Source organism: Mixophyes fleayi, chromosome 9, assembly GCF_038048845.1.
Source record: "Mixophyes fleayi isolate aMixFle1 chromosome 9, aMixFle1.hap1, whole genome shotgun sequence".
Lineage (NCBI taxonomy): Eukaryota > Metazoa > Chordata > Amphibia > Anura > Limnodynastidae > Mixophyes > Mixophyes fleayi.
In genome coordinates this window covers 47668446-47790341 of record NC_134410.1, presented here as the reverse complement: position 1 = coordinate 47790341, position 121896 = coordinate 47668446, and the positions used below count along the sequence as shown (strand labels likewise).

Here is a 121896-nt window from a genome sequence, read left to right as displayed (position 1 = left end):
GGTTTGTCTTTTGGCCTAATTAAATTGTGCAGTTACACATCCGTATTAATATATGCTTCCTGTGTTGAACGTAACCTTTCTTCTAATTGTGCTCAGTCATTCTATATAGAATGCCAGCACTGTAATTAATGATTGGAATTCACGTCTTTTTTAAAAGAAACTGGGGTTATTTCCTACCTTTGTGACCAGACCACATATCAGATTTGTTATTTCTTGGTTAAACTGAGAATATTTTTTTTCAAGCTATGCATCCCCCCTCTAGTAATCACTTTAACATCAGGATAGGGCTTTCTAGTGGTACCATAAATGTTTATATTAAATGCAAAATTAGAAAAAAAATTAACCTTTTCCACTATATCTCCCATTGTAACTTTCACCCTGTTAGCAGAACCATAAAACCTTACCCCAATATCAATTGTCTAGTTCTCCTGAGCATAGGGATACCAAATACATACATATATAATTTGTATGGTATGAAAGTTGTTAGGCCTAACAATAAAGTTATATTTTAGAATTTTCTTACTATTACTTTTACCAGGGAGCCTATCAGGTCTGTCTTATTGTCTATATTGGTATATTCAGTGTAATCTGTATCTAACCAGCACCAGTCAGGCCAGCCACTGTTATATACCGTATGCCAAGAAGCAGGAAAAATCTCCCCAACAGCACCAAGGGCTTCCCTGGTTAGGAGAAAATTCCTGATGTCATGACCCGAAGGCTAGGCTTCTTCTCCATTCAGCTGCACTCACGACTGTTCCTGGCCACTTGACTTCCACATATGGGGTGTTTCATGCCATATTAGGGTGCACAAAGCCAGATGAAAATGTAAAATGTACCCGTTACAGTCAGCAACAGGTTAAAATAAGATGTTTGCGCAGGCAAGCACTTCTCCCCTCTTCCAAGACACTCTAGCAGCTCTTATCCCGCTGCGTGGAGGGCTGCTGCATGTAGGCATTTTGTGCAGAGTACCTGTGACATCAACTGCAGCCACCACTCTGCAGACTGCTTTTCACATGAAGCAGCAACGGTGAGAGCTGCTGAAACCCTCTTCCACCAGACATTGCAGCCAGCAGGAACGACTGGTGGTGAGGAAAGATAGTAGTGTGCTACATCCGTGGCAAGGGATGGAAACGGGACAGCCTTACCTCATTTACCAGGTCTTTACTTTTTGTTATAACAGTGTTTGAAAGCATCTACAAATAATCAACCTTCTTAAAATTTTGTGGCCTAAGCAGCTCTCTGAACATTCCATTATATTTTACCTTCTGAAAATACACACACTATGTCCTATTAGAACCCAATGATACCCATAGCCATACCCAGTAACATAGACCATAGTCAGTGAAGTTAATGGGCCATATTTAATAAACACCTTGGGCCTGAGTCATTATGGAGAGCAAAGCATAAGAGAGAAAAAAAAAAAAAAAGAGTAGCTTTGCACCTGGGCAAAACCATGTTGCATTGGAGGGAGAAGTAAATTTAAAATATGGGAACAGATTTATATTCGGGGTAGGGTATGTCCTAGATCATCTTTTAATTCAAGTATAAAAATAAAGCTATCAAGTATTTGTGTGCTAGATGAAAAAAAAAAAAAACAGCCAGTATTTAACTTATGTGCAAAATAATAAACTAATTTGCACCCCTTGCATTGTGACATGGTTTGTCCCAGAGAACATTTACTCCTTTTTTTGGCCTTACTCACTCAGGCCCCTCCTCTCTAGACAAGTGTGCTATAGCAGTGAATGAATTGCAGGCCCTCATTTTACTAGCACAATTTAGAAAATGAATGCAAACAAATCATTGGTTACAGCATCTTTATGCGCACACAACCATTTCATTAAATGTGGTGGTGCAGTCATCAGTAACCGCTTAAATAGAATATCACATGCAAATAACTACCCAATAAGTACATTGTTTAATCCAGGCTGTTTAGTTATCTATATTGATGAAATTGCTGGCAACGTTCTAAAATGTAATTTTACCTTGTGGCAACAGAAACTTGAGAACGCACATATTACATGGGGAAATCTAAGTAAAAATGCTACATAACCTCCCAGAGTTCTTTATATTTTTTTTTATTTACAAGTTTATATGATGTACAGTTTTACATGGGTTACTTGTGCAAAGTGAAAATGTGTCAGTATTTGCCGAATATAACCAAAACAAATAACTGGAATTAACAACTAGTATTGGAATAGAGACCGGAGGACGGTGCATCCATAGGTTGTTTCACTGATGCAAGGAGAAAACCCCCCCAAAAACCAGTCAAGTGAACTGAAAGTAGAAAATAAAGTAAAGTTTATACATTCTCCTGTTACTCTATAATGACTGGTTGAGGCCTTGTGTTGTAGCTTTGTTATGATCAGAAACCCTTTAGGGCGACTGTTACAGCGAAAGGAGGCGCCCGTTGTATGATACACAGGATAAAGAGTGCCTTCTCTACGTCACAAAATACTCTATGATGAACTTGAACAGAGCTACATGTCTATCTCAAACCCAAAGGCTGTTCTTGCTGATATGTGGAGTCAAAGAATAGACAAAACTATAAAGAGAAAAAAACTAAATAATTGGGGCAGCTTTGCTTGAGCAATGTTTTAAGTATTTTTACATAACCATCAAAATCATGGAGGCAAAAAGCATCCTTTAAAATATAAAGCAAGATAAAACCAAAAGTAAAAGATTATCTAGGCAGATGAACAGTGTTGCTAGCACGATGTCCTTGCATGGTGGCATGAATACATATCAGTCTCTACGTTGGAGAGACAAACTTCAGGTGACGCTCCCACATAACCTACAATGGTGAATAACGGAACCAGAGAAAAGGAGGAGAAAATAATCTTTTGCAAGTAACCTATGTATGGTACATTTCATTTCAACACGAATGCTCTCAGGTGTCCGATGGGGAAAAAGCATCAGCTGGGGGCTAAGGAAGTCAGTGACAACACAACAGCCATTTTGCAGTCGATGTAAATGTAAAGATTCTAGCAAGAGGAAGATCACTCAAAACACTATATATATATATTATATATATAATTTCCTCCTGATCAGAGTGTTCATATGCAAGGGCCAGTGTCAACAGTCACGCCAGCTCTGTTCCACTATTGCGGAAACCCTCTTCTCATATTCCCGCTTGTTTTCCTGGTACAGCTGGGCTGCCTGGCTGTTTGCCGGACTGTTCGGGTTTGGTTCATCCAGCAGGGACTAGAGGCAGAGAATAAAAATGAAAGTTACATTTTGCACAATACACATCATTATGTGACAGTGAAGATACCACAGCCTATGTTCCTTGACCCTACCTGTATGGAGGTTAAAATTGAAGATACATCATAGGTTGGACTCCAACGATTCTGAAGAATGTCCAAACATATACTGCCATCAGCATATACTAAAGAATAGAAAAATGCATACATCAGCAGTGTGAATATGTAGTTTGTTATAGAATATACTCAAAAGTGTATCTTGCCATGTGTATATTCTATAACAGAAAGAATAGGATCTTTTTTGTACTACATATTCTATATTCTATATACCGTGTTCCCACAAAGGTGTATGCAAATGAGTAACAGTGAGCGTTTTAGTGAAAGCTATAATAAAACATGACTTATAGATTACGGAGCAGTCTGTTTTTTTTTTTCTGTTTACATTGTTCCCCAACTAATCACATGAAGAAACTTGAAAATTGTCATGTCTAAAGAAGATATAAAAACTACATACAAAACCATGGATTTTCTTAAAGCACAGAGAACAGAAAAACCTGTAAGATGTAAAATATCCCTTTTTCACTCTCAAATCTTTTTAATACAATCTGATAGTTGCTACAAAATACATTAACATTTACAGATTCCCCCACACACACATATACATATATTTTTTTTTGTGCCAAATGGGATTTGCTTCATAATTTTGCCTCATATTCTATATACAAATATTTGGAAAGGCAAATTTACAAGTCAATAGAGGGCCACATTTACCAGGCTTCTGGCATCACATATTTGCTATGTATGTAAGTTCTTACCAGCAGGGCCCTCTCTCTTAGTATTTTCCTTACGTAATAATGTAATTTTGCAGGTTGTAATTATGTAAATTTGTTTTCTGTATTTATAGAATTTTGCTCTGTTCTAACCTCCTACGTATGGCTATGTGAAACCCTTGTGTCACAATAATCATAATGGGAACATCAGAACAACATTAATTCATTTAATAAGTATAATTATTAAAGATGTTTTTTCAACCAGGATAATGGGCATTAAAAAAAATGGTTAGAACAGTCTTCCACTCTGCTAACTAAACACATTATACTTTATATTTGTTTCACAGTCAGTTACTGGGCTAATTTGTGCTTATTTTAGGAAATAAGAGAGCAGACTGTGCAACTCACAGAATAAAAGACTGTATATACACGGTATGATTTTATGGTCACAAAATGTTTAAGTTCTCCAGAGTGGAGGATAAACAAAAAGGGAGATGTGTAAAATAGAAAATAAAATATTTTGTTTACATATATACTGGTGAAAACAGCACCAGTACCCAAGACAATGTCTAGCGCCAATGCATAAATCCCTCTGAAACGCACAGTCTGCACTGCACCACATTTACAGTAGTATTATTTACCCATTCTGAATAGGTCTGGATAGGTTAGACGATCAAATAAAACATTTATAGCTGAGAATGATCAGACAACACTTCTATCCCCACTGACTTCAGTTGTCTACATAGAAAGTAATGGATAATGCTTGGCCCATGCAGTACAATATATTCAGCATTAAAGACATTCAGCACATATAAAAATAGATGTAGAAATAATTAAATATTGCACTTTAGAAAGAAGATCCCGAGTAGCAGATATTTAAGGAGACATTATGCTAAAACAAATACTAGCAATAATAAAAAAAAAATATTGCCTGTTATTTAACAGGTTTTTAGATTGCCTTTGCACAACCACGCTTGAGAAAACACTTTGTTTACAGGACCATTGAACCTAGGATACAAGTTACTACAAAACGTAAAGGCAGCTTTAACACTCACAAATGTCAAAACCCGTCATACCTCACTCCAAACTATTGTGCACACTAATCCCCTAATTTTGGTATTGAAAGAATTCCTGCGGTGTCCTTTAATACAACTGCTGACAAGTGAAAGTGATATGTGAAAATAAAAGCCTCACATTATATGAAATATCTAGCTAGTCAAACTCTTCACAAAACTTCTAAATGTAGATCTTTCAGGATTAATAGCAGTACAGCACTTATTCTATCTTTTTCCTAATTAAACGGTCTTTAGGAGCAGTGTTTTATTACAGTATATGAACACTACATTTTCCTGGGTGAACCTGTAGCCTACTCATGGCAACAAGTGCACATGTATAGGCTTCCAATAAAATATTTTACAAAATGCTAAAACACAAGAACAACCTAACAAAATGAAAATAAACCATACTTCAACATGCCAAATATGTTCACTTTATGTGTGTATTAATTTAATGTTTGTTGTTCTAATGAACACATCCCATGGTATTGAAATGGTGAGAGCTGGGGGCATTGCCAAGACAAACACAAATACAGTCTTATCTGTGCAGGATAAAGTTTAAAACCAGTATGTTCAACTATTTACTAAATGAGATACTAAACTACATATTAAATGAAGGCAAGATACTCTAAAGCTTACTTTACTTGCAGTGTTTATGTCTGGGATGAGAATGAATTTGTGTACAAAAGGTGATGTCTGTGTACTGAAGCACAGAAAGGGAGTTCACATATACATAAGTCCTAACCATAGTTATTTGGGCAGAAGACACTCAGTGTTCCTATCTCCTACATAAAGAGGCGGCAGCTATTTTATGGGATAAGCATATATTTAAGAAAAGGCAATCTATAAAATCACTATTAGTGACATCATTGAGATGAAGACACAAAGTGATAAACTGCATTATTTTTAGCCTACAAAACTGCTACCCACTCCAAGTAGGCGACAGGAGAACTTTGGTTGAAACTTGCAGGCATCAACACACACAAAGTCAAACTTACCATTTGGATGAAACATTTTAGAAACAAACCGAACTGTTGGTGGTTTATTTGGATATTCTTCTGTAAATTCTATTGTGAGCTTAAATGTTCCTACAAAGAATAAAAATTAAAATCATATACCAAACATTGATGTAATTTTATTCTTGCAATTACACCTACTATAGATTGTGATAAAGTTTCCAAAACCAAGAGGGATAGAATTTTTCTTATTAATTAAGCTTAAAAAGAAGTGGTCACACCATCAATGTAAATTTAAGAAAATTACAACTGCTCATCTTGAAATTCTATTAAAGTGCTTGCATTGCAATCACTTGTACATTTATGGATAAACAATAGACAGAGAAAGCTAGCTGTTGTCAAGCTCACATTCAAAAATGTTTTATTTTTTATTGTAACCGCAAGTTCCAATGGAGCAGTGATTGATATAAATGATTCTATATTCTCTGGACAGCGCTGCTTAATATGGTAGCACTATACAAATGAACATTCACAATAATCATCACCTTCTCAGTATAAGAACGGCACCACCTAGTGGCTGCAATTACACATGGTATTTAAAGCAGCAATCCAACATAGGATGTTCCAGAGCCTCTGGGCTCACTACATTACATGCCATATGTCTATGGTTGTCATGGTAGTCACATGACACTGTGGAAACTGCAGAATCATAAGTCATAAATAGAAGCCTTGAGAAACAAACCAAGGAAAAAGGTAACTACCAAGCTGCTTCTTACAGCTTTTTTTCATAGGATTGCTGCTTTAAGCAGGAAATCTCCTGATCTACTATTTGAAAAACATGGCTGTATGTATGCATGGATACATACACACATCATGCTTCCCTTAGGGCCACTACTAGATTATGTCACAATCATCATATTAAGGAATAAAATAACAGTTCTGTATTATAGCCACAGTATCACAGAAGTATCATTAGAAGTAACATGCATAAGATGAAGGCTCAACATCCTTAATGATCTTGAATTACATTATGGGCAGATCATTTCTAACCTAGGTCAAACTTCTCAGTGCCAACTTAAGCTATCAATTTCTGCGGATTAGTTTTATAGGTTCAAATGTGTGTCATTCTGGTCAATATGTAAATATCTCAAGAGGATTCCACCAATTAAGATTACTACTTAAAAAAAAAAAAAAAAATAGCTCACTAGCAAGAGAAATAAACAAATCTAGGATGTGAACACGTCATATTGATGGAACTGCAGATTTTCACATTGCTATCAAAGTGTAGCTCAAATTCATTGGTAGATCACCATACAATCACACAAAATGCTGAGCCTTCTTACAATATATTCAGCAAAAGTGTTAGATTCCTCTCCAATCTACGTAGTAAAAATGGCTAATTATGGGTAGTACTTTGTTCTATCATCAATTTATTTATATAGCACCAGCAAATTCCGTAGCGTAGCGTTTTACAATTGGGAACAAACATTAATAAAAACAATACTGGGTAATACATACAGACAGAGAGGTAAGAGAACCCTGCTTGCAAGCTTACAATCTATGTGACAATGGGAGTTAGAAACACAAGGGCATGTGCTACATCATATTGCACACTGGACCAGCTAGAATGCAAAGGTAAAAGTATTGAGTGGGCTGTGTGTGTAGCAATGTTGGTCAGAGGGTTGTTGTCTTGTGTTAGCTGTGTAGATGGTGGTAATAGGGTAACCTAGGGAAATTAAGATGGTGGTTGAGGAATAAGCGTGCCTGAAAAGGTGGATTTTTAGAGAACACTCGCAGGCTTGAAGACTAGAGGAAAGTCTTACTGTGCGAGGGAGGGAATTCCACAAAGTGGGTGCAGCCTGAAAAAAGTCCTGTAACCAAGAATGGGAGGATGTGATGAGAGTGGAAGAGAGACGCAGATCTTGTGCAGAACGGAGGTGTCAAGTTGGGAGATAGTTTGAGATAAGTGAGGAAATGTATGTCGGTGCAATTTTGTTGATGGCCTTATATGTTAGTAGAAGAATTTTATATTGGATTCGTTGAAATACAGGCAGCCAATGTAGGGACTAAGAGTGGCTCAGCAGAGGAAGAACGGTTTGCAAGGAAAATCAATCTAGCAGCTGCGTGCAAAATAGATTGTAGGGGTTCAAGTCTGATTTTGGGAAGACCAGTAAGGAAGGAGGAACAGTTATCATCTAAACCACAGCTTGTCAAGAAATACATGTGTTTCCTTGTATTATGACTACATAGCACATACAATGCAGGTGGAAATAAATTCCAACTTTGTTCAAATCTAACGCTTGACTGTGGCTTTACTTTCAAATATACACTTGTACATTGCTGGGTTTTTCCCTGTGCGGTTTAATATGGAGTGGGAACAATTGAATACATGGACATTTAAGCGACACAATAGTAAATGTACACATTTTAGATGTTTAAAGCCGACTTATCCTTTAAACCCAAAGACAGACAAGTTACACACAAGATATTCCTCTTTTATACTCACCATCTTCAAAAGGCGTTCCCTCTGGCCTATGTAACAAAAATAAAATAGTATTAGGAGCATGATTGAGGTAAAGTACTTGTGCAGTTTAGATGCAATATTTTAGTGAGGGGGCTTTAATAAAACCTTCCCACTTACCAATTAACATGTGAGGAGTTTCTCCGCTACACAGAGATGAAAATGTCATGGGATCATTATGTAGGTTTTATAGATGTTTTATTTATCTTTTTAAAAGGCCTGTATGAATCACTAGCCAGAAGCATTCAAGCAGGAGGTGGTATTTGTGTGCTCAAGTCTGGTTGGTTACAAATACAATGGCTTCAGTCAAGCATATTCCCCCATGCGACATGCTGGTTTAAAGATACCAAATTTGCTTACATAAAGGAATAACCATTGTTTATGTGGGAAGGGGGTAATATACTTTACCTCAAACTAAAGATATTTGTCAAAAGACAATCATAAAGAGATCCTGTAGCATAGGGACCACTAAATGCCGCATTTTTCCTGCCAGCAAAACGCAAAACACAAATTGCTATCCCATGTAACACAACAATTCATAACTGAAGGCTACATGCAGTCTGTTCAGTAATTTGTTACTACCAGAGTGATTCCCAACTTTATAATACTGGCTGGAAAACACAGAATTCAAATCACTCCCATATGTAACCACACATAACATATGTCCCATGACTACATGGTAAATTCAAAAATTATAATGTAAGCAGAAGGGTGTTAAATATTCATCACATTTTTTCTGCCTGCCTTTAACATCTGTCAATAGCTCAACAATAGATTCATTTGAATGTCTGAGGGAGGATATTTTTATTTCTTGGGAAATCAATACTCATGCTGTAGATGAATACAGACGAGAGATATCCAAGAATATAAACATACAGAAACAGAAGACAATACATTTTCATCACTATATACATGTATTTAACTCTGGCATGTGTGACACATTGCAATTAGATTAGTGCTGTATGCATCCCCAAGGAGGTAGGTATGGTAAGTACTGTACTAGTAAAGCTGTTCCAGGATTCAAACATGATTAGTGCAATTCAATGTTGGATACCAAAGACTAACACTGTAGTTGCACAGCAAGTTATAGATAGCAACGGTGGTAACCATTTAGAGTATAAAATGCACAGATAGCTACTGAAGCTCCGTGATGGAGTAACAGTCAACTGTGTGCAATATTACCATAGTAACTCCATGTTGGCAATATCAGATATGAGGGAGATTCAATGTTACTGAGAACATTGCAACTGCGCATGTTTACTGGTAGAACGGTAAACATAAGAAGCTCATTTGCGCGCACCTCTATGGGGTCTGAGCAAAAATCAGCAGAAATTTCACTACAAAAATACATGTGAAGTGTCACAGTGGCCGTTTCGGCGACACTTTGCACGTATTTTTTTGCTAATTGAATCTCCACCATGGGGAGGTGGATAGTTGGGGTAGGTTCACATAAGTGAAAGGACTATTACTTTGGGGCATTAGAATACTTAAAACTACACTATCACCTAGTACAATATTTTACCAAGTTGCCCCTTCCCAGAGCGCCAGTGGCTGTTCCATGCAGCGATTTTCCTCTTCCACTCCCAGTTAAAAACCAGGAGATCACAACTACAATCTCTTGATTGCATGTTGTGATTGGACCTTATGCTAAAGCTAGGTACACACTACACAGTTTTCATCCAATAATCGGCTAAATCAGCCGACATATGACCGCTCGTTCAAAAGTCGGGTCAGTGTGTGTAGTGACACGATGGTCGAAAGTCTGCCCAAATGGACGATTGTCACCTCATGTGGTTGGTCGTACCGTTTAATATTTTCGGTCCAATCTCGTTTCCGCTGTGTAGTGTGTATAAACTTCCAACCGATCCACGACAGTGAGTACGAAATTACAGTCTTTGCTCACGACAACATGGCTGTAAAAAGTCGCTAAAGGGACGTCCGCTCTTCCCTTTATCGTCCTGAACAAGGCTAGTGTGTATGCAGTCCATGGACCGAGCGATCGGATCATCGATCGCATGTAAAATCGCCCGGAATAAAAAGTTGGTTGAAATTTCTGTAGTGTGTACCCAGCTTAACCCTCCCAATATAAACTTGGGGCTCCAGATAGGTGCGGGGGCAGTACCTTTCACATTATGGTAATAATGTGGCTTTGAAGGTAGATTATGGTCCAGCTAAAAGTAATTTCGTGTATATATTTTGAAACAGTATGATTGCACGACTATATGAGCAATTATTATTTAATCTGATTCTGGGGGATTAAAGGACGTGAAGGGGTCTCAGATGGAATTATAACTTGGGGGGGTCGTGGACAAGTATAATCTTACCCAAATATAACGGCATTCCAGACCATAATGTTGTTCTCGGAGGGGGCACCACTCACTCCTGCGGGGGGGTCCTCCTGCAACCTGTGAGACACCCAGAAACACAGCATTAGTCCCGGTTACACCAACACCCAATCAGCCGTCCTCTTGCCACGTCCGCCGGCCCCACAGCTCTGCCGGTCACCACCACAGGGAGACGCCATTTTATACCGTGTCACTTACCTTTTAAAATCTCTCATAAGGCGCCGCCTGGCCGGAGTTGACATTTGTTGTTGCTCCCGGAAATAAATAAAATAAGAGGTGTCGAAGCAGCGTGAGGGGAGAAGTGAGCTCGGAGTCCCCGCTGATCAGTAACCACGGCACACGGGGGATGTCAGATCAGTCACCCACTAGGAAACACGGGAAAACACCACAGTGGGACCGGCGGCAGGACCTCAACCTCTCTTCCGGGAGCTCCCGACCCTGGCGGAGGGATATATGATTGCACAGCAAGAGAAAGAAAAACAAGTCCTGCGCTTCTGGCTGTACAAGCCGAATTATTTTTCAAAGGGGTGGATAGTATTACAATACCGTCTGTAAATCCTTTGACACGACTATATCAACAATAAACTCATGTTGATATTTTTAAAATATTGTACTGTATTTGTACACAAACGTAAATGACTTTGTATTTATTCAAATTATAAAAAGATGTATCGTCCTCAACTACAAACACCCCTACGTTACGTTAGGTATGGTCGGATAGTTTAGTCAGCTGAACAGCTGCTCCACCGCGGTGACGTCATACGGACACGCCCTCCGCCGATGATTGACAGTCGGTGTAAGGTCCCAGAGCGGTGTGACAGAGAGCAGACAGCGGCTCGGATCTGTCTGAGGCATACGCAGAGAAGCCTTGTGTTGCAATATACATACACGGTGGTTATATATTTTGAAGACGTTCAGAAGTTGCTAGAAGGAATATTTTGCTTAAAAAGTGCATTAGTCACAATAACTTTTCCTGTGGACTGGGCCTGGCAGCATGTGCTGTAGCCATCGGTAGAGCTGAATATTTGAGCGTTGCAACGGTGGTGCACTCCAAAATGTCTGTCAAGGTGTTTTGTTTAATATTGATTTAGCTTTTCACTAGATCTTTTTATATTTAGCATATCTAGAGCTATACACTTGCTGTAAACCCACTCCAGATTTGCTCCCAGAGGGCTGCTGCCCATTAGATACTTTCTTTCCACCAACATTCCCACCTGCGGGATAAACATAAGGGGCCTGATTCATTAAGGATCTTAAAAGAAGAGGTATCTTATTTCAGTCTCCTGGACAAAACCATGTTTCAATGCAAGGGGTGCAAATTAGTATTCTGTTTTGCACGTACCGTATATACTTGTGTATAAGCCGAGTTTTTCAGCATACTTTTGTATGCTGAAAAAGGGCACTCGGCTTATACACGGGTGAACTTACCTGGTGTCCGGTCCCTCGGCTGTCAACTTCTGCATATGCGTTCCAACAACAGGAAGTTCGGCATTTGGAACGCAAACTTGCGTTCGAAATGCCGAACTTCCTGTTGTTGGAACGCATATGCGTTCCACTGCCGGGTAAGTGAAAAATCTCTCCCCCACTTGTTCTGACTGAGTTAGCCGGCCGATGACTCTGACCTTGGCCATGTTTATCATTTTCTAACCTGTGCTATCTGCCCTTGACCTTTGCAAAGCTCTGTCCTTGGACTGCTGTCTGACCACCGTGGTGTTAATCTACAGCTGCCTTGCAAGTGTGTGTTCTCTGTGGAAATCCATCATTCACTTTCAGAGGTCCCTGGTGAAAACTGGAGTTCTCATCAAACTCTGTGCCCCAAGTTAGCTCTCTAGCATCATAGAAGTGGACCAAAAGTTACATTTCACAAATAGATCTTTTTCTCTCTCTATTCTCTATTTTATTTTATTTATTTATTTTATTTTTTCTCTCTCTCTCTCTCTCTCTCCTTTTTTTTTTTTTATTTACAGTGCAATTACATAATCAACAAACAATACAGCCACCATGTTCATACATTTATATCCCTACCCCTTATATACCCCTTTATTTAGGTTAGGTTGTACCCAATGATTTTATAATCATTTATGAATGTTCCTTGTCATCTAGCTAAAAATGATTTCATAGATTTTTATTTAGGTTTTTAAATTAGCGCTCTTTTCCACCCTAGGCTTATACTCGAGTCAATAAGTTTTCACAGTTTTATGTAGTAAAATTAGGTGCCTCGGCTTATATTCGGGTCGACTTATACTCGAGTATATACGGTAAGTTAAATACTGACTGTTTTTTCATGTAGCACACAAATACTTGATAGCTTATTTGTACACTGAAATTTAAAGTTGATATTTGTGTACTACATGAAAAAACAGTCAGTATTTAACTTATGTGCAAAACAGAATATTAATTTGCACCACTTGCATTGTAACATGGTTTTGTCCAGGAGACTTAAATAAGAAGTTTCTTAAGTTAAGATCCTTAATGAATCAGGCCCAAGATTGGAACAGTTGGAAGGTATGCTGAGTTCAATTTTAACCTACCCTTAGACACATGCATCCAACTGTGAATGAGACTCCATTATTAAAGCATTGATAAATGCAATGTTGGGAATGTTCAAGGGAAATGCATTTTATTTATTACCATTTATATAGCGCCATCATATTCCACAGCGCTTTACAAATAGGAACAAATGTAGTGAGATAACAGGGCTAGGTATTAGCAGACAAAGATAAAAAGGTGCTGCTTGCAAGCTTAAGCTCTATAGGAAAATAGGCATTTGATATGTGAGGTCAAGTGCCACATATCGCTCATACTTTCCAACTCTCCCAGAATGTCCTGGAGACTCCCGCGAGAGTGTGGCAATCTTCCTGATCTGTCCACTTCCTAGTGAAGTGGGCAGAATTCAGTTCAAACGCCGCGATTCACCGGGAATCGCAGCGTTTGGCACCAAAATGACGGGATTTCTGGCGCCTCGCACCCACCTTCCCCGGCAGGCTCCCGGAAGACATTTTGATAAAATTGGTAAGTATGATATCGCTTATTGGTCCAACAGATTACAAAAAAAAAAGTGCTTAGTTTGGCTATGTTTTTTAGTCACAAAGGAATATTTCTTTGGGGGTCAAAGGGTTGTTTGGGTATAGAAAAAGAATACATGCAATGTTTGTGTGAAAAGGGATGATGAGGTTATAGAATAGCCTATGGGGGTTTTCAGGGAATGCTTGAAGGTTTAGAGGCTAGAACTTCGCAAGCCGAACAAAACTCCCTGGCACTCGCAGTGGAACCCAAATTGAATCTGTCAGACTGATTCTCTGGAGATAGTGCTTTATTCAGCAACTTTAAAGAGAGTTGTAAACTCTATTTTCGTCTAAGACCTTGTTCTTCAGGCTCAGAGCAACAAAGGGTCGGCAGCATAATATCGCTACTCCAAGGTAAAGCTCCGTCATGGGCGTTCATACTTGCTCCTGCGAATCCTGCTTTGCAATCTGTTGAATCATTGTTTAATTCACTGGGCCTGCTCTATGACGACTCTGATAGGGTGGCTTCGGCTGAATCCCATCTTAAGGCCCTGAAGCAAGGCCGACGCACCACTGAGGAATATACTGCAGAGTTCAGGCAATGGTCCACTGATAGAGAGTGGAATGACCCAGCGCTCCAGAGTCAATTTCGCCTAAGTCTTTCCAAACTAAGTAAGGACTCTTTGGTGGAATATCCTACACCAACTACATTTGAAAATATGATGCAGTTGGTAATAAAAATTGTTCATAGGATCAAGGAGAGAAAAGCTGAACGAGATACATCTATCTTCTCCAGCCTCTTACTCTGTGCCACTGGACATTGCTGAACCCACGCAGGGTTCAGCCTCAAGTTGGCCCAGACTCTTGCTATTCTGTCGATTCAAGTTGGACTCGGGTATCACCATCTGTAGATTGGATGGTAACCCTTTGATTGGAGGCAGGATTCTTGCCAGGACTCCACCCGTTCAGTTATCTGTCGGTATCTTCCATTCTGAGGTTCTATCATTCTATTTGATCTCGTGTCCTTCCGCTCCTTTGATTCTGGAGCATCCTTGGCTTCAAGGCCATAATCCCCACATCGATTGGAAGAAAGATCATTCACTGGAGTCCTGATTGTTCATCCACCTGCTTGACTTTACCGCTTCGAGTCCTTTAGCCTAGTCTGAAATCCCTTCCTGCTTCCTACCAGAAATTTTGTAATGTTTTTTTAAAGAAAAAGGTGGACTCTCTTCCTCCTCATCGGGAATATGATTGCGCAATCCCCGGATCGAAGTTACCTAAAGGACATTTATATGCTCCGTCCATTCCTGAAACTCAGGCAGTGGAGAAGTATGTGGAAGATAATCTTCAGAAAGGGTGCATTCGACCTTTAAAGTCTACGGTGGAAGACGGGTGTTTCTTTGTAGCCAAGAAAGATGGCAGCTTGAGGCCTTGCATTGACTTTCGTGGTCTGAACAAAATTACAGTCAAAAACACATACCCACTTCCTCTCAATTCTACACTCTTCGATCATCTTCTCTAAGATTGACAGTTGGGGCACCTGCAACCTGATTCGGATAAGAGAAGGAGATGAGTGGAAAACAGCCTTTAATACCCATTCAGGGCATTATGAGTATTTGGTTATGCCATTCAGCCTCTGTAACGCTCTGGCAGTGTGCAAAGATTTAATTAATGATGTTCTGTGGGAATTCTTAGGTAAATTTGACGTGGTTTACCTGCACGATATTTTAATCTACTCGCAGTCCTTGGTTCAGCACTGTCAGCATGTCTGTGAGGTGCTCCTTAAACTCCGCCAGCAACATCTGTATGCTAAGCTCAAGAAATGTGAATTCGAGGTCACCCGTGTTACCTTCTTAGGTTATGTCATCTCCTCCAGAGGGTTCTCAATGGATCCTGGTAAGGTCCGGGCATCCAGGATTGGGTGCTTCTCACTAATTTGAAAGCCATACAGAGTCCTTGGCTTTGCCAATTATTATCGGAGGTTCATCCTCTCATTCTCAGTACTTGTGGCACCTATCACTGCTCATACTCTTAAAGGGGCTGATACAGCTAATTGGTCGTCAGCAGCTTTGGAATATTTATCAGTTGTTAAGGATGCTTTTACATCTGCTCCATTCCTCAGGCATCCAAACCTGGAGCTCCCGTTTTTAGTGGATACTTCAGATGTGGAGTCCGGTGCTATCCTTTCTCAGAGGGACCCTTGGAACCAAAGGCTGCATCCTTGTGCGTATCTCTCTCGAAAATTCTCAGCCACAGAGATCAATTATGATGTAGGCAACCATGCATTATTAGCCATCAAATGGTCTCTGGAGGAGTGGCGACACTGGTTAGAAGGAGCTACCCATCAAATTATCATCCTCACGGACCATAAACACATTCAGGCTGCCAAGACCTTAAATCCTAGACAAGCCCGATGGGCTCTCTATTTTTTTTTACCCATTTTAAGTTCTTAATTACCTTTTGACCAGGCTCTAAGAACATTAAGGCCAATGCACTCTCTTGGAGCTTCATGTTCTGTCATGCTCTGCCTCCTGATCCTCCTCCCATCATTCCATTCTCCTCAATTCATGCTGGGTTGACCCAAGACCTTGAAAAATGGTACTCGCTGAATGCAATGAAAACAAACTTGCTGGACATCCAGGAATATCTAAGGACATTGAAATCCTCTCATGTTGGGTTTGGTGGCCCACCTTGTCTTTCGATGTTAAGTGTTATGTCCTTTCTTGTGAAGAATGCGCCAGAAGCAATTCCTCTAGAAGCCACCTTTCGGGTCAGTTGATACCCTTGCCTACTCCAGTTAAACCGTGGACACACCTCTCGATGAATTCCATTGTAGCTCTACCATGGTCATCTGGCCACAATACCATATGGGTGGTCTTGGATTGCTTCAGTAGGATGGTTCACTTTGTACCGTTACCTAAACTACCTGATGCTTGAACACTGGCTTGTTGTTTGTTCAACATATTTTTAGGTTGCACGGTCTTCCTGAGGACATCGTCTCTGAACGTGGTTCCCAATTTGTCACCCACTTTTGGAGATCTTTCTGCAGCCACCTTGGAATTAGAGTTAACCTGTCATCCACTTACCATACGCAATCCAATGGACAGATGGAAAGAACTAATCATTCCCTGGAACAGTTTCTTGTATATCTTTACATTTCATGACAACTGGTCCTCTCTGCTTCCATGGGCTGAATTTGCCTGTAACAATTCTCATTCCATGCCAGGGTGAATTCTCCCTCCTCTATTATATCTTCTGGTGTTTCCAGAATTGCTTCTACTGCATCACAGCTCAGAGCTATCGGGAAGAAAGTCCACTCTGCTTTGCTTCAGGCCTCCTTCAGATCCAATCTTTGTCGGATCATCGTAGAGCTTGCTTCCTTAAAGTCTGTGATAAAGTTTGGCTCTCCACCCGGAACATCAAGCTCAGGCAGCCTTGTAGGAAACTGGGACCCAGGTTCATTGGACCATTTACTATTATCAAGAAGATTAATCCTGTCGCTTTCAGACTTAAATTACCTCCATCTTTAAAAGTTTCAAACACGCTCCATTGTTCTCTGGTGAAACCTGTTGTCTTTTCTAATAAGTAAAATTTTCACAGATCACACAAACCGCGGCCAGTCAAAGTAGATGGGCGCTACAAATTCATTGTGGAGAAGATTCTGGATTCCAAGAAAGTTCAGGGGCAGACTAGTTCCTAGTACACTTGAAAAGCTACAGCCCGGAAGGACAATCTTGGGTTTTACAGAGATGCCTTTACGGTGACAAACGCCTCAAGGAGTTCTTTAGAAAGTTTCCTGGGAAACCGGAATGTTGGGGTGTCCGCGATCCCTCCTCAAGGGGGAGTACTGTTATGAGCCGTAGCGGTGCCTCTAGCCGTGGCAACTTGCTGCCCCATCTGCCTGACCAGCACGTCGCCTCCGGGTTTTGCCCCGGCCGTTGCAAAGGCGAAGGTTGGGACGCTCTATTGACAATCACCACGTCCCGGCATGAGGGGAAGTCAGGCGCGTGCACAATCTGTTTAAATTAATTATTGGCCCCCTGAGTTTTTCCCCTCCTGCTGTACCTCCTGTTTTGTGATTGGCTCTTTTGTGTATTTATGGCAGGGAGGGATTAGCTTCCCTGCCGGTTATAGCGTTCAGTTTCTGGCTGCTGACCAGCTCCTGTGTACTGTTCTAGTTTTCGGATTGATTTCTCTGTTTATGATCTTTTGGCTCGCTTTCTGGACTGTGCTTTACTGCGAGTGGCCCTGACCTTTGCTTGTGACTCGGATATCCTTGATTTGTGCTGGCCCTGACCCTTGCCTGAACTCTACCCCGCTGCCTGCTTCTGCCTAGGGACGTCGGCCTGTTCCTGACCACGGTTATCTCCTGCCATCACCACCTTTATGATAAGAGTCAATATTTGCAGTGTTGACCCTTCTTTTTAAAGACCTCTGCAGTTCACCCTGGCATGCTGTCAATTAATTTCCGGGCCTCATACCAACTGCTGGCCGCCCATTCTTGCCTAATCAATGCTTGGCGTTTGTCAGAATTTCTGGATTTTTGTCCACCCGCCTCTTGAGGATTGACCACAAGTTCTCAATGGGATTAAGGTCTGGGATGTTTCTGGGCCATAGAATCAAAATTTCTGTTTTCATCTCCGAGCCACTTTTGTCATATGGCAAGGTGCTCCATCATGCTGGGAAAAGGCATTGTTTATCACCAAACTGTGGAGAAGTTGCTCTTGGAGGATGTTTTGGTACCATTCATTATTCATGGCTGTGTTTTTAGGCAAAATTGAGTGAGCCCACTCCCTTGGCTGAGAAGCAACCCCACACATGAATGGTCTCAGGATGCTTTACTATTGGAATGACACAGGACTAATGGTAGCACTCACCTTTTCTTCTCCGGACAAGCGTTTTTCCAGATGCCCCAAACAATCTGAAAGGGCATTCATCAGAAAAAATGACTTTACCCCGGGTCTTTATCAAGGCCTTGATAAAAACCCGAGCATCGGGTTGAAACGCGTTGGAGGTAGTGAACACTCTAGATCGGCAGCCTTGTTCGTGCAGCTGTGTCCGGACTGGAATATTTCTTCTCGGGTGGACTTTTATCTATGCTGTTACACATGGACTTCTGGTATGAGTACATCCATATGTTTTGTTGAATGGATTTTTTATGAGTTGAGTTGCAACATGTTTTTAGTCTTTTGTATTTCAGTTTTTATCTGGTTAATGCACTAGATTTTCTTATTTCTTTTTTGATGCATGACTTTGGACATGGATGAGATATCTTTACCAAGGCAATCCATGAGGGGGACATCTAAAGAAATTTTGAGAAGGCGTGTCATCTTGCAAGTATTTGTATGCATACATCCTGAGGGGGCTTATTGGATACCGATATCACAGGGTGTTTTCCTCTTTATTAGTTCAGCATGGAAACAAGATTACATAATCTTTCAAGTGGTGGTGGACTATATTACATACTTTATATGACATATTGCACTATGTTGTATTTTGTTTTTGTGTCTCATTATATGTGAGTTTTGGGAAGGATCATAATTCATTTGTCTTGAAAAATTATCACTTGAAAGTGTGTATTCAAGTTGAGGAATACCCTAATGTGCAAAGAGGGGAGCGCAAATGTATGTATCAATCTTTCACTGATAATATAAATATTGATGTATTGTTTCTGCAGACCTAGAATACACATAGACTTACTCCTCTGGCATGAGTGAACAATAGGAAGCCCTCAGACTAACACGAATACATCACCTACAGTGTAATAGATAATATGACACAATCTCATATATTACCAACCTTAATGCTAATATTCCAACACAGTATGGTGGTGAGCACAGACATGCTACAGGAATGGAAACACATACTGAATACACAGTCATAATGTGTGCTAGGGCAGACCCTCTAGGGGGGCATGGGGATAAAAAGTACATGCTCAACGGTAACGTGACAACCGTATTGTTCTCAAGTTACCCTTAACCATTGTTTGAGCAAAGAGATATATTTTTAATATAAAAACAATCTACAAAAAAAACTTTGAGTCCCCGTCTCACTAATGCCAGTGTGGCTTCTAAAGACCAGCCTAGTATAGTATTTCCTTTGTGTGTGCCTGAGGTTCAGTGTAGGGGGTGGAGGGTTCTTTGGTCTCTCTCTGGTGTTCCTAACTCCAGCACACTACCCCACAAAGAGTCTACAATACTTAGACCAAGGTGGAGGCCCTGCGCGACACTGAATGCACGGTAAAGAGTCCATTTGCAGACAGGGCACACAATGATTGGTAAATGCACTCTAGCAGAGGAAAGTGGGTGTTACATAGATGTTACTTCTCTTGACCATGACAATATAAGGTAGCAATATGATTTACATAGCACAACATGGTTACATCATTCAAGTAGAATCAATAGTGTATAGTATACATGGTTGAAAGTATACAGCCACATAAAAAAACACAATTCTGTTTAACCCTTACAGTGTCTTCCAACGAATTCAAGTGAAAAAATATTTCAATGGCATCACCAGCCTCTTGTATTATAGATTGTTTAAGAAGAAATTTGTCAAGATGCCAGTAGTATTGGATTTTGTGGAGAGTGAGTGACAACAATTGAAAAATGTTCCACCGAGTGGTTGGCCCTGGACAGTGTGTGCTTTTATGATTTTTCTGTAAGTGCTGAATCTACAAACAACATATCTATTCAGAAACATATTTGATATGGAAAGCAATAGTGTGTAAAATCTTTAGCAGAGTTTATTACTCACCAAGGGCTAGATTTACTAAATTGCGGGTTTGGAAAAGTGGAGATGTTGCCTATAGCAACCAATCAGATTCTAGATTTCATTTATTTAGTGCATTCTACAAAATGACAGCTAGAATCTGATTGGTTGCTATAGGCAACATCTCCACTTTTTCAAACCCGCAGTTTAGTAAATATACCACCAAGTGTCATATAGAATTTTAGTGGGGACACAATATGTTTGGAGTATTTTGAAGGAAGCTGGAGGGAAAAGAAGCATCCAAAGTAGATTGATCTCATTTCTCCACTTGCCCAATGCATCTTAATAATTTTGAAAAAGTGGAAGTCTGATCCTTATTTGTTACATAAATACAAACTAAGGTGTCTGTGACTACCTGAAGGGAACCAATAATAATTAGATATTTGCCCTCTGGATTGCATAGCAACATTTTATGGGAGAAGGAAACTTATGCAGCAAACAGCCACACCTCTGTATACAATCAACTGGTACAAAGATTGTTCATTTCAATTGCCTACTTTTTAAAGAGGAATACCTACCTGCAAGACATTTGTCTTGTAAAAAATGCATGTCCCATATGAGAGAGTGTTTCCTTGTGGACTTGGGGCCATTCAAATTAACAGGAAAAGCTTTAGGGGTAAATTTATCAAGTTGCAGGTTTGAAAAAGTGGAGATGTTGCCTAAAACAACCAACCAGATTCTAGCTATTTGAATCTGATTGGTTGCTATAGGCAACATCTCCACTTTTTCAAACCCGCAGCTTGATACATTTATCCCCTTAGTGTTATAATGCAATAGAGGGTAAAGCAATCTCATATCCGGTGCCAACAGTCAACACAATTTCAACACAAGGATTAAGCTAAGGGTAATACTCTGTGCATGATAGAGTATATGTGGGGGTGTATGAAGGGCCGCTGTGGACACGAAAGTAGTAAACGGTCCCAGGGAGCTAAGTTTATATAATTGGTGAAAGATAAATAAATGTAATAATCATGAAACATGTCATACAGTGAACTTGAATAAATAACTATGCATAGTCCGAAAACATAACCAAAAACATGAGAGGTTAGTAAGTAATTTCATATTATTATGAAATTCCTATGTTATAAACAAGAGAAAGTCTGCTATGATATAGGTTCTTGAAATGAATCAGGTAGCAGAGCTTGAACTAGACAATTGCCATTTCGGGTGAGTCAATTTCTTTTGCGCTTGACTCAAAAATCTGCCTTTACAGGTGTGGGGTGTGGCAAGTTCAAGTTACGTGTAATTCAAAATTCCATGTATTTGCAGTAAAACATAGCTGAGTGGAGAGTGAGTGGACTTAGACGCTAACTGTTGTTTTTTATTATATTCAACTACATTACAAAGGCTACTGACCTAAATGTTGTGCCATATAGCAAATTGATATTTTTCCATACTTTTGCAGAGTTCAGGTATTGTTATTATGTCATAATTATGCATTACCTTTAATTTCATCTGGAATAACAGGAGGTCTAGGCTCTCTAGGGAACGAATGTTTAGATCCAAAAATTGGAAACATATCAACAGGCTGCTATTTTGGATCAGCTCAGAGATTGGCAGGCTCCCCCTTTACAAAAAAACCTTTGGTAGATATTGAACAACATAGTCTCTCCTCATTCCCATTAATAGATCTCCTATGGCTGGACAAGCCTAGCAGGCCTCTCCCGCTGCCTACATTAAGAAGCGTCAGAGATTCTCTCACCACCCCACCTGGGACAAGATGATGTCTCTTTTCCCAGACTACCATCTCCCTTCCTCTAGTCTCTTTACTATAGCACTGTCCCAACTAATTCCAGACCTACGTCTTGACTTTTGGCATAGGCAGGGAGCTAGGCGAGTGCAGGTTCTTCTGGAAGCAGGGTCTCTTCCCCCTTCTCTCAACTACAATTCAAATATGGTATTCCTGTCTGTGACATTTACAAATACCTTCAAGTTAGACACCGGATACAAACACACCCCTCGCATTTAGAGGTGATGAGGCTGACCCCCCTGGAATTCAGCTGTTCCTCTCTCTAAAAGACTTTCTAAATATATACAAGATGTCAAAGTGTATTAATCATTCGGAAATGTTGATTAAAATTGTTCATAGGTTATATCTCACTCCAGATAAGTTGCATAAAATCTGGCCATCAGAATCCAAATATTGTTGGAGGAATTGTGGTGAAATTGGCACACTTATACATATCTTTTAGTCATGTTCGAAACTTCAACCGCTGTGTTCGGAAATCTTTCATTTAATTTCACAGGTTTCCAAAAACAGTATTTCTCCTTCCCCTGATATTGCATTGCTTCATCTGTATCCATAATTATACATCATCTAATTATTTTGTTTTCTTCAATAATGGAAGAGCATATTTATAAAGAAAATAAATATAAGGATATATTTAAAGAAAATTGATAGATTATGCACATTATTTCCTCCCCCCATTTGTTTAATACAGAATATAGAATTAAATCCATTCATTGGGGAGTTATAATGGAAACAAGATAAATGTTGCACTTTAGACTGCAGATGTCTATAAGATCCTGTTATGTGATCATTCTTCCAGTACATACTTGTGTTCTCTTTCCTACAGATGTCTGTCTGTTCAGATGGTTCTAGATCTATTGATTGCACTTTGTGCGCTGCATTTCTCCTGTGTATGGGGAGAAACGTCAGATTATAGCGCTACTTACTTTTCCTATTTGGGCTCCCCGTTCTATAAAATAAGCTTAATTATTTCCTATGTCCAGTTAAGCCCTCAATAAGGCTTTCCGTAACTTGATAAGACTAAGGGACGACTGGGGTTGTCTTTACATCAGGTGTCATATTTGCGGAATTTTAAATTTTAAGTATATTTGTTTATTTATAGAAATACTACTTATACTCTTCTTGCTAGTAAGAAAGGCCTTGTATGTTCCAACTGTCCTCAAATGTAATAAAACCAGACCAGGCCAAATAATTATTTTATTGAAGAAAATAGTCACCATTTAAAATAGATATTGACATGTGATATTACAGTGTCTCTTGTATTTTACGAGCAGTCCATAAACAATGTCACTTCTGAACAAACACAAACTCGGTGATATCCTAAATAGTTCATGCAAATGTACAAACTCCGGTTTCAGTGTATCTTCCTCACACATTAGACACATAAGAATTCTTCTTTCAATTATCTGATGCTTGTGAATTATATGGAACAGCTAATGTCTGTTTTTACTCCTGCATGTTTTTATTTTTACTTGGCTGTCCATCTTTTACAAATGCTGCAATTTTCATCAGATTCTTTTACATGTAGGTTGTGGAAACAGGTGAAAAACGGATAAAAAAAAATACAAATATAAAATGGATAAAAACTGAAATTTTTCTAACAATTTTTAATACATATTGCATGCATAAAGAAGACCTATAAAAGACACTGGTGTGTATATAATTTAATTATGTTTGAACCTATCACAATATATTGCAATATTATTTCTTGTAACAAGCAGCTGCCTGGCTGGTGTGTCAGGCTAACATTTGCACTTTTAGTGGTACAACTAAATTACAATATGATTGAACATATGCACAAAAACGCAGGGCTTCATATTTCCTTAATTATAGGATAAAAACTATAATTTTAATACTCTTTGCAATGTCTCCTTAGTCTTGAAAGACCTCAAATCTGTTATGTGTAGAAGTTATAACTATTATTTACAATTATTAATTGCCGGCTATTTATTCCCTTGGTCAGTAAAGACCTCCCTTAGAAAATGCAGTGGACGAGCAACACACAATGCAGGCAGCAAAGATAGATGTGGTCCTCCTCAATGGGGTTTTACCTATCCAGATATATATATTGGGACAATGAACCAGGTGCTTCTAAGGAAGATGATTTTGATTTATTATAAAAGACTACTACTACCTTTTAAAAATGGTAGAAGATATCTAGAGGGAGCTTCTGTTGGACTCTACTATCTCCTAGAAGAGATATAGGGCCTGATTAATCAAGGCACGCATACTGAGCGCAACCTGCGTTTGTTTTAAAACACATAATTCGGGCATACACACACCCAAATTCAACAAGGAGCAGATCTTAATATACGTACGCTGATGAATTCGGGTGTAGGTCTGCTCACCTCTACAACACAAGACACTGCAGGATACGTCCAATGCATAAGTGGAATATAAATTTGCATAAGAACACACAGAAAAAAATAATTTCCATGAAATATATGTATTAGGGTGGTCTTAATGTCTACTGAACATAAAACATTTTTATACTTGCTCATGATTGCTCACACATGTTGTAGCAGGCATACGCGACTGTCGTCATTAGCAATCAGGACTTAGACTAGCTCTGTAGCTGGAGCAAGAGAGACAACAGAAAATCAAGTACCTTCAAGATGCCCAAAGCCCAAGTTTGGTACACCCTTACTGTATATTGACTACTGGCAAACGCCCAATCCCCACCCCGTTCCCTCCCTGAAAGTGTAAGCTGTAGTAAGTGTCCTTTGTGTACAAAGATGAATTCAACGCTGCTGCGTTTAGTTGCGTATGGTCCGGTTTCAGGCACAAAATCAACATTTACGTTCTTTGATGAATTAGGCCCATTATATTTAATGTACAGGTCAGGTAAGGGGAGATTTAGGGAATAGTGATCACAACATTGTAACATTTCACTTAGGTTTCATTAAAACATTTTGTAATATAGCTACAAAAACAGTGAATTTTAGAAAAGCAAAGGCTTATGAGATCAGTAGCGTATTACAGCTTAGATACTGAGAAATTGTGCTTTTAAGTAAAAGCACAAAACCCAAATGGGAAATTTCAAATATATAATTTTTTGGTTTCATTTTATTATTTTATACCTGGTAAGGGTGTATAGAAAAAAAAGAATAGTAATTCGAGGGAAGAGGCAACAGGTTAGACATATATTCATTGAGTTGCGTGTAACATCATAAGAAAACAGGTCATTAACCTAACTGAGCCAATTAAGAATATACATAAACGGAACCAATTATAATGTTGAGAAATATACTATTTAGCCCATTTTAATAACGGAGAAGAAGGGCTTGTTGTATATTTTAGACTGATCCATCTCATGGCTTGCCTGAATCTATATTTTATATATATTTGAAATAAACACTGTTGCAATTTTAGATATAGAAAGCAAACAGTGTGGGTAAATATGTTGAATGATTAAACATTCTCTATCAAGTGCTGTGTAACAATTTGGTGATATATAGATAAAGGTTTATAAATAATGGAAGTGTTAAGGGGAAAATGTGACCTTTTAAATTGGTGAAACTAGAAAGGACTGAAGTAAGTAATTATGGAAACACAAAAAATATAGCAAAATATGTTATATAAATAAAGGAAATTAGGTTAAGAAAGGTTGAAGCTGAAAAACAGATTGTTAAAAATTGCAAGTCTAATGCCAAAATGTTTTTCATATACTTAAACAAGAAAAAGAAACCTAATTTTGTTGGCCCAATGAATGATAAAGCAGGAAAAATAACCATTGAAGAAAAAGAGAAATATGATCTACATCTTTTTTTTTTCATCTGTAAATATAAAAGGAGGAACAATGATGGAAAATAGGTTGTGTATTAATAGTCTACACCATTAAATGATACTTGTCTACCACAGGACAAGCGGATATCTTCACAAAGAGAACAAAATCAGATCCCGTATGTTATAGACCTGTGACCCTGACTTCTGTCGTGGGTACTTATATGTAAGGATTCAGAGAGATGAAATTCTGAAATATATTGTAGGAAAAAAATAACACTGATAACACAGGGTCAGCATGGTTTTATGAAAGGTCATTCCTAACATATATAAGTAGTTTTTATGAGGGTTAAGTTGAAAGTGTTCAATACTGTTCCACACAACAGTTTGATACATGAGATAAATGGTGCTAGGTCCAGGGGAAAAAGTATCCGAATAGGCAGAGAACTGGTTGAAACATGGAAGACCTGGGGTATAATTACTAGACTGCGGGGTTGAAAAAGTAGAGATGTTGCCTATAGCAACCAATCAGATTCGAACTGTCATTTATTTAGCACATTCTACAAAATGAAAGCTTGAATCTGATTGGTTGCTATAGGCAACATCTCCACCTTTTCAAACACGCTGTTTAGTGAATATACCCCCCTAGATTAATGTTAAATGCAGCTATTTGAGAGTTAACCATGGCCTTTAATAGCTGTCAGTGATTATAGCCTATATTGTATGTGGATTTTCTTTGACAAGCATCTGTTTCTGAAATGTATACATCCAATTCTATAAAAATATTGAACAGTAGCAATTTGGACCATTCACATATAACTTCAAGTAAACATTGATATGTAAACTGTAATGACACAGAGATAGCTGCCTTAACGGTATTCCCTTATATACATAACACTGCATTTATTCTATCGGGAACAGGATATAGCATTATCCATCTGTCCAGTGCAGCACATGAAGTGGAAAATAGATGGTCTGGGTGTATTATGTACTTCCATCAGTGATGATCTTGGTAAGGTCTTCTAGCAGCCTCTGGAAACACAGGATGGACACAGACAGGCATCAACATCACAGATGTGAAAAAGATCTCGGAGTTCCTCAGATATTTTAATTACCAAAAGCTGTATGAAAACTAGTGTACAAGTTTGTGTGCAAGAATTGTGCTGTAACCATAGCAACCCAAAAATTATTGCTATCCCTAGGTGGAACATATACAGGTGGATGACAGGGTCTAATGAATTAGTTCAACTCAAGGGAGGGGTTTATTGTATTTAAACCTGTATTGTGCAGTGTGACCTGATGCCAGCTAGTTGGCCGGTGTCCGGGCAGAAGGACTGTGTCTAGCCAGAGTTAGGGTCACCTGGTGTCATCCTGATGAAAGTATGCTGTCTTATTGGTGATGTGAACAATAAAGGCACCATTTATTCAAGCAAGAAATTGTTTGTGTCTGTCATCTGCTGGGTGTCAGTATCACAGTATCTACTTCAACTTTGCTGAGTAAATATTCAAATGTTAAAAATATAACCAAGAAGGCATCTCATAGCATATCCTACACGGCACATTGAACATTTAAAGCAAAAGAAAAATACCATAATTTTGCCTTTAAAGCTGCCTGATACCATAAGAGGAGCATCATGCAATCTTGTTAAATTACTAATACCTTGTTACAGAGGCAGTATTATACATTTGTAAATGGAGTTCCTGGTGTCTGACTGTAATAACTTCTTGTATGTAGAAAGTTATATATCTGTCATAATAGTTTAGACAAATATAGAACATTTTGACATAACATCTGTTGGTAGCCTCCATGAACCATGTCACATATTTAAATGATCAAAGAAAGGACGATTGGGACGGTGATGTTGCAGCACAACATCACTGACAGGGCAGAGCAGCCACATCACTGGGCAAAGTAAGGTAGGTAATAATTACACAGACCCCTTTTCCTCATTGTCAATCTATAAAAACACTAAATTCAGTTTTTTAGGCTTCCCCAAAATGTTGATGCACTAGGTGACTGATTTAGTTTGCTTAAGTGTAGCTCTGACCTCGCCCTCACCACACACACTGTGAAAAGAGTAGTAGGAGACAGTAGTGTAATGAAGGGTAGTCTGTGAAAATGTAGATTTGTGAAGTGGAATAATAGGTTCCATTCTTCTGTTAATGCACAATATAATGTTATGTTGTGATCACAAGCACATTCAGCTGATCCTCAAGTCAGAATTATTATTTCCTTATCGCAGCTACCAATAAACTTTGTTTTTAATTTGAATACAGTGAGTAAATATAGAATGGGGGGGTTACTTACAAAAAGAGTTGCTTTATTTGCCTTTGAATCTTGAAAGGACTCGTGAGATGCTTTTAAATTCTTCAAAAGACTTTTCCCAAATAAGAATTTGACACATGTATTTGAAAGTGAACCTGTTGAAATTGAATTTTTATAATTTAAAATGGATTGTTGTCAGGGACATAAATTACTAACGGAAACATGTGAAAGGGTTACATGTAAGAAAGTTGGGTCATGTCTGTAGCGCATTGCTTACTTATCTATATATCTGCATGTTGTTCGCACATACACTCACATTTTTAAGGACAATTTCATTTTTGGCGATCTGTTTCACACTACCCCCATAAAATTACTGCTATAGAAATACATTGACCAAAAAGATGCATGGATGAAGAATATTGTGATTGTAGCTAGACAGATCTGTTTTCTACCCCATACACTTGTTACAGATTAGGTTGTAGCTAGAAAGAGGCCATACATATGCATATCAGAGGGTTACATTCAGGCCTGCATTCAGAAGGTACAGCTACACAGTACGTAGTACCACCAACAATGGAGAAATCAGGGCTTACTTTTCAGTTTTCCGTCTAAGAGCTCTAGTGCTTTGGCTTGAAGTTCATCTGGTGACAGCAGTAGTGGAGGAGTCTCGGACAGCAGCAATTCACTGATTTGACTTAGGTACCATTCAATCTGCCTCTCTGCATATATGTTTGGCATGTACTCCAGTATCTCCGTACTCTTTTTATTCAGGAAGCTGAAAGAAAAATAAGAAATGTGGTCTCGATAATGAAATTTGTTGTCTGGGAAGCAAACGCATTCTAAAAACACTAAATTGACATTGATATGTTTTTATAGTCTACAATATAATTTAGTACTGATAGATGCAAAGGAGGCCATGCCCCCATATCCAAACCCCTCACAGATCTAACCACACTCTGATCCGCCCACAGCGCATCCATTTTGGATGATACAACGCCCCTTTCCGGCTGCTGACAATCTGAACTGTTGGTGGGTGTTGTGATTGGTCAGTGTATGACATAATCACTGTGCACCTAGTCCTGCACCCACATTATCAGGAACTAGCATGTGTGGGAGGTACTAGGGAGGGAAGACACTGAGGCACCTCCCCTGTTTGATTCAACTTATACAGCTCTACAAACATGGATTAAATTAATGCCTCCGTAGCGGGCATTCAAGTCTGTACTTACCCAATTTTGTGCAGTCCTCGAACTGTATACGTACCACCTACAATGTATAATATTTCATTGTCAGTTAGATTTATACCAGACTCAGCCAGCATCTTGCTATTGTTCAATCCCACTAACATTATACTGTTGTCTGGCATCTGTGAAGTTGTATTAAAAATCCTACCAGCTATGCAAGAGATGGAAACATGCACAGTGAGGGGGCATACCAGATGCAACATATAGAACAAAAACCAAAAACAGTATGTAGTATGGTGGTCTATATCTGTCTGAACCTCTGTCAATATTACAATTCTAATGCTCATATTCTGTAGTTACGCCTGTTAGCCCGCGTATATGTTGTGGATACTTGACCTATGATGCAGAGATACAGGCTGATGGTGATGATCATATGCACAGATCTTTGCAGTGTTAAAAAAAAAAAAAAGACATGGCAATCACATTAATTCCATGGATCATTCATCAAAACAAGTTAATATGCTCAGGATAACTAGTGATGCTGTTCCTTGTAAGAAAGGTGTTCAATCCAATGTGAGATCCATCCAGTGGTTCGGCCATTACTATCTACCTCTGGAGTGAATTTCGCAGTCTAACTAACCGCACAGTGACAATCCATGGTTGGTAGTGAAGACATTTTCCTCCAGTCTTCAGCAGATGGTTATGACAGATGAAGATACAGAAGATACATTGTGTATCTCCTTATCACCTATAATAACCCCCGTCCTCCATTTCTCTTCACTAAGTCCTGTTCACTGGCTACACAATTTTACCCACTATTCCTAGTTTCACACCCCCTTAGCTCCTACTATAAAATTTCCTTCAGCCTTCTAAGCTGCAATGATGGAGCCCATTACCACTGTGTAATCTGAAGGCGATAAAGAAGTCAGACCAAGGGGTAAATGTATCAAAAAGTAATTTTTGCAAAAATCGCCGATATCCGGCTACTTTGCATGGTAAATTTAAAGCAGCAATAGCTTTAAAGGCAAAACATGCCTTTAAAGCTATTGCCGCATTAGATTTACCACGCAAAGTCACTGGATATCGGCAATTTGCAAAAATCACTATTTGATACATTTACCCCCATGTCTTCATGAACCCAAAATCCTTCCTCTTACACCAACTTCTCAGTCACTTAATTTCCTGCTGTCTTTCTTCTGTAGCATGGGGCACAGATACTATTCCAATAAATACAGCTTTACCCTGCCTTAAGCCTACAGCCTTATTTCCTGAAATTATTTTTGAGGACCTTCATCATCCCCTAACTTTGTCATTGATACTAGTGTGTACCAAGACCACAGGGTCCTTTCCAGTCCCATCCGACAATCTATCTACCTGATCCACAGAATGCTGAAACCGAGTACTGGGATTATATAACAACTGGATCACTTTGCTAATGAAAACATGTAGTAGCTGTGAAGTTAAATGTTTGCATATGCTATTTACAATATTTTCCAACCTCTATATGTTACAACACAATCATAGTATTTATATCATTATTTAAGGAGTTGTAGGCATTGTTTGAATGCCTTGACACATAGTTTATAGTTAAAAAGAACAATTTAAGAAAATGCATTTTTTACATAATGCCTTGTGAAGAGGCGGAACTATCAAGGCTATGATGTCCAGCGATGTAGTACTTCACCCCTGGCCGTATCCACAATGTGAGTAAGTAAAAACAATAATTTTTCTATGCTCCCTCTGCATAGGAAACAGTATATCCATATGCAAATATAGTGACTCAACTTCTGCCTCACAGCACTGGGGTAATGAGTTTGAATTCTGACCAGGGCCTTATATGTGTTGAGTTTGTCTGTTCTCTCCGTGTTTGCATGGGTTTCCTCCGGGTGCTTCGGTTTCCTCCCACACCACACAAAAACATACTAGTAGGGTAATTGGCTCCTGACTTCAAAAACGGACCCTAGACTGTGTGTGTCTTTCTGTGTGTTAGGGAATTTAGATTGTAAGCTCCAATGGGACAGGGACTGATGTGAATGACAAACATTCTCTGTACAGCGCTGCACAATTGGTGGCGCTACATGAATAAATGATGCTGATGCGTACTATAAATGCAAATAACCTTTGTTTTATTGGAATACCTGAAACTATTTTATGTATATGTGAGAATGTTACTATTTGGTCTGTTATTTAAAGAAAATGTACATAATTAATTTTATCCTTTATAGAAAGAATTAAATAATTGTACCTGCAAATAATTCATCAGCTAAATGATAAATTACTTCAAGAAAAGTGTCTTGTAGCTTGTTTCTCTGCTTCTTTATTGTTTTTCTGTGTACATGATTTTGCATTTCTTTAATGTTGAAGCCTACGACATCTAAGCCTTTCTCAGGCTGGGTCCTGGGAAATTCTGTCCTGGATTCTGCATTCTCACTTATAAATGCCTATAGACAGAAGATTAAAAGGCAAGTAGTGAGTAATCATGCAAATATTTGTAGTCATGATTATTAGTTTGGTATTAATAATATAATTGAGATTAATTATAATATATTTATATAGTACCAGAATACTTTACAGTGCTTTACAAACACAGTAATAAATGGAAACTAGGTATTCAGATAAAGAGGCGAGGGGCGCTGTTAATGAATTTACAATTTATAGGAAAATAGGAGTTTGTCACATTAGGTTAAGTAATGCTGGGCAAAGTAACTGGTGTGGGAGGGTTAAGAAGAGATTTAAATGTATTCAAGAAGTATTTTAGGGATAAAAGCCTCAACAGTGATGAGAGACTGAAAGCATATTTTTTGGCAGGTCCAGAGCATTTCTGTAGTGGTAGACCGCGATATGTTTGAGTAAAGTCAAGAGAAGTGCTTATGATGTTCTTCTTTGTGAAAGGGTTTTTGACGGCAGCACATTTATTTTGTGTGCCCTGGCAGAGATTGTGGCCCGCACTGATGACAAGGAGTAGCTTGAAACACTTGATCAAGGGCTTTTGCGAAAGTGTGACTAAGATCTGGGGCTGCCAGACTAGGACAAATTGGGAAAAGAAGCTGATGCAGAGGTGGAGAGTAGTTGAAAAATAAATGAGATTTATTTTTATGAGGAGGCTTAGTTGAGTTAAAAAAGGTTAAAGTGGTGGAGGAGAGGCTGGAAGTGATCAAGTGATGGTCGGGAGAGGGATAGTAATAATAAAGAACTCAGAAACTGAACAAAGTCAGAAGCAAACTAGATCAATACAGTGGCCATCACAATGAGCAGTAGAGTCTGTCCGCTGCAAGAATCCACGAGAGGATGTTAGAAAGTATTTTTTAAGCAGAAGGAAAATGTGATAATCAAATGTGATTTTTAAATCATCCAAGATGATGGTGGGGATGTCAGATGATAAGAAATGAGGAGAGAAATAGTCAAGGAATTGTTGAGATGATCCAGGCTGATGATAGATCACAGTAACACAAAGAGAGAAGGAATAAAAACTTTGATATACTCTACCTCAAAAGAGGTGAGTGATGGGACAGTTTGGAGAACTTTGAATGTGAATAGTAAGTAAAGGAGGTCACCAACCCCACCTTCTTGTCTGCTACCAGGTGTCGGTGAACTTGAGACCAGCATGTGAAAATGCTATGGTCTCCAGTATGTTGGCAGCACAAAAAAATTAAATTAGGGTATCCAAACATATTCAGAATATCAGAAAAGGACTTGCTACACATAGCATGTCCAATAATTTTTAGAAAGACATAACAGACGAATACAGGAATTCAACATATACACAAATTTTGGAGACGAGGAGAGTATTTGGCTTTTATTTCTAGATTAGAAGCCAAGTGGATATTCCAATTACCAAACACATACATGTGTTGGCTTACAAGTGGACACTTTCACAGGTTTGATGCAAGCAGGCCAGGTGGATTCCACCTGATTCAAGTGGCCGCTTCAATGACAACCTTCAGTCAGAAGACTAAGAGAAGCAACAAAGCGGAGCAAGAGGGAGAGAAGTTAGGGTAAGTCTAAGGGGGGGATTCAATTGGCTGCGTTACTGGAAAAAATAAGGTGGCCTGCGCACGATTGCCAGCGTTACGGTAATGGTGCACGTAATTACCCTTAATACGATAATTTCAACGCCGGCTTTTTGATCAGGGAGCTGGGGGCAGAAAGCAGGATTAAAATTACTGTATTGATGGTAATAGATTTAGCGCCGCGTTACTCGGACGGAATTGATTTCCCCCTAAAAGTAATCTTTTAAGTCCATTGCCAACATCATTTCAAAACAATAAGTAGATGTCCCCAAAAAGTTATAGCTATTTAGCGACCATATTTTTATTTTTTTTGGAACAACAATGTTTTTTGTTTAACATGAATGGTCTGCTTTAATATGATACATTTTGGTTTAGCTGTTAACAGCATATAACTTTACATTTATTATCCTCTGACATCTCCACCATAATTATGGGTGATTTCAACATACCCATTGATAGTCCACATTCCACATGTGCCTCCCCACTACTCTCTTTAGCCCCCTCTGCCTGGCTCCTCTACTCATCGGGATGGCCATTGCCTTTATCTTGTTTTCTCAAGACTATGCTTAGATTCTGATTTTCTTAACAGTTCTTTCCCTCTCTTGGATCATCACCTGATGAGATACCAGCTCTCCCCCCAGTACTTTAACCTCTCTGCTGTCAGACTCTAATAGGCCTCCTCATACCCGCAAAATCTTAACTCCATTAATTTTCAACCGTTTTCCATCTCCCTGAAATACCTTCTCTCTCCAATTCTATAGTCCCCTCCCCTGATATGGCAGTACCACATTTTCACTGAACCCTAGCAAAAGACTTGAGCAGTGGCTCCATACTTTTCATGTCGACTAAGATGTCAGCCATGGCACACTAGAGAAACGCGACATCTTCAGAAACCTTCTCAAAAAGCAGAACGTCATTGACATAAATATCGTACTGCTAATGATTTTGTCACATATACTATCTATTACTACTTTCAACATACTCTGGACAATGGCAAAAAAACATATTTCCATCTCTCATCTCTGCTAAGGCTTTAAACCCTTTGCCTTATTAACATGTTTAAATCTCTTATCCTATCAGTGCACAAGATGTTGCTTCCTACTTCAAGAACAAGATTGATAAGATCTGACATTAAATTGTATCTTCATTCTCGATAAACAACCAGCTCACTTACTCCCCTGCACCCTCTCTCACCTTCAATTCATTTGATCCCTCAAATAAAGATGAATTATCTACTCTCTTATCTTCCTACTCTGCTACCTGTCTTCTTGATCCTATACCCTCACAAATTACCACTTCTCACTAATAAGCTTCTTTGGATTTCAATATCTATATGAGGATGATATCAAAATGTATCTGTTCTCTCCATATCTTTCACCATCTGTGTTTGCCCACATTACTATCTTTCTACAATTTCATGTTGGATGTCCTCTTGCCAACTGAAATTCAATCTTTCAAAAACAGAGTTAATAATATTCCCAGCAGCCAACAGAAGTTACCTACCTGACATTTCTATTTCTGATGACAACATGACAGTAAATCCAACTCCTCAAGCTTGTTGCCTTGTTGCCCACTTTCAATCTATATCTAAATCCTGTTACATACATCTAAAAAATATTTCCAAATATACACATATCTTGCACAAGACACTGCAAAAACTTTAATTCAGACCATCATCTCCCGTATTGACTCTTGCAGTACCATCCTTACTGGTCTTCCCCAAATCAGGCTCACACCTACAATTTATTTTGCAAGCTGCTGCTAGACTAATTTTCCGTGCAAATTGTTCTTCCACTGCTGCTCTGCTCTTTCTCTACATTGGTTGCTTGTTGTTTACTGAATCAAATATAACATACTTCTACTAACACACAAGGACATTAACAAAACTGCACTACATACATCTTCTCACGTGTCTCAAAATAGCTCCCAACTTGACACCTCAATTCTGCACAAGATCTGTGTCTCTCATCTAAACTCATTACCTGCTCCCATTCCCGGTTAGAGGACATTTTTTTGCTTCCTCGCACAATAAGACTTTCCTCTAGTCTTCAAACCTTCAAGCGTTCTCTGAAAACCGACCTCTACAGGAAAGCTTATCAAATTCCTCAACCACCCTCTTAACCTCCCTAGGGTACCCTATTGCCACCCATTACACAATTCACACAAGGCTTGCATGTGTTCTTTCTACACTGAATCAACTCTCTGACCCCTGACACTCTGACTAACATTGCTGTGTGACTGGATCATAGCACTTTCTACCTTTGTAATCTGCCTGGATCAATATGCAATATGTAACACTTAACCTCATGTATCAAACTCCCATTACCCTATAGATGGCAAGCAGGGCCCTCTTAGCTCCCTAAATGTAATACCAGTATCATTTTATTACTATGTCTGTTCCCAATTGTAAAGTGCTTCGGTATATGGTGGCATTCTATAAAAAATGTTAATAAAAATAGCAATGATACAATTTTTTTTTTTCCTTTAGACATTTACAGGCCATAATTTATTATAAAACTTACGGCAATAGGGGGAAGACATTTTCTTTTACTGCTACTTGAAAAGAGGTAGCTGACTATTTAAATCAGTGGTGGGCAAAATGCTATCCGCGTGCCACCAGCAGCCCAGTGATTCTTCGCCCGTTGCCCCCAGTCCCGTGCCTTGCTCTGACTTATTCTTATAAAGCAAGATTAAAGGTAAGTATTTTTTATATTTTTATATATGTGGGGAATTTTTGAGTGGCATTTGGGGGATGTGTGAGTGACATTTGTGGTGCTTTAGGGGGCTTTGTGGGGAGGTCTTAGAGACATGTGGGGTGGTCTAAATGACATTTGAGGAGCATGTGCAGAAGTCTGAGTGGCATGTGGGGTACATGTGGGAGTATATGTGGGCATTTTATGGCAAGTGTGGTTCTAAGTGCTTGTGGGGGCATTTTGTGTCAAGTGGAAGTCTGAATGGTGTGTGGTGGGATTTTGGAGATAGTGAGGGGCATTTGGGATGAGTGTTGTGGGGGTGTTGAGATCGCTTGGAGGCTAATTTTTGTTATTAAGGGTAATGTGCGGCCCTTTTGAAGATTGGAGGGCCGCGCACATGGCCCTTGAAGTTTGTCAAGTTGCCCATCACCGACTTATCTGGCAGAGGAAGACTTGCTAATTAGGAAAAAAAATGTATTTTACATCACCATATTTGAAAGGACATTTAACGTACCTCATTTATTTCAGCAACATTGTCTTCAAGCTTATTGTCAGAAGTGTTTTTAACTATGATTGAAATATGAAGAGTTAGTTCATTCATTTTTAATTCTATTTATTTGCACCAAAAACCTAATTTAAATGATATATACGTTGTTTCTTTGGTGTCATATATTTTTAATTTCAATCACCTATGAAACTACATACGTTTGTTGTATCTTTTCTTTGTCTTTCGGATTTTAAACCTTCTGTAGCCATCGCTTTCATTAGAGCCCTCCGAATGACTTCTTGTGTCAATATCTTCTGCACTGGATTTATCTTCTGTGTCGGACTTCACAGTAAGCTCCTCCTGTGAGTTATTTTTTTTTAATAAAAGGCAGCGCTGTGGAATTAGTGGCGCTATATAAATAGCTGATGATGATGATAGAAATGAGTTGTAAGCAAATGACATTTAACCAATAATCAAATTGGTAACTCCAAAGTGAGATTTACAAAAGCCCACAAACTGCAAAAGTCTATGTGCAGGCGAGAGTACCAAATGTATGCTGGGCCACATACTCTCTCTCTAATCCAGTCACTGCATTATGGAAACCACCGACTTCCCATCTACACTAAAATTCACCCGCAATCCAACAATCCTTAAACTAATACTACTGCCAATTCTAACCCTTAGTCTTATTCTCAGCCCTGACATTAACAGCAACTACTCTGATCTCAACTGTGCCCTATTATTTTGTACTGTATAAGTAGCAATTTTTGGGTTACAATCTAACTTTCCAATACAGTTACTTCTCTTTTCATTTTTCCAGATGTCTATTTTCTCATAGGGAACGTCAAATTTCTATATTCTTTTTTTTTTTTTTTTGCAACTAACAGTATATTTAAAATATTGCAGATTGTTCAACAATAGTTTATTAAAGGTCAAATCAAATTTGATAGTCCCGAGCAATGAGTTTCAAATATAATTATGTTGGGGGATTGACATGGTTGGGAGCAGCCCCACCAGTGCGCTCAACTGCGCGAAGCTCTGCATATTGGAAACTCCCTTACGGAGTTCATATTTCTTCAGTGGTCCCCCCAGCCTGGAGGAAGGGAAGAATAGAACACTAACTAGCTGGAGGGGCCTGTTACTAGATTTTTATAAGATATCTGGGTTAATTGTTTCTAAGGACCCACCAAACCAAAGAGTGACTTCTGAGTGAAACTATGATTTAGCTATTAATGTGTAATACAATGATAAACCATTCACCAACCCAGTCACTTACATTGTTGCCTGGGAAATCTTCATCTAACAGTTCTCTTTCCTCCTCATGAAACTTAAATGGTGACAAGAAGAACGCAGCTGCTGGCTCCTGTTGTGTTCTGATGAGGTCCACCAGTGTCTGAGGAAGCAAGACCGTTATAATAGTCATTACGGTCACCGTGCAATGAAATGGTGATATCTTGCCATTTTGAAACACAAGCAACAAGTGTAAAGGATATAGAATAGTCTGTGGTTAAGAGGTATCAATAAGTGGCTCAAAAGAGGAAAAGAAATACATAAAAAAGCCATAGAGCTAACTATTGAGTATTTAGTCTTAATTAAGAAAAAACACCTAAGACTAGATTTACTAAATGGCGGGTTTGAAGAAGTGGAGATGTTGCCTATAGCAACCAATCAGATTCTAGCTTTCATTTTGTAGAATGCACTAAATAAATGATAGCTAGAATCTGATTGGTTGCTATAGGCAACATCTCCACTTTTTCAAACCCGCCGTTTAGTAAATATACCCCCTTATCTGTAGTATCTAATATAAATAAATATGTAAAATAGTTATTGAAAACACATATAATATTTATGGGAGCCCTAATAATAAGCTGGATTTCAAGACGAAAGACAAAATATAATGCAAAAAACATCCTAAATGCAAAATATAAAACTAGATAATCACAATCACCTATTAAAATAGCTGCTTATTAGCTAAAGCTTTATCTCTATGGGGTAAATTCAATTTGGCCCTGTTCAACGTGGCGTTAATTATTTTTCATACAGTAATTTTAACCCTGATTTCTGCTCATGGCTCCCTGAGCTGCGAGCAAAAACCAACATTAAAGATTACCGTATTAACGGTAATAATGCCCACTATTACCGTATTAACGGGACTAATGCGCACTATTACCATAATATCGGTAATAGTGTGCAGGCTGCATTACTTTTGGCAGTAACGAGACCAATTGAATTCCCCCCTATGGGTAGATCATTATAATTAATTGTATTCCGTCTTCAACCGAATATCACACTACCAGCCATGGCCACTAGTTATTTGTTGTTTAGCTGTAAAAGTATCTATAACTTGGTACTTAGCAGTATATTTGTAGGAGGACCCTTCCTGGAGAAATAGTTCTCATCCCAACCTGGTGCATTTCACTAATAATAATCAACGCCAATATGTAAATGAATGATATTAAGCAATGGCATTCAGATGTTAGTTTGTGGCATTGAATTATTTTCTTAAAAGCCTTATGAGACTATATGAAGCACTGTATTATCAAATATATTTTCTGGAACCACTTCATCAGGGGTAGTGTATTAAAAAAAAACCTGTGTTTCTTTTCCTAGCCTTGGCTTGAACGACCTGTGTAGTAGTCTCAGCATGCTATATAGGCATGTAGGGCAGCAGGGTGGCTTATTGGTTAGCACTGGGGTCATGAGTTGGATTCCCAACCATGGCCTTTTCTGTGTGGTGTTTGTATGTTCTCTCTGTGTTTGCGTAGGTTTTCTCCATGTGCTCCATTTTCCTCCCACACGCCAAAAACATACTGGTAGGTTAATTGGCTGCTATCAAATTGACCCTAGTCTCTCTCTCTGTCTGCCTGTGTGAGTGTGTGTGTTAGGGAATTTAGACTGTAAGCTCCAATGGGGCAGGGACTGATGTGAGTGAGTTCTCTGTACAGCGCTGCGGAATTAGTGGGGCTATAAAAATAAATAATGATGATGATATATGTGTCCGGCTGACGAGGCCAACAGCTGTAGAGCCACAGGTTGCCTATATTGGACTTTGACCATAGACACACACCTGCATGCCATGATAGTTGTTTTTTTTTATTTGAATTTACTCACTTCTATAAATTTCTCGGGGGTTGTATTAATTGTCTGGAAGAAATGGCTGCCGATCCTTGCTGGTTCTTCTGCAGTCTTTGATGTTTTAAATACATTGGAATCTTCATGTTTCTGAAAGATCAAAAAAAAGATTTCACACACTTTAAACCTCTTACATAGCAGGCTTTATTTATTTGATTGGCCGTAGGTACTCCAACCACTGTAATTCAAATTGGTTAATTTAGTATTATGCATTTCCTGCTTTTGTATTTGTGTATTTGGGATGGGGCATGACAGGGAATGAGAACAGATTGCCTTCTGTATCTGTAGTCAGTAGGCAGCAATGATGTCCTTCTATTCTTTTAATGCAAATGTATTCTCTGACAATTCTCATCTATATTGTACAACAGTTATGAGTATTTGCATTTAAAGGGGCGTTGCTGACACTCTCTCCCACCCTGTGATGCAGTTATTCACTATGCTTGTTCCTGCACTGAGTGACCAGTGACTGCTCAATGATGGTGGCAGTGGTGCATGTTGTGGGCCACCAGGCAAGGTGTGAACTATGTCTCTGCAGCCGCTAGGATAGTGCCATCTGAGAGGAGGTTCTCATTGCCCTGTCTACCCCCTACAGACAGCAATAACCTGTTCTTTACCAAGTAGTCAAATTATAACAGTGGAGGAACTCCCACTGAAAAGAGATTTTTTTTACTTAGTATTACATCTTTGTGAAAAAGATTGTGAGGACACCAGGGTTGGAATCATAGTTCTTTAGATACCTGGTCCTCTCTAAATACAACAGTGCTCCCCAAGGTGAAACGTGTTCCCACCCCAAAAATATAACAAGTGTCAGAAAATCACCACTGGAAATAAAAACTCAACAAAGTCCCCAGCAAGTTACCTCCCAGCACAGAGCCCTAGCAGGCACAAACACCCGGTAATAAAGTCCAGAGCTGACAATCCAAGTGGGCCAGGAGTTCTGATCCGTAAGTTGGGTCAGTGTATCTTGTTGATCCCAGCCGCTTGGCCAACTCTCCACCAGCTTGATGGGACCCTGGGTATAAGTCTCCCTGCCAATGCAGGCTCACTAATTTCCCAGAATCTACCAGTGTCTCTCTACGGAGTGGTGACAGAATCAGTCCTAGAGGTGCACTCCGCTCTGTCTGAAGGAGCTCCTGCTATAGCAATACTTTCTGGCTCTAATAAAATAAAGCTACTCTATATCAGTCCAAGTCCCTGCTCTTCCAAGATTCTCCAGCAACCCCTCTCCCTCCCCGACATCCCTTTTTGTCTCTTCTCAAAAGACACCCGATCCTGGCCACCTCCCTGGCTCAACCCCCCCCACACTCATTGTCCCCTTGTGATTGGAGGTGTGAAGAGTTTGGATGGTAACAGGGGTAGAAGTAGAGCATGACATCAGTGGTCTTCCACCTGCAGTGATGGTGCCACTCAGTCTGAGTTGAAGAGTTGCTGGAACAGATAGTTAGCAAACAGGCAGAGTCCACCTCCTGATTTTAGATAAGATCCTGACCCTCCTGTTTTTAACCCCTTCCACTCTTTTTTTATGTCACAGGGTACACAGTTGTTTCACACTTCCTGTGAGCTGCCTCCCCCATCTCTCTCTGGACACACAGCAATAACAGATCTGGCTACCGGGTGGCATTTAATAACAGAGTGGGCCATGGTTGTTTAATTGGCCCAGTGACTGACAGACCGCGCTGGCACGATATTCTCACTGTGATGCCCGGTCTTGTCAAAAAGACAAAGGTGTTATCCCCCAAGAAAAATCTACATTGCTCCGTGAGTGGTACAGAAAAAGAGCGAAAAGCTTACCTTGCATATTATGTCATAGATCAAACTAAAGTCTTCTTCACTTCTTTTAATAAGCCAGACTGTATTATCCCCGTCATCCTCTTTACTCACACAGATCTCATACTCATGTTCTTTTTCTGCCCGATTCTAATGTGACAGGAAAAGTGACTGTTACTTGCAAGAAATGATTTCAGGTTAGATAGTTTTTTAAATGTAAATCTTAAATCTTCAATATATTACTGCATTGCTGCTACAAGTCGCTCAAGATTTCACGTGATTATAATTAATAATCCATTTGAAGTACGGTAGGATTCATATTCTTCTCTATCCTGTCCAATCAGATTTTGGGGAAAAACAGCAATTTTTCTGTAGGCAAAGTTTTCAGTAAATTATCCCAATATTTTGAACTTGGTGGGAAGGAAGCACTCACAGAAAGGGTGCTAAATTTAGGTTGTAGGGACTTCTAAAATACTCCACCTCCACCCCCAAAGAAACGTATGCTCTAATGGATAGAATATTAGGCCAACCAATTATTTATTGTTGTCAGATTGTCTTTTTTTCACACTGATTATGTAACTCCTTCTCCATAAGTAAATGCCTTTAATTATGTCTATTAAAGTCTGAGAGCACCTAGGTGTGAACAGTCTGAGAGTACGTAAGTGTGAAAAGTCTGTTCCTCTTTAACTAGAATTCTGGTACGATTTATATATGTTATAGCCTATAAATTGATTTGAGCAACTACCAGTTCTCTATAACGATTTATATAACAACAGAGGTATGAATGTATTTATTAAACCATCAAAGACAAAGTTCCTTAACTTTATAGTTTACCTTAAAGACTATGGCAGTCCAGTTTTCTGTTATCCATTTCTGAAGCAAAGTGTCTCTTATTGCTGTTTTAAGATCATCAGTATCAACACTATCATCATCACTGTCATGGAAGTCCTGATTATAAATGAATAAACACAGGAACATTACATAGAGAGACTTGCAGAGATGTAATGGCAAAATATGAAAAGATAATGTCAAGTAACTAAAGCTACTTGGCAGCTCCCTTGTTTTCAAATAAATGGAATTATACTTCTCTGGTACATGACTGGTGCTTCAGGGCATACACCATAAGATCTAAGTTAACACATTACCCTTGTACCATCTGATGACAAAAGTCCATAAAGATGTGCGAGATGTTGGGACTATCTGTAATGTAGTGGGTGCAGTAATACTTTACTTAACAAAGCTGCAGTGGAATATCAACTAAACACCTTACAATGTGTTTTACCGTCATGGTTCCTATCTGAGGATTTTAATTATGGGGCTTAGTTGTCCTTTAAGGCAGTTAAGCCAGTTAGGGGAGAATAGTGATCTTTGTTATTGACAAAATCTGCTTCCTTTACCAGGACTACTAGATTCAATGTTCCAATTTATAACCGGGTAAATAAAATCACCCATAATTAGAACATCATTACCTTTTCCATTTGCATTAATAAGGGAGATAGAAATGCCCGTAGAGAAAATGTGGACTTTCTGCTTTGCATAATTACTCACCATGACTGTAACATCATCAACAATATCTGTTGTATCCTCGGCCAAGCCCTCCGTATAAGACCGGAACCCCGATTCATCTGTAGGTTTTTGTTTTCTAAGTTTAAGGCGGGGCATTTTGAATCCTTAAATAAAGTAGACATTGTTACACTGTCATTCTAAATATCAAATAATTTTATTATCATTTATACAGTGCCTTAATTATTTGATTATTCTATGATCCAGCTCCTATAACTTGCAGACAAGTTCCAGTGGAGATGGTTTGGGTCCACTTATTGTAACATTTACAAATATGAGGACACCCAGAGATTAATAGATTAACAGAGAAGTGAAACAGGAGCAACCCTTTTCCTGGAACCACAAAGGAAATCCACTGAAGAGCATTCTTTTGACATACTTACAACCTCATTTTTACCACACACACATATCCCAGTTTGGATTATTCATTATCGGTTTTCTACCACTATTTTCTGGGGTTTTTTTTCATACAGATCCTTTTTGTACTTTCTCAGATCTTACAATATGTGAAATCCTCTCCTTCTCTCTGGAAAACTTTGAACCGATTCGATACGTGGCCAAGAACATGGTCAAAATTTGCGTCTCACGTTTGCTGTCCGCGATAATAGGGTTTGAGGTTGTCTGTTTACAGTCACCATTCACTTTAAAATGAGTGTTTTCAAATGTTTTTATTTTTAAACACTATTTAAATAATATTTTTTCATACTAAAAATTTATTTTTTTATTTAGACTGAGAAAAATAATGTGTTCCAAGTTCACTGTTCAATGTTCTCAAATACAAACCATTAACATGTATATTTAAGCTTGAGCGCGTTTGAGCCAGTTCGTAAATGTGCGAACCAGCCTGATCAGATGGGGTACGATTTAACGGAGCTTATTAGACTGACAGTGAGTACCATGAAAAAAAATTCACAAAATTGACTTGCCCGACAATTAATAAATGCTGACTGACCTTTATAATGAGAGGCAGTGTGTTTTGACATCATCATCATCATCATTATTTATTTATATAGCGCCAACATATTCCGTAGCGCTTTACAATTGGGGACAAACATAATAAACTAATAAACAAACTGGGTAAAACAGACAAAGAGGTGAGAAGGCCCTGCTCGCAAGCTTACAATCTATGGGACAATGGGAGATTGACACATGAGGTTAAGTCTACATTTTGCATTTTGGCCCAGCCAGACTGCAAAGGTAAAAGTGACTCATAAACTAAATGAACCCGTCACAAAACAATGTTGGTCAGGGGGTAGTTGTCTTGTGTGAAATTGTGTAACAGGCTAAAGGTAGCGAGGTTAAGAGGGTGGCTGAGGAATATTATAAGCTTGTCTGAAGAGGTAGGTTTTCAGAGAACGCTTGAAAGTTTGTAGACCAGAGGAGAGTCTTACTGTGCGAGGGAGAGAATTCTATAGAGTGGGTGCATCCCGAAAAAAGTCCTGTAACCGGTAATGAGAGGATGTAATGAGGGTGGAAGAGAGATGCAGATCTTGTGTAGAATGGAGTTGCCGAGTTGGGAGATATTTTGAGACAAGAGAGGAGATGTATGTTAGTGCAGCTTTGTTGATGGCCTTGTAGGTTAGTAAAAGTATTTTATATTGGATTCGGTACAAAACAGGCAGCCAGTGTAGAGACATACAGAGTGATTCAACAGAGGAAGAACGATTTGCAAGGAAAATTAGTCTTGCCGCAGCGTGCAAAATAGATTGTAGAGGTTTGAGTCTGTTTTTGGGAAGACCAGTAAGGAGGGAGATGATAAGTGCATGAATTAAGGTTTTTGCAGTGTCTTGCGTGAGATATGTGCGAATTCTGGAAATGTTCTTTAGATGTATGTAGCAGGATTTAGATATAGAGTCAATGTGGGGAACAAAGGATAGGTGTGAGTCAAGTATTACACCTAGGCAGCGAGCTTGTGGGGTGGGATTTATGGTCATGTTATCAACAGAGATAGAAATGTTAGGTATGCTCTTGGTGGGTGGGAATATTATTAACTCTGTTTTAGAAAGATTAAGTTTGAGTTGGCGAGAGGACATCCAAGATGAAATGGCAGAAAGACAGTCAGTTACACGGGACAACACAGATGTCGAGAGATCAGGAGAGGATAGATAGATTTGGGTATCATCCGCATAGAGATGATACTGAAATCCAAAGGAACTTATTAGATTTCCAAGAGAAGCGGTATAGATAGAGAACAGCAGAGGACCTAGCACTAAGCCTTGCGGTACTCCAACTGATAGGGGAAGTGGAGCAGAGGTGGCTCCAGAGAAATTAACAGTGAAAAAGCGATTAGAAAGGTAGGATGAGAACCAGGATAGAACAGTGGCTTGAAGACCTAGGGATTGCAGCATTTGTAGGAGAAGAGAGTGGTCAACAGTGTCAAATGCAGCCGAGAGATCCAGGAGTATTAGGAGAGAGTAATGGCGTTTAGTTTTAGCAGTGATCAGATCATTGACAACCTTGGTTTAAAGTGGCGTCCGCTATATCAGTATTTTTAAAGCGGCAATGCCTAACCCTAACCCTAACCCTTACCTTGGATGAGAAACGTCATTGCAGCTTTAAAAATACTGATGTAGCGGTCTTCATTTTAAATGACGTCAAAACACACTGCCGTCATTACTGGTGCTCGTGATTTGTTACCACACTGTCGGGGACTTCTTTTGTCATTATAAAGGTCATTCAGCATTTATCAACTGTTGGGCAAGTCAGTTTTGTGAATGTTTTTTCTTGGTAGTCATTGTCGGTGTTGTCAGCGCCATTAATGTGACAACCACCGGCCTGATCATGCGCTAACAACCAGGAACCGATTCGACTGTCTTGAATTAAGCTCAATTTAAAAAATGTTATCAATCAAAAATTTGAGAAAGTCCAACAAATGTTTTAAATTTTTGTACCTATCTGTCAAAGAAGCAATATGTAGCCAGTATAATAAACTCTACTTTTAACTTTATCTCTCCTGGGGGTATATATTTATCAAGTGGCGATTACGAAAATCCACAGATTCTCTGCGACTTGCCGTCCTTTTTTAAAACGGCAATTTTATTAAAGACAAAACAGATGGGCTTTTGCCTGTAATAAAATTGCTGTTTTAAAAAAACTCATGGCAAACTGACGAAAATAACCGTTTCTTTTTTTTTTTTTATAACCGCCGCTTGATAAATATACCCCCTGCTACTTACTACATGTTCTTTACTCTGTTCCAGCTCTATGGAGACATTTCCCCTAATCCTGGGGAACATTCTTCAATTGTCTTCAAACCTTATGTCATGCATTGCTTTTCCTTGGACTGTAAACTGATTTGGGCAGATGCTTTTAAGCCTTTTTAAGGCACATTTGGGTGTGGCCCACAAGCCAGCCTTGCTATATGTTAACCCCTATACCTGGGAGGTGAGTGCATCTGAATTTAACTGCATTTTAATGGTGTTTAAAGCATATAGGTCAGTGTAGGACCTGCATATAATGAGGTGCCCTTGACGTTGGGATGCAGGCTTAAATCTTTTGATCAAAATATGAACTAATACCTCATGTTTTCATTTTGCTAAATACACACAGATATGCAGTGTAAAGGATAAGTGCTGACAACTGTCTTTTTGTTTTGTATATAGATGCTTTTATACCTCTTGTTTCTGTGTATGTTACTGTTTGATTCATTTTTAGTGCAGCCTCCCAGTATTGTATAGAATTGATCCTTAATAATAAATCCTGTTAAATAACATAAAGCACTTTATATTGTTTTCTAGTGTCAAATTCTATAGAGGCTCCAACAAAAAGGTCATGAGTTTAAATCCGCTCTTTAAATGTTCTGTGCAGGTGCCAATAATCAGTAATATCAATGTGGTGCCATTTGCATCATTCAAGAATATAGAGGGATTTTTGAAATATGGCAAAGAGGTGGAGAAGAAGCATTTTTAAGGCCACCTCTGAGCTGCGGGAGATTGGTTCTCATCCTATACTTTGAAAAGGATGCAATCCAGTTGTACTACAATGGAGAAGCACATTTCTAGTTGCATTTTTGAGATACAGATTAGAGACTGACAGCTGCATTTTCATAAGTCAAAGCATCAAGTAATAGAAAGAAGAACAATGCTTCAATACTTCAGATGTGGAAGATACACTGAACCCTGAGTATGTACAATCATTCACATAACTCTTCAACTATTAAGCACACAGTTGACATTTTAGTGTTTGTTAAAAAGCTACATTGTTTACAGACTGATTTTAAGATAAAATGTACACTGTAAAGCTAGGTACACACTACATGGTTTTCGTCCAATAATCGGCTCAATCAGCCGACATACGACCGCTCGTTCCAAAGTCGGGTCAGTGTGTGCAGTGACACGATGGTCGAAAGTCTGCCCAAATGGATGAATGTCGCCTCATTTGGTTGGTCGTACCGTTTAATATTTTCGTTCCAATCTCGTTTCCGTTGTGTAGTGTGTATAAGTTTCCGACCAATCCACAACAGTGAGTAGGAAATTACAGTCATTGCTCACGACAACATGGCTGTAAAAAGTCGCTAAAGGGACGTCTGCTCTTCCCTTTATCGTACTAAACAAGGCTAGTGTGTATGCAGTCCATGGACCGAGCGATCGGAACATCGATTGCATGTAAAATCGATCGGCATAAAAAGTTGGTGGAAAATTCTGTAGTGTGTACCTAGCTTAACATCACATTTTCATTCACTCCAGTTTTAACCAGACTATTTTTTTTTCAATAAAACTTAAATATATACACCTGGCTATTTTAATCACAAGGACAATTCCTTAATTACTAAAGAAATAAGGTAGTAAGAATATAGGGTAAAATTCTACCTCTTAATGCATTTTTCTGCAAATAAATATATTCAAAGTGAAAAACTCCAGAAATATGACACTTGATGTAAAGACAATCCCATCAAGTTACGGAAAGCCTTATTGGGGTCTATAGAGGAAGTTGGAAAGAATTACGTTTTTCTATAGAACGGGAAGCCTAAACAGTATAAGTAAGCAATGCTGTCTCGTGATGTTTCTCCCCGTACACAGGAGAAATGCAGCACTCAAGGCAATAGATGCACACAAACATCTGAATAGACAGGTATTCTAACATTTACTTGAATAACTAAGGTGCAGAGCTTCTCGTCTCCATTATAAGTCTGCAATTAGTGGATTATGGACTATAAAAATGGAGGAAATAATAATGTGCACAGTCTATTTTTCTTTAAATCCAGACCCCTTACCTTTTATTTGGTGTAGAAATCCTTTCTTTTCTTTTTTTCTAGAATGAAGAAAAAAATCTTAAAACAGGAATGCTAAAAGATCTAGTGCTAGATTTACTAAGAATCGAGTTAGGTGGTGGTTTGAAACCGCCACCCATCGCTGGCGGTTTAGTTGTCCAAACCGCCGCATTTACTACAAGGCGGCTTGAGGCTTCAGTTTTAAAATGACTGGCGATGTATGGCGGATTAAAAAAAGCTAACCCACCGGCGGTTTTGTCCAAACCGCCAGTAATTTGGATGAAACCGCCATCAAAACCGCCATCCAAAAGACAGCACAGAACAGTTTTAATACCTGCTTCAGAAAGGCTGGATAGCTTAAACATGCTGTTTGAATTATTTTGCCATTCAGAACATAAGAGAACCACCATTGACATTTAAATTAGGTTGGCAATCATTATTTATTGATTAAGGGGCAAAATGAATTAAATAGTAACTTACGAGGGGAAAAAAAAATCATTATATTAAGGGGATAAAATTATTTAATTATTATATTATTCAGACAATATGTAATGACAAATTGTGCAATATAAATAATTATATCCGCCATTAAGAATCAGTTAATAATATTATATATTCACATTTTCCACATAATATAATGATATAATAGTGTCCCTTTAAAAAAAATATATAAAAAAAAGAAATTCCCCCATAAATTAATATTAAATTAATTTTGTCCCTTTATCAATAAATAATGATTTTCCAAATATTTTAAATGTCAAAGGTGCTTTCTTTTATGTTCTGAATGGCACAATAGCTCAAACATCATGTAGTTTGAGCATTCTCGCCATTCACAACCACCTCTTTTATTTTGGCCGTTTTGATGACTGTTTTGCGGCGGTTTTGAAAACCCCAGCTTAGTAAATCCGGCTGTTTGTATGTTCATCATTGTTAAAATCAGGATGGCGGTTTGTAAAGTGGTGAAACTGGAAAACCATTGTTTAAATTATATAACCATGGAGTTGTTTATATACAGTGTGTCCTAGCAGTTTGTGTGTAAACATAATACAATATTCAATAAGAATAAAAGAATGTCTCCGTCCTGGCCAACAGTTTCCAGTCCTCTCACTTTGCAATTAGAAATGGCACGCGTCAGGGATGCCCATTATCCCCACTCATATTCGCCTTGATGATCGAACCCCTGGCTCGTAAAATTCTTGTTAACCCTGCTATCTAGGGTGTCTGCATCGGTTGCCTCTGAACATAAATTATCTCTACGCAGATGATATCCTTCTGTCAATCACAAACCCCCTCATATTGCTTCCAAATTTACTCAAGGACATCATTCTCTTTGGTACCCTTTCTAATTACAAAATCAATGCTTCTAAATCAGAATTTCTTGACCTTAATGTCCCTCCTGCTCTTCTATCATCCCTCAAAATTAGCTTTGATTTTAGTTGGCAGTCTTACAAATTAAAATATCTGGGGATTTACTTTACTCGTTCCTATGATCAACTGTATGCGGCAAATTTTCTCCCTTTATTTTCAGCTATCCAGACTGACCTTTTAAAATGGGACAAATTTATAATCTCCTGGACGAGTGGAATGGTCTCAAAATTAATGTCATCCCCTGATTGTTATACCTGTTTCAATCTTTACCCCTTAATGACACCGACAATTCCTTTAAACTTCTTCAACAAATGGCTACCAAACTTATCTGGTCGGCTAGGAAGTCTAGGACTCGAATGCAGACTCTCAACAAATCAATCCAAGAAGGAGGGCTGGGTGTTCCCCACTTTCTCAAATATTATCGCGCCACTCAACCTCCCTAATGTGTACTCCTTCACTCTCCTCTAGGACAGCGAGTCTGGGTCGATATTGAATCCGCTCTCACCAACACTATCTCTCCTTCCTCGCTTCTATGGCTGAAACCACAGCCCTGGCCTTCCCTCTCCCTTCTCCCTCCCCCTCTAGCATTTTCGCTCGCTTGCTGGACCCACACGGTCTCCACGTACAATCTAGCCTCTATGAAATAACCCCTCTTTCACTACTGGACTTTGCCCAGCCCAATTCTCCAACTGGACACGCTGTGGCATTATTTTTCTCTCCGATGTAGTTCCGCTTCAATTCTTTCGTTCATCCGAAGATATCCAAACGCGCTTTCGCATCCCATCAAATTGCTTCTTTCAGTACCTCCAACTCCGACACTTACATGACACTATCTGACGTACAGTCGTTGATATACATTTAACCTCCCTCTGGTCTCCTTCTGTCATCTCCGCTTCTCTTCCAGGGGCCTTATCTCCACATTTTATCGCTTCATTGTAAAACACAAATGCCCCCCTAAGGACCCCCACAAACTCAAATGAGTGGAGGACATGGGGGAGTCGCTTCCCCCTGTGGAATGGGTTAAGATTCGCCTGAACCTTTCTAAAACCTCTATTTTTAAAATAAGCAAAAATTGTCGTAAAATCTATTACAGCTGGTACTTGGTTCTCCACCGCCTACACGTGATATACCTGGGCTCATCCCCACTGTGCTGGCGTCAATGTGGTCGGCAGGGTACCCTGTCTCATATATGGTGGCACTGTCCGAAACTGCTTCCCTTCTGGGAATCGATCCACCGGTTAATTTTCAACATTACGCAGATCTCTCTCCCCCATCTCTCTCTTATTCTTTGCTGCTTCGCTCAACTCTCAAATTATCGAATCAAACTCAGAAACTCATTACACACATTCTTAGTGCTGTTAGTTTCCAAATTTCCCTTTTTTTGAAAAATCCAAGCCCTCCCCCCTTCCTTCTGTTATTAACCGTATTTGGCAAGTCTATCACATGGAATATATTACTAGCATTCTTCACCATACCTCCATTCAATAAAATAAGGCTTGGAGTCCTTGGACAAAATATAATGGAGCTGCTCTTCCTCTAGCATTTTAGGCCTTTGAGTTCAAACTACTAATGTTAACACTGTTTCGGGTCCTCATCTACTCTACTCTGTTTATCTTATCTCTCTGACTAGTGACTTCCCCTTTCCCTCCTTCTTTCCTTTCTTCTCTCCCTCCTCTTTTCTCATCTCTCCCCGAATTTCTTTTTCATACCAACAATATTATGCTGATTTTGTTTATAGGAAACTACTGTAATTTTGTTTCACCTGTTGTGCCTGTTTCCCTTATATTGTTATTTGTAAGATTCAATAAAATATCTTTTCAAAAAAAGAACAAAAGAATGTGCATTAAATACAGAATTTGCCCAGTAAGTGGAGTGTTCACATTTTATAATTGATTATTATTGAATAATACATTAATAATGATATTTTTTTATGCATAGCAGCCATAGTATAGTAATGCTATAAATAATTCTGCAATGTTCTGTGTTTTTAACATAAGGGCAAAAAGTTTTCTATACAAGAATAATTTTCTCTGCACATACAGTTGTCGACATTTGAATACAATTCACAGATCCATTTTTCGGCCAAGTAGATGAATATGTGGCACAAACAGGGGCAGGCTGGGCCGGGGGGCAGGGGGGCATCGGCCCCCCGGGCCGCTCAGTCCGACCCCTGTTTGGGCCGCCCCAACTCCCCCGGAAGCCAAATTTGGATAACAATATCCGCGGCCGCATCGCAAAACACGCGATGCGGTCGGGTCCAGCACGCAGACGGCCGCATCACGTGACACGCGATGCGGCCGCGTCATCAATGACGCTCTCCCAGCCCGCGCCTGGGCACAAACACTGGATATGATCATAGTACAAAGCCACTGCATTCAAATACCCCTCTTTATTATTATTATTATTAATATTTATAAGGCGCTACAAGGCATCCGCAGCGCCGTACAGAGACAAACAAAATCACAATACAATGGGAGACAGCACAGTACAGTAAACACAGCAACTCAGTACGCTCAATGCACAGCTAGAGAGGGCGGGGAAAGGGGAGGGAGGATCCGAAAACGACGGGGCCCAAGAAGGGGGGCACGGAAGACAGGGAGACCCCCAGGGGGGAGGAGGGAGCGAAAGTGGACGTGGGGTGGAGGACCTTTCAGGAGGAGGGCTAAGTAGCTGGAGAGCAGAGTTAGAAGTGGTGGAAACAGGAGGAGAGATGGCCCTGCTCAGAGGAGCGTACAATCTAAGGGGAGGGGTGGACAGACAGAGAGACGCAGGGGAGAGAGGGAGAGTAGGGGGACAGAGGCAGAAGATAAGGTAGGAAGTTAAGTGGGAGACAGAAAGGCTTTAAGAAAAAGGTGGGTTTTTAGGGCCCGTTTGAAGCTGGACAGATTAGGGGAAGTTCTGATGGAGGGAGGGAGCTTGTTCCAGTGGAGGGGGGCAGCGCGGGCGAAGTCTTGGATACGCGCGTGGGAGGAGGTTATAAGGGGGGAAGAGAGGCGACGGTCAGAGGCAGAACGGAGAGGGCGGGATGGAGCATGAATAGAGAGGAGGGTGGAAATGTTGGGCGCAGTGGAGTTGGCGAGGGCCTTGTAGGTGAGTGTGAGGAGCTTAAAGAGGATTCTGAAGGGGAATGGGAGCCAGTGAAGGGCTAGGTAGAGGGGGGAGACAAAAGAGGAGCGGCGAGAGAGGAAAATAAGCCTAGCTGCAGCGTTAAGGACGGATCGAAGGGGATCGAGATGAGAGTGGGGGAGGCCAGTGAGGAGGAGGTTGCAGTAGTCCAGGCGGGAGATGATCAGAGAGTGGATAAGGCATTTGGTGGCATCTTGGGAGAGGAAGGGCCGGATGCGAGCGATGTTGCGCAGCTGGAAGCGGCAGGATTTAGCAAGAGAGAGGATGTGGGGGCCAAAGGAGAGAGAGGAGTCGAGGATGACACCAAGGCAGCGAAGTTGGGGGACAGGCGAGATAGAGGTATTGTCGACAGTGATGGAGAGGTCAGAAGGGGATGGGGTATGAGAGGGAGGAAAAACTATGAGCTCAGTTTTGGCAAGGTTAAGTTTGAGGAATCGAGAGGACATCCAGGAGGAGATGGCAGAGAGGCAGGCGGACACCCTAGAGAGGAGGGAGGGAGAGAGATCAGGAGAGGAGAGGTATAGTTGAGTGTCGTCAGCGTAAAGGTGGTAGCTGAAGCCGAAGGAGCTGATGAGTTCACCCAGGGAGGAGGTGTATAGAGAGAAGAGTAAGGGTCCCAGAACAGAGCCCTGAGGGACCCCAACTGGAAGGGTGGATGGGGGGGAGAGAGACCCAGAGGTGGTGACAGAGAAGGAACGGTGAGTAAGGTAAGAGGTGAACCAGGACAGGACTGGGCCGGAGAGGCCGAAAGACTGGAGGGTGTGAAGGAGGAGGGGGTGGTCAACGGTGTCAAAGGCTGCAGAGAGGTCAAGGAGGATGAGAAGGGAGAAGTGGCCCCTGGCTTTTGCAGAGAGGAGGTCATTGGTGACTTTAGCCAGGGCAGTTTCAGTGGAGTGGAGGGGGCGGAAACCAGACTGGAGAGGATCAAGGAGGGAGTATTCAGAAAGGTAGGAGGTGAGACGGCTGCAGACGAGCCTCTCAAGAATTTTGGAGGCAAAAGGGAGAAGAGATATGGGGCGATAGTTCGAGAGAGAAGTGGGGTCGAGATTAGGTTTCTTAAGAATGGGGGATACGAGAGCATGTTTGAAGGAGGAGGGGAAGATGCCAGTGGAGAGGGAGAGATTAAAGAGGTGAGCGAGGTGGGAGCAGGTGGTGGGGGAAAGGGAGCGAAGAAGGTGGGAGGGGATGGGATCCAGGGGGCAGGTAGTGGGGGGGGAGGATAAAATGAGAGAGTGGACTTCCTCGCCGGTGGTGGGACGGAAGGAGTGGAGGGGAAGGTGGTTGGTTGGGGAGGACAGAAGAGTGGGAGGGGTGGAAGAGAGAGTGGAGGAGGAGATTTCAAGTCGGATGGCCTCGATTTTAGAGGAGAAGAAGGAGGCGAAATCAGAGGCAGTCAGGGAGGAGGGGGTGGGGGGGAGGGGAGGGGGCCAGGAGAGTGCTGAAGGTGGCAAAGAGGCGGCGGGGGTTAGAGGACTGGGAAGAGATGAGGGATTTAAAGAAAGATTGTTTAGCGAGTGAGAGGGCAGAGCTGTAGGATGAAAGGATGAATTTAAAGTGGAGGAAGTCAGCCAGGGAGCGGGATTTTCTCCAGTGACGTTCGGCGGAACGGGAGCATTTTTGGAGGAAGCGGGTAAATTTGGAGTGCCAGGGTTGGGGTTTGGAGCAGCGGGGGTGGACGGAGTGGGCAGGGGCGACCGCGTCCAGAGCGGAGGTGAGGGTGTGATTGTAGAGGGAGACCGCCTGGTTGGGGCAGGCCTGGGAGGAAAGGGGAGAAAGGAGGGTATCGAGAGAGGAGGACAGAGAGGAAGGGTCAAGAGCATCGAGGTTGCGTATGGACAGAGTAGGTTTGGGCAGGGGGGGGGGAGCAGGAGAAGAGGAGAGAGAGAAGGAGAGGAGATGGTGGTCGGATAGAGGAAAGGGAGAGATGGAGAAGTCAGAGAGATTACATAGGTAGGAGAAGACAAGATCAAGGGAGTGACCAAGGCAGTGGGTAGAGGAGGAGGTCCATTGGGTGAGACCAAGGGAGGAAGAGAGGGTGAGCAGTTTGCTGGAAGCAGGGTAGGTGGGGTTGTCGATGGGGATATTAAAGTCACCGAGAATGATCGAGGGGAGATCGGAGGAGAGGTAGTGAGGAAGCCAGCTAGCAAAGTTGTCAAGGAAGAGGGAGGTGGGGCCAGGGGGGCGGTAGATGACAGTGACGCGGAGATGGATGGGGTAGAAGAGGCGGATGGAGTGAGCTTCAAAAGAGGAGAAGGAGAGGGAGGGTTCAGGGGGAATGACACGAAAAGTACAGGTGGAGGAGAGGAGGAGGCCAACTCCACCGCCAGGGCGGGCACCAGGCCTGGCGGAGTGGGTGAAGGAGAGGCCACCATAGGAGAGGGCAGCGGGGGAAGTAGTATCAGAATCGGAGAGCCAGGTTTCAGTAACGGCAAGAAGGTTAAAGGAGTTGGATAGAAAGAGGTCGTGGATAGCAGTCAGCTTGTTGCGGACGGATCTGGCATTCCAGAGGGCACAGAAGAAAGGGGGAGAGGAGAGGGGGGAAATGGGGATGAGGTTAGCAAGATGAGCAGCGCGCGGGGGATGGCGGGGAGGAACGGGAGAGGTAGGGCGGGGGGAGAGTATGGGTATGGAGTGAGAGCGGGGAGGCATAGTAGGGAGAGAGAGTAACAGAACAGTGAGATAGTGGGGACAGTGAAAAACAGGTAAGAACAAAGGCAGGAAGACAATGAAAAGGTGGAAGATGATAACGAATTAGGGCGTGGAGGGCATGGAACAACAGTACAGTGAGATAATAAGGACAATGAAGACAGGTAAGAATGATAGCAGAACAGTAAGATAATAAGGACAGCGGATAACAGGTAAGAATAAGCAGGGAGACAATAGCAAGATGGAGGACAATAACCAAATAGGGCGTGGAAGGCAAAGAATAATAGAAGGAGAGGTAATAAGGACAATGGAAATAGGCAAGAATAATAACAGGTAAAACTAGTTGCTGGTAAATATAAAATCAGGAAAAACAAGATAAAGGCATATAAATAGTAGAATAATAACAGGTAAAAAGTAGAAACTTGTAAATGTACAATCAGGAAAAACAAAATAATGGCATATAAAATAATGTTTTATATGCAGTTGATGCAGACAAGCCAGGGACCCAGCAGGAGAAGGGCCAATCGACAAGCCGGGTCGGCACACAGCAGATCAGCCGATGCAGACAAGCCAGGGACTCAGCAGGAGAAGGGGCAATCGACAAGCCGGGTCGGCACACAGCAGACCAGCCGGTGCAGACAAGCCAGGGACCCAGCAGGAGAAGGGCCAACCGACAAGCCGGGCCGGCACACAGCAGACCAGCCGATACAGACAAGCCAGGGACTCAGCAGGAGAAGGGCCAACCGACAAGCCGGGTCGGCACACAGCAGATCAGCCGGTGCAGACAAGCCAGGGATTCAGCAGGAGAAGGGTTAATTGCCAAGCCGGGTCGGTACACAGTAGACCAGCCGGTGCAGACAAGCCAGGGACTCAGCAGGAGAAGGGCCAACCGACAAGCCGGGTCGGTACACAGCAGATCAGCTGATGCAGACAAGCCAGGGACTCAGCAGGAGAAGGGTTAATTGACAAGCCGGGTCGGTACACAGTAGATCAGTTGGTGCAGATAAGCCAGGGACTCAGCAGGAGAAGGGCCAACTGACAAGCCGGGTCGGCACACAGCAGACCAGCCGCTGCAGACAAGCCAGGGACTCAGCAGGAGAAGGGCCAATTGCCAAGCCGGGTCGGCACACAGCAGATCAGCCGGTGCAGATAAGCCAGGGACTCAGCAGGAGAAGGGCTAACCGACAAGCCGGGTCGGCACACAGCAGACCAGTCGACGCAGATAAGCCAGGGACTCAGCAGGAGAAGGGCCAACCGACAAGCCGGGTCGGCACACAGCAGACCAGCCGGTGCAGACAAGCCAGGGACCCAGCAGAAGGGCCAACCGACAAGCCGGGTCGGCACACAGCAGACCAGTCGATACAGACAAGCCAGGGACCCAGCAGGAGAAGGGCCAACTGACAAGCCGGGTCGGCACACAGCAGACCAGCCGGTGCAGACAAGCCAGGGACCCAGCAGGAGAAGGGCCAACCGACAAGCCGGGCCGGCACACAGCAGACCAGCCGATACAGACAAGCCAGGGACTCAGCAGGAGAAGGGCCAACCGACAAGCCGGGCCGGCACACAACAGATCAGTTACTGACTCCTGCCACAAAGATAATTAGAAGGCGATTTAGAAATGCATATAGAACCGCAGAAGCCATTCTTTGTAGTGGCAGTCTAAAAAATAGGGAATTTTTGGGATGCAAATTTTAAGGGGCAAAAACTTAGAACTGTCCTGTAATATAAGGAGTAGATGGTAACTATGCACAAGTACAGTTGTAGTCATATTGATCTGTCCATGCAAAATTATGTATCATCCATAAGCTAGAAAAGCACAGCCAAGTCCCATGTAATCATGGGTATGCCCCTCAGCATTGGAGATCTTTATACATAGGTCACCAGATTTCACTGGAGCTTGGACTAAACAAGAAGCCAGGGGATGAGTATGACCAGGAATCCTGCTCTGATTGAGACTAACACTATATAAGTATGAAGAGACGGGCTATATGCTCCAAAACCTGGCCTTTGGACCTGCTAATATGGATAATACAAGGGACAGAGATGAGCAAATCTGCAGTGAAATTTCATGCAAATCAAATTTTCCTTCAGAACAGGCTGTTTCGCCAGTACGCGGTATGGCTGATTCACACTGTATTTGTAAATTTGCATTCTGAATATGAATAGAGCTGGGACAAAGCCGCATTACTGTTTAAACATGTTTTCTTTTGAACTAAATCTGATGCTGGATTGTAAAATAGGAGGAAGCCTGAGGCCCAGGGCTGGTAGAGGGCCCAGACCTGCCTAATTTAAACTCAGTTGTGCAAGTTTTTATTGAGATTGGAAAGTAGAAAAGTAAATTTTAACTTTGTGGCTATATATATTCCATTGCTCTAATGAAAATGTACAGTCCTGACAATTATATTAAGTTTATGCAAAGAGTCAATATTTGTGTTGACCCTTCTTTTTGCAGACCTCTGCAATTCATCCTGATATGCTGTCAATTAACTTCTGGGCCACATACTAACTGATGGTTTCCCATTCTTGCCTAATCAATGCTTGGAGTTTGTCAGAATTTGTAGGGGGGGTTTTGTCTACCCGGCTCTTGAGGATTGACCACAAGTTCTCAATGGGATTAAGGTCTGGGGAGTTTCCTGGCTATGGACCCAAAATTTCGATGTTTTGATCCCCCAAGCCACTTAGTTATCACAGGCAAGGTGCTCCATCATGTTGGAAAAGGCATTGTTCATCACCAAACTGTTCTTGGATGGTTGAAAGAAGTTGCTCTTGGAGGATGTTTTGGTACCATTCTTTATTCATGGCTGTGTTCTTAGGCAAAATTGTGAGTGAGCCCACTCCCTTGGCTGAGAAGCAACCCCACACATGAATGGTATCAGGATGCTTTACTGTTGGCATGACACAGGACTAATGGTAGCGCTCACCTTTCCTTCTCCAGACAAGCTTTTTTCCAGATGCCCTAAACAATTTGAAAGGGGATTCATCAGAGAAAATGACTTTACCCCAGTCCTCAGCAGTCCAATCCCTGTACCTTTTGCAGAGTATCTGTCTGTCCCTGATGTTTTTCCTGGAGAGAAGTGGCTTCTTTGCTGGCCTTCTTGACACCAGGCCATTCTCCAAAAGTCTTTGCCTCACTGTGCATGCAGATGTCCTCACACCTGCCTGCTGCAATTCCTGAGCAAGCTCTGCATTGGTTTTGCCCCGTTCCCGCAGCTGAATCAACTTTAGGAGACAGTCCTGGCGCTTGCTAGACGTTATTGGGTGCCTTGAAGCCTTGTTCACAACTATTGAACCTCTCTCCTTGAAGTTCTTGATAATCCAATAAATGGTTGATTTAGGTGCAATCTTACTAGCAGCAATATCCTTGCCTGTGAAGACTTTTTTGTGCAAAGCAATGATGACTGCACGTGTTTCCTTGCAGGTAACCATGGTTAACAGAGGAAGAACAATGATTTCAAGCACCACTCTCCTTTAAAAGCTTCCAGTCTGTTATTCTAACTCAATCAGCATGACAGAGTGATCTCCAGCCTTGCCCTCGTCAACACTCTCCCCTGTGTTAATGAGAGAATCACTGACCTGATGTCAGCTGGTCCTTTTGTGGCAGGGCTGAAATGCAGTGGAATTGTTGTTTTTGGGATAAAGTTCATTGTCATGGCAAAGAGGCAAATTAATTGCAATTCATCTGATCACTCTTCATGACATTCTGGAACATATGCAATTGCCATCATAAAAACTGAGGCAGCAGACCTTGTAAACAAATAATATTTGTGACATTCTCAAAACTTTTGTCCATGACTGTAAACTTAAAGAATCCTTTCTACCAACATCGCCCAACTCTGCAGGGCTGGCACATGCCTCCTGGACAACCACCCCCCTCACTTCCCCTCTCAAGAGTATGGCGGTGCACTCCCAGTCCATTACCATCATGGAGGATCAGCAGCCAGCAGCTTCACAAGTAAGAAGTTGCTATCTGCTGCCCTTCCATGTCAGCGGCCAGCACATAGTAAGAGGGTGTCATAGTGAAAAGAAAGACATAGAATTAGTGACATTATTCTTACACACCCACAAAACCCTGGTGTCCTAGGTTCACCCAGTGTTAGCACCGGCCCTGCATCTCTGCCACTCTAAGTCTGGGCCTGTGTATCATTAACAGAAATCCATGTCCAACTTATAATCTGTTACCTGGATTTGATATTGTCACTTTCCATGCAGGTATTAGAGGCAACTAGTGCTTCGCTGCCGGCATCCTCAGTCATCCCGCTGCCTGTGTCAAAATCTTCATTCTGCTCAGAGGATTCTTCACTGTCCAGAGTCCTCACTATTACTTGGTTGATAAATGTAAAGTCTGCCAAGTTACTAATAGTTGGTTCTAAGACTGTAAACAAATAGGAGAAATGAAAGATAAGCTGATTACAAGGACTGCAAACCATCATAAAATATATATATATTTGTTGTTTTTTTAGGGGAAGTATATTGAAGAAGTATTTCATGACTTGTTCTGAGAATAAGAAAGTAAAGCAGAGGATATGGAGTATGTAGTAAAAATGACAAATTGCACAGAGGAGCAGTGGGTATCAGGCGTTGCAAAGCTCTGTATTGCTTGATTTTAAAGAAAATATATTGTCAATAATGTGTAATGTGTTATTGCTTAACATTTTATATAACTAATTCATATTATATTGTATACTGTGCTTTATATATTGTTTTATTTTGAAAATAAAATGTTTCCTGTAACAGAGATTTCAATATAAATAATAATAATAATAATAATAATAATAATAATAATAATAATAATAAACATTGATTATACCTATGTAAGCAAATGTTTGGTATCTATGCGCCAGATTCATTAAGAATCTTAAATGAAGAGGTATCTTATTTCAGTCTCCTGGACAAAACCATGTTACAATGCAAGGGGTGCAAACTAGTATTCTGTTTTGCACATAAGTTAAATACTGACTGTTTTTTCATGTAGCACACAAATACTTGATAGCTTATTTTACACTGAAATTTACAGTTGATATTTGTGTGCTACATGAAAAACAGTCAGTATTTAACATATGTGCAAAACAGAAAACTAGTTTGCACCCCTTGCATTGTAACATGGTTTTGTCCAGGAGACTGAAATAAGATACCTCTTCATTTAAGATCCTTAATGAATCAGGCCCTATGTTATCAATGGGTTCTATGCCTGTAATGCAGTATTTTCTCCCACTTAACTTCCTACCTTTTCTTCTGCCTCTTCCCCCTCACTCCCCTTCCCTCATAGTTATCCTCCATTCCTCCTTCTCTCCCTCCCTCCCACGTGTCTCTCTGTCTGTCTACCCTGCCCCTTAGATTGTACGCTCCTTTGAGCAGGGTCATCTCTCCTCCTTTCTCCACCACTTTCAACTCTGCTCTCCAGCTATCAGCCCTCCTCCTCGAGGACCCTCTTCCCCCCCCCTCCCCTCTCGCTCCCTCCTCCCCCTCTGGGAATTTCCCTGTCACCCGTGCCCTCCCTCCTGGGCTCCGTCGTATGCGGACTCTCCCCTCCCTCTACCCTAGCGTTGAGCTCATTGAGTTACTGTGATTATTGTTTACTGTACTGTGCTGTCTCACCTTGTATTGTAATTTTGTTTGTCCCTGTACGGCGCCACGGACACCTAGTGGCGCCCTATAAATAAAAATTAATAATAATAATTAATAATATTTGCTCATCTGCCATCCTGACACATCACAAGCTGAGCATGAATAAGCTTGAACTCAAATAGAATAGGGATCATTGGTCCCTCGGTGAGTACATTTGGCATATTCACATGTGTGAAAGCTACAAAAGGTGATGGACCATCAGCAATGTGTACAGCATTATGATCCATAACCCACTCTGGGCTGTTTTTACTTACATACAGTACACTGAATAAGAAAAGATAAAGTTATACGGCACATATAGCACATATAGCATACAGAGCAAAATAGAAGGTTTTATGCAATTGCTAAATTTTAAAAAATAAAACAATCTTCAAGACGCATGGCTTTCCTTTAGCAGGGACAGATATTAACTATAGGTGGTCATGCCTCCTGCGATCAGATCATTTGGCCTGATTGCTGATTGGCTGAATCTGTTATAAATTTTGCCACACACATGGGTGACCAACCTGGACCACTAGACTGTCTCTCTAAACAGCCATATCCAATTGGGCTCTATAAGTGCTGCATAATGTAGGCTCAAACTGACTGAATGTTAAAACTTGTTTAGAGACTAACTTTACTTTATAGCCATTAGCAACTTTCCCTTAGAGTCAATAACGGGCATGTATAAACACATAGCGTAGGCTGAAAGACTTACTGTTTATTTTGTCATAAAGTAAATAAAGAATATATAGATGAAAAAAATCCCATGTAAACTGCTACAGAGGGTGAATTATTGTGTAGTAATACTGAGCTTTCGGGAAGGAAGTTCATACTCTTCACCCTTTCTTTATACAAGTCGTAAAATGTATAGATGTGTTTTATAACTTATGATATGCAATTCTTTATATTATGTTTATATAATTCAATGGTAAACATCTCATATGTGTACAGAAATATTGCAAATTGTACATAAATATATGCAAGTCATTTACAAGGGAAAGATGCAATATATAAAAGGTGTTTTTTGTATAATCTGTGACATTCTATGAATGTAATAAATGTAAAACTGTTCTTCCATCGGGCCATACATAAATAAATGAAGGTGAGTTTCTTGTGTATATTGCAGCTGTTTAGAGCTCATTCACAGTTACACTTTACAAACTGATTACCATGCAGGGCCAGATTGGCATTCGGGCAACTCTGGTATTTGCCAGAATGGAGTGCCTGATGGTATGGGCTGGTCCAGAGAGTATTAAACGGTTAATTGGCTGCTTTAAAAAAAAATTGACCCTAGTCTCTCTCCCTCTGTGTGTGTCTGTGTGTATATTAGGGAATTTAGACTGTAAGCTCCAATGGGGCAGGGACTGATGTGAATGAGTTCTTTGTACAGCACTGCGGAATTAGTGGCGCTATATAAATAAATGGTGATGATGATGATGATATACGTATCAAGTTGAGGAACAGATGCACATGTATCCACAACAGAAAAATACACGTATGTATTAGTTTGTAATTATTTTCAGTAAATTGTCCCCTTAAATCACTAATGCACATGATATTTAACCATAAATAAATGGGGCATATTCAATTAGGCCCAGAGATTGCGGTTACGCAGTGGCTGAGCTTTACATAAGGTAATATGGTACCGCAACAATGCGGATTTCCCTTCGCAACCTTATGGGGGTGAAGGAGGATCTGCGTTGCTGTGGTACCGCATAGTACCTTTGCCAGCCGTTCTGGAGCGTAACCGCAATCTCCGGACCTAATTGATATGCCCCTATGAGTTCATATTAATTATACTCTTCGCTGAATCTCAGACACGTCTAAAAATAACCAGTCAATTCTTACCATTTATTGATAGAATTTCAATTAAAAACACTAAAGTGAAACTGGAACTCTTCAGTGATTCTGGTAACCAATATTTTAGGAGGCATTCTGTATGTTTTCTAAGGAAGTTAACTTCATCTTGACGTGTGTTATATCTGTAAGGTATAAAAAAAGCTTTTTAGGTTTATTTCAATAAAAAATATTTCTTAAAGGGAATTTGTTACGCACTTTGCATTAAAAGCAGAGATCAGTCAAGAGACATTGGGTCAGAAAGTGCAGTTGCAATCACATGTCTCCAGCTCGCAGCCAATCAGATGCAGCATTATATGTGTCCAACATCCCTCCCTTTCAAACTACTCCTATAATAATAATACTATATAGACTGTGTTCAAGTTCAGACAACTATGCGTAGTGTTAAAACCTTCAAGTCTATTCAGACTCTGATCAGTAAATATTTGAAAACCATTTTTTATTACTTTGAATTCTTCCTAAAATGCATACTTTCTTATGTAGCTTTTGATAGATTCTTATTATTATTATTATTATTATTATTGTTTATTTGTAAGGCGCCACAAGGTTTCCGCAGCGCCGTACATGGTACAAACAGTAGACTATACAGGGTAAGACAGTACAGAACAATAAACACAAAGTACCAGTACTTCAGAAACTCCAGGCAGGCAGATACAGTAGAGACGGAGTGGAAGAACAGGTATGGAGACAGGAGGGAAGATGGGCCCTGCTCATACGAGCTTACATCCTAAGGGAGGGTAAACAGAATTAGGTACATACGGGAGCCAGTGAAGCAACGGGGAGATAGAAAAGGGGGCAGGGGAGAACCAGAAGAGGTGAGAGGTTAGATCTATTTCCAGGGGATAGATCTATTTCCAGGGGATAAAACAGTATTTACATGTGAGATTTACATGTGAGTATTTACATGCGAGATTTCAACCTCTGCACTTTCTTTTCTAGGTACAGCAGATATATCCTATTTACACCCATTACAAGCTTACATTATACATGAATTAGCACATAGCAATGCAGAATACCTGGTGAATGTGTGTACCAGTATCAACTGTGCATACACACCTATGAGTATAAGTATACATGATTGGAAACAGTCTGAAAAATTACAACATGATTACCTACTCTCCCAGAACCTCCGGTAGACTTCTGAATGTCAGGGAATCCTCTCGGACTCCGGAAAGAGCAGACCACCCTCCCGCATCCCTCCTGTCCTCTTGCAGGTCGGGCATTGATAAGGTGCTAGGCGTCATTAGACCTCACCGGGCAGGCCCTGATTAGGCACTCCACATCATCATGCCCCCTCACTGTGTAATGATGGTGACATGATCGCATCATTACACAGCAGGGCAGGGAAGTGATAACATGAATTGCATTCTCACACTCTCCATACTTGCCCTTTAGACATCCCCTCAGGGAGACCAAAAAGTAGGCAAGTATGACTTACAACTATGGCCTTTCCAGGCGCAGCAAGAACACTAGGGGGAATTCCATGTGAAACACTTAATGCCGGGTATATATTCAAGATTCCGCAGCCGAATGCGGAATGAGGCAAATATACCATGGAACAGTTTTGGATCTGTTGCTTATCTCTACCCTGCACTTAGACCAATAAGTAGTCTCTGTATCTCCATCTTATATAAAGGGGTTCTGAAACAACATTTCTTATACCCATATGCCAGGAACTACTTGTTGGTTTGCGGGGATTCCAGAACATGGTTTTCTTACTTGTGTGTCCGTTTGTTTTCTCTGAAATTCTTTAAATGAGCAATCAAACTAGTAGCGATGCATATAATGATTTCATATTCTTCCATAGGCCGTGCTTTGCGTTTCATATTAGAATACGTATCCTGTATCCCAGCGCTTATTTCTTTATATAGAGGCTGATTCTGTATTACCTCAGGTGGACGATGCCATATTGAAAAGCACACTTGGTAAATGGCCGCAGATACTGTGAAGAGACAGACAGCAGTAAAGAACATAGACCTGGTTCAAGTGTTACAAAATACTTTGTTAAATGTAATTCACAAAATATTGATCTAAAGTTATGAAAAATACATTATTATGCACTTTTCCACCCAATTTCCTTCATTCCCTCTCTACCTCTCCCCTTGACACAGGTGGCTGGTGCAGAGACCACAGAGGAGGCAGACACAGTGAGCTGTGACAGCATTCAAGTGTTTTTTAGGGTACTCATGGGGGTGGTATTAATAGTTTTGTGGGGGTCGGGTGGGAGGTATTCATGATATGTGATGACTCTATTAAATGCGAGAGCTATTAATGTAATGTGGGTCTTTTGTGGCTATTAATACATTGTAGGGGCTATTAATGCTATGTGGGATCTCTATTAAATGTGGGGATTATTAATTTAAAATAGGGGATCATTGGAATTAAGTAGGCCTATTTTGTTATATTTAAATGTTATTAATTTTATATTGGAGTTGTTTGGGGGGGGGGGTAAGCCTATGTATTAATGTGAGTGCTATTAATTTGATGTTGGGGCTGGTTGGGTGGAAGAAGGCCTATTTATTAGATGTATATGCTATAAATTTGATGTCAGGGTTGGTTGAGGAGGGAATAGGTGTATTTATTAACTGTGAATGGTATTAATTTAATTTTGGGGCTGGTTGGGGGAAATAAGCCTCTTTATGAAACTTAAATGCTATTTAATGTTGGGCTCTTTCATGGAGAGGAAGGATAGTTATTAAAAGTGGTTTCTAGTAATTAAATGTTGGGGCTGGTTGGAGAAAGGAAGGGCTACAATGTTCACTTATTGCTCGGCTTTCCAGGAAGTGAATAGTACCCATCTCTTTTTCCATACAGGGTCCCAACATTCCAGTACTCGGCCAAACAGCCCCTGAACTTAAGACTGCATGCATTACTCCTGCCAGTGACTATACCTTTCAATGCAGTACATACTGCATAGACCATGCACATTCATGCAATGCACCACCCTGGTACCTCTGTTATTACCTGCTGAGCTTCTCCAATCAGGACTCCACACACGCTCCTCTGAGAGTTTTTTAGTGTTGAGCCTGGCATGACTAAGTCTGAGTGACCTACTGTGAGCTCACTGAGCATCAGCATTGGTGTCTGACTGCTACCAGCCCCTGACACTGCAGCATCAACATACAGAGCAGGGGAGAAATTTTGTGTAGTCAGATTAAGAAGACCAGTATTACACAATGTACGGCACTCCAGTTGTTGTGGACACAACATGGAGCTTGTAGTTCCATAACTGCTGGAGCATGCTGAGGGGTGGAGTCTTTTTGGGAATAAAATGATCTGACTAATTAGTACTATGAGGGCCATGGGACTGCAGGGTAATAATTTAGGATCTATTTGTGACTTGACAGCCTTCTGCAATAAAATTAAAGGAGAAATAATGTTGGTGGTATGAATAGGGTAAGTACTGTAAATAAAGGGATATGGTAGAACATGGTGTAGGGGAATGACATGGGAAAGGCAATTTGGCATTGACAGATCAGAGGGAAAGACAGGTCCCGAACCAATATCTTGTCTAGTATACCATGGCATCTTAATTTGGCTCTGATCAGTTAAATCCTCACAACTGTGTTTAAGAGGAGAGATATTATTGTCATTGTTTATTTATAGGGCCTCACAAAAATACACTGGGGGAATTATGTATAACACAAAGACACAATCCCAATAGGCAAAATAAGGCAAAAAAGGGAAGAATAGTAAGAAATTAAGCATAATACAGTACATAACAAATAGTTACATAGCAAAGAAGAGTCACACAGAACATCCAAGAAGCATGATGATGCAATGGTGGACAAGGTGGGAGTGAACAACAGGACAGGAGAGAGGGTCTTGCTTGTGAGAGTGTACAATCTAATGGAGATTAAGGCAGATTAAATGGTATTGGAACAAGGTATATTTAATTTCATTTGACTAAAATAGACAAAAGTGTGGTTTGGCAAAGCATCTCAATGTTTTACAGCAAAACTTGTTGTTTTTTTAGGCGCAAACTAAATCCTAAGCAATAAACTTACACAAATTAAATCTCCACGAATCAGTAATAACTATACTCTAAACAGTTATTGTCAAAAGGAAGCATCCATTCTAATTAACAGATTTTTAGAGAATGAAATGGTGCTATATGTTGTGCCTAAAATAAGAGATTGATAATAGTGACTCTTTGTTAGTTGTAGCCTACTCCCACCCGTACTACTGCCCCCAGTCTCCACTCTGAACCTCGTTGCTCCTGTCTCAGCTGTGCCCATTTCCTGTTATATGGAACGCTCTCTCCCTACCCTTTATTGTTTTGCATATGTATTTATTTTAGCTACCTTGTAAGTCACTGATTTATGTGTAAATAATTGAGGATGAGCAGTTTTTGTTTCCAATATATTTCTTTTTAATAGATACAGCACTTAACTAGTCATTTAGGGTCAAAAAGTCAACATGACACGGTTATAATACAGAGCTTTTAAACATACTTGGTTTCTCCCCCCTTTAGAGCAAGCAGTACTGATATTGCCAAAACAAATCCAAATCTGCTGTTCTATATTCATTTTGTTCATGGATTTTTAATCATTAATTAAGGAACAAGACAGTACATGCAGTCTATCTGACACCCTATGACACGTAGACAAATTTCATCTTGTTTTTCACTTCAGGGACACGTAAACACATTTCTTAAAATGACTGATACATGAATATAACTTTCATGAATATAGTTCCTAATACTATGTTCACACTTCCCTAAAAACCCTAATATTGCTGGGGCGAACCCTGATGACCTGGGACTTTTGCAGGGTATTCTCGGGTCTCACAGAAAGGAGCTGATCAGCCAATCAAAGCTCCTCTTGTGATGACTCACACGATTGCCAGGGCAGACCCAGATTCAATATGAACGGGGTCAACCCAGGAATTTCCTGGTCCAAGGTCCACTGTGAACAGGGTCTGATGAGCTGGGATGCTCTGTCACATGGCAATATCCTGGGTTCAAAAACCTGGGATATTGCTGGGGCGGCAGTGTGAACAGGGCCGGATTAACCCGAGGTCTAACTGGGCTACAGCCCAGGGGCCTCGGGCATCCAGGGGGCCCTTGAAAGTGCTCAGCAGCATTATTGATCGTTCTGTGGCGGGGTGCGCCCCCGGCCCGATCAATGCTGCTGAGCACTTTCACTGCGGTCCTTCCCTGGCGCGCTGTAGTCTCCTTACTGAGGAGATCTCGTGAGTCTCACTCTCACGAAATCTCCTCAGTAAGGAGCTTACAGCGCGCCGGGGAAGGACCGCTGTGGCAGGACAAGAAGGTAAGTGCCTTGGGGGGGTGGCGGGCAGCTCACAGGGGAAGAAACGGCTCAGATCACCATGGGGGGCTTCACGGGGGAATTAGACATGGGGCCTCCATTCCCTTAATCCGGCCCTGAGTGTGAACGTGGTATTATTAGTAATATAGAAGAAGTAACATAGGAAAATTGCTACTTTTTAATTACGTCTTTCACATTGTGAACCTTCTTACTCAGGCTTTCCTATGTGTTTCTTCCAGTGAGGTTCCAAAATATTTACCTCACATTTAAGATGTGGTCTAACTAGTGACTTATACAGTGGTTTAAATGCATTAATTGCTTTTTTATGTATTTCAGAATTTTATTTGTTGTGTTACTACTCAGCTTCCTGTCAACTACTATTATTTAGAATTTAGAATCCCAAAGGTGGGCCAGAATAAAACCCGCCCTGTTTTGGATAAACCCTGGCCACAAATGGGCACTGTTCAGTACAACCCCGCCCACTTTTGTGTTAAACCATTCCCCTTTTGCGGCCCATGAATCAGGATCTCCCGACAAATCAGGACAGTTTGGAGGTATGCATCAGGTTTTCCCCAAAGTATCATATTTCTTTCCATGACCTAGGCATAAACCAACATTTATTTACAGTCTGAATATATAATTATAATACATAGATATAATTGATAACTATAAATTGTCTTCAGTCATTTAACCAGTTCTTTCCTCTAGGCCTTGTACTCTCATTTTGTGAAAGCATAATAATGTTCACATAACAGTCTTTCACCACAATTGATGTCAGATTTTTGTATTTTGTGAAAACGTTCCATAACAGTCTGCCATGTGGAATGCTTTGCACACAATACAAAACTCACATTAATTGCACTATCAAGATCCAATTTGAAACTAAACCCCTCACAAACCTAGTCATAATTGCTAAGCAGGACTGACTGGCGTGAAGCCATCCTGACACTGCATTAAAAATCATTTTATATAATATTATTTCTGAATTGCATCCCTTTGAATCCCTTCAAATAATTTACCATTGACAGAAGTCAGGCCACAGTTCTTTACATTTCTTGATTCCAGCTTTGTTTTCCTTTAAATACTTACATTACTTCTGCTTTCTGCCAGTCTTGTGACACTGACCTCTTTATGGGAATCAATAACTATAAGAAACAGTTTTCTATCAGTTTCCTTATCACGCATGGATGCCTCCTAAGGACCATATATGGCCTATGGTGCTGCAGAACGTTATCATGCCCTGATAATAATAATATAAGGGAAGGGTTGCATGACCTACACACCACCAGTACACAAGTGGCTCTGCTTTTTCTCCAATGATGGCACCTTTAAAATACCAGCAACAAGCTTTTCTAAATCAAACAAAAAGTGTTGTGCAGAGCGTTTCAAATACTTAACCAAATAGACATATTCTACAGCACCATTCCCACATAACAGTCATGTATTACTAAAGGCTAAGGGAGTGTATAAGATATAATAGAAAGAGTATGGTCTCCTCCTCAGTCATGTCATTTCTATAAAAAGCCGAATGTCTACAAAATAATGTTTTTTGTGAAATTGGCAATCCCTAGATATTTCTAATTAACTAAAGTTAATTACAGGTTACAGCTTATCTGTTTAGCTGTGGGGTTCATTATTCAGGTATAAATGAATAATGTGGATCTTTAATAGCTTGACAGTTGTCTGCAACGAGTAGGACCACAGTTCAATCTATTACAAGGTAAGATAATCTTATGTAATAAATGTAATTTGATTTAAGTGAATCATGGCAACCCATGCTAAATGTCATGATGACCTATTTATAGGGTTACAGCTGCCTTCTATCTGTCCCATGTACCTCTGCTGACTGCCTCTGTGCTTCACCTAATGCCTCAGAGTTATGTACTAAGCAATTCAAATCTGCTATCATTTATAGTAACCAATCAGACATAATCTTTCATTCTCTAACATGAAATAGACAGATAAAAGACTAATAGCTGATTGGTTGTCACTGATTTGCACCACTGCACCTTGAAGTATTGATAGGAAATAACCAACTCTGTCTTTTCTCTCCCTTATACCCTGTACTGTTGTGTGACCAGCAATGTGAGCTTTCCAGTCAAATGTATGTATGAGAAATAATGTCAGGAATATATGGAAAATGAACCACCTAATATAATTTTGTGTATGAAAATTAAAATATTTCATATTTACTTTTCATTTGACATTTGTATAGGAGTTGTCAAATTTGCCTTTCAAATGCCTTTTACTTATAACCTTGATAATATCCAGGTATAAATGTGGAAAGCGCTAATAGTCTCCTTTTTAACTTAACAACACACACATGATATATTTCTCCTTTATGTATGGTAAGTTTGCATATAAAGGTGAATACATGGTACCTTTCTCCACAGCTTCTTTCAGTGCATCAACAAAAAAGTCAACCGTGTCTTCATCCTCCTGTAGAAAGAATTATAAAAGTTACTTAGAACAGAACAGACACATCTATCTCTTACAAGGCATGTTTTAAAATACATACAGTGGATTATTTATTATTAATGTTATAACATATTTTTATATGCTGGAAATAACCAAGCGCTGTCTATCTCCTTATAAGCGGAGGGCTACAAAAGTGGGGTGCTGCCTATAGGGATTCGAATGGTCTCCCTACCATTCAGAAAGTAGAATATATAGATGTGATTCCTTGGCGCTCCACCACTGATGGTATAAAAAAGGTCTTTACTGTTGTAATATCAGCAGACTTTATAGTGCAGATTAAAATATGCTGAGATTGGTCTGGCCAGACTCTAACAGAATAACATAAACAAGTAATAGACAAGTGATAAACAGATATGAGTATGGCATATAATAAAAGGATATAAAGCGGAGAGTTCAAACTCACACTAATGATAAGATATAGTGCACTCCAATACAAATAGTCCTGATAGTGACATCTATCAGTGGTGTCTGGAGTATGTTGGGAAACGTCCCAATGAGTGCCTGTTCATTTCCAACAATGTAAATCCAATCTTGGAGGTAACCTACAGTTAGTGGTTATATGAGTCTATTCCAGTGTTGGCTAACCTGTGACACTCCAGGTGTTGTGAAACTGCAAGTCCCAGCATACCCTTCCAGCAATAAGCTGCTATATATTGGCACATGTTGGGACTTGTAGTTTCACAACAGCTGGAGTGTCGCAGGTTAGCAAACACTGGTCTATTCAGTCCTGCTGGTCTTTCCGTGGTGTCTACTGTCTCTACCCATTCAGAGGACCGCAAGGAGCACCAAGGAAATACCAGCAGGACTGAATAGACTCATATAACCACTAAATTTCAATCATGTAACTTTCGAACATATGCATATACTTGGAGTACACTGTGCATTTCATTCCTTTCTCATCTATCAAAAATTGATCAACATTAAACAAGTTTTGTTATGAAATAAACAGTATATTTATGCTAAACATAGTATTTATTTAGTCATACTTAGTTATTCAGTTGTCATTCTCTGCTGTTGACAAACCTGTTATTCTGGTTGTATGACGGCAATAGACCTGTATGGTTTACTTTTGAACTTTGTAATGCAATGTAAAATATCGAATGTATAACTATGCTAATATGTCTGTAAAATATGTCATTTGAAAAGTAATAGCTATTTAAAAACTATGGTATATACAATCAAAATCCTCAGCAGCTGTTTAGTATTGCTCTACATACCTGTCCCGTCTGTGTACTTATTTCAGATGTGCTCTTATATTCTTCATTTGGGACATCCTCAAGCTTCTCGGTTTTCATGAACTTTAATGCATCCCGTAATATAGTCGCAGCTATAACCCAGAGGTGGTTTATTAAGCGTTTTAATCGTTCCAAGGAGAACATAACTAAGCAGTAAACAGCTACAAAACTTTCAGGGAATTGAATGAGTTGGTTTCGTTTCACTTCTAAAAAGTGCTTTGTCATTACCAGAAGATGGCGCCAGTGAGCACACACTGCCCACTTCAGAATTAGTAACAACTTGTTTAAGTTAACGTTAACCATTTGCTGGTGGGCCAAGTTTAGTTTTAAAATTACTTTTTTTTTTTCAAGAAATGTAGAAAGATTTAATTTTCTCTACTGTATGGTATCTGGTTGCATAATATTATTTGTTTCCTTATTTGACAATAGCTTACTATGATCACAGTGTTACATCAGCTCTATATTTTATATGAATATTGCATTCTTACTGTCTCATTTACTGCAGTCTGAGCAGGGTATTTACTGACGTGCAATTATATTTGCTATCATTTGTTTTATCATTTCCATATTTCTGCATATGGTTTGTTGTATTGTGATTTCTATATCATAGAATTGTTTTTTCTATTGATTCTTTTTTTCTTCTCTTCATTCATAGCTTTCTTTCATTGCCATGATTTTGAGTTCACTACGGATACTTTAATAATAATCTATTATATGAACATTTATTATAATAAATTGTTTACTATTGCTTAATACTGAAGATTACAACATTTGCATAATAAAAGTCTAACCGAATACTCTATTACATTGGTTTGGTTAACTAACACTGCATTTGTGACTTGAAAGTTGTCTTTGTTACTAGTAGTTTCATTTTTTTTCCCCTTGGCTCTCTGAGCCTTCACCTGCGGCTCCCAGCTCATTCCTGTCTTCTCAGTTCATTCCTGTTTTATTTTCAGATTTGTTTGTTATAGCTTGAAACACTTGTTTAAAAGGCCTGCTGATATAGTATTACAGATTAGTGTCTTTGTTTGATTAAATGTTTTGTATTAATTTATTGCTGAGATTAAGGGTAATGTGTGCCACTTTTGAAAGTTAAAGAGCCGCACCATGCAGCCAGCAAAGTGTTTCAGGCTGCTGATCTATACCCTTCATTCCTCCGATGAATTTTGTAAATTCTATCTACAAATATAATTGAGGTATCCAACTGTTAGTTCTCCTCTGATTAAATGATATAATAAGATCTAATTGTTTCAATTTTCCTGGGTCCTGTAGTCCACCAGGTAACTATTAGCTTTTATTTTACTACACAGTAACTATTTATTTTTACCGTTTTTTTTACATTTATTTTCTATTATACTATTTTATGGCTGGTTTGAATATGGTAACCTCTCATACCATTCTGTCCCTGATGCAACAGATGGTAAATAGGCCTGAATTGGATTAGAGGTAGATTGATGGTTGCATCACAAGCTCTGCACCCAGTAATACATATACTTAAGTAATATTAATAATAATAATAATAATTAATAATAATAATAAATAGAAATATCCTTTGAGGACAATTATGTCTTCAGTATTGACCGCAGATGTTGTCAATCTTCTTTCAAACAAAAAAAAACCCAAAAGGAGTAAGGCCGTCCAGTGTCGGACTGGGACATAAAGGGCCTACCGGGGGAATGCGGTGATAGGGGCCCACTACATTGGGGTGTGGCCAAGTGCAAGAGGGGGTGTGGCCAGTCATTAAGGGGGTGTGGATAGCGCCAAGTGTAGTCTATAAAGAAAAAGCGGACCTTGCAAATAAGGTCAATTTCACATGTATCATGTAAAGAAAATAGAGATGAAATGGGTATCAATCAATAAATAACCTTTATTTATACCGATAAACACATGTATGATTAAATACAAAAATATACATTAGAAATAGAAAATTAAACAGCAGCTTTTAAATGAAAGCATATAAATTAACCATCATAATGGTTGTAACATACAGTTATGGACATTTTTTAATTTAGTTTTACAGCCTTCCCATTAACAGTATAATTTTATGTTTACAAGTAGTGCTTTTTTATTGTCAGAAACTAACCCTCCTACCCAGGCCCGGCGCTCCCATTAGGCAAGGTTAGGCACTTGCCTAGGGCGCCGGGCTCTGGAGGGCGCCACAGAATACTAAAAGACTTTAAAACTGTGCGGCGACCGCTGACCATACCTGTCACGGCCGCCGCACAGCATTCAGATGGACGGGAGGGGGGAAGAGGCTATTTTGTCACCACCGCCGCCTCTCTGCTCCGTCTCCTCCCCTCCACTTACTAGTGTCAGTGAGTGGAGGGGAGGAGACGGAGCAGAGAGGCGGCGGTGGTGAGACAAGGTAAGGAGAGGAGGGAGGAGGGAGGAGGGAGGAGGGCGGCGATTTTTGCAGGGGGGGGCGGCGATTTTTGCGGGGGGGGGGGGCGCCGCTTTTTTAAAAATGCCTAGGGAGCCGTGGACCCTAGCACTGGCCCTGCTCCTACCCCTTTTACAATAATAGGCTGAGCGCTGCCACTGAACGAGTTCTGTTTAGTTAAAAACAAGTCTACCAAAGCACCGTTAATATCAAGTAAAGGAGTTTAAGCTGCATCAGAACAAAGGACAACATGAGTAGTTGCTCACACATACCTGAAAGCATTTGCTATATTATTTTATCAGTTCTCTCTTGCAAAACTATCTTCTTGCTGACAATCACGTAAAATCTTCAAATGCAAACGTAGCTTACATAAATGGGGGCACAACTATGAGGCATAACATGAACTGAGTTCACAACTAAGAGATGTAACATGAACTGGGCGCACAACTATGAGGTATAATATGAAATGGGGACACAGCTATGAGGGTTAATGCGAGTTGGGGGCACAACTATGATGGATAAAACTGGGGGGCACAGTTTTGAGATATAATATGATCTGGGACACAACTGTGTGGCATAATATGAACTGGGGGCACTATTGTGTGAAATAACATGAACGTTTATTTGTTGGTCCCATTATTTTTAATATTAACATGATATTAGCATTATAAAATAAGAAATAATTCAATTTAAATTATATATAATTTAAGTGTTCTGGTATACAGTGGTATATAGATAGTTAGCTATATCAGTGGATTCCAAACCTTTTTCAGTTCAAGGCACCCTTAGGGCCTCCATAATTTGTTCAAGGCCAAAATAATTACCAAGCAGTCCCCCGCCTTGCTTACCACTAGCCCTGGTCGAGGCACCCCTGTGAGATTGCCGAGGCACCCCAGGGAGCCACGGCAAACGGTTTGGGAACCACTGAGCTATACAATGAATAATATTCAGGTGCCAGTATTTTCATAAGATATCCTCTACTTCCACTTCCATAAAGTAGGACAAATAATTGGAAGATGAGAGAAATAGAAATACTTACACAGCATCTCTTAATACTAGAGCCTCCTTTGTTTTACAGCAGCAGTAGGACGTTGATGAACTAAGAAGCAGAGACACGATCACATGATCACATGAGTCATTCCCCTGCAGTTTACCTCCGATCTCATTTGACAGCTGCTGCCTGTCACTGAGAGGCTCACAGGAGCATCTGGGAGGCTGGGGGAGCAGACAGCAGCGGTGGACAGCTATCATAGTAGTCAGTCTGAGCTCTCTGTTTTAATTAGGGATGAGCGCACTCGGATTTATGAAATCCGAGCCCACCCGAACGTTGCGGATCCGAGTCGGATCCGAGACAGATCCGGGTATTGGCGCCAAATTCAAATGTGAAACTGAGGCTCTGACTCATAATCCCGTTGTCGGATCTCGCGATACTCGGATCCTATAAATTCCCCGCTAGTCGCCGCCATCTTCACTCGGGCATTGATCAGGGTAGAGGGAGGGTGTCTTAGGTGGTCCTCTGTCCTGGTAGATCTCGTGCTGTGCTGTTTAGTTCTGTGCTGTGCTGTTTAGTTCTGTGCTGTGCTGTGCTGTGCTGTGCTGTGCTGTGCTGTGTTCTGCAGTATCAGTCCAGTGGTGCTGTGTGCTGTGCTCTGTCCTTCTGAGGTCAGTGGTGCTGCTGGGTCCTGTGCTGTGTCCTGTTCAGTCCAGTGGTGCTGTGTCCTGTGCTCTGTGCTTCTAAGGGCATAGTTATTTCCCCAATATTCCCCTGTGTTTAAAAAAATAAAAAAAAGTTTTTTAAAAAATACCAAAAACTACTTAAATTTATTTTAATTACCACAAAATTTGCACAACCAATCCTGCAGTATAAGCCCATTGGTACTGCAATATTACCAAGTTCACAGATTCAGCAGTAAAAGTCCAGTGGTACTGCAATATTACAAAGTTTACACATTCTGCAGTATCAGTCCAGTGGTGCTGTGTCCTGTGCTCTGTCCTGCTGAGTTCCGTAGTGCTGCTGGGTCCTGTGCCGTGTCCTGTTCAGTCCAGTGGTGCTGTGTCCTGTGCTCTGTGCTTCTAAGGGCATAGTTATTTCCCCATTATTCCCAAGTTTTTAAAAAATAAAAAAAAAGTAAAAAAAAATAAAAAATTTAAAAAAAAAAAATATATAATAATTATAACCAAATTTGCAAAACCAATCCAGCAGTATAAGTCCATTGGTACTGCAATATTACAAAGTTCACACATTCTGCAGTATCAGTCCAGTGGTGCTGTGTCCTGTGCTCTGTCCTGCTGAGGTCCGTAGTGCTGCTGGGTCCTGTGCCGTGTCCTGTTCAGTCCAGTGGTGCTGTGTCATGTGCTCTGTGCTTCTAAGGGCATAGTTATTTCCCCATTATTCCCAAGTTTTTAAAAAATAAAAAAAAGTAAAAAAAAAAAATAATTAAAAAATAAATAAATAAATATAATAATTATAACCAAATTTGCAAAACCAATCCAGCAGTATAAGTCCATTGGTACTGCAATATTACAAAGTTCACACATTCTGCAGTATCAGTCCAGTGGTGCTGTGTCCTGTGCTCTGTCCTGCTGAGTTCCGTAGTGCTGCTGGGTCCTGTGCCGTGTCCTGTTCAGTCCAGTGGTGCTGTGTCCTGTGCTTCTAAGGGCATAGTTATTTCCCCACTATTCCCAAGTTTTTTAAAAATAAAAAAAAAGTAAAAAAAAATAAAAAATTTAAAAAAAAAAAAATATATAATAATTATAACCAAATTTGCAAAACCAATCCAGCAGTATAAGTCCATTGGTACTGCAATATTACCAAGTTCACACATTCTGCAGTATCTTGTGCTACATATAATGGAGACCAAAAATTTGGAGGATAAAGTAGGGAAAGATCAAGACCCACTTCCTCCTAATGCTGAAGCTGCTGCCACTAGTCATGACATAGACGATGAAATGCCATCAACGTCGTCTTCCAAGCCCGATGCCCAATCTCGTAGTACCGGGCATGTAAAATCCAAAAAGCCCAAGTTAAGAAAAAGTAGCAAAAAGAGAAACTTAAAATCATCTGAGGAGAAACGTAAAGTTGCCAATATGCCATTTACGACACGGAGTGGCAAGGAACGGCTTAGGCCCTGGCCCGTGTTCATGACTAGTGGTTCAGCTTCACCCACGGATCTTAGCCCTCCTCCTCCTCCCCCCCCCCTACAAAAAATTGAAGAGAGTTATGCTGTCAGCAACAAAACAGCAAACAACTCTGCCTTCTAAAGAGAAATTATCACAAATCCACAAGGTGAGTCCAAGGATGTTGGTGGTTGTCAAGCCTGACCTTCCCATCACTGTACGGGAAGAGGTGGCTCGGGAGGAGGCTATTGATGATGTAGCTGGCGCTGTGGAGGAACTTGATGATGAGGATGGTGATGTGGTTATTGTAAATGAGGCACCAGGGGGGGAAACAGCTGATGTCCATGGGATGAAAAAGCCCATCGTCATGCCTGGTCAGAAGACCAAAAAATGCACCTCTTCGGTCTGGAGTTATTTTTATCCAAATCCAGACAACCAATGTATGGCCATATGTAGCTTATGTAAAGCTCAAATAAGCAGGGGTAAGGATCTTGCCCACCTAGGAACATCCTCCCTTATACGTCACCTGAATAACCTTCATAGTTCAGTGGTTAGTTCAGGAACTGGGGCTAGGACCCTCATCGGTACAGGGACACCTAAATCCCGTGGTCCAGTTGGATACACACCAGCAACACCCTCCTCGTCAACTTCCTCCACAATCTCCATCAGATTCAGTCCTGCAGCCCAAGTCAGCAGCCAGACTGAGTCCTCCTCAATACGGGATTCATCCGAGGAATCCTGCAGCGGTACGCCTACTACTGCCACTGCTGCTGTTGCTGCTGTTAGTCGGTCATCTTCCCAGAGGGGAAGTCGTAAGACCGCTAAGTCTTTCACAAAACAATTGACCGTCCAACAGTCGTTTGCCATGACCACAAAATACGATAGTAGTCACCCTATTGCAAAGCGTATAACTGCGGCTGTAACTGCAATGTTGGTGTTAGACGTGTGCCCGGTGTCCGCCATCAGTGGAGTGGGATTTAGAGGGTTGATGGAGGTATTGTGTCCCCGGTACCAAATCCCTTCGAGATTCCACTTCACTAGGCAGGCGATACCAAAAATGTACAGAGAAGTACGATCAAGTGTCCTCAGTGCTCTTAAAAATGCGGTTGTACCCACTGTCCACTTAACCACGGACATGTGGACAAGTGGTTCTGGGCAAACGAAGGACTATATGACTGTGACAGCCCACTGGGTAGATGCATCCCCTTCCGCAGCAACAGCAACAGCTGCATCAGTAGCAGCATCTACAAAATGGCGGCTCATGCAAAGGCAGGCAACATTGTGTATTACAGGCTTTAATAAGAGGCACAACGCTGACAACATATTAGAGAAAATGAGGGAAATTATCTCCCAGTGGCTTACCCCACTTAGACTCTCATGGGGATTTGTGGTGTCAGACAATGCCAGTAACATTGTGCGGGCATTAAATATGGGCAATTTCCAGCACGTCCCATGTTTTGCCCACACCATTAATTTGGTGGTGCAGCATTACCTCAAGAGTGACAGGGGTGTGCAGGAGATGCTTGCGGTGGCGCGCAAAATTGCTGGACACTTTCGGCATTCAGCCAGTGCCTACCGCAGACTAGAGGCACATCAAAAAAGCATGAACCTGCCCTGCCATCACCTCAAACAAGAGGTTGTGACGCACTGGAACTCCACCCTCTATATGCTGCAGAGGATGGAGGAGCAGCAAAAGGCCATTCAGGCCTACACAGCCACCTACGACATAGGCAAAGGAGTGGGGATGCGCCTCAGTCAAGCGCAGTGGAGACTGATTTCCGTGTTGTGCAAGGTTCTGCAGCCATTTGAACTTGCCACACGAGAAGTCAGTTCCGACACTGCCAGCTTGAGTCAGGTCATTCCCCTGATCAGGCTGTTGCAGAAGCAGCTGGAGAAAGTGAGGGAGGAGCTGGTAAGCCATTGCGATTACACCAAGCATGTAGCTCTTGTGGATGTAGCCCTTCGTACGCTTTGCCAGGATCCGAGGGTGGTCACTCTTTTAAAGTCAGAGGAATACATTCTGGCTACCGTGCTCGATCCTCGGTTTAAAGCGTATGTTGTGTCTCTGTTTCCGGCGGACACAAGTCTACAGCAGTGCAAAGACCTGCTGGTCAGGAGATTGTCCTCTGAAGAGGACCGTGACATGCCAACAGCTCCACCCTCATTTTCTTCCACATCTATGGCTGCGAGGAAAAAGCTCAGTTTTCCCAAAAGAGGCACTGGCGGGGATGCTGATAACATCTGGTCCGGACTGAAGGACCTGCCAACCATTGCAGACATGTCTACTCTCGCTGCATTGGATGCTGTCACAATAGAAAAAATTGTGGATGATTACTTTGCTGACACCATCCAAGTAGACATGTCAGACAGTCCATATTGTTACTGGCAGGAAAAAAAGGCAGTTTGGGAGCCCCTGTACAAACTGGCTCTATTTTACCTGAGTTGTCCCCCCTCCAGTGTGTACTCGGAAAGAGTTTTTAGTGCAGCGGGGAACCTGGTCAGTGAGCGGCGAAGGAGGTTGCTTCCTCACAACGTTGAAAAAATGATGTTTATAAAAATGAATAATCAATTCCTCAATGAAGTACAGCACTGCCCTCCAGATACTACAGAGGGACCTGTGGTTGTGGAGTCCAGCGGGGACGAATTGATAATGTGTGATGAGGAGGAAGTACACACTGTAGGGGGAGAGGAATCAGAGGTTGAGGATGAGGACGACATCTTGCCTCAGTAGAGCCTGTTTAGTCTGTACAGGGAGAGATGAATAGCTTTTTTGGTGTGGGGGCCCAAACAAACCAATCATTTCAGCCAAAGTTGTTTGGTAGGCCCTGTCGCTGAAATGATTGGTTTGTTAAAGTGTGCATGTCCTATTTCAACAACATAAGGGTGGGTGTGAGGGCCCAAGGACAATTCCATCTTGGAACTTTTTTTTTGGCATTATATGACCAATCAACAGTCGTTTGCCATGTTCAAAAAGTAAAACCAAATTTTAAAAAATTCAAGAAATTAAACCAAAAGTAAAATGCCGTGTCATAATTTAAAACAAGAGTTTTTGACGTGCTCTAAAACTACTGTATTGTTGTTTATATTTTATAAACACTACACTTGAAAGCTTGAGTCTTTCAATAAAAAAGTAACTGTCCATTGCACGAATATTTGCAACAGGGACAATTTTAGGGTTAAGAAAGCCAACTAATAACACTTCGACGCTGTCTGTCTTTATAAACACTACACTTGGAAGTTGGAGGAGGTATTGTGGCCCCGGAACCAAATTTACTACCGGGGCCACTCCACTGTGCAGTCCATATTTAGGTGTATCAGATATTAAACAACGGTGACAGTTGATGCCCAATTTTTTAATTATATTGTGGCCTCGGTACCAAATTGTGTACCGGGGCCACCACACTACGCAGTCCAGATACTTGTTTGGTGGAATTCAGACCAGTTGAGGGTTTTATTATTATATTGTGGGGACCACTCTATCTATACCACACTACAACTCTATACCACTCTATTTCATACTTTAATTCTATTTAATACTTTAATTCTATTTCATACTTTAATTCTATTTAATACTTTAATTCTATTTCATACTTTAATTCTATTTAATACTTTAATTCTATTACTAATTACCATAAAGAGGAACTGCCGCTTCTATTTAATACTTTAATTCTATTAGTAGTTACCATAAAGAGGAACAAAATAAACCAATTTTACCACAAGTATAATATGACTTAGACTTACAAACACTACACTTGAAAGATGGTGCCTTTAAATGAAAAAGTCAGTCTTCATTGCACGACTATGTGCAACAGGGACAGTTTTTTGGTTTACAAAGTCAACCAATAACACTTGGACCCTGTCTGTCTTTAACATACTTGATGGGATCTCAATGACGAATTGTCTGTACCATGTTTGGAGGAGGTATTGTGGCCCCGGTATCAAATTGGGTACCGGGGCCACCACACTACGCAGTCCAGATACTTGTTTGGTGGAATTCAGACCAGTTGAGGGTTTTATTATTATATTGTGGGGACCACTCTATCTATACCACACTACAACTCTATACCACTCTATTTCATACTTTAATTCTATTTAATACTTTAATTCTATTTCATACTTTAATTCTATTTAATACTTTAATTCTATTTCATACTTTAATTCTATTTAATACTTTAATTCTATTACTAATTACCATAAAGAAGAACTGCCGCTTCTATTTAATACTTTAATTCTATTAGTAGTTACCATAAAGAGGAACAAAATAAACCAATTTTACCAAAAGTATAATATGACTTAGACTTACAAACACTACACTTGAAAGATGGTGCCTTTAAATGAAAAAGTCAGTCTTCATTGCACGACTATGTGCAACAGGGACAGTTTTTTGGTTTACAAAGTCAACCAATAACACTTGGACCCTGTCTGTCTTTAACATACTTGATGGGATCTCAATGACGAATTGTCTGTACCATGTTTGGAGGAGGTATTGTGGCCCCGGTATCAAATTGGGTACCGGGGCCACCCCACTACGCAGTCCAGATACTTGTTTGGTGGAAATCTGACACGTGGAGGGTGTATTTATTTTATTGTGGCCCCGGTATCAAATTGGGTACCGGGGCCACCCCACTACGCAGTCCAGATACTTGTTTGGTGGAATTCTGACACGTGGAGGGTGTATTTATTTTATTGTGGCCCCGGTATCAAATTGGGTACCGGGGCCACCCCACTACGCAGTCCAGATACTTGTTTGGTGGAATTCTGACACGTGGAGGGTTTTTTAATTATATTGTGGCCTCGGTACCAAATTGTGTACCGGGGCCACCACACTACGCAGTCAAGATAGATAGATGCGTATCATAGATAAAGTACATTCAGTGGTGTGGGCCAAATTGAAAAATATTCAAAATGCACTGACATTATCAAAAACAAGAGGTTGTCACACGCTAAAACTCCAACATGTATATGATGGAGAGGATGGAGGAGCAGCCGTATGTGTAGTGTAATGCAGACCTGTTGAAGGTTTTTTATATATTTTATTGTGGTGCCCAGTGCCCACTCCTCTAGGCAGTCCAGGTACATTTATTGGTGCGAATCAAACAAGTTGATGGTTTTCTTATTATATATATTGTGGTGACCCACTCCTCTACGCAGTCCAGGTACATTTATTGGTGCGATTCATAAAAGTTCAGGGTTTTTAATATATTGTGGTGACCCACTCCTCTACGCAGTCCAGGTACATTTATTGGTGCGAATCAAACAAGTTGATGGTTTTCTTATTATATATATTGTGGTGACCCACTCCTCTACGCAGTCCAGGTACATTTATTGGTGCGATTCATAAAAGTTCAGGGTTTTTAATATATTGTGGTGACCCACTCCTCTACGCAGTCCAGGTACATTTATTGGTGCGAATCAAACAAGTTGATGGTTTTCTTATTATATATATTGTGGTGACCCACTCCTCTACGCAGTCCAGGTACATTTTTTGGTGCGATTCATAAAAGTTCAGGGTTTTTAATATATTGTGGTGACCCACTCCTCTACGCAGTCCAGGTACATTTATTGGTGCGAATCAAACAAGTTGATGGTTTTCTTATTATATATATTGTGGTGACCCACTCCTCTATGCAGTCCAGGTACATTTATTGGTGCGATTCATAAAAGTTCAGGGTTTTTAATATATTGTGGTGACCCACTCCTCTACGCAGTCCAGGTACATTTATTGGTGCGAATCAAACAAGTTGATGGTTTTCTTATTATATATATTGTGGTGACCCACTCCTCTATGCAGTCCAGGTACATTTTTTGGTGCGATTCATAAAAGTTCAGGGTTTTTAATATATTGTGGTGACCCACTCCTCTACGCAGTCCAGGTACATTTATTGGTGCGAATCAAACAAGTTGATGGTTTTCTTATTATATATATTGTGGTGACCCACTCCTCTACGCAGTCCAGGTACATTTATTGGTGCGATTCATAAAAGTTCAGGGTTTTTAATATATTGTGGTGACCCACTCCTCTACGCAGTCCAGGTACATTTATTGGTGCGAATCAAACAAGTTGATGGTTTTCTTATTATATATATTGTGGTGACCCACTCCTCTACGCAGTCCAGGTACATTTTTTGGTGCGATTCATAAAAGTTCAGGGTTTTTAATATATTGTGGTGACCCACTCTGTGGGAGAGAAAAATGATCCGTTGTTACAGGATAGTGCCAAATTTATTTCCATGTTTCGTAATGTATTTGATGAACCAGGTCGTGTTATTTCCGCTGCCTCCAGCATTCTACGTTTACGACAGGGTTCACGTACAGTAGAACAGTACGTCATTCAATTTAGGATCTTAGCCTCTGAGCTTCAGTGGAACACTGAAGCGTTAATTGCCGCCTTCTGGCAGGGGCTCTCGGACAAAATTAAAGACGCACTGACTACTCAAGAACTCCCTACGTCTTTAGAAGATTTGATTTCTCTTTGTCATCGTGTGGATCTCAGATTTCGTGAGAGGGACTCCGAGAGAACTACTTCAGCTAAAACATCTCTTCGTCCCACTTCTCAAATTCGTCCTGCTTCAACCCCGGTAATACCGATGGAGATTGGACGTTCCAAACTAACCTCTGCAGAGAGGAATCGAAGAATTAAGAATAGACTTTGTATCTATTGTGCTGATGCCACACATATGCTCCAGGCATGCCCCAAAAAATCGGGAAATGCCAGGCCCTAACTAGTTCTGGAGAGGTGAAGTTAGGGTCCCTGGAGTCCTCTCCATCTTCTACGAAATCAAAAATCTGTGCATTTGACGTTACCATTTCATTTGCTACTAAGTCTTTTGAGTCCCAAGCTCTAATTGATTCAGGAGCTGCGGGAAATTTCATTTCTGAATCCCTTGTAAATCAATGGTCCCTACCAGTGATTACCCTGAAGACTCCTGTTACGGTGACTGCTATCGATGGATCACGTATTATCAACGGTCTCATCACCCAAAGTACGTCTTCAGTGACCCTTCAGATTGGTGTTCTACACCGAGAAGAAATTTCGTTTTTAATCCTTCCTGTTACTACAAGTCCGATTGTTTTAGGCCTTCCATGGCTTCAATGTCATTCTCCCCAGATTGACTGGCGCACTCCTCAAGTTACGTCTTGGGGACCTGAATGTCACCAACATTGTCTTTCTCGTGTTGTTCCTCGTAGAATACAGCAAACCTCCATTTCACCTTCCTCACCGGGACTTCCTCCTCAGTATGCTTCATTTGCCGACGTCTTTGATAAAGCTCAGTCTGAACGTCTTCCCCCTCATCGTTCATGGGATTGTCCGATTGACCTGTTACCTGGCAAGATTCCACCTAGGGGTCGTGTTTATCCACTTTCATTACCTGAGACTCAGGCTACTGCTGAATACATCCAAGAGAATCTCCAGCGAGGATTTATTCGACCTTCTACTTCTCCCGCTGGAGCTGGGTTCTTTTTCGTGAAGAAGAAAGATGGATCATTACGCCCCTGCATAGATTTTCGGGGACTTAATGCTATCACTATCAAAAATCGGTACCCCATTCCTCTGATTACTGAGTTGTTCGATCGGATCAAGGGATCCCGGATTTTTACTAAGTTGGATCTTCGTGGTGCCTACAATTTGATTAGAATCAGGTCCGGTGATGAATGGAAAACAGCTTTTAACACCAGAGATGGGCATTATGAATACTTAGTAATGCCCTTCGGGTTATGTAATGCCCCTGCTGTTTTCCAGGGCTTCATTAATGAGATCTTTCGGGACTTGTTATATGTATGTGTCGTAGTATATCTGGACGACATACTCATCTTTTCCCAAGACCTGCCTTCACATCACCAACACGTGGCCGAAGTTCTTTCCAGACTCCGGAAAAATTCATTATTCTGTAAACTAGAAAAATGTTCATTTGAGTTGCCCCAGATTCCATTTTTGGGTTATATTGTTTCCGGAGTTGGTCTACAAATGGATCCAGAAAAGGTGAATGCTGTGTTACTTTGGCCTCAGCCAACCACTCTTCGGGCCATTCAGCGTTTTTTAGGTTTCGCCAACTACTATAGACGCTTCATTCAAGACTTCTCTTCAATTGCATCTCCCATTGTGGCTCTTACTCGCAAAGGGGCCAATACTAAGCAATGGTCATCTGAGGCTCTCCAAGCCTTTCAATTTCTTAAAGAGTCCTTCTCCTCTGCTCCCATCCTTCGACAGCCTGATGTGATGCTTCCCTTCTTCCTAGAAGTAGACGCCTCTAATGTTGGTTTAGGAGCCATTCTCTCTCAGAAATCGGAGCAACAAAAGTTCCATCCTTGTGCCTTTTACTCTCGGGGTCTTCTGCCTGCGGAGAAGAATTACACCATCGGGGACAAGGAGTTGCTGGCTATTAAAGTAGCATTGGAGGAGTGGAGATATTTGTTAGAGGGAGCTCGTCATCCAGTGACAATTTTTACGGATCATAAAAATTTGTCATACCTACAGTCTGCTCAATGTTTAAATCCTCGTCAGGCAAGATGGTCTCTTTTCTTTTCCCGTTTTGATCTTATCATAACCTTCAAACCAGCTGCAAAGAATAAAAAAGCAGACGCTCTATCTCGAGCCTTCGTGGCGTCCTCAGACGTTGAAGAGAATCCCAACCACTTTATATTAGACCCCAAATGTGTTTCTCTGGCTGCTTCTTCCACGAAAGTGCTACCATTTGGGAAGACCCTCGTGCCTCCTGCTCTTAGGGAAAAAATCCTTTTATGGTTTCACTCTTCTCGTTTCTCTGGACACGCTGGTGAACGCAAGACCTTTGAAATCCTCTCTCGAAGTTATTGGTGGCCTTCTATGAGGAGAGATGTCAAAGAGTTTATCGCAGCATGCGATTTATGCTCCCAGTTCAAGACCCCCCGCAGAACTCCAGTGGGGTTGCTTCAGCCACTACCCATTCCATCTAAGCCTTGGACCCATATTAGTATGGACTTTGTCACTGAGCTTCCTCCTAGTAAGAATTGCAACACCATTTGGGTAGTGGTGGATAGATTTTCGAAGATGGCGCATTTCGTTCCCTTGTCTGGTTTACCTTCTTCTTCTACCCTGGCTGAACATTTCATTAGAGAAATTTTCCGTATCCATGGATGTCCGTCCGAAATCGTGTCAGATAGAGGAGTACAATTCGTGTCCAGATTCTGGCGGGCCCTTTGCAAGACCTTGGGCATACGATTGGCACTCTCATCTTCCTACCATCCCCAATCGAACGGACAAACTGAAAGAGTCAACCAAGATCTTGAGACTTTCTTAAGGATGTTCTCGTCAGCCAATCAAGACAACTGGGTAGAATTACTTCCTTGGGCTGAATTTGCTCATAACAACATGTACCATGAGTCATCATCTAAAACTCCATTCTTTGTGGTTTCGGGTCACCATCCGTCTTTCCCGGAATTTCCTGCCCTCCCGCCCACCCAAGTTCCTGCTGTTGAGACTTTGTGTCAAACCTTCAAAAATATTTGGGCTCAGGTAAAAACCTGTTTAAAGAAGACATCTGCCAGATATAAGTCTTTTGCGGACAAAAAGAGACGGGCTATTCCACCATTGAAAGTCGGAGACCGGGTGTGGCTATCTACTAAGAATATTCGTTTGAAGGTTCCATCCATGAAATTTGCTCCCCGTTTTATTGGTCCATATAGGATCATTCAAGTTATTAATCCAGTTTGCTTCAAACTTTTACTTCCCAAGAGTCTTCGTATTTCCAATGCCTTCCATGTTTCCTTGCTCAAACCTCTCATCATCAACCGTTTCTCGGTCCCTCCCTCAGCACCACAGCCACTTCAAGTTCATCAGGAGGAAGACTTTGAGATTACTCAGGTTTTGGATGCTAAAATTTCGCGAGGAGTTCTTCGTTTCCTCGTGCATTGGAAAGGCTTTGGTCCTGAGGAGCGTTCATGGATCAAAGCTGAAGATCTCAATGCTCCAGCGCTCTTGAAGAAGTTCTATACCAAATTCCCGGACAAACCCGGTTCCAGGTGTTCTGTGCCCACCTTTAAAAGGGGGGGTACTGTCACTCACCGGACTGTGAGTGCTACTTCTAAAGTAGCTAGGAACCGCGTCCGTCCATTATTATGAGGTACTGCGCATGTGCAGTCCCTTTTAACCTTCAGTTCTGTTCCTTTAACTTAATTGACTGATCAGGCAACACTCCCTATATTAAGCACCTGTGGTCAATACCACGTTGCCTGATCTTGGAGTCTCATGGAGTCTCATTCCTCATGAGTCTCTGAAGGTGTTCCAGTGCCTCCTCGTGTGTTCAGCTAATGCTGATTCCTGTTTGCCGTTTGTGGTTTCCAGACCACTTCTATTCCTGTGTTTCCTAGTGACTTCAGCAGCTGATTCCTATCCGCTGCCTCCGTGTATCTACAGCTACAGATTACTGCAAACTCTCCTGTGTTTCTTCGTGACTCTAGCAGCTGATTCCTATCCGCTGCCTCCGTGTATCTACAGCTACAGATTACTGCAAACTCTCCTGTGTTTCTTCGTGACTCCAGCAGCTGATTCCTATCCGCTGCCTCCGTGTATCTACAGTTACAGATTACTGCAAACTCTCCTGTGTTTCTTCGTGACTCCAGCAGCTGATTCCTATCCGCTGCCTCCGTGTGTCTACAGTTACAGATTACTGCAAACTCTCCTGTGTTTCATCGTGACTCCAGCAGCTGATTCCTATCCGCTGCCTCCGTGTATCTACAGCTACAGATTACTGCAAACTCTCCTGAGTTACATCGCTACTGTTCCAGCTGATTCCTGTTCGCTACTTCAGCGTGTCTACAGAGTCCTGCTCGTCTCAGCGCTCCAGTCTGCATTCTACCTGCCGTCAGCTGACCCGCTGCCTACTGCTTCTACAGTGTGTCCATTTGTGTCAATTCGCCTGTTGCATCGAGTCTACGCTCCTCGGCTTCCAGCTTTGCTACATCGCTTCAACTCTCCCGTGGTCTCCTGCTGTTCTATTCAATATACTACTGCTTCCTGAGTATTTGTCATCTTTGCTGGCCTACCTACAGTGCGCTGCACCTACCTGCCGCTTCCATTCTGCAAGGACTTCGCATCTCGTCTGTTCCCGGCCGCTCAGGTATCCCTGCAGCTATCCCTAACAGCCTGCTCATCTGAACCACGGTATGCATACTTCTCATTGACTGTGCTGGTGTATTGCATATCCATCTGGACTGAGTTGTTCTCCTCCGGAGTTTCCATCCTCTGAGACTATTGCTATTATTGACTGTGTTTCCTTTTGCTGGACTATTTGAGTGACTTTGTTTATCTGTGCAGTGCTGTTCATTCATTATTATCATTGTGTGCAGTTCAACGTGGGATCAAGTTCAGTGTACCCGTGTAGTCTCTGCTTAGCATTTATCTCCTCGTGTCCTTCCTCACATATATATTCAGTGGTACAACTTGCTAGAGGCAGACCACTGATTCCTGTTTCCCTGTGTCACCAGTTGCATATATCCTCTCACATAAGCAGTGGTACAACTTGCTACTCGCAGACCACTGACTTCCCCGTGACCTTCACCTGGATTCCATTCCTTCACTACAGACAGCGGTACAACTTGCTATACGCAGACCGCTGACTTCCACCTCCTTATTATTACTCCTGGACATTCTTCTCACTATAGCAGTGGTACAACTTGCCGTGCGCAGACCACTGACTACCCTCACGTGCCTTGTCCATCCAGATCCTCGTGTTCAGTTACCCATTGTTTACCAGTGCTGCTAGTCATAGACTTTCTGAGCATTCTCTAACCATCTGCTGTTTCCAGTTCCATTATCACCCTGCCATCAGAGTATCATATACCAAATCTACTGCTCTGATAAGACCATCAGCGGGTGATACTGGGTAAAGCCTCCTAGTGCCCGTGACATCATCATCATCCTGGAGCCAGGAACTAGAACAGTTCCTACAATCACCAACTATCTGAGCCAGAAACTAGAACAGTGCCCGTAATCACCAACTGTCCTGAGTCAGGAACTAGAACAGTGTCTATAATCACCAACCATCTGAGCCAGGAACTAGAACAGTGTCTGTAATCACCAACCATCTGAGCCAGAAACTAGAACACTGGCTGTAATCACCAACTGTCCTGAGCCAGAAACTAGAACAGTGTCTGTAATCACCAACCATCTGAGCCAGGAACTAGCACAACGCCTGTAATCACCAACTGCCCTGAGCCAGGAACTAGAACAGTGTCTGTAATCACCAACCATCTGAGCCAGGAACTAGCACAATGCCTGTAATCACCAACTGTCCTGAGTCAAGAACTAGAACAGTGTCTGTAATCACCAACCATCTGAGCCAGGAACTAGCACAATGCCTGTAATCACCAACTGTCCTGAGTCAGGAACTAGAACAGTGTCTGTAATCACCAACCATCTGAGCCAGGAACTAGAATAGTGTCTGTAATCACCAACCATCTGAGCCAGGAACTAGCACAATGCCCGTAATCACCAACTGCCCTGAGCCAGGAACTAGAACAGTGTCTGTAATCACCAACCATCTGAGCCAGGAACTAGCACAATGCCTGTAATCACCAACTGCCCTGAGCCAGGAACTAGAACAGTGTCTGTAATCACCAACCATCTGAGCCAGGAACTAGCACAATGCCAGTAATCATCAACTGCCCTGAGCCAGGAACTAGAACAGTGTCTGTAAAAACTAGAGATGGGCGGGCTCGGTTCCCCGAGATCCGAATCCTACCGAGGGTAGGGTATTCGAGTACCGAGCCGAGCACGCTCGGTACTCTCCCGCCCATTCGGATTCGAAATCGAGGCAAAACGTCATCGTGACGTATTCGTTTTTCTGAGCTCGGTTCTCGCGAGATTTGAAAGGCATAAATACCAGCCTCCACAGCAATCCATCGCCATTTGACAGAGGGAGAAAGCAGGGTTAGGTCACACTGGCTATATCAGCGCAGGGACAGTGATTGATTGTATTTAATACCATTGAAAGCTTAATACCAGTTGTGTCAGCAGTAAGAGGAGAAGAGAGGAGGGTTTTTGTTCAGCTTCTGGCACTCCAAGTGCTGTTGGGGTGTCCCCCATTCTTTTTCAGAAATGTATCTGGCTGTGAAAAAAGTACTATTTTGCAGCACTGTAAAAACAATATATTTAGCACTTCCATTTGCTTTTGGGGTGTCCCCCATTCTTTTGCAGAAATTTACCTGGCTGCGAAAAAAATCCTAATTTGCAGCAGTGTAAACAAAATATATTTAGCACTCCCATTTGTTTTTGGGGTGTCCCCCATACTTTTGCAGAAATTTATCTGGCTGTAAAAAAAAGTCCTATTTTGCAGCACTGTAAAAAAATGCTTTCGGTGGGTCCGTAAAATTTCGGGACATTTCCGGCATTCTGCCACGGCATGTAGGAGATTGCAACAGCTCCAATAACAATTTAACTTGCCCTGCCACCAACTTAAGCAAGAGGTGTTAACAAGGTGGAATTCCACCCTGTACATGCTTCAGAGGATGGAGGAACAGCGCAAAGCCATCCAAGCGCATTGCACAAGCCATGACATTGGGAAAGGAGGGGGGATGTATTTCACTCTTGCACAGTGGGGAATCCTTTTTGTACTGTGCAAGATATGGAGACCTGACATTTGAAGTTGTGATGTGTGAAGTGAGTGCAGACTCTGCTAGCTTGAGCCAAGTAATTCCCTTAATTCGACTATTGGAAAGCAGCTTGAGAAACTGAAGGAGGAGATGAAAGAAAGCAATTCCGCAAAGTATGTTGGCCTTGTAGATCAAGTACTTAATTTCGCTTCGCAATGATCCTCGAGTAATTAAAATCTTGAACTCGGATCACTACGTTTTGGCCACTGTGCTTGATCCAAGGTTTAAGACCTACATTGAGTCTTTGCTTCAAAATGAGCGAGATGTGAACCTTTGCAAGGAGCTATTGCTCAGCAAGTTGTCCGCTGAACTGGGCCTTGGCTTGACGACAGGGGCGGATTGGCAATGTAACCTACGGGGAACCCCCCCCCGAACGGCAGGGGAGGGGGAAAGGCAGTGTGGTACTAGGTAGCTGGCCCCTCCTCCGAGACCAGCCACCTAACTTAATGTGGCCACGGAAAATGGTCTCTCCCCTCTCCCCCCCTCTGTGGCTGCAGTCTCCTACACAGGTCACATGGGACGTGTCACATGACAGCTGCCGTCCCATGTGTGCAGAGAGGGAAGTCTGCAGAAGGAACAAGGTAAGTGTATGTCTGCTAAAGTGTATGTCTCTGCTATAAAGTGTGTGTGTGTGTATGTGTCTCTCTCTCTGCTAAAGTGTGTGTCACTGCTAAAGTGTGTGTGTCTCTGCTATAAAGTGTGTGTGTGTGTGTCTGTGTGTCTATGTGTCTCTCTCTCTCTCTCTCTCTGCTAAAGTGTGTGTCTCTGCTATAAAGTGTGTGTATGTGTCTCTCACTCTGCTAAAGTGTGTGTCACTGCTAAAGTGTGTGTGTGTGTCACTGCTAAAGTGTTTGTCTCTGCTAAAGTGTGTGTGTGTTACTCTGCTAAAGTGTGTGTGTGAGGGGGGCTACTAAAGAGTATTTAGGAGAGGAGGGGGGCTACTAAAGGGTGTTTAGGATAGGAGTGGGGGCTGCTAAAGGGTATGTAGGATATGAGTGAGGACTGCTACAGGGTATGTAGGATAGGAGTGAGGACTGCTACAGGGTATGTAGGATAGGAGTGAGGGCTGCTCCAGGGTATGTAGGATAGGAGTGAGGACTGCTACAGGGTATGTAGGATAGGAGTGAGGGCTGCTACAGGGTATGTAGGATAGGAGTGAGGGCTGCTAAAGGGTGTGTAGGATAGGAGTGGGGGCTACTAAAGGGTGTTTAGGATAGGAGTGAGGGCTGCTAAAGGGTATGTAGGATAGGAGTGGGGGCTGCTACAGGGTATGTAGGATAGGAGGGGGCTACTAAAGGGTGTTTTGGATAGGAGTGGGGGCTGCTAAAGGGTATGTAGGATAGGAGTGAGGGCTGCTACAGGGTATGTAGGATAGGAGGGGGGCTACTAAAGTGTATGTAGGATAGGAGGGGGCTACTAAAGGGTATGTAGGATAGGAGTGGGGGCTGCTACAGGGTATGTAGGATAGGAGTGGGGGCTGCTAAAGGGTATGTAGGATAGGAGTGGGGGCTGCTAAAGGTATGTAGGATAGGAGTGAGGGCTGCTAAAGGGTATGTAGGATAGGAGTGAGGGCTGCTACAGGGTATGTAGGATAGGAGTGGGGGCTGCTACAGGGTATGTAGGATAGGAGGGGGGCTACTAAAGGGTATGTAGGATAGGAGCGGGCTACTAAAGGGTATGTAGGATAGGAGTGGGGGCTGCTACAGGGTATGTAGGATAGGAGTGGGGGCTGCTAAAGGGTATGTAGGATAGGAGTGGGGGCAGCTAAAGGGTATGTAGGATAGGAGTGAGGGCTGCTAAAGGGTATGCAGGATAGGAGTGAGGGCTGCTACAGGTTATGTAGGATAGGAGTGGGGGCTACTAAAGGGCATGTAGGATAGGAGTGGAGGCTGCTACAGGGTATGTAGGATAGGAGTGCGGGCTGCTACAGGGTATGTAGGATAGGAGTGGGGGCTGCTAAAGGTATGTAGGATAGGAGTGGGGGCTGCTAAAGGGTATGTAGGATAGGAGTGAGGGCTGCTAAAGGGTATGTAGGATAGGAGTGAGGGCTGCTACAGGGTATGTAGGATAGGAGTGGGGGCTACTAAAGGGTATGTAGGATAGGAGTGGGGGCTGCTACAGGGTATGTAGGATAGGAGTGAGGGCTGCTAAAGGGTATGTAGGATAAGAGTGAGGGCTGCTACAGGGTATATAGGATATGAGTGGGGGCTGCTACAGGGTATGTAGGATAGGAGTGGGGGCTACTAAAGGGTATGTAGGATAGGAGTGGGGGCTTCTAAAGGTTGGAATGGGAGGGTCTTAATATATTGTGTGATAAGAGGGAAGGGAGGGGGCTGTCTTAATAGTTCATGGGTGGGAGATAGGGTATTAATTTAATGGTGGAGTTTATGTTGGGGCTAATTATTTAATGGGTGCTAATATTTGTGGGGTGATGATGGGGCAATTTAATTTATTGGTGGGATAATTTCATTTAATACTGGGCCTATTAAATTAATATGGAGTGAAGGGACCTTTAATTTAATGCTGGGATGGTTTGGGGCTATTAATTGAATGTGGGGCTGAGTTTGAAAAGGAAAGCTATTTATTATTTAAATGTGAATATTAATTATGTAATGCCGTGATGTTTTTGGAAAATGGTTATATTAAATGTAAATGCTATTAATTTATTGCTGGGGCTGTTTGGAGGGAGGGAATCAGGCCTAATTAATAAATTTGGGTTCTATTGATTAAATGCCAGGGATGGTTGGAGTTTTCTAAATTTCGTGTACCCATTTTTTTTTTTCCATGTAGGGCCGCCAACATTCCAGAATCCAGACAAGCAGCAAATGATCCAACAGCCACAGGTGGTGACAGTGACAAGAACAGGTAGGAGAGAGGAGGACAGTCTGCCTACTGTCCTGAATCTGGTGGGACAGTCCAGAATTTCGGTGACTGTCTTGCTTAGGATTTGGTCCTACTGAAAGGACAGTTGGGAGGTATGCCCCGCTTCACACTGTACTACTTGTGAAGGCAAAGCTGCGTGTACCTAACAGTAGTGCACACAGTTTTGCCTGTTTATTTGTCATATATGATAACCCCCCCTGTCTTAAGTGCCCTGGGCCTCCCGGAACCTTATTCCAGCTCTAGCGATACTTTAGTGGTTCTCGCCTTGATTCCATTGCCTCCTTCTACCTTGCATTGGTCCCATTCTCAGATCACTTTGCTGAACATATGGCCAGCCCCCATTGTACTGACAATATAATTAATCCTGCCTCCTTTAAACTTACTATATCACCAGCAAACCCTTGAAATAGCTCTCCACTCCAATCATGCCATTGTCTGCCAACCCTCCCTGCACTGTTATTAAATCAAACCACCACCAATCACTGGGCACATTTAGGGCTCATACATACTTGTTACCAAAGAAGTGTTTTCTTGCAGATGCTTGAAGCATTTTACTTTTCTGGTGATTGCACTGGATAGCCCCTTATTATAAGGATTATTTTTGATGCATTTTTTGAAACACACAGTACACATTTTTAAATATTAAAGAGATCGATTTGGCTGGTAGTTACAGCTCATGACGTCAGGGAAAGAAGCAACAGTGCGGTGAGGTGCTCATATGCTGCTCTGGCAGACTGATCAAATAGGATTCTGCCAACATGTTTCGTAATAGTTAAACTTATCAAACAAAGTCAGATATGTTTCTATGAAGGGAATTTTGGAAGGATGTGTTAGTAGGCAACTAAAGAAGTTTGAGCACAGAGGCATAAACCAGTCTCAGATAATGTAAAAGATTTAATGTATTTTTATAGCACAGGACTGGCAGCTTTTTCCCTGCTTTGCTTTAGAAATGACCCACTGTGTCTTAAGTCATCACATATAGTTTTTCCTAAATGTTACTACAACTGAATTCCAGTAGTTTTAAATCCCGCCTACTTTTGTGTTGGCCCCACCCACAGTTGATTTGGACCCGCCCACATGAGGCCACTTCAATAATTTTTTCCAGGGCCACTTTAAGTTCCCAATCCGCCCCTGCTTGACGACGTGTCCTCCTTCAGTTTCTCAAGCAGCTGCTGCTCGTAAAAAATTAAATTTTCCAAAGCCACGCAGAGAAGATGCATTTGGCAGACCAGAACAGTTTAACATCTGGGGGTAAATGTATCAAGCTGAGAGTTTTCCAGTGGGTTTGAAAAATGGAGATGTTGCCTATAGCAACCAATCAGATTCTAGCTATCATTTTGTAGAATGTACTAAATAAATGGTAGCTAGAATCTGATTGGTTGCTCAAACCCGCCGGAAAACTCTCAGCTTCATACATTTACCCCTGGGCTGGTTTGAAAGATTTTTCAAAAAAATGTGTGACCTTGCCCATAACTCCATCCAATCCGAGTATTAACATGCAAAGGATGGTGGATGATTATTTTCAAGAGGTAATTGATATGGAAATGTCAGAGAGTTCCTTTCCTTACTGGGAAGAAAAGCAGGCCATTTGGAAATCCATGTACAAACTTGCTTTGCAATACCTAAGCTGCCCACCCTCCAGTGTGTACTCTGAAAGAGTGTCCAGCACAGCCGGGAACCTAGTCAGTGATCGACTTAGGAGGTTACTTCCGAAGAATGTGGAGAAGATGATGTTCATAAAAATGAACTACATCTTCCACGAGGAAGGCCTTCACCATCAAATACATCCAAGTACTGACACTTCTCTAATGGCGGATTCAAGCGGAGATGAATTGATAGTCTGTGATGATGATGCTGAAGATGATTATGATAACATCTTTTTAAAACTTTCTATATAAGTGTAGGGTGCAATCTACCCCCAAATAGGAAAGGGACTTGGGGCATTTCTATATCACGTACAGTCTTGAAAGGCTGCTGTTTTGTCAATTTCACGATAAAGGTAGGGTGTCATACACAGACTGACACCAAACTGCCTTTGTCCATTTCTATTTATATTATACAGTGTATATCGGCTGAATTTTTTCTATTTAAGTACAAGTGGAGGGGGTGTCTGACACAGACTGACACCAAACTGCCTTTGTCCATTTCTATTTATATTGTACAGTCTATACCGACTGAATTTTTTCTATTTAAGTACAAGTGGAGGGTGTAATATACAGACAGATACCAAACTGCCTTTGTCCATTTTCTATTTTATTGTTCAGTCTATGCAGGCTGCTTTTTTTCTATTTAACTACAAGTGGAGGGGGGGGGGCTATATAGACAGTCACCAAACTGCCTTTGTCCATTTCTATTTTTATTGCACAGTCTATGCCGGCCATCTTCTTTATATTTAACTACAAGTGGAGGGGTGGGGGGGCTGATACAGTCACCAAACTGCCTTTGTCCATTTATATTTTTATTGTACAGTCTATGCAGGCCGTCTTCTTTTCTATTTAACTATATGTGGAGGGGGTGATATACAGACAGTCACCAAACTCCCTTTGTCTATTTATATTTTAATCTAGGGGAATATTATACACCCAAACACAACATCTGCTTTGCCCATTTGTATTTATAAAATTGTCTTTACAGGCTGCTTCTTTTTATATTTAACTATAAGTGTAGGGTGTAATATACACCCAAAGACGATGGCTGCATTGCCAATAGGCATAGATGGAGAGGAAGACCATCTGGTTTGTGTTTAGAATTAAGAATAGCCTTGGAATTAAACTGTTTTTTCATAATTTATTAGCTTTAGAATTACCTTACTTATCCAAGAAACAGGTGGAGCACTAAATTAGGTTATTTTAGCCCGAAAAAAAAATTGCTTTTTAAACAAAATTGCAAAACAAAACCAAACAAAACCAAAACCAAAACACGCAAGGGTGGTTTTGCCAAAACCAAAACCAAAACACTAAGGTAATCCAGATCCAAAGCCAAAACCAAAACACGGGGGTCAGTGACCATCTCTAATACATATATATATCTCTACAATTGAAGGAAGTTTAAGGACCCACTTGTGTGTTATACTGTTCTGTCCTTAGAAACCTCCCTTATCCTCCTAACACTGAAGCAAGCACCAGGAGCAGGTGTGCAGCACTGTTCACCACTGACTAATTCACTACGGTGGTTAAGTGGTTAGCACTTCTGCATCACATCACTGGGGTCATGAGTTCAATGCCTGACCATTGCCTTATCTGTGTGGAGTTTGTATGTTCTCCGCCTGTTTGCATGGGTTTCCTCCGGGTGCTCCGGTTTCCTCCCACACTCCAAAAACATACTAGTAGGTTAATTGGCTGTAAGGAATTTAGACTGTAAGCTCCAATGGGGCAGGGACTGATGTGAATGAGTTCTCTGTACAGCGCTGTGGAATCTGTGGCGCTATATAAATAAATGGTGCTGATGATGATGACTGCTACGCAAAGCAGCTGTGACGGGAAGATACCTCCCAATAATCCCACCAATGAGATCCTAAAATCAAGACTGTTCTGTCAAAATCGGGAGAGTTGGGAGGTATACAGGTACATGTATACAAAGCTGCCTGAGGCAATCCGCTGTCGGTGGCCTCAGAGGTGGAGGAAAGAGGAGGCAGCCAGTAGGGAGGAGGGGAGACAGCCAACAAGGAGGAGGAGACAGCCATTGGAGAGGTGGGTAGGAGCGGAGACGGCCTACAATGAAAGAAGAGGAGGCAGCCATTGGGGAAATGGGAAGAAGCAACCAACAATAAGGAGGGAGGACATAGCCGGATTAAGGGGGGGGCACAGGGGGCACGTGCCCCGGGCCCCCCACCCTCTGAGGGCCCCCCGCATCGCCTAACTATCCAGCTGTAACTATCCATAACTATCCAGCTGTCAGTTGCTGTCTGACAGCTTCCGCACACACCAGGCATCACATTCCTGTCTCCGCTGGCGGGGAGGGCCCCGCCGCCCGCATCCTCTCTGCTTTAACTATCCATCTGTCAGTTGCTGTCTGACAGCAACTGACAGCTTCCGCACACACCAGGCATCACATCCATGTCTCCGCTGGCGGGGGGGGGGCCCCGCCGCCCGCATCGCCTCTGCTATAACTATCCAGCTGTCAACTGACAGCTTCCGCACACACCCGGCATCACATTCCTGTCTCCGCTGGCAGGTGGGGGGGGTGCCGCCGCCGCCGCCTGCATTGCCTCTGCTTTAGCTATCCATCAACTGACAGCAACCGCGGCCATCTGACAGCTGACGCATGCGCCCACTCTTTTCTTAGCAGCACCGCGACTGCTGTAATACCTAAAATGTCCGAAATGGAGCTGCTGCGCATGTGCAGATGCAGCAGCTCCTCCTCTGCATGAAGACTTGAGAGAGACAGTGGGTGAGTGACCAAAAAATTATACTAAAACTAAATATATGTAGAAAAGAATTAATAACATGCTTATTTCTTGAGTAAATATGTAAAATGCAGCCACCTATAACAGTAAGAGTACATTTAATATATATATATATATATATATATATATATATATATATATATATTCTGGCTACATTTTAAATATTTAATCAAGCAATTAAGTAATAATCATGCTATGAGGGGTCTTCTTAAATATGATTATTTATTTTATCAGTAGTGTTTCAATAAATATACATTAAACATTAATATTAGGCTGATAGAGAAAATTGAGTGGCAGATTGTATTTTATTAATCATTAGTAAAGTTATTACTGAAGCCGTATGGTTATATTAAATTTTGAATAAAATTGTAGTACATTATGTATAATTTATATTTATTTATATATATACACATTTATGTCATCTAATTAAAGCTTTAATATAAGTGGTAGGCTTCGATAATAACTTTAATAATATTTAATAAAATAGAGGGTCCTGCATGATTATTACAAATATGTATCCATAAAATAAATATATATATATATATATATATATATATATATATATGTATGTATAATGTGTGTGTATATATGTGTATACATAAATATATATATATATACACACACACATATATAATATATATTCTACAGTAGTGGTAGTGCGGGTATATATGTTAATATGCCATACTGCCACCTCCCAAACTGCCTTCATTGTAAAGCTATCATATTTTAGAGAGTGACTGGATGCAGAGGGGGCAACGTTACTGGATGCAGAGGGGGCAGAGTGACTGGATGCAGAAGGGGCAGCGTGAGTGGATGCAGAGGGGGCAGAGTGACTGGATGCAGAGGGCACAGAGTGTGTGGGGATGACGCAGAGGGGCACAGAGTGTGTGGCGATGACGCAGAGGGGCACAGAGTGTGTGGCGATGACGCAGAGGGGCACAGAGTGTGTGGCGATGACGCAGAGGGGCACAGAGTGTGTGGCGATGACGCAGAGGGGCATAGTGTGTGGCGATGACGCAGAGGGGCACAGAGTGTGTGGCGATGACGCAGAGGGGCACAGAGTGTGTGGCGATGACGCAGAGGGGCACAGAGTGTGTGGCGATGACGCAGAGAGGCACAGAGTGTGTGGCGATGACGCAGAGAGGCACAGAGTGTGTGGAGATGACGCAGAGGGGCACAGAGTGTGTGGAGATGACGCAGAGAGGCACAGAGTGTGTGGATGCAGAAGAGCACAGAGTATGTGAAGATGAAGGAGGGCACAGAGTGAGTTAGCTGTATATTATTCTTTTACAGAAAAATAATAGAACAAAATATATAAAAATATTATTTTCCCTTGGATTTATGTGTATTATTTTTGCAAACAACTTACTAAGTATGTCCGTCCTGACCTAAATACTTATTACATTATTTTGACACAACTAATTATAAAACGGGACTGCTAGGTAATTTTTTTGGAGGGGTGCCTTGAAAAAATTATGGAGACTCTAAGGGTGCCGCAAAATTGAAAAGTTTGGGAACCACTGCCTTAATTTTAGATCTTAGGGGCCCCCCTGTCTGAAGTGCCCCGGGCCCCCCAAGGCCTTAATCCAGCTCTGAGGGAGGAGGCAGGTAACAGGGACTTTGGGGGAGGGGTGGAGCACCCACAGCCTGGACTAGACCATATTAGGCACTGTTCTTTATGGGCTTATTTCAGTGTGGAGCCTTGGAGCTGGAGCTCCATCAGGCCCATTATTAAATCGGCTCTGCTTATTATGACTCACAGCCAGGGGTGTAGCATGGAGCCTGGGCGCCTGGAGCAGGCGCATGCTACGAAACCCTAACCCCTCTGGCAGTACTGAAGTGCGCCACCGGAGGGGGTGTAGCCAGCCCACAAAGTACATGGAAGAGTGCAGGGGTGGCACCATTTTGGTAACTACAGTAAACCCTCCTAGGGATCAAGCACACACCGCTGGCCCATAGTGTATGAGCAGCTGCCCATCTCTTGATGATTTTAGGCACTTTGAAAATGATGGCGGTTCTACTTTAAGTGTATTATGTGTCTGGCTGTGTAACATGTAACCTTTGGCTCTCCAGCTATTTTGGAACAACAAATTCCAGCTAATTCCACATGCTGTGATTTGTAGTTCCACACCCAGATGCTCTGATAAGAGTAAAGTGTCACTGACTGAAGGCCCTCTTACCTTGCAGCTTGTATTCTGGCCTGTCTTCTTCACCTCTGTAACCTCTCCGGAGCAGTGCAGGGGGGCGAAGTCCATCCACGAGGGAAGCTTGCGTTGCTATACAAAGTAAAAATTCTATGTAATCACAAGTCTGATATCTTATGGTCTCTTACTATACTAAAAAAGACACATGATAAGAACTACATTTAAAAAAAAGGATTTATTGCTTATTTCTGTTTTATAGCAAAATAATTTTGATATTTAGAGCTATCAAGATTACCATGGGGCTTCATCAATTTTATTTCTATTAAAAGAGATCCAGCTCAAAGATACAGAGATCTATTTATCATGAACAGACCCTTTGTGGTGATATGTAAATAAAATGTTACTGTTACCTATGAAGGTGATAAAGAAATGTCAGGGCAGCTCAGTTACTCTTAGCGGCCCCAGTGATATGGGCTGAAGCTATATGGACTACTGGGCGCCAACTGAATCTGCCCCAATATGTTCTTTAATCAAATTATATGAACCTTAGTGTTCTCATTATGGGGTTTATTTAGGACAGTGCGATCAGCCATAAACCCTGAGAAAACAACAGTTTTCTACGAAGAACGACCATAGCACAATTTATGAAGGTACTAATGAAGGGGAAATCAGAGATTTCTCCTGCATTAACCTACTTTCGTGGGTTACCACAGTCCCCATAGAAATCTATGGGGACTGCGATGTTAGTAATTTTCTAAGCTGCCAAAAGCCATCAGGATGGCGTTACCTTACCTGTGTCTATGGGCTTCGCGTGATCCCCCACCTGGTCAAATCCTATGCCCATGTGTGAACTTTAGCCGTGCATGCGCATTGCACCTTTAGCATTCACCAACAGCGCTAGGCAGTAAAGTAAAAACTGTACATAAAGGAGGGGGGTCCCCAGCTTGAGGAGCTCCAGCCATAATAAATTGCTGTGGTTCGGCATTATGTAACAATGCGATTTGCAGCGATACATAATGAGTGGTTCCTCTGCTTAATGATAAATAAACCCCTATGTCTGTTCATGTTATGTTACATGATGCATATACAGCTGGGGACGGAAATATTTGGACAGTGACACAATTTTCTTAATTTTTGCTCTGTACGTCACCACAGTGGATTTGAAATTAAACAATGGAGATGCAATTGAAGTGCAAAATTTCAGCTTTAATTCAAGCTTTGAACAAAACGTTATGCTTTGCTAGGCCTTTCCTGCAGCTGTCTTCAGTTGTTGATGCTCGTGGGTCTTTCTGCCCTTAGTTTTGCATTCAGTGAAATGCATACTCAATCGGGTTGAGATCAGGTGATAGATTTGCCATTGCAGAATATTCAATTTTTTGCTTTAAAATAATTTTGGGTAGCTTTAACAGTATGTTTTGAGCCATTGCCCATCTGTACTGCGATGCGCCGTCCAATCACTTTGCTGAATTTGGCTGAATGTGAGCAGACAGCATATCCTTATACACTTCATAATTCATCCGGCTGCTTCTGTCATATCATCAATAAACACTAGTGACCCAGTGCCATTGTAAGCCACGCATGCCCATGCCATGCACTGCCTCCACTGTGTTTTACAGATAATGTGGTATTGTCAGGCGCCGTCTCCGCACTGTCACTAAGTGCCAGAGACGGCCGCCTGTCTTGCCCTGATCTTTGCGTCCTGCTGCCTAGCAACAGGACGTTTCCTGGTTTCTGCTCGGGTTCACCCTGTGCGCGCATAAGCAAAGGAACATCGCTTCTCTGTTGCTAGGCAATGGGACACCTCACCTGTCGGTGGTCAGCATCACTGACTGCCGACTCCTTGCACACCAATCAGGACTCTCGGCCATCTATGGGTGCCAGAGTATTGGTTCCACCCTGCTTCAGCACCTTGTTTGTATCCAGAATCTGCTCCTGTTGGGACCCGGCTATCTCCTTTGACCTTCCTTTGGATTTCGTTTTGGTATCTTGCTGCTAGTTCTAGTTTCCTGACTTGCCTTTGACTGTTCTTTGGATCTGCCCCTGTACCTTGCTGCCTGGTTGGTTCTGACCCAAATTGATTGAGTACGCTCCATCCACTCTGTTACTACGCTGGTGGCTAACTCAGAGAACCGTGGCCTGTGCACGCACCCTCTTGCAGCGAAGCCCAAACTCCCTTGCGGGGTTCCCTGGTGAACATCGGGGATGCATTAGACTCCGCGCCTCCCTGCCCAGCAGCGCAAATACCAGCTAGTAGCTACCTTACAGCTCGTGACAAGTATGCTTTGGGTCATGAGCCATTCCAAGCCTTCTCCATACGTGTTTCTTCCCATCATTCCATTACAAGTTGATCTTAGGTTCATCTGTATAAATAATGCTGCTCCACAACTGGGCTGACTTTTTAGATGGTTTTTGGCAAAGTCTAATCTGGCCCAGGGGCGGATCTAGAAAACTGGTGTACCCGGGGCGATTTAGGGGGGGGGGGGGTTTAGGCCCCACCCCTTTCTAACCTCTTAGGCTGCCGACGGCTGCATACTATGTGCAGGTCCGTCCAGCCGTGACAGGCAGGGACAGTGTGCTGCCCTGATTGTGTTTTAAAACACAATCAGAGCAGCCGGGCAGCACACTGTCCCTGCCTGTCACGGCTGGACGGACCTGCAGATACTGTGCAGCCGTCGGCAGCAAGTGTCTGCTAGGGGGGGCAATCGCCCCGATCGCCCCCTCCCCCTGGATCCGCCACTGATCTGGCCTTTCTATTCTTGAGGCCTATGAATGGTTTGCACCTTGTGATGAACCCTCTGTATTTGCTCTCATGAAGTCTTCTCTTTATGGTAGACTTGGATAATGATATATATGCCTCCTGTTACGAGCCGCGGCGGTGCCCAGCCGCCGCGACTCACTCACCCGCGTCCCGGCCGTCGCCATGACGACCGGGACGTCATTTCCGGCCATAACCCGGCCGTTGCCGGGGCAACCAGTAGACGCTTCAGAGCTGCGTCCCGGCAATAGGAGGAGGCCGGGCGCAGCGTTCTACAGCCTGTGGGCTAATTAATATGGGCAGATTATAGGAGGCAATTACAGGCATTAGCCTGCAACTGTGCAGGCCAGGGGCAAGCCCTGATTGGCTCTGTTAGTGACTGCTTTATTAACCTGCAGGAGTGTGTTCAACCTGTGATTGGTTCAGCTGGGTATTTAAGGCAATGAGGTCTGCTGCCTCATTGCCGGTTATAGCTCCTGTGTTCCAGTCTGCTAACCTGCTAGTTCCTGTCCTGTATCCTGATATCTCTATTTGACTCCCCGCGTATGACCCTTGGCTTTGATTTGGACCTTGCTCGTGTTTCCTGTGACCCTGATCTCTGGCCTGTTTACCCGTTCTGCTATTTGCCTGTGACCCCTGACCTCAGCTTGTTCATCGATACTGTTGTCTGCTGCCGGCCCTTGACCTCTGCATGGACCTGACTCCTCTTGCCTGGGTTCTCCCCAGCTGGTACGCACTTCACGACCCTCTGTCAGTCTGCGGCCCAGTCTGTCCCCACCATCAGGGGCTCCAGTGAACACCTGACTGGCAGAGTAGATTCCGGGTTGTGTTGTGCCGGCTGGAGGGGTTCCTAACACCCCTGGATAGTATTTTTCACTTAGCTGGATGTTGTGAAGGTTTTTCCTTTACCATGGAAAGGATCCTGTGATCATCCACCACTGTTATCTTCCATGGACGTCCAGGCCCTTAGTGTTACTGAGCTCACCAGTGTGTTCTTTATCTCAGAATATACCATACTGTTAATTTGACCACTCCTAAGAAAATTTGTACTATAACATTATGTGCAATCAAGGGTCATCTCAATATTGTACTTTAGGCCTATCTAACAAAAATACAGATATATTGTTTACAGTTTTATATATAATATTTTGAATAAATTGTATGGTTTGCAACTACTGGTTACTGTGTTTTTACAATTGGGAGGTTATTCAGCGCTATCTATATTTTCTTTATGAGCTCTTTTGAAGGATGACTGAGCCATAACATTGGAATTTTCAGTCATGAATGTAATATATATTGTTCAATGTTAATGTGATTGCAATGCAGCAGTTAAAAATTAAGATATTATCTCCTCACTCCCAGACCGACACCTGTAACTACTCTCACATCTATACCAGACCTCCCAACATTGAATGTTCCCTCCAAAAAGATGGTGAGTGAGACTCAACAACTGTGTCTTTGAAACCAATGTTTTGATGGAATCTGATACAAGTCAAAAAGTTAAGACTGCGTTGCTGTGAGATCATTGGCCATGACCCTATGTATAAATCAACCACTACATACTGTCCATTTCTGAAAATCAAGTCTGTTAAGCAGTTTACTTACCAAATACTTGTTTATATACAAAAGCAACTCCCTCATAACATGGCAACCAGCTGACAGGAAGAACATATTTAGTTACATCCAGGTATATAGCACCTATTGTACATATTATCCTGAAAATATATAATCATTCACATCAGACCCTATCCCTGTGGAGCTTACAATCTATATTCCCTACCGCATGGACACACACAGTAGGGTTCATTTTGTCAGAAGCTAACTCTTTCACTATGAGTTTGCGCTGAGCAACACTGACATGCTGGAAAGGTGTTTGGACCAATCAGGGCAAAAGGGGATGAAGTTTAAAAATTAAAAATGTCAGACGCCGTCCCCGCGCCTCCACGCTAAGCAGGGACGGACGTCTGACTCTCCTTCAGCGTCCCGTTGCTAGGCAACGGAGACGCATCTTCCGGCGGCGGTGTGCGCATGCGCGCCCGTCGCCATGACAACGGGACGCGCTGCTATGATTTCCTGTCGGCGGCCAGACAGCTGGCCGCCGAATCACTGCCCACCAATGAGGGTTTAGCTCTTGCTATTTATATCCTGCTCTGACATCACTAGGATGCCAGAGCAACTAGTTTCCTAGCCTCCAGCGTTTCAGCCATCCTTAGTGTATTTCTCCATTGATTCCTGTTATTGACCCGGCTTCCTGACCTCGCCTTTGGATTCTCCCTGTGTCCTGCATTTATACTTCGGTTCTGACCTCGGCCTGCTGACTATCCTCTGCTTCCTGATTTTGTACCTTACCTGCCCGCTTGGTTCTGACTCGGCCTGTACCTCCACAGATTTGCCCTTACCTCGCAAGTAGCTACCTGGGAGGGCCGCGACCTGCACGTTGTTCGCCGCGAAGTCCAAACTCCCTTGCGGGGGTCCCTGGTGAATACCGGCGGCGTGTTAGACTCCGCGCCTCCTTGCGTAGCTGAGCCAATACTTGCAGGTACTAAAGTCACCTCCGTGACAGTTTGCTCTGGCCATGTCTACCGAGTCGTCTAACGAACCTTCTGCACGTGATCTACTACTCCATTTGGCGCATAGAGTGGAGAAACAAGAAGCTGAGCAAGCACAGTTGCTTCATTGTGTTCAAGGAGTCGCCTCACGTCTCGAGGCCCTCCAGGCCTCCATGACCGCAGCTCAGAATGTTCCCGTGACTACTCCTGCGGCTGCAGCAACTTCCTCCTCTCCTGCCGTGGCATCCACTGCTGTTTTGAGACTTTCCCCGCCGGAGAAGTTTGACGGAGAGCCTAAGAGATGCAGGGGGTTCCTAAACCAGTGTCTTATTCACTTCGAGTGTAATCCAGCCTCGTTCCCCTCAGAACGCATCAAAGTGGCTTTTATCATCTCTCTATTATCCGGACAGGCACTCGCTTGGGCTTCTCCCTTGTGGGAGCGAAATGACGCACTGCTTGCTAACTCTTCTACCTTTATTGAGACCTTCCGTAAGGTCTTCGATGAGCCAGGCCGCATATCCTCTGCTGCCTCCAGCCTCCTTAACCTCCGTCAAGGGTCCATGACAGTCGGACAGTACGCCATTCAGTTCCGCACCTTGTCCTCTGAACTCAGCTGGAACAACGAAGCCCTAGTAGCGGCATTCTGGCAAGGCCTGTCTGATCGAGTTAAGGACGAGTTAACGTCTCGGGAGCTTCCTACTGATTTGGATTTATTAATCACCCTATGCAACCGCATTGATCTACGATTTCGAGAACGTACACAGGAACGTTCCGCCTCCAGACGGGTCCCTACTCGTCTAGCTCCCATGTTCCAAAATCCGATACTTCAGGAGGAACCGATGCAGATTGGCCGATCTCGACTTTCCGCTGAGGAACGTCAGCGATGTTTCAAACAGAATCTGTGCTTATACTGCGGGGATCCTGGTCATACCATATCCTCTTGCACTAAAAGACCGGGAAACGCCCCCTCCTAGTCGGTGGCAGGGAGGCCGACTTAGGAGTTGGAGTTACCACTCCCTACACTACTGCTAGCACAGATTGCCTCATGCCCATCTCCTTGGACTCAGCTGTCGGCCCCTTTGAGACCCTAGCCTTTGTCGATTCCGGCTCTGCCGGGAATTTTATATCTGCCACTCTGGCATCGCAACTCCAATTAAATACTCTAAAATTGCCTCAGCCGTTATTTCTCACCGCAGTGGATGGGACTCAGATCTCCAACGGGTCGGTGTCCCACATCTGTTCTCCTATTCGGCTGACGGTAGGGGTGCTACATTCTGAACTTATCGAGTTTTTGGTTCTTCCTCGTTCAGTCAACACTGTCATTTTAGGATTACCTTGGCTCAAACTTCAAATCGTGCTATGGTTACCTCTTGGGGCCCACAATGTTTTAAGTCCTGCTTGTCGGGTCTAAAGTCTGGCCACTCTACTCTTCCTTGTCGACGGACATCTCCTCAGATTGAATTACCATCTGCATATAACTCCTACCGAGATGTGTTCTGCAAAACTGCAGCCGAGGCCCTACCCCCTCATCAGGCCTGGGATTGCTCCATTGAACTTTTTCCTGATAAACCGCTTCCCAAGGGCAGGATTTACCCATTATCTCTTCCCGAGACTGCTGCCATGTCTACTTATATATCTGAAAATCTCCAGCGTGGATTTATCAGGAAGTCTACCTCTCCCGCAGGGGCGGGATTCTTCTTTGTCAAAAAAAAAGACGGGACTTTACGGCCTTGTATTGATTACCAGCGATTGAATGCCATCACTGTGAAAAACAGATACCCGTTGCCTCTCATCTCGGAACTATTTGATAGGATCTCTGGTTCTAAGATCTTTACTAAATTAGATTTGAGAGGAGCATACAACCTCATCCGGATACACTCTGGTGACGAGTGGAAGACTGCCTTTTGCACTAAAGAGGGTCACTTTGAATATCTCGTGATGCCCTTTGGATTGTGCAACGCCCCTGCTGTGTTTCAGTCTTTTATTAACGAGATTTTTCAAGACCTTCTCTACGTTTCTGTTGTAGCTTATCTTGACGATATTTTAATCTTTTCTCCAGATTTGGTCACCCATCGTGCTCATGTTGCAAAGGTTCTTTCTCGGTTAAGAACAAATAAATTATACTGCAAACCCGAGAAGTGTGTTTTTTGAGGTATCCCAGATCCCCTTCCTGGGTTACATTGTATCTGGAGTCGGTCTGCAGATGGATCCTGTGAAATTATCTGCTATACTCGAATGGCCCAGACCAGTGGGACTAAAAGCAATTCAGAGATTTGTCGGATTCGCCAACTACTATCGACAGTTTATACCTCACTTTTCTTCCATCATTGCACCCATTACCCATCTGACCAGAAAAACAGCTAATCCCCAAGTTTGGTCTCCGGAAGCCATTACCGCTTTTGAACTCCTCAAAAAAGCCTTCTCTTCTGCTTCAGTGATTGCTCAACCTGATCAGAACAAACCATTTTTAGTCGAAGTGGATGCCTCCTTGGTTGGTGTCGGGGCAGTCTTGTCGCAAGAGACTAATTCTGGGAGACTAATACCCTGCGGGTTCTTCTCTAGGAGATTTTCCCCTTCTGAATCTAATTACGGCATCGGGGATAAAGAGTTATTAGCTGTAAAATCTGCACTCGAGGAATGGCGTCACCTCCTGGAAGGTGCTCTCCACCCGGTCACCGTACTTACCGATCACAAGAATCTCATCTACCTTCGGGAGGCTCGGTGCTTGAATCCCCGTCAAGCCAGATGGTCCTCGTTTTTTGCTCGGTTCAATCTCAAACTCACCTACCGTGCTGGTTCACTAAACTCCAAGGCTGATGCTCTGTCCCGTTCCTTCGACACCTCTGATACTCCTCACTCGGTAGAACCTCTACCGGTCTTAAAACCTTCTTGCATTGTGGCAGTCACTCGGACACCGCCTGTCGGTTGCTTCTTTCTGGAACCACACCTTCGCCTGAAGGCGCTCCGTTGGGCACATACTTCCAAGTTTGCTGGACATGCCGGATCAGAGAAGACTCTTTCATTACTCTCTCGGCAATACTGGTGGCCCACCATCCGTACTGACGTCCAGGAGTTTGTAGCCTCATGCACTACTTGTGCTCAGAATAAAGTACCTAGACAACCTCCCGCTGGACTGTTACAACCTCTTCCAATTCCTGATCACCCTTGGTCTAGCATCTCAATGGATTTCATCACCGACTTACCACCCAGCAACGGCTACAACACCATCTGGGTCACTGTCGACAGATTTTCTAAAATGGCCCACTTCGTTCCCCTCAAGGGCCTTCCTACTGCAACTAAACTAGCACAAATCTTTATTAAAGAGATCTTCCGCCTACACGGTTGTCCTCTGGAGATAATCTCAGACCGTGGCGTCCAATTTGTTTCTCGCTTCTGGAGAGCCTTCTGCAAGGACTTAGGTATCAGTCTTAAATTCTCCTCTGGGTACCACCCACAAACCAACGGTCAGACGGAGCGAGTGAATCAAGATTTAGAATTATTTCTTCGTTGCTTTTCTTCACACAATCAATCCAATTGGAGTCTTCTGCTACCTTGGGCCAAATTTGCCCACAACAACCACAATCATTCTTCTTCTGGTTATTCCCCATTCTTTACTGTATATGGGACCCATCCCATGCTTCCCTCGTTTTCTTTCCCACCCCCCACGGTCCCTGCCGCCCACGCCATGACTCAAGATATGGCTAAACTATGGGTTTCCACCAAACAGAATCTTCTCAATTCTGGACGTCATTATAAATCCTCCGCTGATATTCATAGAAGAGTCGTACCAGCCCTCCAGGTTGGGGACAAAGTCTGGTTGTCCACTAGGAATTTGAGACTTCGGGTTCACTCCATGAAACTGGCACCCCGCTTCATTGGACCCTTCTCAGTTACTCAAATTATTAACCCAGTTACGGTTAGACTCCAACTTCCTCGGGCACTGAAGATCCATAACACCTTCCATATTTCCCTCTTTAAACCTCTGATACTCAACAAGTTTTCCCACGTCACCCCTGTTCCTCATGCTATTCCAACCACTATGGGGGACGAATATGAGGTTAGTCAAATCCTGGAGGAACGTAAATTTCGAGGACGTTTACAGTACCTGGTACATTGGAAAGGCTTTGGTCCAGAGGAGAGGTCTTGGGTTTTTAAAGAAGATTTGCATGCTCCAGGATTACTATCCGCCTTTCTTAAACGGCGCTCCTTACCAGATAGGTCTTCCGATTGTGAGGAGGGGGGTACTGTCAGACGCCGTCCCCGCGCCTCCACTCTAAGCAGGGACGGATGTCTGACTCTCCTTCAGCGTCCCGTTGTTAGGCAACGGAGACGCATCTTCCGGCGGCGGTGTGCGCATGCGCGCCCGTCGCCATGACAACGGGACGCGCTGCTATGATTTCCTGTCGGCGGCCAGACAGCTGGCCGCCGAATCACTGCCCACCAATGAGGGTTTAGCTCTTGCTATTTATATCCTGCTCTGACATCACTAGGATGCCAGAGCAACTAGTTTCCTAGCCTCCAGCGTTTCAGCCATCCTTAGTGTATTTCTCCATTGATTCCTGTTATTGACCCGGCTTCCTGACCTCGCCTTTGGATTCTCCCTGTGTCCTGCATTTATACTTCGGTTCTGACCTCGGCCTGCTGACTATCCTCTGCTTCCTGATTTTGTACCTTACCTGCCCGCTTGGTTCTGACTCGGCCTGTACCTCCACGGATTTGCCCTTACCTCGCAAGTAGCTACCTGGGAGGGCCGCGACCTGCACGTCGTTCGCCGCGAAGTCCAAACTCCCTTGCGGGGGTCCCTGGTGAATACCGGCGGCGTGTTAGACTCCGCGCCTCCTTGCGTAGCTGAGCCAATACTTGCAGGTACTAAAGTCACCTCCGTGACAAAAAAACTGTGAAGTCCCTACGATAGGCTGGATAAGCATTTGCTGTTTAGGTTGCCACTGAATGAACAGAGGCTTCTCTGTGATAAATATTTTCTTTTTGCTTGCAATAGCTTATTTTTTGTATTGACTATGTGTTTTGTTATGTTTGTTGTGTTATGCAGTAATATGTGTTTTGTTATGTTTGTTGTGTTATGCAGTACTTTAGATTCAGCTTTGTGGGTTCATTACAGAGCTATACCCAGGGGTAAGGGCTGACATGGTAAAAAGCGGTGCTATGCACATTTGTTAGTGTAAACTGTAAACCACAGTGGTTTAAATTGTAGATGTATCTTGTCCTAGCTCCAGTGCATATAAGAGTCTATGGGGCGCCGCGGAAAACTAGTACCGTTAATACGGTAATATGTAGCTGGATTTCAGATCGCGGCTGAGGGAGCTGCGAGCTGAAATCCAGCGAGAAAATTGCCAACGGTAATAGTGCGAAGAGCGCAAGATTTTCGGCGGTTACGCCGACAATTGAATATGCCCCATTGTAAACCTTTTCACAGTGTCGATATAAAGCTAGAAATGACAATTTCTAGCAGTTACAGCATGTAGGTTTTATTATGTCCACAAGAGGTCAGTCACTACACACTTTATGGGACATTACCTGATAGGAAGCCGACTTGGACAGCTCAGAGGAGGAGCTGATTGCAGACATATCATTTCCTCACTACAAGTCTGACCATAAATGGAAATCCATCGTGAGACATTAGGGAGGGTGACCTGCTGTCATGTGATAGGTACAGTACTGTTATTTCCTTGTGACATTCACTACAGTAAGGTCATTTCCACCATTCTACAAGTGTATTTGAGGCATTCACTATACATTTCTTATATGGCTTTATTATTTTGTATTTAACTAGTCATTGCCTGTTGTCTCTAATTCAACATATTAGTATATGACTGCTTAATACCCTGTGATATAATAGCAAAGTTACCAACTGACCTTGGATTTTGTCTCTTGCGGAAATGTTCCTGTTGGTCAGTACTATCCAACTGTACAGTATAATTTTTACTCATTCGGCATATAAGAACCAATTGTCTATTCTTTATAATCTAATATTTATTGAAAACAAGTAGTTAAAATACAAAGTGACATTACAATCCAGTTAAGTAAGCAAACTATACCTGAAAAATATGTTCAAATGACACTAATAATTGAGAAATATGCAAGGAGAACAAGTTGTCTTCTACAGAAGCAGGTACATCCCTCTAAGTAGTTTACACTAAGATCAAATTACTTGCTCAGCAGTTAGTTGGTGGAATCTCCTTTATTGCACAATCCCTCTATTAGCAAAAGCATTAGAATAACTAGAAATAAGATTGTGTCCTATGTAAATCAGGGTGTTCTGTTTAAATATCTCTGCTGACATTTCCTATTTGCAAACTTCAGCTTCAATAATGTCTGTGACTAATGACTTTATTTAGAGTTAGTGCTTTGATTATTGTGACTGTAGGTGTCCATAGTTAGTAGCAGTGTACAAAACTCATCCAAACGGTGATAAAAATAAGTTACTGTAGATAATATAATAGGTAGAATTAGGGAGGTAAAACTTACCTGTTGCTGTAACTTTTTTCCATGTGAAAGGTGACAGTAGGACATCGGTGCCAAAGGGATTTGCAAATTCATAGAATAGCAAGTTTCAATCATAAAACAATTTTGTAATTAATTTTTTTCATAATTTACCTTTTGTTTTTTACTTTAAGTTGCACTTTTTTTAACCTCCTCCCTTCACAAGCTTGTTTTTTCTGTTTGCATTCAGGTAATAGGAATGACATTAATACTCTGTAGCTTCCCCCGTTGCTGCCTTTGTTTTCCTGTTTTCCCCTTAGAGCTACATTTGGTCAAATTGAACAGTGTTATTGCTCAGTTCTGAAGCCAAGCAGCAAGATCACTAAATGTGTGGTCAGGTTAAATCATCATCATCATCACCATTTATTTATATAGCGCCACTAATTCTGCAGCACTGTAAAGAGAATTCACTCACATCAGTCCCTGCCCCATTGGGGCTTACAGTCCCTAACACACACACACACACACACACACACACAGTAGGGTCAATTTGTTAGTAGCCAATTAACCTACCAGTATATATTTTGGAGTGTGGGAGGAAACCGGAGCACCCGGAGGAAACCCATACAAACTCCACACAGATAAGGCCATGGTCAGGAATTGAACTCATGACCCCAGTGCTGTAAGGCAGAAGTGCTAACCACTTAGCCACCATGCTGCCCGTTGGGCACATGGAGGAGCGTTACGTTTCCATAACATTGTCTACTTTCTCACTAATACATGTTTTGCAAATAATACTATTTCCAACAACAAAAATTCTAAGAACTATAGATAGTAAAAGCAACAGTACCTCCACCAAAAATAAAAGCACATAACAGGCACTGTAGTGCTGGCCACAAATAAGCCAATCCTTCCCTCACATTTGGATGGCAAAATTGGATGAGGTGCAGTCCCTCAGTACTTGGGCTTAGGGGCCATATCACTTGAGGACAACATGTGGGGTATGACCACACAGCATTCCCAATAATGACCCAATCAATTTCAGTCAGATTATTCTTGGACATTGCATTTGGTTTGAGACCACACATGCAGTGATAAGGGGATAATTGGCCAGTGATATAACCTTGCTTATAATTAAATTGTATTTGCTATGTATAATCTATTGACCATTTGCTCAGCGAATGAGTACAAATTTCACCACCAACTTCCCTTTAGGTGTCAGAGCTGTATCAAAAAGCCACTAATCAGAAACTAGCACATAATCTGTCTCTGAGTGGATTATCTGCAACATAGTGTGTGGCATGAATTCAAGTCTGCTGTGTATTAATCTGCACTTTTTGTGATTAGTTAAAGGATCAGCAATAAATAGTAGAAACATCAGTTAAATTAAACATAATATTACCATTATTTATAAAGTGCAAAGTATATTTTCAACATTCTGCTATTAGAATAGAACTGATTAGTACATATAGTTGTGCTGTGTGTGCGCTGCTCTTAAAAGGATTTCTTATTCTATTTTATTTATTGTTTTGTTATAAGAGCATGTGCTGTATATATTACATATTTACCTGCAGGTCTGCTTCTATTATGTTCTTTGGGCAAGTTTAGACAAAGACTCTACATACAGTAATAGCAAACATGACACGTTCAGAATATAAAATGGCCAAACACGTTACAGTCCAACCATTCCATCCAATTTTTTTTTTGTAATCCTGACAAACCCCCCGCAAACACATCATCACCATCATCATTTATTTATATAGCGCCACTGATTCTGCAGCGCTGTACAGAGAACTCACTCACATCAGTCCTGGCCTATTGGAGCTTACAGTCTAAATTCCCTGACATAGCACACACAGTCAGAGAGAGAGAGAGAGAGAGAGACTAGGGTCAATTTTTTTGATAGCAGCCAATTAACCTACTAGTATGTTTTTGGAGTGTGGGAGGAAACCAGAGCACCTGGAGGAAACCCACACAAACACAGGGAGAACATACAAACTCCACACAGATAAGGCCATGGTTGGGAATTGAACTCATGACCCCAGTGCTGTGAGGCAGAAGTACTAACCACTTCACCACCATGCTGCCCAAACATGGGGAGAACATACAAACTCCACACAGATAAGGCCATGGTCAGGAATTGAACTCATGACCACAGTGTTGTGAGACAGAAGTGCTAACCACTAAGCCACCATGCTGCCCAATATGAAAGAGAGCAGGCAAACAGGTAGCACATGTGGCCTTCTTTGTCTGTACATAAACTGAACTATCATGTATAGAGAGATTACATAAAGGTTTCATTATTACAGAATCAATGCCGGGAAAGCCTCCTATCAGATGCGCTGTCCTGATATGACTTTAATAGGAAATTGCTCCATTAAGTCATCTGTCATCGCTGCAATGACAGATGATACTTAACGGCTCAAAAGTGCGAATAATGGTAAATAGGCCCCCTCATTTTTTGGGGAAGTATGTCCACTTTGTCCTTTGTTGTTCTGATTGTCGGGCAATTCACCTGGCTTGACGTCCAAGGCTTATAATTCTCCCTTCCCTCTTTCCTAGTGTTGTAACTTAGGCTCCCTTTGGTCATATGAGTATTGCATTTTATGCATGTGTACTATTAGCAGTCTTGTATGGTTCTCTGTATAAATTCAGAGTTATGTGTTTCCCCATTGTCATTAATAATCAATAAACTATATATAAAAGTCTTGTGTGAAATCTATTTGTAGTATAAATGGTTAAAGACTTTTATATTGACAATTGTGTAGTCTTGTGCTGCATGTAAATATTGTAGTATAAATAATGTGTGGGGTATAAACCTGATATTGGCCATTACACTGGTCATTGCCTTTTAGGACATGTACAATATTTGCCTTTTATGACAATATGGTGAATGATTACAAAGTGTATTCTGTGATCTGCCAAACTCTTGTTTAGCTGCAGCACTTTATAGTGAATTGCCATCTTTTGACAATGCTGTGATGAATGTACACTGCGAAAAAGACTGAGAAAGAATGTTTAGCAAGAACTCGACTGGCAACCAAGGGTTAAAGTACAGAGTGTGAAAGGAACAGCCTGTTTCTGCTGTGACTGCCAGTTTTATGTGACCTTGTTGAATTGTCCTAACTTTCAGGTGGTGCTTTAGGATTCTAGGAGAAAGGTAAGCTGTTGTGGAACTACAAATCCCAGCACACCCTGCTAGGCAGAAGCTGGCAAGGCATGCTGAAACACATAGTTCCATGATAGAACCAGAGGCTGCACAGCACTATCCTAGATTGTATGTGAAGCATACAGTTTTATTGCTGTACTTACTTTCGCTTCAGAAAAGTTGTGGTGTGTGATGGATTGTGGGAGCCTGGGAATGACCTTGGAGCTTTAAAAACATGTACAATGGCCAAATGTTGTAGGAATGAACTTCGTGCAGTTGATTACAACACAGAAGAAATATGTCTGTTAGAAAATCACTTTTGAGACAACTACAACATGGTTATGAATGAAACATGATATCATTTAGCAGACAGGTTTGTTGCATTTCGTTGACATGACTTTTGAAATAAAATCTACAGATTTGGGGGAGTGGCCTGGACAAGCAAGATTAAGGCATGTTTAAAGCAGGTCTCCCAGCTAAAACTCTGCCTATTATCCTAACCAGGGTCTGGCTGGAATCTTTTAGCCTAGGGGGCAAATGCAAGCAAGAGGCTCAACTGGGTGTGGTTTGTCTAATTTGGATGTGATTTATATAGCCAAACATGATTACGTTAAAGAGCTATTATCAAATAAAATACCAGCCCCATCTGGCAAAGCAGAAACTATTCTAATGACTTTTATACAATATGAAGAGCATTATAGTGACCTCTATAACATTCACAGAGCATTCTGTTGACCTCTATACAATACATAGATTATTCTAGTGATCGATATACAATACACAGAGCATTCTAGCAGTGCCGTAACTAGACATTTTGGTGCCCTGGGCGAGACAGGGCACAGGCGCCCTCCATCTTAGTGGGAGTGACACTTGCGGAGTTGCAACTTACTGTGGGGGTGTGGCTAGCGCTTTACCTTCTATGCGTCTCACTGACAGTCGTGAAAGCCAATTCAATAATAAGCCAACTGTGAACCTCACTGAGAGTGGACACCCTGCCTCAGTGTAATTATGTGTTATATAGGAGAATTTGACTTACCATCCGTCAGTGATGGGGTGCAAATGAAAATGGTCCGTCCACTGTGCTATGAGACAGATCAGGTGGTATGTCTCTCCTTCTTTAGCTGTTTTACCTGGTCCTGGTCTGGGGCACAGGGGTAAGCCGTTCTAGAGAGGGGTTCCAAAAAAAATTGGCTAAAAACTAAAATAAAAATCAGCAAAACCTCACCAAATCTCCCCATGTACCAACCTCACCCTGCACCAATACAACCCATGTACCCACCATACACCAATGTCAGCCCTGTCCCCATACTGCACCAAAGCCACCCCCTCTATCCACCCTACACCAATGTTAGCCCTGGCCCCACACTGCACCAATGCCACTCCCTCTATCCACTCTACACCAATCTTAGCCCTTGCCCCACACTGCACCAATGCCACACCCTCTAACCACACTACCCCAATGCCAGACCTGTCCCCACACTGCACCAATGCCACCCCCTCTCAGAGCCGGATTTAGACCACATGGGGCCCTAGGCAAGATAATGGTTTGGGGCCCCCTCCCTGAAAAAGTCCATAGCACTATAGTTTTTTAGCATAACATATACCCCTATTCAGGGGCTGGCTGGAAGACTTTAGCCCGAGGGTTGCAAGCTTATAGCACTGGCCCATAAGTAGCGACCCATTTTTAAAGGTTGGTCTCACCACTAGCCCTGGGAGGGCCCTCTGGGAACCACTGGGCCCTAGGCAATTGCCTAGGTTGGCTAATGGTAAATCCGGCCCTGCCCCCTCTACCCACCCTACACCAATGTTAGCCCTTGCCCCACACTACACTAATGTCAGACCTGTCTCCACACTGCACCTATGCCAGCCCGTCTGTGACATGTAGGGGGGTAGAGGAAGGGAGACAAAAGTTTCACTTGCCTGAGGGGAGATGAAAGCTGATACCTGAGAGGAAGGAGGACAGAAAATATCACACACAAAGGGGGTGGGGGGTCAGAGGCTCTCACAAGGAGAGGGGTGGAGACAGAAGCTGTCACACTCAGGGGGATTTCTTCGGAGACAAATGTACATGTGGACGAAGCCACGCCCACTTTCAGATAAGCCCCGCCCTCCGAAGTCCGTGAATCGGATGGTATGCCGAAGCTGTCACACACACAGAGATAAGGTGAGGGGTGAGAGACTGTACAAGAGGAGTGGAGGAGAGAGTCACGGGCTCTTAAGAGGATCAGGGTGCTGGGCACCATTTTGGAATCGCTGAGCGCCGGTAATCTGCGGTCACAGAGCCAGGGCACAAAGGCTAGTAGTGGGCGGCTGTTGCGCCCCTTTGGGCTTGCGCCCAGGGCGACAGCACCGCCCGCACTGCCCTAGTTACGGCTCTAGTGACTCGTATATTATACACAGCATTCTAATCAACAATGTACAATACACGGATCATTCTAGTGTGATATACCATTAATCAGCTTATATTGTAATCCTCATATGATCCATTAGGGAGACATTTTTATTAAAAACCACTGATGAGACTTTAGACCTTGTTTCTTAACTCCAGTCCTCATGCACCCCTAACAGCTCATGTTTTCAGGATTTCTGTCAGTGGAACAGGTAGGATAATAAGTGACACAGCCAAGTAAACTAAGTCACCTGTTCATGATTAAAGAAATCCTGAAAACATGAGCTGTTGGGGGTGCGTGAGGACTGGAGTTAATAAACTCTGCTTTAGACAGTACTGAATGGCCTGTATCTTACCTTAATCCTGCTATCAAAACGTGCCTAGTGTAAGACATACTGTCAGCTGATGCTGACACAGTTATGGAGCTGATGTTTACCTTGATCATCAGACAGATAGCTCTGCCTCGATTCAGTCTGCATCATTTTTTTCACTTTATGTATAAATTGTAATGTACAGATGACAACACTCTTGTACTCCGTGATCGAGGTGGAAATATAGAAGTGGCAGTATGGAAAATGTTAGTGAATGGAAGTTTTACAATGAAGCCAGTTGGAGAAGTGGTGGTATGGCATACCACTGTATGCCGGCCCACTTCCACCACTGATTGTACTCAATATGGATGAACTTACAGAGATGAAACATAGAATAGGGCAGAAAGCAAACCCCAGATCTCTGTTGGCATTATTATACATACCTCCATACATACCCCCATCCACTCTAATCTATGTGATTATAAATATCAGACCCCTTATCTCTGTTGGCATTATTATACATACCCCCATACATACCCCCATCCACCCTAATCTATGTGATTATAAATATCAGACCCCGGATCTCTGTTGGCATTATTATACATACCCCCATACATACCCCACCTCTTTATATGGTCATAGCCAGGGAGGCCATTGCTAAGTAAAGGTAACTAAGTTATGAGGGGAGGTTTGTGCATCAGATTTTTTGGTTGCTCTTTCTGCCCTCTCTTTCCTGGATGGAAGGAGCATTGCAATCCCAGGGCTTCTGGAGGTTTAGCCCTCCCCAATCTGGGGGTAAATTTCCCTTTACAAGGCAGCGCCGCTTTAAATTTAAGCGCTAAAGATGCCGATCTCCCCGGAGTTGAAGAATCCGGACATTGATACATTTACCCCCTGAAGTTGTACTACTATGCTACTTAACTGGCACACTTGAGGGAGTAGATGGGGAGAACACCTGGGCGCAATTTTCAGCATCTCTTAGTTGAGTAGACGGTGTTCTGTCCCAACAACCTACAGATCCTCGTGAGGAGAAGGATATCAGAGGACACTGTGTTGCTTATTAAACAAACTGTAAATATCTGGAATGTAGCCTTCTTGGAGGATGATGGTCCTGACCCAGACACCCCTCTATGGAATAATCCAGGAGTCATAGCGCTGACCAAATTAGAGGGGAGGGCTGCCTGGACTATATACAGCATTACAGTGATTGGTCAACTATACATGACTGACCACTTGAAGTAATTTGAACAACTTAAGTTTAGCGTTCCCAGAGCTATGTCATATCGTTATTTGGCCATGTCCATCAGTAGCAGGGGCCATATGATTGCTGTAACCCCTAAATGTCTGCAAACTTGGGCCAAGGAAATTAGTCTCTGTCACATGTGCATATATGAAAGCTGGCCATTTAGTTTTCAGACGTTAACAGTTTTATATCCTACATGCCAATGCAATTGCTATTGCTATTAACAATCTGCTTCAGAGGTGATGCTGGTTGATCCGATTACTGCAAAAGCTGCAACCAGCAGGCTGGGCTGGTCATACTATAACAGGGAAACCTGGAGTGTGGGATCTCCCTGTGATAGTGGGACACAGCCCCAGTCTGTTCAGCACTGGGCTGAATTCCCATGAAAAAGTGCCTCTAATGTGGCACTACTTGCCTCAGAAAGCCTTGGCAGCCATAAACGGCCTGGGTATGCTGCTGCTTGTAGAATTACAAGGGTGAGCATACCCTTGCATCCAAGGCCATCTGCGATCTGTAGAGCCACACAAAATACTGTCAAAAAAAAATAGTCATCATGAAAACCCTTTATTTAAATAATCCCTATTTTACAAATTTATAAATTGCCTAATTCCACAGGAATCCTCTTCTTTCTTCCAGCTTTTAAATTATAGGGGAGAGCAAAAAAAACATATGGACGATGCTCAACTCCTCTTTCCGGAGCCCCAGTGTGGCATACCACAAGCTCAATGATAATATGTCCAACTCACACATACCACAGCCAAGTCTTGGAGATCTCCCCTAATAGTCATTTGACACAGTCCCTGTTGTGAGTTGCTGACATCACATATATACATACCTCTGAGCAGGGTCATCTTTCCTCCTGTCCTCACCACTCTTAACTCAGCTCTCCAGCTACCTAGCCCTCCTCCTCGAGGACCCTCTTCCCCTCCCCCGTCCCCTCTCGCTCCTTCCTCTCCCCTCTGGGGGTTTCCCTGTCATCCGGGCCCTCCCTCTCAGGCTCAGCCGTATGCAGGACCTTCCCCTCTCCCCTCCCCGACCCCTCTAGCTGTGCTTTGAGCTCACCGAGTTACTGTGCTTATTGTTTACTGTACTGTGCTGTCTCACCTTGTATTGTAACTTTGTTTGTCCCTGTACGGCACTACGGACGCCTAGTGGCGCCCTATAAATAAAAACTAATAATAATAATAATAATACCTCCCAACTAGTCCTGATTTTATGGCTCTGTCCTGCTGTGGAATGTTGGGAGAAGGAAGATATGTAATGGGCAGCCTATCACTTTACAGCGCCAGATACAGACATGTTTGGAGGTATGCATACAGGGGACAACCACCAATCCCCCTTCCCTGAACTGCAACAAATACTGTGACAAAGAGAAATCAATGTGCTAACAAAGCAAAAAGCAATTACTATGCATGTACATAATTGTATATCTTTCACTCTTATGTGTATTTTTTATTATTATTTTTGTAGAACATTTCAATTATAAAAATACAAATAGCCCTAAAACTAAATATTGCTATGGCCATGACATTCCTCCAATGACATGGGTGGGTTTGCCTCCAAGTGTATGCCTGAAAAAAAGATGGGAGAGCATTCATGCACTGCCTATGTAAACCCAGCTGCAGGATATGACGCTAATACCTCCTCTCTTCAACTGCGCACACTCTCCAACCAGATTTCATTCTTCAACTCACAGGAAGTCTCCCAGGTCTGACTTCTGGACCACCAAAACTTACTAACTAAAATGGAGGAGATCAGAGGGGTCCAGGACAAGGCTGCCTGCTCTAGTAATGTCTTGAGTGCCGACTCTCACAGTTTGCTAGCTCATAAAGATTTTTTCACAAATGCTTATTGAGAGGAAGTTATATCTATATTATATAAATTGGTTTTTTTCTTTCTATTATTGGTGTTTCAAATTTTGGCAGTTTAGCATATATTTAGCAAAAATTGCCCATCTCAGCAAATACTTATGTACATTGAATTAGCACTTTCTCTGCACAAATATTTAATTAGCACAGTGGCTTAGTGGTTAGCACCTCTGCCTCACAGCACTGGGGTTATGAGTTCAATTCTCAACCATGGCCTTATCTGTGTGGAGTTTGTATGTTCTCCCTGTGTTTGCGTGTGAGGTTAGTAGGTTGATTGGCTGCTATTAAAAAGTTGACCTTAGTCTCTCTCGGTGCATGTTAGGGAATTTAGACTGTAAGCTCCAATGGGGGGCAGGGACTGATGTGAGTTCTCCGTACAGCGCTGTAGAATTAGTGGTGCTATGTAAAATAGCAGATGATGAATCACATCTGTGCCATAGTAAACTTGTGTGACTTTCACATATTTTGTAGCACTACCATATATACCACTGTATACTTCTCTGCAATACTATTCATTATGATATATTTCATGCTACGAGATTCTTTCAAAGAAGTAAAGGTTTTTTTTTCTACTCTATATATTTAGCAATTTAATCTTTTTTTATATATAATTCTTTATTTGATTGGTAAATAATAAATA

The 121896-nt window shown here is 42.0% G+C and overlaps 2 protein-coding genes across 2 annotated transcripts; both read right to left on the bottom strand.

Moving 5' to 3' along the window:
* Nucleotides 1-2059: 2059 nt before the first annotated feature.
* On the bottom strand, nucleotides 2060-11329 carry UBE2A (ubiquitin conjugating enzyme E2 A). Its single transcript, XM_075184287.1, has 6 exons — nucleotides 11046-11329; nucleotides 10827-10907; nucleotides 8488-8513; nucleotides 6024-6113; nucleotides 3297-3385; nucleotides 2060-3201 (listed from the first exon to the last, which is right to left on the bottom strand). Exons 1-6 carry the CDS (start codon nucleotides 11087-11089, stop codon nucleotides 3073-3075), a joined length of 459 nt encoding a protein of 152 aa, XP_075040388.1. The 5' UTR covers nucleotides 11090-11329; the 3' UTR covers nucleotides 2060-3072.
* A 12229-nt stretch (nucleotides 11330-23558) lies between these two features.
* On the bottom strand, nucleotides 23559-72192 carry LOC142100617 (uncharacterized). Its single transcript, XM_075184286.1, has 18 exons — nucleotides 71977-72192; nucleotides 70663-70720; nucleotides 64731-64953; nucleotides 63003-63136; nucleotides 59727-59919; nucleotides 48411-48448; nucleotides 43184-43305; nucleotides 42470-42583; nucleotides 41660-41785; nucleotides 39848-39958; nucleotides 38013-38129; nucleotides 36955-37096; nucleotides 36764-36816; nucleotides 31792-31987; nucleotides 29592-29628; nucleotides 28956-29137; nucleotides 28405-28517; nucleotides 23559-27128 (listed from the first exon to the last, which is right to left on the bottom strand). Exons 1-18 carry the CDS (start codon nucleotides 72136-72138, stop codon nucleotides 27081-27083), a joined length of 2169 nt encoding a protein of 722 aa, XP_075040387.1. The 5' UTR covers nucleotides 72139-72192; the 3' UTR covers nucleotides 23559-27080.
* Nucleotides 72193-121896: the final 49704 nt, after the last annotated feature.

What these genes read in the sequence shown, in the direction of transcription:
- UBE2A (XM_075184287.1), bottom strand. Translation starts at nt 11,089, where the DNA reads ATGTCAACTCCGGCCAGGCGGCGCCTTATGAGAGATTTTAAAAG. An exon ending in GGGAACGCCTTTTGAAGATG is followed by an intron (nt 6,114 to 8,487) that starts GTGAGTATAAAA and finishes TATTCTTTGTAG; the next exon opens with GAACATTTAAGCTCACAATA. An exon ending in CAATTTTAACCTCCATACAG is followed by an intron (nt 3,202 to 3,296) that starts GTAGGGTCAAGG and finishes CTCTGCCTCTAG; the next exon opens with TCCCTGCTGGATGAACCAAA.
- LOC142100617 (XM_075184286.1), bottom strand. Translation starts at nt 72,138, where the DNA reads ATGTTCTCCTTGGAACGATTAAAACGCTTAATAAACCACCTCTGGGTT. An exon ending in TAAGTACACAGACGGGACAG is followed by an intron (nt 70,721 to 71,976) that starts GTATGTAGAGCA and finishes TTCTTTCTACAG; the next exon opens with GAGGATGAAGACACGGTTGA. An exon ending in CTTAGACGGAAAACTGAAAA is followed by an intron (nt 28,518 to 28,955) that starts GTAAGCCCTGAT and finishes CAATTTCAACAG; the next exon opens with GTTCACTTTCAAATACATGT.